Source organism: Eptesicus fuscus, chromosome 4 (genome assembly GCF_027574615.1).
Source record: "Eptesicus fuscus isolate TK198812 chromosome 4, DD_ASM_mEF_20220401, whole genome shotgun sequence".
Classification (NCBI taxonomy): domain Eukaryota; kingdom Metazoa; phylum Chordata; class Mammalia; order Chiroptera; family Vespertilionidae; genus Eptesicus; species Eptesicus fuscus.
The window spans coordinates 11637200-11753660 of record NC_072476.1 but is presented as its reverse complement, the minus strand read 5'-3'; the positions used below and the strand labels follow the sequence as shown (position 1 = coordinate 11753660).

The following is a 116461-nucleotide window of genomic DNA, read 5'->3' as shown; positions in this document are numbered from 1 at the left end:
CCCTTCATGTCCTTATTCCTGCTGTTTTAGATAACCAATGTTTGAACTGCCCATTTAAATTCTCTATCAAACTCATACTCTGCCTATTGTGGGACATTACTGGCTGTAAAGTGTGTTCCTTGGTTCCAAGAAATGTAACCTGGTGGTACAAACAAGTACAGCACTTTCTGTTCCTATTCTTGAACTGTATTTTGTGCATTTGTATCTGCCACTGGGTATGCAAAACCCAGTCTGGAGTTAAATGTCTATTCCTGTAAGGACCCATTTATAGCCCCAAGGTGCTACTGGCATCGGTCCAATGTAACCCACTTCCCCTGGAAGTCTTTCCCAGAGCCAGTTGCAGTCCGCCTCTTGTTGACAAAGTTCTTGTGCCTTGCAGGGTGCAAGAGAACTATGTCTAGATTCGACCCATCTCTGTATTGCTGCAGCCCCGCTTGCCCACTCATATCATGGGCCCAGGTACCATAACGGAGCACACCAAAGGGTCTACTTGGTGCCAATCACCTTCTGAACTTGGAAGGGGGTTCTTCAGATGGGCATCAACTTGTCCTATTGTAATGTACCCCTCAAATTCCCACAGGGACTTCGGCATCCCTTTAATAAGCCAGATGTCCATTGCCCTAATACCTGACCATTGGCCACTGCCCATGACGGAGTAAAAACCCAAAGGAAGGAGCTTTTACTGCTGATCAATTCTTCCATCACTCCTGGGAAAACAGCAAGCAATTCAGCCCATTGAACTGATCTGTTTTTACCTTCTTTGATCAGAGTAGTGGCCTTCCAAACAGGATGTTGTCTGTTTACCTTGGAACTGGTGTTCACAAACCAAGCAGCTCTTTGTTGATCAGCCAAGAGCTATTTATAGGGCACTGTCCAGTGACAACAGAAGCGAGCAGCTCCTCACAGTTTCTAAGCCAGTCCTAGGGGAAAGGACGCTTCCTCCTCCTATCTCCTTGCTACCGCCAGGCAGCATGATCTTGTATAAATCATTGCCATTTTATTATCTTACTCTTCTGGGCCCTGCAATACCTATTAGAGCATTTCTCTGACATCACCCAAGACATGGTGGGTAGTTCAGGTTTCAAGATCACTTTATGTCCTTCAGGCATGAGTAGCTTCAGTTTCTGTCTGATAGGAGGCAGGAAATGCCCCACAAAAGAAAATTCTCTTGTCCAACGTCCCAGTAGTCATCACTAGGAAGTGCTCATGAAGTGCTGCCAAGCCCCAGCCCACACTCCACATGGGCTACTGCACAGGGAAGCTGTTCCAGCTTCTCTTCCATCCTGTGTGGGCTCAGGCAATCCACAGGTTCCCATCAGCATGTCCCATTAATGTGGCCAGAAGGGCGCATTTACAAGCCTGTTTTACAAGGCTAGGTAGGGAAATGTTCCCCAGTTAGATACAATGTCCATCCCATAACACAATCAGGTAAGGGACATGGCTTCACATAAAGCCTGCTCAATTGAACTGATCTGTTTTTACCTTCTTTGATCATAGTGGCCAGTTCTCCTACTAACTTTTATCTGAATTCCATCAACTCTCACATTTCTAACTGTAGGCCCTATTGGGACTTACCAACTGGTCTTGGCTTTACAATACTAGGTAGGGGCAGTGTGCCCCAGTAGGGCATAATATCCACTCCCATATAACATTAGTTAAAGGAGACACAACTTAAAAAATATATATATATCTATATATCTATATATCTATATATCTATATATATATATATATATATATATATATATATATTACTTCAGAGAGGGAAAGAGAAACATCAATGATGAGAGAGAATCACTGATCGGCTGCCTCCTGTACGCCACAATGGGGATCGAGCCTACAACCTGGGCATATACCCTGACTGGGAATTGAACTATGACCTCCTCGTTCATAGGTTGATGCACAACTTCTTTATTTATTTATTTTTTCAATATATTTTATTGATTTTTTACAGAGAGGAAGAGAGAGGGATAGAGAGTTAGAAACATCAATCAGCTGCCTCTTGCACACCCCCCACTGGGGATGTGCCCACAACCAAGGTACATGCCCTTGACCGGAATCGAACCCGGGACCCTTGAGTCTGCAGACCGACGCTCTATCCACTGAGCCAAACCGGTTTCGGCCACAACTTCTTTACATAAAGCCTATTAAAATATTCCAACTTTCATAATCTTCCGATCATTAGATTTTCATGTTCTCGCAATCTCATGGAGTCAGATTCACCAACAGGCTTTGCTGCCACATTATCAAGGAGTACCTAGAAACTTCTCTTTTCCATTCCGACCATTTTACCCACTTTTGTGTAAAAGGCTTTAAGTCCCATAGTGAGGGTCAAGGCAAGGGACCGGGGCCCTTTTGCCAATCCTTGACTTGATTAACTGGCCTAACCACTGTCCTGGGCAGGTTGCTTGCACAATCCTCTTAGCCTTCCAGATTCTGCAGTGCCTTCCTTCCTGGAAGGAAGCTACAGGTGTGCTGGGAAACCTAGCCACTGAGGAGTTTCATCATGCTACTCAAGACTGGCTGGCAGGGCAGGCCCTGGCAAAGCTGGGAGGTGCCCTCTGAGTAAGCCCATAGTTCCCCGACTGCCCACACCCCACATCTCTCCCAGACCCAGTCCATCTCTGTCCAGCCCATTACAGACTGACAGCATCCCCGAGTGTCTTTTTCTGATAGGGCACAAAGTAGGTGCCCACAGAGTACTCACGAGTTACAGAAGCCACTTGTCTCCTTTAACATCAATGACTACTTTATTTTTTTTTATTTATTTATTTTTTTTTATTGATTTTTTACAGAGAGGAAGAGAGAGGGATAGAGAGCTAGAAACATCGATGAGAGAGAAACATCGATCAGCTGCCTCCTGCACACCCCCTACTGGGGATGTGCCCGCAACCAAGGTACATGCCCTCGACCAGAATCGAACCCGGGACCCTTGAGTCCGCAGGCCGACGCTCTATCCACTGAGCCAAACCAGTTTCGGCTCAATGACTACTTTAAAGAAGAAAAAAGAAGAAACCTACCCCCAACAGTGTCGTTTCTGCCTCACTTCCAGGACAGTCTCAGAAACTCCCCCCTTCACTAGAGAGCTGAATGAGCCCCCCAGTGGGAACTGGCAAGGAGGAAAACTTCATGGAGTTCTCCATCCACCCCAAGCACCCTGAGACTTCAATGGTTCTGTCTTCCCCTCTGGGAGGGCACCAATAGATGAAAAATGCCAGTCTCAGTACAGCGTTGGGGTGGGGGTGGTGGCAGGAATACAGTAGCCAAGTTTGCTTCTAAAACAGATTGCTCTTGTCTCTCGGGGTGCCCATTTGCCCTGTGCCCCCCACTAGAACTTTAGCCAAAGAGGCAGTAGCTTGTCTAGAAGGGAAAGCTTCACTTTAGTGAGAAAACATACTGATCATGACTAAAACATGAGAGATGGGAAGCTGAATTTGCCAAACTGGAATGGTCCAGTAGGCAATTTCAGATGTCCAGGAGCAGTGGGAACAGGCTTTCCTGGGTCCTACTGTGGACAGGTGGGAAAAGGTAGGTGCTTTTCATGGCCTTATTAATATTTCCCCACCAATACTGATTCATAAATGCTACCACTTTGTCAACGGACCAATGGTTTAATGCATGTACAATAGTTAGGAGTGGCCGAAATCAGCTTGGCTCAGTGGATAGAGCGTCGGCCTGCGGACTCAAGGGTCCCAGGTTCGATTCCGGTCAAGGGCATGTACCTTGGTTGCGGGCACATCCCCAGTAGGAGGTGTGCAAGAGGCAGCTGATTGATGTTTCTAACTCTCTATCCCTCTCTCTTCCTCTCTGTAAAAAATCAATAAAATATATATAAAAAAAAAATAGTTAGGAGTGGAAATTTTAGAGTCTCTAATAGAACTGAGTCCAAACCAGAGCTTTCTCATTTTATCAAACCAACAATTGTTGGATTTCCAATTTTGTTTTTCTTTTGCTGGAGCCAACTGTTGGGCGTCTCTAGCCAGTTTTCCTAAGTTTCAGCTATGGAAATAGCCCTTTGAACCATGACAGAAGTTTGACTACTGCTGGTTCCCTTAAGGGCAACATCTCTCGTGGAAGTGTCGGGAGGGGATTTCCTTTAGCTTACAGAGAATCCAGTTTAGAGTGCCCTGGGCTCTTAAGAGCTAAAGCAGCAGGCAGGGCAGGCTCTGGCAAATGATTCCCGAACACAGGGCCACTTCTAATTTTATTTGCACTGGAATTCAGCCTGCTGTGAAGTAGCCTAGGTTAAAATGTTGCCTTCATGATTTCAAAAGAGGTTTAGCTTATCCAGTACAGGACTTACAAGTTTCATTCTTTAAATATAAGCTGTCTGTAAACCATGAGAAATCAGCATTACCCAGAGGAGCCTGTAGTCGATCCTCACCAGGACTCAGGAGGTGATCCATCAGTGCCACGCGGTCACAAGGAGCTTCACCAGCGCTGGAGGAAAGAGCGGCTGGATTAAAGTTACTACTTTAAAGTGAAAGTTATGTCAGGTAACTTACTGAAAAATGCTGAGTGTGATGAGAATCCAGGAGAGCCTCTACAGCATGGGGTACAAAGATGGTTAAAGGGGATCCCACAATTCCCTCTGTGGTCTTAACCAAAAGGGTAGTAATGGTTCTAAGAGGGGTATTGTCCCTGAACCACAGGGTCCAATTGCTGACCATAGTATCCTAGGTGTCTATGGTGATCTCCATGTTTCTGGGTGAGTACTGCAAGAGCATTTCCTTCCTTAACATGTACAAAACGTAAAAAGGGAATCTGATAATTTGGGTGCCCAAGAGCTGGTGGGTTCATTAAACTCTCCTTTAAGGATTTAAAGGCTATGTTGTCTTGTTCTTCCCATAAAATTGGGTCAGGACTGTCATTCTTTAGTAAAACACACAGAGGTTTTGTCCTAAGAGATTTGGGATCCAGTTTCAACCATAGCTGAGTAGCCCAAGAAAACCTTGCAACTGATGCTTAGTTTTGGGCCTTGGGAAACCTAGGACATCATGAAGCCTATCTGGACTCAGGGTAGTCCTTGTTCTGATATCAGATGTCCCAAATAGCAAATCTGAGTTTGGACAAATTGTAATTTTTATTTAGAGATGTTATGTCCCTTTAAGGCCAAAAGTTCTAACAGGTGTATGCTGTCTTCCTGCGAGACCTGGGAGGAAGAGCAAAGTAAATCATCCACTTCCTGTAACAAGGTAGACTCTTCAGGGAAAGTTATGTCATCCAAGGCAGCCTTCAGGATTTGTGAGAAATAGAGGGCTTTCAGTAAACCCAGAGGCATTACCGCCCAGGTAAATTGTTTTCCTTTCCAAGTGAAAGCAGAAAGGTATTGGCTAGCTTCATCAAGTGGAATTTTTAAAATGCACTGCAAATAAATTGCCATCAAGAATTGACGTCCACCCTACCCGCTTTGGCTAACTGGTTAGAGTGTCAGCCTGAGGACTAAAGGGTGCTGGGTTGCAGGCTCAGTCCCCAGTGAGGGGTGTGCAGGAAGCAGCTGATCAATAATTCTCTTACCACTGATGTTTCTATCTCTCGCCCTGAAATCAATAAAAATATATTAAAAAGAAAAAAGATGTTTCTATCTCTCTATCCCTCTTTCTTCCTCTCTCTAAAAAATAAATAAATAATAAATAAAAAAAAAAACTTTAAATAAGCAATAGGGCGTTGAGGGATAACAATGTTGTTTACCCCTTAGAGGTCCTGAACAAAACACCAGCCTTGGATTTTTACAGGTAAAATGGGAGTGTTGCTGGGACTAGTGCAAGGAAAAATGAGGCATGAGTCCCTTTTTAAAAAAATATATTTTTATTGATTTCAGAGAGGAACATTGGGGATTGAGCCCACAACCCGGGCATGTGCCCCGACCGGGAATTGAATCGTGACCTCCTAGTTCATAGGTCGATGCTCAACTACTGAGCCACGCCGGCTGGGCAGAGGCCCTGAGTCTTTTAATCTACCAGAGGACTGGTGCACAAAATGTGTGCCCAGGTAGGGTCCCTAGGCCTGGCTGGAGATCAGGGCAGATCGGGGCTTTCCGGCTGCCGACCAGGGCCTTCCTTTGTTCTGTGCCACCCAATGGTGGTCAGCGCACGTCATAGCGAGCAATCGAACTCCCAGTCTCCCAGTCAAACTCCCGAGGGAACACTTTGCATATTAGCCTTTTATATATATACTAGAGGCCCGATGTATGAAATTTGTGCAAGGGGCTTGGCCTTCACAGCCCCGGCTTCGTCCGGAAGGTCACCCGGCTGTCCAGTCTAATTAGCATATTATGCTTTTATTATAGATAGATAATGGGCTTTATGCCTTGAGGGCTTCATTACTTATGGGGTATTAATATGGGAAGGAAGTTTGAGCAATCTATTTGAATCTTAATAGGTATGGATTCTGCCAATATCAATTGAAAATTTTACCCATAAAGAGGATAGCAAAAAAAAAAAAAAAAAAAAAAAAAGAGGATGGCAGCTAGTCCAATAGGGACAAATCATCAGGGTTCCTAGATTCAGTTACAGTATGGTCAGAGCAAATAAAAGATGCTGAAGGGTCAATTAGTTCACCTGATTAACTATTTTGACAGCTACTGTCAAATTCTAGAATTATTTTCCCCTTTCAGGAGAAAGAAATTCTGGCAGGACACTTCCCTAGGTTAATAAATGAATAGGGACCTGGCCAGGTATCTCAGTTGGTTGGAGCATCGTCCTGATGCACTAAGGTTGCGGTTTCAATCCTGGGAAAGGGCACATGATCAACCAATGAATGTATAAATGGGAGGAACAATAAATTGATGTTTCTCTCTGGGGGGAAAAAAATCCAAATAAAAACTACTTTAAAACAAACAGAGGTACAAAGAAGGCTGCCCTGGTCAGTGTGGCTCAGTTGGTTGGTGTCATCCTGTGCACTGAAGGATTGTTAGTTTGATTCCTAGTCAGGGCACATGCCAGGGTTGAGGGCTCAATCCCTAGTTTGTGTGTGTGTGCAGGAAGCAGCTGACCAATGTTTCCCTCTTGCATAAATGTTTCTCTCTCTCTGTCTCTCTAAAAATCAATTTTAAAAATCTTTAAAATAAAAAAGCGTGTGTATCTCTTAAAAGGCATAAACAAAAGGAATAGATTCAGAAACCTATTGAGGTTTAAAATCCCACAATTAGAACTGTTTTATTACTCTGAAGCTGCTTTATAGCAGTGGGTTGGGCTTAGGACAATGATTCATGGCCAATCTGGAGAAAAGTTTCTCCAAGCCGATTAAGAGGGAGGATTGGGAAGAAGACCTAGTAGTTCTCAGAGCCACATTACTGGCGATTAGGAAGACTCTGGGAAGGCTGGAGGCACCTGAAGCGCCAAAATTTGCAACAATTCTTTTACAATGTCCCGGCTCTTTGCAGTAACAGAAGAATCTAGGAGGCTTTTGTTTTTGTATAGGGGCCTTCATTTGCCGAAGCTGAAAATAAAAATTCTTAGCAGTCTTGCTCTGGCTGGTGTGGCTCGGTTGGTTGGGTGCCATCCCCTGCACCCAAAAGGTTGCAGATTTGATTCCTGGTCAGGGCACATGCCTGGGTTGCGGGCCAATCTCATCCAATGCTGAGACTGGTCCTCAATGACTAGCAAATGAAATAGCTAAGTGGTCGGCAAACTCTTTAGTCAACAGAGCCAAATATCAACAGTACAACGATTGAAATTTCTTTTGAGAGCCAATTTTTTAAACTGAAACTATATAGGTAGGTACATTGTTATTAACTTAATTAGGGTACTCCTAAGCTGGCCTTTGCTAAAAACTCAAGGGGCCAAAGAGCTGCATGTGGCTCTTGAGCCTCGGTTTGCTGACCACTGAACTAGCTGATTATAAACTGGGAAACACAGGCTGGTAGGTTTGAGTAACTGTCAAACTCTTCAACAGATGTTTGAGGGTCCTCAGTTGCTTTAGGAAATTCTCTCATTAAGGCTCATAATTCAGCTTTAGTCCAAGGAACATATGAAGCTTGAGGTCTATTAGGATCCTCAGAGGGCTGAACTTGAAATTCAGAGAAGAAAGGCACCAGAGGTAGAGTCGAAAGCAAAGAAGCTGATAGTGGAAGGCCAGATGGCCTCAGAGGAGAATATGGAGAAGAGCCTGAGGCAAAGGAGTTGGGGTAGGGGTGGGGGTAAAGGGGGGAAGGACAAGAAAATGCTGGAGGCGAGGAAGCCATGTTCTCTCTCTTTGGAAGTTCAGTATCCTCAGTTAAGTCTCAAACTTTATTGCACAATGAGGCAATTTCAAATTCTTGGTAACGTTTAAAGTTTCAAAATAACATTTCATTTATCTTTGCCAATTTTAGCGCTTGGAATGTCCAATCGTTTTTAAGAAAAGTTTGAGAATCTCAAAGGTTCCCCAAAATGGCCACTGATACTCTTATTAAAAAAAAAAAAATGTGTCTATTGATTTTTATTTTTTTTAGAGAGAAATAATAGAAGGGCTGCCTCTTGCACGCCCCCTACTGGCGATGAGCCCGCAACCCGGGCATATTCCCTGACCGGGAATCCAACCTATGACCTCTTGGTGCATGGGTGATGCCCAACCACAGAACCACAACAGCTGGGCGCCACTGATACTCTTAATTACTTTTGTACTTTTGGTCAGACAAGCCCATTTAGTTAAATATGCACATAAAGAGTGACTGAGACTTTTAAACGTAATAATTTCAGGCGGAGTGCCTTTAGGAAGGGCATTCTGAAAATATTTAGATAACTGACACCCCATTTTCAGAGGCTTTTCTTTAGAGCAAGGGCTCACAATAGTCTAAAACAGCTCAAGCAACCTGCAGCCAATCTCACTTCAGAACAGCTTGATCACAGAGAGTCCTGGCCAAAGGCTTTTTAAAAAGCAAATTCTTTAGTGGTGACAGTCTGTTCTAGGAAGAAACAATCCAAGGCTGAGTAACAAAGGGTACAGCCCCTAGCAGCAGTCTGATTCCCCTTAGGGAGTCTGGCCAGAGTACCAAACTAGCTCACGAACAAACGAGACCTTTAATCAAAGCAAAACACTCAAAACAGTTCCAGAATAAAGCTTGAAAAGCTCCAGAACAGGAAGCAGAAGTACAGTTCCGAGAGAAGACTTACCCTTTCCAGCTCCTGAATTGGAAAGGAGACAGTGATACTCGAGACAGCTCTATGGGCGCCAGCACCGGTTTGCCCCTCAGGCCGAAGCAATCGGGGTCTCCTCTCTGGATTCCGAGAGCCCCCAAAATTCGTCGGTAAAAAAAAGCCGACCAGGCATTTCATCACCAAAAAGGATTTATTCAGGGAAAAGGAAGGGTTGCAACTCAAGAACTTACAGACTTGGTGAGCCACGTGCATTTTCGGCCGAGAAAGGATGGAGAAAGTGCTTTAGGAAAGGGCACCGGAAGTTAAGGGGCGGGGCTGAAACGACCATAGAGCTCTGTTGTAACTCTAGAGTTCCTCCCGCAGGCCTCCCCTGATATAGCGTGTGAGAGCGCCCCCTTCACGCCTCTCAATTCTGTCTAGGTTGAGGTCTCTTTCACAAATTTTGACACTGGCAGCCTTAATGAATGGAGCCCCTGGGTGGAGCCCCTGGAGAGGGCGGCCGAAAAAAAGGTCCGGGGAGAGATGAGCGGAGACCTCCGAGATGTTCGCTGGGGCCAGAGCACCCGACGTCAGAAGTGCTACTCCAACCGGCGGTTCTCTGGGGCGGAAGTCGCTCCTGCACTTCCGCCGGGCTGGGCCGTTGTTGGGCGGGGCGGTGACGTAGCTCCGGAAGGGGCGGGCCCGCCAGGAGACTGGCGGCGCCGCGCCGGCCGGGAGGGGGCCGGAGCCCTTACCATGGCGGCGGGGGCAGACGCCGACAGTCGGCGCGCGGCCCTGGAGACGGCGACGGTGGCGCCCGAAAGGGGCGGCGGGAGCTGCGTGCTGTGCTGCGGGGATCTGGAGGCCACGGCGCTGGGCCGCTGCGACCACCCGGTGTGCTACCGCTGCTCCACCAAGATGCGGGTGCTGTGCGAACAGCGATACTGTGCCGTGTGCCGCGAGGAGCTGCGCCAGGTGCGTCGCGGCCGCCGGACCGCGCGTTCGGGGCGCCGGGGCGGTCACGGGGGCGCGGCCGGGCGGGGCGGCACCGGGCGGCGGGCATACGGCATCCGGAAGGAGACTTTCCTTCCTGGTGTCCACCCGCCGGCCTGATGGCGCCTGTTTCCAAAAGAGAGGCCTGGCGGGCCACCCGGGGCAGTGTCCTGACCGTGCGGCCTACTATGGGTCGTCTGGGGCCGGACGCCGAAGGTGGCAGAGTTGGATTGAAGAGGGAGTGGTTCCCTAACCTCTATACCCCGGGAATTCTTGTCGGGCCATAGACATGAGTATGGTCAGAGTAAGAACTTGACCTGCTCGTCTTCTGGAGTTTATTCCTCAGGAGTCTCCATTCTGGTGGAGGAGACAGGGCAAGTGGGCACCTCCAGAGGCAATCTGTTTTGGAAACACAGGGTCAAACGTGGCTTTTCCAGCCTGGCTATGTTCCTGGCCCACCCCACCCCACCCCAGCCCACGGTACTGAGACTGGCATTTTTCATCCATTGGGTGGAGGTAGCACTCAGACCTGCCCACCAGAGGGGAAGACAGAACCATTGAAGTCTCCTCAGGGTGCTTGGGTGGATGGAGAACACCATGAAGTTTTCCTCCTTGCCAGTTCCCACTGGGGGGCTCATTCAGCTCTCTAGTGAAGGGGGGAGTTTCTGAGTCTGTCCTGACTGGGAAGCCCTGGAAGGGTCAGAGGGCGTCAGGGAGCTCCCCCCTGCTCCCCCACTATGCCAGCTGCTGGCTGGGAGCACCTAGCTGTGGCTCCCATGGTTTGCTGCCCTTTGAGATCTGTTTGCTTCCAGCGTTGTGAAATTTCCCTGGTTTGTTCATGGAAAGCTTGGGCTGGTGACATCTGCCAGGGACTCTGACTTTGTATTCCTGGAAATGAAGCAGAAACGACACTGTTGGGGGGTAGGTTTCTTCTTTTTTCTTCTTTAAAGTAGTCATTGATGTTAAAGGAGACAAGTGGCTTCTGTAACTCGTGAGTACTCTGTGGGCACCTACTTTGTGCCCTATCAGAAAAAGACACTCGGGGATGCTGTCAGTCTGTAATGGGGTGGACAGAGATGGACTGGGTCTGGGAGAGATGTGGGGTGTGGGCAGTCGGGGAACTATGGGCTTACTCAGAGGGCACCTCCCAGCTTTGCCAGGGCCTGCCCTGCCAGCCAGTCTTGAGTAGCATGATGAAACTCTTCTTCAGTGGCTAGGTTTCCCAGCACACCTGTAGCTTCCATCCAGGAAAGATGGTGCTGAGGAGACCATGGTCATGGGCACTGCTGGTCTCATCAGAAGTGAGCTGATACCTATGTTTGTTTACTGTAACCAACATCTGGTCTCTCACTCCTGTGGGATCCATGCCCTCCCCAAGTGCTTTGTGGCAAGGGCGTGTTGACATGAGCTGTCAGCAGGGTCCAGCTGTGTGGTTTGGCATCAGATGACCCTGGCTGACCCTAGCCTTCTCAGGCCTGCCCCAAATTGCTCAGCAGCAGGAGGGTGTCCCGGGAAGTTTGGGGAGATGATGCTCCTCTCCATCCTGCTTCATTTTCACTCTTTTCTTATAATATTTTAAAAATTGATTTTTAGAGAGAGTAAAGGGGAGGGGAAGAAAGAGAAACATGTTACGGTTGACTCCTGTATGCACCCTGACCAGGGATTTAACCGGTGACCCCTCGGTGCACCGAATGATGCTCAACCAACTGAGCCACACCGGCCAAGGCACTCCCACTCTGAACTTGCAGCTTTGCCCTAACCCTTCCTGTTCCCTGTTGAGCTCTACAATGTCCTCTCAATTCCTGTGTCCCATACCAATTTGGGAATCCCCCAGCAACCCCCAGCCCGGGAACCTGCCTCAGCTCTGCCCTCCCTTATGGGACTAACTCTTTGAAAAACACCTGGGAGGAAAGTGTGCCAAGATGCTATGTGAAACAGTCCAGCTCTAGTTGCTGGTGAATTCCTGCACCTTGACAGGGTGCTTCCCTGTGCCGGCCTGTGGGGGCAGGCATGGGAAGAGCAGATGCAGCATAGTCCTGCAGCTGCTGGTCAGGCGAGGAGCCAGATCAATCTAGATTGCTGGCAGGTGCTCAGGGTGGAGGCTCAGTGCATACAGGTTGAAACTGATGTCACGTCCCCCTGATGGCATCTTTCTCAAGGTAACTTCTTCCAAAAGATGATTCTTGCATTGCTCTCCACCTTGCCCTGATCCCCAGTGATGTCAAAGAGACTTAATGGGACTACTCTGCAAAGTGGGATGGGTCTGAGCTAGGAGGGGCCCTGTAGGCCACCTAATACAGCCCCGCCCCCATTTCACAGGCAGGAAGGGGGGTGTCTAAAGGCAGGTTCTGCTGACTCAGGTCATACTTTTCTGGTTTTGGTGCCTCCTCCTCACCACCTTGGTCCTGGACCTCCTCTAAGATTGTCATCATCTGGGCTCCTCTGGTGCCTGTACTCTCTAGGTGGGACAATCCCCAGGGGCCCATACTATATTTTCTCCCTTGCTCACGGCCATCGTCACTGCCCACCCCTCACCATCTGGCTTACTCTTGCTAGTGGTCACTGCTGGCAGCACCTTTCCTCTCGTGACTCACTCTTACTAAGTGCTCACTGCATACTGGGAGTGGGGAGCAGCAAGGCCCCTGTCTCATCCCTGTGGAGTGCTCCAATGTGAGCTCTGTCACCCCCATCTCCCCCTTCCTCTCAGGGACTAGCCTGGCCACCCTGGGCCTAGCCAGGGGTGCACTTTCCTCCTTGGTCAATCACTGTTTCGCCTACCCAGGGGCTGCCCAAGATGGCCCATCCTCAGGTGTCCAGACCTGGCCTGGCCTTTGTCCTTGGACCCATGACCCCCTTCCTTCAGGTGATCACCAGAGTGGGTAGGTCTTGGGCCACATTTGTTGGACCCCTGGTGAATTCCTGCCCATCCCTGGCCAGGCCACCATGCCCTTGTCCTTGTCCAGCCATTCAATCTTACCACTTGCCTCATCCTCTGCTGGGGACCAGGGATATTAGCCATACCAGACACACTGCCATCCTCTCGTCTGCTCATTGCTGGGCTCAGTCTCTGGTGCAGGCCTTGGGGGTGGGGAAGAGTCCAGTCTCACAGTTTGTCTGGGAGGGGTAATTAGCATTTCCCCACTCCAAACCTGCCACCTTTATTCTCATAAAACCCTAGCCATGCCCACAGTCACTTTCCTTTCCCAAGCCTTTTCCTATGGTTCCAGTCCCTTCCTGAGCCAACCTAGTATCTCCCTTCTGGCCTGGCTCAAATGTGCCCAGCCTGGGCTGTCCCACCAGACTACTCAGGAGGGACAGACACCTACCCAAGCAGCCTGTTGATTGGTCTTGAGACCTGCACCTCGCCTCTGTCCATGGCAAAGGTGCCTGCAGCCCAGGGAGACACCACTCACAGTAGATGGGAGCTGGCCGCTGAAAAGAGGATGCTGGAGCAGGGAAGTGGTGTGATGGGGCATCCCAACACTGGTTTTTTCTGGGGAACAAAGTCTTTCCTCTGCTAAGTCTGTTATGCTTGGGTATTTCTTGGCAGCCTCAAGGATTCTCTTGCAGGTTGCTTGCCTGGCCACCTTGCAGGCAGATGCTAGAGCTCCTAAATCTGCAGCCTGTGTTGCCTCAGCCTAGCTATGGCACCTCATTTGGCGGATAGCTCCTCCAGCAGCATCCTGCCTGGCTCTCAGCCCTGGGCCTTCAGACACTGGCGTCCGGGCTGGAAAGGCACTCTTGGGAGGACTCAGAAGGCAGGGCTGGGCATGGGCTTGCCATAGGAGGGCAAATCCCATAAGAAGACTCCAGCTTGAGGTCCAGGCTTGAGGATAAGCGGGGGAGAGGTGTGGAGGGTAACCCTTTAGTGGTGGAGCCACAACTCCCCCCTGAGGACATGGGAGCTCCGCTGAGACGAGGCTCCACTCTAGCTCAGCATGTGGCAGAGGGCAGTGCCTGGGGAGAGGGCCAGGGGAGGAAAGTCTATGGGGCCCTGCTCAACCCCACACCCCCCAGAATGGGTGTGGCTGGGCCATAACACCTCCTTTGAGCTCTTGTGGGGGCAGAGTAGGGGGAAGACTTGGGTGTCAGCCTCCTCCTCCCACCCCTACTCTCCAGCGTGTCCTCAGAGGTGGAGGCTGAGCTCCTGGGCTCCTTACCCCAGGAACCAGTTTTAACTACCCTGCTGCTGGGGGACAGAGTGGGCACCCGCTCTCCCTAGCCAGTCCTGTACTTTCCCAGGTTCATGGCCATTCTGGTCCCAGACATCCTGGCTGAGCCTAAACATAAAGGGGTGACCTTGCCGTGACCTTTCTTAGTGTGAAGATCCCTCCATCCCCAGTGTGTTGGTGAGGACTCGGAACTGAGGCCAGCAATCAGCTCCAGGCTGGGAGGACAGTGGTGGAGCAGGAAGGGGCATGGGGAGGAGACAGGCTGGCGTCTTGACCCAAGGGAGGGAAGTAGGGGCCAGAGAGAAAGGGGGGCTGGAGGATAAGGGAGGCCTGACACTGGGACAGGGGTCTGGTCCAGTGCAGGGGTCTGTGGAAGGGCAGAGCAGGCCCGCAGGTTTTATCCAAGAGTGAGTGTTGGGAGACCCCTGAGGAGTTGCTGAGCTGGTAGGTTCGCCTTGAGCTCACATGCTGTGGGGCAGGGAAGCCTCTGCTGTACAAGCCCCGTGCATACCAGCTTGTCCCTTTGGCTCCTACAGACAGGCCAGTTAACAAGTAGGAAGCTGGGCAAGAATAGCCTGGGCCATGACTGCGTCCCATGGAGGAGCCCCTCCTCTCCTGTGGCATCATGGAAACATTATGAGTGGACACAGGGTGGCCAGGCCCTGACACACAGGCACCTGACCCATCCTGGCCTGGCAGCATTTGTTATTTCCTTACCTGCTTTTGGACTCTGTCTCTCCTCATGAAAACTGTCCTGTGCTCAACCCTTGCGTGATTAAATCCCTGTCACTACCCTGGGGGTCCCTGCCTGTGAGCAGCCTCTGTCTGTCCAGGTGTTGGCTTGGTCGTGAATGAGTGGGGAGCCAGTCGCCTCCTGGTGGCGAGGCTGGGCATTTCGTTTCTGTCCCAGCAACCCCAAGTTCATGAACTGCAGGTGAGGAGAGGGGCCTGCCTCTGGCTTCCCAGGGGAGCCTTGAGCGCCCTTTCTTTCTTCTCAGCCTGATTGTATCCTCCACTGCCTTGCTCACTAGGCCCTCTCACTTTCGGTTCCAGGTGGTCTTCGGGAAGAAGCTTCCTGCCTTTGCCACTATCCCCATCCACCAGCTACAGCATGAGAAGAAGTATGACATCTATTTTGCTGATGGGAAAGTGTATGCCTTGTACAGGTGAGAAAGGAAGCATCAATTCGGGCTCCTAGGGTCTATGGCCAGCCTGCATCTGTGGGGCACTTTGTGGCAGGCATGGGCACATCTCTGTCACCTCCTGTGCTCCCCAAAACCCTCACGGAGTGGGGGCACTTGGTGCAGCATGGATGTCAAAGGCCAGGTGGCTGGGTTCCTGTCCTCCGTTTCCTCTCTTGTAACTGGAGACACAACACCCCTCCTTAGGTGGATAGAGATGGGGGCAGGAGGTGAAATCAGGGACAGTGCTCCTGGCATAGCACCCAGCACCTGCTTTCTGGAGTCTTTCAAGGTGCACAAAAGCTCCTGCAAGTCAGGCTCTTAGCCCATGGTGGGAAAACCCCACAAAGGGATATAGTTGTCAGGGGGTAGTCTTAAGTCTTTCAGGTGAGGGGCAGCCCCTAGCTTGGCTAGAACCTGGGCTTCTGACCCCAGCCCCCTGTATGGGCTTATCTTGTGCCCCTGACACAGGGGTTATTCTCCTGGATCATAGATCTAATCCCATCTTGAGGCCTTGCTTGGCAGGGAGCAGTTTCTGACCCCATGCCCAGCATCATCTGACTCAAAGGTCAGAGCCATGGAGGGCACGGGTGGGAGTGTCTGTTCTGGCTCCTGCTCCAGGGAATCTGCAGAGGCATGGAGCAAGGGGCTGTAAGGAGGTGCCAGTGCTTGCTCCAGATGGCTACACTGCGTGTCTGTGGGGGGCGGGGGGCTCTTGGTGTCTCCTAGGCAGCTGCTGCAGCATGAGTGCCCGAGGTGCCCTGAGCTGCCACCTTTCGGCCTCTTCGGGGACCTGGAGCAGCACATGAGGAAGCAGCATGAACTCTTCTGTTGCAAGCTGTGCCTCAAACACCTCAAGGTGCGCCCTACCCTCACAGTCCCCATCTGGGGCTCTCAGGGACACAGGGAGAGTCCCAGGCAGAGGTAGATGGTGGCCAGGCTCTGTAGAGGGGGTGGTATGGAGGGGCTTAGCCAAACAGCTGTGAGAGGCTGGTTGCTGTCTCTGACTCTGGACAGGCCAGACCCTGGAGTCCCCAGCATCCTCCCAGTTCTCTTGCCTCACAGAGTGCTTCCTGTGTGAGCTCAGGCTGCACACAGCCCAGGCAGGGAGGGGCTCCCAGTGACTACGTAGGCCCACCAGGTAACTGGGGTAGAGCTAGCACCTCTCCATAGTTGGGCTGTGGGAAGGGCTGGGAGCCTGCACCCTGTACCCAGCCCCATTCCTTGCAGATCTTTACATATGAGCGCAAGTGGTACTCGCGCAAGGATCTGGCGCGGCACCGCATGCAGGGAGACCCCGATGACACATCGCACCGTGGGCACCCGCTCTGTAAGTTCTGCGATGAGCGCTACCTAGACAACGATGAGCTGCTAAAGCACCTGCGTCGAGACCACTACTTCTGCCACTTCTGTGACTCGGATGGAGCCCAAGACTACTACAGGTGGGAGCGGGACAGCATGGGGTGGCCCCTAGGACACCCGGAGCAAGCTGGGCAGAGGCCACTGGTTGGGTGGTGGGGCTGACAGGGCTCCTGCTGACACTGTCAGCGACTATGCTTATCTGCGTGAGCACTTCCGGGAGAAGCACTTCCTGTGTGAGGAGGGCCGCTGCAGTACTGAGCAGTTCACCCATGCGTTCCGCACCGAGATCGACCTCAAGGCCCACAGGACAGCCTGCCACAGTCGGAGCCGCGCTGAGGCCCGCCAGAACCGCCAGATAGACCTGCAATTCAGCTACACGCCACGACATTCTCGCCGGAACGAAGGTGAGCAGGGCCTCCCCTCTGCCAAGCAGGGCTCCCAAGGGCTCCAGCCTGATGGTCCCAAGGCAGGGTTTACATTTTCCTTCTCTGGAGGCCTCAGACCCAGTCCTGATTCAACCTTTCATGTGTCAGTGGGGACAAGGGATTCCTGTTGAGCCTGCTTCTCTGAGCACGCTATGACTACAGGGAGCTCTTTTTCCTGGCCATTTCCCCCAGCATCTTGGGTCTGCTATTCTGGGGTCCCTGGGACTCTCCCCGGGTTGGAAGATTGTTGAGCACCTGCTGTGTGTGGGTTCTGTCCTGAGGCTGTGCGGCTGGCAGGCCCGGATCCTTCTGCAAGTCCACTTCTTGCTCTGACATGGTACCCAGGCCATAGAAGTATGGAACCCTTTAGGTGTCTGAGCTTGTCCCTTGAGCTCACATGCTGTGGGGGCAGGGAAGCCTCTGCTATACAAGCCAGAGAGCACTAGCATCAGCCTGGCCTGGGCCCGTGACAAACTGTGTGCTGGCCATAGGAACCGTCAGTGGCGAGGACTATGAGGAGGTGGACAGGTACAACCGCCAGGGCCGAGCAGGCCGGGCCAGTGGCCGTGGAGCCCAGCAGAGCCGCCGAGGAAGCTGGAGGTACAAGAGGTGGGAGGATTTGCATGCTGCCGACATTCTTCTGGCACTACTGCTGCGATGGCAGAGGCCCACAGCTGGGCTAGGAACAGGCACAAGAGTTAGAGGACTCTGGCCTTCTGGCACCTGGTGTCCTGGACATGGTAATAGGATCTGCTCGTTGTCTTCAGTGAGCAGATGTTTTCTCTTCTTTCCTCTAGTTCCGGCCAGACACCAGGACCTGCAGGTTGGGTGGGTGAGAGGTGTCTGTGTCACTTGGAGGTTCACTGCAGCTGTGCTATGAAACACCAGTGCCGCAGGCACATGCTCAGGCGGGGGGGCTGCCCTGGATGCCCTGCAGGATCCAGGCCTCTCGGGACCCCAAATGCTATCCCAGAGCACTGAGCCCAGGTGCTGCCTGTAGCCACAGCCTAAGGCTGATGGAAAAACTGCTCCACAGCTCCCTCTTGTGGCCAGGGAGGGTGGACCTGCACTGACTGCTGGCCTTAGGCCTACATCCTGGCACCTCCTGGTGACCAGGCTTCCTAAGGACAAGGTCCCTCCCGAGCCCCTTGCCCTGCACATCACTGTAGTCCAGGGCCTTGCCCAGTCTGAAGGCCTCCCCATCTCAGGGAAGAAGAGGACCGAGAAGTGGCAGCTGCCATCCGGGCCTCGGTGGCCACGCAGCAGCAGCAGGAGATACACAGGAGCAAGGACCGGGAGGAGGGCAGCAGGCTCAAGAAGGAGGAGGCAGGGATGTGGGGAGCCGAAGAGCCCCGAGGGCCCCGGCGCCTGCTACGGACTCAGGGTGAAGGCCCAGGTGAGCTGGCCCTGCCTGCAGGCAGCTCTGCCTGTGCCTGGGAGCCACCTGGGAAGCTCCTTGGTCACCCCAGAAGGCCTGCTCCTGCCCCCTCAATATTGGTCAGCCCTGACATAGGGTCCTTTTGTGTCTTGTAGGCCCCAAGGAAGCCTCGACAAATGGTCCCGTAAGCCAAGAGGCCTTCCCAGCCAACAGCTCAGCAGCAGGGGCCACACACCTGAGGTATATGCACATGAACTGGGGCAGAAGTGTGGTTCTCATGGAGGGTGGGTACGGGGCAGTCCAGGGCCTGGCAGGCCGCTGACCCCTCTCCCCTCCCTGGGCTCAGCACCCTTCCGCCCTCCACTTCGAAGCTCAAGGATGAAGATTTCCCCAGTCTCTGCACCTCTTCTTCCTCCTGCTCCACGGCAACAGCCCTGGGCCCAGTGGGGCTGGCACTGGTGTACCCTGTTCCTACCAGGGGCAGGAGCACCTTCCAGGAGGATGACTTCCCTGCCCTGGTGTCCTCCACCTCCAAACCCAGCACAGCCCCCACCAGCCTCATCTCTGCCTGGAATAGCAGTGGCAGCAAGAAGGTGGTGCAAACCACCCCAGGGGCCCAGGCTGCTGGTGGGGGCAGTCAACCCCCCAGGAAGGCTGGGAAGGGGGGTAAGGGCAACAAAAAGGGAGGGCTGCCCCCCCCAGAGGAAGAGGAAGAGGAGGATAGCCGCACTGGCCTCACCACCCAGGAGCTGCGGAGCGTGCCCACCACAGTTGCCGTCTCCTCCCTGCTAGCACTGGCCTCGACCCAGACCTTCACCAAAGTTGGCAAGAAGAAGAAGGTGGGCTCTGAGAAGCTGGGTGCCACATCACCCCTGTCACTGCCCTCTGAAAAAGATGGGCCCCCTGGGGCTGAGCAAGCCCCCCCGGCCCCCATGGGCAGAGCTGAGGGGCCAGTCGCTGTCATCGTCAATGGACACACAGAGGGGCCAGCCCCTGCTTGGAGTGTCCCCAAGGAACCCCCGGGGCTCCCACGGCCCCTGGGGCCCCTCCCTTGCCCCACGCCTCAGGAAGACTTTCCAGCGCTTGGAGGTCCCTGCCTGCCTAGGATGCCCCCTCCCCCAGGTAGGTGCACCTGGCTCAGGCCTGCTTCTGAACATCTGGGAAGGGGTTGGGGTAGTAGGGTCAGACTGGAGCCCCCTGCCCTCCCGCCTTCCCCCCCCCCCCAGTCCGAGGTTCCCCCCCAGTCCGAGGTTATATTATACAGCTAGACACGGGGGAGAGGTAAGCCTGTGCAGAGGTTTTCAGCTGTCTCAGAAACACACTCTAACTCTGGATGCAGATGCTCCATCTGTGATGAGCATGACCTTGGACCACCACTTAACCTCTCTGTGTCCCTTTTCTCCATGTAAAATTGAGCAATCCTAGCACCCTCTCAAGACAGGGGCAAGTGAGTTAACTTAGGCCAGCATTTGCTACAAGGCAGCGCAATAAGTGTGCTGGCTCAGCATCATCAGGCTCTGAGCCTGCTCTTCAGGGGAAGTGTGGTCTGTGGATAGAAGCCTGACCTGGGTGAGCTGGGCAGCCTGTGGGATGCGAGGAACAAGGCCTGGCAGTTCCCGGCCAGTGAGGGTCATTACCTGGGTCTTGGTGTGCCACCCCCGCAGGCTTCAGCACTGTGGTGCTCCTGAAGGGCACTCCACCCCCACCTCCACCAGGTCTGGTGCCCCAAGTCAGCAAGCCACCCCCTGGCTTCTCTGGCCTGCCCAGCCCCCACCCAGCCTGCGTCCCCAGCACTACCACCACCACAAAAGCGTAAGTGTGGCAGGCTGCCTGGCCTCCTGCCCCTAGGGGCCAGGGAAGAGTGCCCTCACTTTCAGCAACCCCAAAGACTGAAGCCTCCCACCTCCTGACCCCCAGACCCAGGCTGACATCAGCACCCCAGACCTACCTGGTCCCCGAGAACTTCCGGGAGAGGAACCTGCAGCTCATCCAGTCCATCAAGGACTTTCTGCAGAGTGACGAAGCCCGCTTTAGCGAGTTCAAAAGTCACTCAGGAGAATTTAGAAAGGTCAGGCTGGTGGAGGGAGGCAGCGGGGGGTGGGAGTACAGCCTGCAACCTGGGGCCTAGGCCTGGGCCAGCGGTGACTGGGTCTGGCTCTCGGTGGCAGGGCGTGATCTCCGCAGCCCAGTATTATAAGAGCTGTCGGGACCTGCTTGGGGAGAACTTTCAGAAGATCTTCAATGAGCTGCTGGTGCTTCTGCCCGACACAGCCAAGCAGCAGGAGCTGCTGTCTGCACACACGGACTTTCGAGGCCAGGAGAGACTGCCTGGCACCAAGGCCAAGAAGAATAAGAAGAATGCATGGCAAGCCAGCACCCAGCAGGCAGACCTGGACTGCTGTGTGTGCCCCACCTGCCAGCAGGTACTTGCAAATGGTGACTTCCGCAGCCACCAGGCTCTGCACACTGCCGGGGATGACGACTTCCCCTCCCTGCAAGCTGTTGCCAGGACCCTCACATAGCTCCCGCTATGTGGGCAGGAACGGCCACAACCATGAGCCTCCTTTGTCCCTGCTCTTCCTCCTGGGCTGACAGCCAGCCAGGAAAGGCCCTGTTGAGGCCACCTGCTCAGGCCCTTTGGTTGGCCGGCCCACCAGGGGTCACAAGGACAGCCCACTTCATATCAGCACAGTTAGGCAGGTTTCCTGCTGGGAACTGGGTAGATACCCCTGCCTCAGTGGTGGGCCAGTCTTGGTTTGTATCTCATGATTTTGGAAGGTGCCAGGGGAAGAAAGGGCCAGGATGCCGGGACTTGTCCATGTTGTCAGAGGCAGTGGCCACAGTGGCCCGATCTAGGACCTTCTGACCCTGGGGGCTGCAGCACCTTGCCCCCCAAGCCTGAAGCTGTGGGGCCACTGGTGCAGGAGTAAGATATTGAGTGTGTTATGTAAACAGTTGGCTGTTTCATGATTCAAGAGTGTTCAGGATTAAAAGCAGACACAAAATTGTGCTACTTGAAGTTAAATCTTTCTACAAGAAGCTGATCTCAAATTGCTTCTGACCTTTTATAAAACAGTTTATCTTTAAATAAATTTATTTTGCAATAATGCACATAGCTGGCATTCTGAGTTTCTCTGCCTTCTGAGGTCACTCAGTAGTGAGGGGAACTCTGAGTCTTTACATGGTGGTCGGCCAATAGAAGAAGGTCTGTGGGGAGAGCTGGGCAGCTGGGCTTTCCATACAGGAAGCAGAAGCCAACCAAGAGACCGCAATCCTGGAGGTCTAGCACTGCCCAAGCCTTCCAGGAGTAGACAGCCACTGCTTGACAACTACATTTTGTACCCAGTAAACCTGTACTTCCAGAACGTGAGAGGCATACAGACACAAGGTTTACATGCAAAGATGGGTGGTGGTGGGGGGGAAACACAGGGTGAAAGAGCTACTAAAGGTGAACTTCAAGAACAATTTAGAAACGGGGGGAGGGGCACAACTGAAATACTGTGAGAAAGTAATTTGTGAAAATTTGGGTGGGGACCAGACACATACTGAAATCTCCCTTTTCTGTCCCAAACACATAAATAGGAAAAAGTTCTAAACACATTCCAATAAGGCAAAGGAAATGTCTTTAAGTGAGAAGAAATGGAGATGCCTTTCTAAAAGCACCAATAGTATGAAGGCCAAAGTCAGTGGCCTCTAGAGGAGCCAGGCCAGAGCCACAAGGCTGCATTACCACTGCCTGCCTGAAGCTGAGGACTTGGACGGTACTGCTTGTCCGCCAAGGGCTGGGACGAGCAATGTTTCTCGGTGATGGCCATGGACCAGAGGCCACCACTTCCCACCACACACAAGCCTCTCATAGTGCCCTCGTTGCAGACCTGAGTACAACCAACCCCACAGAAGAGCAATGTGGACATTGGAATATCATGTTAACAATATTGAAAATACCTATTTTTTTTACTAGTAAAATACATTTTTATTAACTTCAGAGAGGAAGAGAGAGATGAGAGAAACATCAACGAGAGAGAATCATTGATTGGCCGCCTCCTACAAGCCCCCTACTGAGGATCGAGCCTGCAACCCAGGCATGTGCCCTTGGCTGGAATCGAACCCAGGACCCTTCAGTCTGCAGGCCGACGCTCTATCCACTGAGCCAAACCAGCTAGGGCAAAAATACCTATTCTTAAGCAAAACCCATAATAATACCAGGTGACACGTTAATTCTGGCTGTGTGAAAAGCACTCTTTTGGGCTCTTTACAAGTATTAACATGTACACTGAGTGGCCAGGTTATTATGACCACCTGACATTTGTAGGCATATTAGCCATACACTGCATCGTATGGGATACGGAAGCTGAAGGCCTGTTCGAACACCTTTGCTGTCTGCAGTTACCAAGATAAAACGTCTCCAATTCACACAGGAACACAAGGATTGGACAGTCAAGCATTGGAAAAAAGTCATGTGGTCAGATGAATCACATTTCCAGTTGCATCATGCAGATGGCAGAGTGAGAATTTCGAGGAAACAGCAAAAAAGCATGCACCCCACATGCATGAGTACAACCCTTCAAGCTGGTGAGGGCAGTGTTATGGTTTGGGGCATCTTTTCCTGGCATGATTTGGGTCCTTTAATTGGTGTGGAACAACGTCTGAATAGCACAACATACCTAAGTATCATTGCTGATCAAGTTCATCCTATCATGCTGATGGCGTATCCCAATGGAGATGGCTTCTTCCAACAAGACAATGCGCCATGCCACGGTGCTCGTATTGTGCAGGAGTGGTTTCAAGAACATGAGGGAGACTTTACCTTGCTTAGGTGGCCCCCACAATCACCAGATCTCAATCCAATTGAGCATTTGTGGGACGAAGTTAAAAGCCATCAGGCACTGGTTCTACAACCATCAAATCTCACAGAACTGGACAGTGCTATTCATCCCCAGGCATGGTGTCAGATTCCTCGCATCACCTTTCAACATCTCGTGGAGTCAATGCCAAGAAGAATCGCCGCAGCATTGAAGGCAAAAGGTGGCCCAACGAAGTACTGATGGGGTGGTCATCATAATCTGGCCACTCAATGTATTTACACGTTATCATCCCACCCTATGTTATTATCTATTATCCTTTTACAGAGGAGAATCCAAGGCACAGACAAATTAAGAGACTAGTCCAAGATGACCAAGCTTGAATGTGGCAAAGCCAGCATTCCATTCCAGCTCCAGAGGTGGATCTTAACTGCTTCACTTAACCAGGAGGTTACTAACCAATAAGAAATCTTAGAAATGAAAAACTGACATAAAAATAGGTTCAAAAGTAAACAAGACTGCCTAGCTAGTGTGGCTTGGTGGTTGAGCATCAACCTATGGACCAGGAGGTCATGGTTCAATTCCCAGTCAGGGCACAAGCCCAGGTTGTAGGCTTGATCCCCAGTAGGGGATGTGCAGGAGGCAGCAGATCAATGATTCTCTCTAACCATGGTGTTTCTATCTCCCTCTCCCTTCCTCTCTGAAATTAATAAAAATATATATTTTTTAAAAATAAATAAGACCAAGCTGGGGAAACCTCCAAAGGACAATTGGTCATGCAATGTGGCTCTGGAAGCTGCATGATACACCTGATAGGTCCCAGGGGCAGAAGGTGGTGAGAAGGGGCCATTGGAGAATCATGACTTTTCCCCATGCATTGAAGAAATATAAAAATACAAACAAGCACTAAGGATAATGTTTTCAAGCCACGTCTTAAAAAATGTTTAAAGACACAACTTAGAAAAAAAATTTACTAAAGTAACAACTTACAAAGGAATGCAAATTGTACTGTTATCACTGCTCTCAGCAACATAAGATCCTAAAAATTACTAGAGAAATACCTTTAAAGTTCTAAGAAAATGACATTTATATAAAACTATCTTTCAAGAACATGGGGCTGGCCAGTGTGGCCCAATGGTCGAGTGTTGACCCTTGCACCAAGAGATCCCCAGTTTGATTCCAGGTCAGGACACATGCCTGAGTTTTGGGCTTGGTCCTCAGTAGGGAGTGTGCAGGAGGCAGACAATGGATGTTTTTCTCATCCATGTTTCTATCACTCTCCCTCTTTCTCTAAAAACAATAAAAACATAAAACAAAACAAAACATGGGAATAACATAAAGATTCAAAGTTGACATCCATCCACTGATGAAAGATATTCTAAAGATCTACTACCACAAGAAATATTTAGTACTGCTAGTATCATCATCATATATAATAAAAGGCTGACCTGCCCCTGTGCCCCTGCAGCCTCGCAGCCCACAGTACCTTTCAAGGTACACAAATTCATGCACTGGGCCCCTAGTCTATATATATATAAAAGCCTAAGCGACTGAACCACTAAACAACCAAACAATTGGTCGACTGGTTGCTATGATGCACACTGACCACCAGGGGGCAGACGCTCAATGCAGAAGCTGCCCCTGGTGGTCAGTGCGCTCCCACAGCCAACCTCCCGCGGCTGGCTACCTCCCATGGTCCCGCCCCTCCGCCAGCCGGCCAACTTCCCACGGTCCTTTCCCAGGCTGGCCAACCTCCTGAGGTCTCCCCCCAGGCTGGCCAACCTCCTGAGGTCCCTCCCCCCCGGCCAGCTCCCCAGATCGGCCCCCATGAGGGTGAGGGGGCAGCCAGCCAACCTCCGGAGGTCCCCAACCCCAAACCGGCCAACCTCTCATGGTCCCTCCCCCCCCCCATTGACCCCGATGGGAGGGGAGGCCTAGCCAGCCAACCTCTCGTGGCCCCTCCCCCAGCCAGCCGGCCCCCCCAATAGGCCCCGATCACCGGCCAGGCCAAGGGACCCCACCCGTGCACAGAGATAAAAGGGATTGGGATCCCCCCAGCATTTCAGAGAGCCTGCTCTGAGCAATCCAGTTCTAGACCAGTGAGATGTGTGGTGAAGGCTGATGGACCTGGAACCCCCAGATTATGGAGATCAGCCTGGCTTCCATCTCCCTGCCTCTTCCTAGATCCTGGGCCCCGGTGCCCTTCAGAGCCCAGCCTTTGCTACCAGGAGGGGCAGGGATAGGAATGAGTCCAAGAGTGTCTATGGCACAGTAAACTCATTTAGTTTTTATTGTAAAGAAGTTGCAGTTGGAACATGGGACACTGAAAATACACAATCACGGATTGTTCTTTCAGAGGAGGGAGGGAGAGATCCATATATACAAAAAATTGTAAACATGTTCACTTAAATATCCACACATAATTGATCTATGCTACAATGTACAGGGTTGTCATTCAACTGCAACTCCAGAGGCATCTGTCTGTAAGAATGAAATGTGGCAACCACATCTGGTATAATGTGAAAAGCCAGCTTCGAGCAATGCATGAGTAGTCAGCTATGCAGAGGGACCTCAACCTTAAACTGGGTCTTAAAATGGGGTGCAGGGTAGGGAGTTGAAGGACTGGTTCAGGAAGCCAAGGTAAAGGGGTTTGCATGGAATGGCTGTCTCCAGGGCACCATGGAGCCTCTGTCTTCGAAAGAGGCTTGTCTTGCCAGGCACACAGGTGTCCCTAGCCGCCCTTACTGAAGGGCTGGGAGAGGGTTGGTGCCCGGCCTATAGCCATCTTGTGCCTTCCCTGGCCAGAATCACCCACACCCAGGCAGAGGCCTGGGCCAAGGCATGGAGGGGCTGGGTCGAGCAGCAGGGACCACAGAGAGGGGCTGCTTGTGGGAAACTATCAGTTGAAACTTGAAAACTTGACCACAATCACAACATGGAGAGGACCAGGCTACTCTCGTGAGCAGGTGAGAGGAAATGGAAGGAGGCTCCAGACAGAGCACATGGCCCCACAGGGTGAACCAACATGACAGGAACAAGGACTGTCACTACCCACGGGGACATGGGACAGGGAGCAGTGGCCATGCTCCCTGGGTCATGGCATGGGGGTGGGGGCAGTATTCCTGCCCCCAGTCTGGGACAGGCTCTGCACCTGGCAATGGAGGGCAGCTGGATCCCTGATGCCAGAGTGGACAGGTGAGCCCCGGGCTGGCTGCCTCATGAGGGGAATGGCTCCCTGCCCAGGCTGATCCACTGGAGGCTGGAGATTAAAGGTACCGGAGGAACTCGAGGGTACAGCCCAGGCACCCTGGGGGCTACCCTCTCTTGGCCCCAGACAGCCCACAGTGGCCACCCCTCCATCCCTGGAGTTGGGCCAGCAGGACCTGAGGGAGGTCCCAGGAGGCCTTGGGCCTTGCATCGGTGGGGCAGCCTTCCAGCCCTGGTCTGGGCTTGCCAGCCACTAGTAGGCGGGCACCTGGTACCCTTTGGGGCTGGTGTCCAGGGTCTCGGTGAAGGGCGGGCTCTGGTAGGTCTCGGTGCCCTCCACACCGCTGCCCACTGGGTAGCCGGGGTAGTCCTGGCCCGCCCCGGTGCCCAGCTGTTCGGTGGCAAAGAGCGACATGTCGGTGCCTAGGCGGAACCGCTGCAGGGCCTTCACGGTGAGCGCCACCTGAAGAGGAGCCCGAAGTCAGCTAGAGCGGACACCGGCCTGGCCCCGGTCTGCCGGCCCGGCCCTCACCGCCCGCAGGCCGCACTCACCCAGCTGAGGATGGAGAAGAAGCTGAAGGCGATGGCGGCCCGCGCTGCGTCTCCCGCCTGCACGGTGGCCGGCCCGGGCGCCGTGCGCTGCCACTGGTTGGTGAGGAAGCAGAAGCCCACGAACCACAAGAAGGACCAGAGCCCTGCGGCAGGCGGGCGGCGGTAGGGTTAGGGAGCTCCCCTGGGGGACCCCATCTAACCACTCGGGGATCGGGCGTCAGGACGCACGGAAGCCCCGCCGGACCTGCCCCTTTCCCATCCAGCCCCGCCCCGCCCCGCACCGCCCCGCACCGCCCCGCACGCCCTCCGGAGGCCCCGCCCCAGCCCGCGCCGCCCCCGCGGGCCGCCCCCGGCTCGGCCACGCCCACCTGAGAAGCCCAGGTCCAGCAGCACCGCGCGCCGCCGGTCGCGGACGCTGCTGATCTGCTGGAAGCGCAGGTCGAGCAGCAGGAAGGCGGCGCAGGCGAGGAAGGCGCCGAGGCCGAGCGTGACGCCGAAGCGACAGGCACCTGCGTTCCCGTTGAAGACGCAGCGCAGCTCCGGGCCGGCGTCGGAGTTCACGTAGCCCTCGTTGACGATGGGCCCGAAGACGGCGATGGAGAATACCTGCGGGGCGGGTGGTGCTCAGGCCTGGGGCTGGCCCGCCCGAGCGGCCACGCCCTGGGCTCTGTCCCTGCCTTCCCTGGCGGCACGGGGTGCGTCTCTGGGTGAGGGTCTTCAGCACCCTTCCCTTCAGACCTCCCCAGGTATTTAGTAATCATGGACCACGTGCACCGTTTAGTCAGCATCTCCTATGCCCAGACACCGTGCTTAAAACTGCTGCTCTGTGTGTGTTCGCTCATAGAATCCTCCCGGAAAACCACGAAGGTGCCCTTCCTTGTTCTTACTCCCTTTACAGACGAGGAAATTGGGGCTCCAACAGGTGAAGTGATTTGTCTGAGGTCGCATTGCTGATAAGAGCAGGGGCTGATATTCGAGCTGGGTCTTCTGCTCTGCGTGGGGGGCGTAGTGTCTCCTCACCCGCTCGGCCCACTCCAGAGTGTGGGAACAGGAGCCTCCAGAGTGTGATTCCAGGCTTGAGCCGGCGGTGCTGGGGGAGGTAGGTGTGGAGCCAGGAGAGAGAGGCCAGGGTGTAGGGGGCACAACAGAGGGACAGCTGCAAAGAATGGAACCTGCCTGCCCTCAGCATTCAGAAGCTGTGTGGCCCTGGTTCTTAGCATATCACATGTAATTAACAGGCCCAGCTAATGGGGTGTTGGGGACAGAGAAATAATGTCCATCCAGCATTCTACACTTGGTGGGCACTCAAGTGATGATGACCCCACATGACTATACGTGTTTGGGCTCAAAAGGCGAGAGGATTGACCTCTGGGGTTCAGTCCAACATCAGCACCCTGTCCCCACATGGGCTGGGAGGCCGGTAGGAGGTGAAACACAGTCGTTTTATTTTAAAATTCTAGACCATGATCATTTTAAGCCAGATGCTGCTCTTTTAGCTCTGGGCAAACCGGTTTCTAAAAAAAAAAAAAAGATCTCGCATTTCAACTTCACTTCTCTCCTTTCCCACCCTAGTTCCTAGAGATAGAGTCAAGAGGGAAACTGAGGTGCAGGATTTAGACCCACCCCCGGAGTGGTACACAGATCGAACCAGAGCTGGGACCTGAAGGTAGGGTTCCTGTATCCTGGTCTGCCCAGAGTCACTCCACCCGGAAGGTGGCAACCCCCTGCCCTACACTGGGCACTGCCCTACGTAAGACCAGCGAGTAGGTGTAGCTACCAGCCGTTACTGGCTGGACAAAACCCAGATCTCAGCACCTCACCTCCATCTCTCCTACCTGGAGAAGTATTAAGGAGGAGCAGGCCACCAAGCAAGGCTAGGGACGCCCTGATAAGCTAGACTGCCCCTAAAATCTGCCCCTCCCTCACCACCACCAGTCAACCATCCCGAAAGTAGAGCCCCATCTGGCTGCCCCACCCAGAGGATCCCTGATCACCCCCCACCCCCACTCACAGTTGCAACTGGGGGGCCTGGGAAGGGCCAGCTCCCTTGGATGGAGCCTGGAGGATGTGAGTGCAGAAGCAGGGGGAGGCTGTGCCAGATTCTCTCAGCTCCCGGAGCCCCTCCGTGAATCCCGTCCCCACCCCTGTGCCTGCTTCTAGGTCATGAGACAGGAAAAACGGAGCGAGGGCTGAGGAAGGGGACTGTTGGGCCTAAGGAGGCATTGGGGATGGGGGACAGCGGGAAGTGACCGCTCAAGGTCCCAGGCTGTCGCCGCCAGCCCCCTCCCCCGCCCCAGGTGGGCGCGCCCAGCACGGTGATGTCACCCCAACCTGCGGCCCGCGAGGGAGGGGGCAGCGAGGAAGAGGATGAGGGCGAGGGACCGGGTGGGATCAGGTACCGGGACAGTGGCCACTTACCCAGGACACGACCCGCAGCAGGGTCTGGGGCCGCTTCACGAAGCTCACGGGGTCTAGGGCGGCCCCCGCCCGGCCCGCGCCAAACGAAGCTCCTTCCATGGCTGGCCCCAGCGGGGCGCGCACCCCTGGCACCCTCTCTCAGCCTGTCAGGCCGGCCGGCCCTGCCCAGGATGGCCCGGGGCTGCTGCGAACGCTGCTGGAGCTGCCGCTGCCTCTGCTGCCTCCCGGGAGCGCGCACTGGCCGCGGCGGGGACGCGCGGGGCGGGGCCGAGCCCGCACCCCCTCACTGGTCCACGCACCAGGCTGGAGCCCTCTGGTCCCTCCCGACCGCTGTCCTTCCGCCCCCAACCCTCAGCTTCATGACCCGGGTCCAAGATGGACTCACCAGATCACCATCAGGGGGCAGGGCCAAGGAGCTGGGCCTTCACCGCCCCGCACAAGGAGTCAGCAGTGCAGGCGGGCACTGGGCTCCGCCTTTGCTGTTGCCGGGCAGATGGACAGAGGGGGCCTGACCCGCGCCTCTCCTCTGAGCAGGGCCCTTTCATGAATGTGTAACTGAGGCCAGATGGCTCTAGTGTCTTTCCCCCTCAGGGAATAGGAACAGGGCTCCCTGGCCTTGGTCCCCTGCAAACCAAAGATTGGTCACTGGGGCCTTTCCCCCCATGAGCCCCTGCCGCCCCCCCCCCCCCCACACACACACACACTGCACCCTAGCTTCTCCTTCAGAGGGTCCTAGCCACCTGACATGGAGAGTGGTCTCTGCTACCAGGGGCACTTGTCCAGGTGGGCAAAGCCCACAGGCCAGTATAAGTGGGAGTTGGGACCCTGACCGGTTTGGCTCAGTGGATAGAGCGTTGGCCTGTGGACTGAAGGGGGTCCCAGGTTTGACCAGAATCATCCCCAGTAGGAGGTGTGCAGGAGGCAGCTGATCGGATGTTTCTCTCTCATTGATGTTTCTAACCCTCTGTCCCTCTCCCTTCCTCTCTGTAAAAAGTCAATAAAATATATTTTAAAAACAATTGCAGTTCATTTTTAAAAAATAGTAAGTGGGAGTTGGGGCATCTCTGCTCCTTTCCTGTGGGTGGCCAGGTGTCATTCCAAGGTTGTTCTGAGCCTTCCACACTCCTGGGTTTCCTGGACTGACCTGTGACTGACACATTTAGTTTGGAGCCAAGGAGTGGGGAGAAACAAAGAGATAGGAGTTTGGCCGAACTGGGACTTCTCAGCCTAGTACCACTGCTGGGTCTTTTCCATAGATCCCCAGGCCCCCAGTTAATGTCCCTTCTTTCAGGTTCCTTCCAGCCCAGCCCAGCAGGAGGCCGGATGACTCCTATGTTTCTATCTAGGGCAGCGGTCGCCAACTGGTGGTCTGTGAGGTCCGAAAGGTTGGCGACCGCTGATCTAGGGCAATGATAAGACACGTTTGCATTTGTTGAGCATTTCCAGTGCCAAGTACTTCACAATGACCTGTGGGGGTAGGAACTGTCATCACCCCCATTTCTCAGGGGGTTAATAGGCAGACTGGTTGAGTTCTGGATCATATAAAGTGAAGAACTGGGACTCGAATCCAGGTCTGTCATAGCATCTATGCCGAGAGAAGGTGGTGCCTGGCCCAGCCGCCTGGGAAACCTATGCCGGGGCAGGTGTGGCCAGAGGTGCTGCCCACCAGCCTTCTGTCAAGTGCATTAAACTGCACCCAGTCCTACTACTTCTCACCTGTCAGCAACTGTCTTGGTCTCTTACATCATCCATTTGCCCCTTAATCATTTGCATCAACACCCAAACACGCTGCACTTTCTTCTATATTAAAAAACATCAACTCTTGACCCCATTGTCCCTCCAGCTGTCCCCATGTCACTGCTCCCTTTACAGGGCCAATTCAGACACCGAGGTCCCCACCTCCTAGCGAGGCTTCTAATGGATGTGACCTTCTCCTCGTTCCTTTACAGGCCCTTCCTGGTCACCCTTCCAGGTTTCCTCCTCTTGTCCAACCTGTGATCCTTAGAGGCCCCAGAACATGATCATGGCTCTTCTCTATGCTATTGGACTGTGCTGACAGCTCCAGCCAGAACCTTCCCTTGGACTAGAGTTCCACTTGTCTTCCTTCACCTGGTTGCCCTGGAAGAGTCTGTGGCAAAGTTTAAGTTTTATTAGGGGGTGAAACTTCAGGGAAGCGAGTTAGGGAATAAGGGAAATGAAGCGAGAGCAAATATAGGTGGTATGTTCTTGAACTGACCACAATGGCTCACAGGCTACTCAGGAAAGACCAGAAATGTGCTGGGGACAGTCCATCAAGGGGAGGAAGAGCAACTTATCTGCTGACTGGTCCCGCCCATTTGTGTCACCTGGGTAGCATGCTGTGGAAGCCAGCGCCCCTGGGAGAACAGGTCAGTGAAAGTGGTGAGGAGGCCGTGGCAAAGGCTGGCCCTTTGCCCAGGGAGAGGCTAAAACACGGGGGACAGAGATCAGAGCTTTATGATTACAGGGATGGGACACACTATTGCTGTGACATTCTTGCTGGGAGCCAAGGCTTGGGAGCAGGTATGGCTGAGCAGATCACAAAGGCTCAAAAGCTGGGTCCAGGGCACCCCCAACCTGCTCCCCTCACAGCCTTCTTCATCTCAGATACAGAGAGCAACTCCTTCCTCCAGCTTCTTGGGCCGGAACCCGTTACCTTTGGCTCTTCCTCTTCTGTACCTTCAGAACATACCCGGCATCCTCTCCCATCCGCCCTGCGGCCAGCTTCCCCTTCAGCTGCCACCTGGGTGCTGCGCTCCCTGCTTCCACCCACGCCTGCCTCATCCCAGCTCAGAGGAAACTTTCAAAAGTCACATCTCACCATTCCTCAGCTCCAAATCCCCCAAGACCTTCCTGTCACAGAAGCTGGGAGTTAAAACCATGTCCTTGCTGGGGCCTTGAAGACTTCATGCTGACTCCCCTTCATCTCTTTAACCCTCCCTAAGCTCCAGGAATTCAGCCTCCTTGCTGTTCCTGGAATATCCTGGCCCACTCTTCTCTTGGGACCTCTCTTTCTAAGGAGCCAGAATCTGGACAGGAGGAAGCAGCTGACCAGAGGAGGGCAGGCCTGTCCATCACTGAAAGTCCAGCAAACACACTGAAGGCAGGTTCTCGAGTCTCTTCTTCAGCATTTTATTTTTGTCTCGAGTTCCAAGGAAGCCGACCCCACGAAGCCTCTGAGGAGCCTGGTGCTGCTATGGAAGGCCACGTGCTGAACAGAAAAGGAGCTGCGGTGTCGGTGACCCTCAGAGGAGAGCCATGCCGCACTAGCCCTCCCCGTAGGGACTGAGCAGGGTGGGAAGCTCAGCCTCAGGCCTCTTTCCTGAAGGGCAAAGAGCACACAGCCTCTGAGGCTACCCACAGTCACTGCGGCTGTCTCCGGCCACAGTGGGGAGACAATGGCCCGGTCTCAAGGATTTTGTGCGACAGAGGAGCCCAGCCAAGCCTATCGCCTTCCTGTGTGGGGAAGTGGGCACCAGGGGGTGAGATGGGCAGGAGGCCACATCCTGAAAAAAGCGTCAGCCTAGCCTGGCCATTGTCGCTCAGTAATTGAACATCAACCACGAACCAAGAGGTCACCATTTGATTCCTGGCCAGGGCACATGCCTGGTTGCAGGCTCAATCCCCAGTAGGGGGCGTGCAGGAGGCAGCTGATCAGTGTTTCGATGTTTCTCTCTCTCTCCCCCTCTAGAAATCAATAAAAACATATTTTAAGAAAAGGGGAGGGGACAGCCTAGGTTGTTCCTACTCCTTCACCTGCAGCCCCACAGGGCCTCAGCTGAGGAGGAGGCCGGCCACCATGGTGCCATCAGCAGGCACCCTGAGGAGGAAAGGGCCCCATGGGAAGTGGCTGGGGAACACCCAACTGAAACACAACAGGCTCTGGCTCTGCCACACTTTAAAGAGTGCTCCGATGCACTTTAATGATTGCCCTGCCCCTCTCTAGCCAGGCAGCCCCCACGGGCTCTCGCTGGCCGCCCGCCCTCTAGTCGCAGGAGCCATCCTTCCAACCATCGCGCCAGCGCTCATCCACTTTGGAGCAGTCGAAGGCCGGCTTGCCTAGCTTTCGGTTCACCTCGTTGTGCAGGCGGCACAGCCACTGGGTGAAAGATGCCCGTGTGCGCGTGTCTGGCTGGTTCCTACATATCCTGTGGGGGGGGGGGGGGGAAGCACATGGAGAATGAGGACAGGCAGTGGTCCACTGTCCCGCCTGCTCAATTCAGAGAGGTGGGATGCTGCTGTAAGCTACACCCCGGTGCACCTCATGTTCCGAGACAGTAATTCCCAGAACAGGGCTGACCCGGCAGTGTCCAGGCTTGGTGGACTCCTAGGCCTGCTCAAAACCTCACTTGGGGAGCTTGATACACCCTCACAAGAGCCCAGGGCAAGACGTTAACACAGATCAGGCAACTTTACAACCTCATAACAATCAGGAAGCCTCGCCCAGCTTCCCTGGCCCCAAGCAGTGTGGAAAGGGTGGGGCCTGCACAAAGGCGTAACTAAAAGCCAGACCAGTTTCTTAGCACATGGGGCTCTGGTGCCTCAGCTCAGCAGGAGACCTGTTCTAACGGCCCAGGCTTCAGGCTTCAAATGGCAAGGGCTGCCTTACCCCCACATCCAGGCGAGAAACGCCTATGGGTGCCCAACGGCCCCAGGCTGCTTGGCCTTTGAGTAGAAAGATGGCTGATGGTCCAATCCCCTGTTGTGGTCCCTGCTCCTGGCAACTCTCTGCCATTTCTGCACCTATTTCTCGAGGTTCTCTCTCCTTTATCACATCTGTCAAGGGCCCCAGGCCCAGGCTCCAGGTGGGATGCGGGGCTGCTTGCAGACGGTACAGAATAACTTACCTCTTCCTTATGTCTTCTGCACATTCCTCACATGGGTAAAATTTGGAAAATAAGTGTATGAGTTGGGCCATGTCTTGCTGTTGTTCTGGGGTGGGCAGGTCGGGGTAGTAGGCAGCCAGTGTGTGGAGGACGGCCCAGCTGTGGCGGCCCAGTTCCTCACGATCCTGAGGACAATCTTCCCTAAATTTGCTGCCCCGCTGCGGAAGGAGGCGAAGGGTCAGTTCAGTCTCCCGTACAGAAGCCTATGAAGCTCCCCCTTTTCTCTCCCCGGCCGGAGGCCCAGTCTCCAAACGTTAGTCCTGCGGCGGATCCGGCCCTTGTGAGGCTGAAAGAGTAAAGGCCGGGCCTACCTGGGGGGCAAGGTTCAGGAACAACCAACCCTCCAACCCTAGGGGCGTCCATCAGGCATAGGGGCAGTGGGATCGCTCGGCCGGGGCGTCGGGAGGCCTGCCTCGGGAGCCTGAGAACGCGGTGGGGGGTGGGGGGAAGAAAGGGGGAGTCGTGTGCGGGCCGGGGCTAGGGACGGGCAGGGCTTGCGAGCCTCGGAGGAGTGGTGGCGCGCCCCCCCTCCCCGGCATCTGAACCTTCTGCTGCGTCCGCATCCATGACTTGAAGTCCACGCAGGCACGGCAGTGCCGTCTCCGGGAACTGTCCTCGGCGACCTGAGGTTCGGGGGTCGGTGCCAGGGTTGGAGATGGGGCCGAGGCGGCGGCGGAGTCTCTCCGTCCCGCGCCCCGGCCGCGCGCATCCGTCACCAGGTCCTCCATTGCTTCGGAGCGCGCGCCGCCGGGCAGGAAGGAGAAGAGGTTCCCGACCCCGAAGCGCCCCCGTTCGCTGGGCGCCGCCATGTTGCCCGCGCAGTGTCTGCCGGGCCAGCCTGGCCTCCAGAAGGGCCTCCAAGTCGGCCTTCAGACCCGCGTGCGCGCAGCCCCAAGGCGCGGCCACAGGAACCCAGCGCGCACGCCGCGGGCTCGGGCGCGGAGGCCGGGCTGCGGCTGCGGCTGGGGTCTGAGTGCGGCGGAGGCGGAGCCCGGCGTGGGGGCGGGGCTGGGGGCCGGGGCCCGCACCCGGAAGGAGGCAGAGCCTGAGGCTGAGGTTCGGGTCAAGGACCCGCCTGATTCTCGGGCCCGGGCTGAGGCGGGGCCAGAGGCCCGGGTGCTGCCCACGCCCCTGGGCCTTGTTCCGCGGCCCCCGGCTGGCGAGGTCCACGGCGAGGCTCCCGCTTCCTCCAGGAGAAGAGCAGCGTGTTGTGGAAGGTGCGCCGCGGCCGCGCCGTGGACTCGGACGGCGGCCGAGGCGAAGTGCGTGCTGCAATCCTCAAAGCCACCATTGCCCCCTCTGACCGTCCCGCGTGCCTGTAGCCCGGCACTGTGCCTTCAACTGGGGGTACGCCCCGCAGCCGGCTACGCGGCGCTATGGCAACGTAGGGCGGGGCCTGAGCGCAGAGGGCGGAGTGCCCTAGGGGGAGGTCCGGGGGGGCGGGGCGGGAACTGTGCCTGCAGAGGGGGCGGCGCGCCTCTGAGCTTCTGCGCGAACCCGGCCTGCGGGAAGGAATTAAACCCAGGAAGCAGTGCCGCAGGGAACTCTGCTTCCCTACGTACACTGTCATTCCGCAAATATGTGTGTACGGAATGACTGTTCCAAGCACTATTCCAGGCGCTGGGCAGGGCGGGTAACAAGATCCAACCCTGACCTCCTAGTCCCAGTGGTCAAGACGGGGTGGGGGGTGGAAGTTACACTAATAAATGTTCACTTACAAACTATGGTGGAGTGGGGGCCCTAACAGGGCGTGGCAAATTCAGGTGGCCTTCTTGGGAAGGTGACCCTTATGCAGAGGCCTAAAGGATACGGAATCAGCTGAAGGGGGCAGTCATGGATGAGTCTGGAGGTGGGAGGTCTCAGCCTCTTGCATAGGCTGAAAGGCCGTGGGCCAGAAATGCTAGGGAGAAATCCAGAGGTGGGCAAGGGCCCACCCAGGATCTTTGTCAGCTGCCATGGGAACTGGGAATTCTGAGAACTGTGGGAAGGTACTGGACAGTTTTGGGTAGGGCTACCTCTACCTGATCCCATTTCTGTTTTGCAAAGATTCCTCTGGAGAGTCAACTTCATGGGAGCAAGTAGGGAACATGGGCATTAGGTGTGTGTGTGGGGGGGCCTTGTAGTTGCCCAGGTGAGAGATAAGGGTAGGGGCTATGGAGAGGGGAAGAGTGGAAAGGATCCAGGGTTGTGGGGAGTGTGGAAGCAGGGGGTTATCAGTGGGTTAGCTGAGGGGGCCTCAGCAGCCTTCTAGGTCCCTGGCTGCTAGTAAATTGGCCCTTCCCTGGCTTTTATCCTTTGTCTTCCAGGCCAGACGCCCTCAGCATAGCCCCCACTGAGATTGAGGAGAGTGAGAGAGTCGGGCTAAAGGCACTCTGAAAATCAGGCCTATGCCAGCAGGTGTTCACTGTCCAGGCCAAGACCAGTGAAGGTTTGAAAGCTTCAGAGAGAGCCGCTGGAGGGACACACAAAAGCCCTTTGTCCAAGCCAGGTGGTTTCCTGGAGGGATGCCCTAGACACTGACTCCTCCCTGAAGGGCTTGGGGTGGGGTCCCAACACAGAGCTGGTGGCCTCAATAGCAGGAGGAACACTGTGCGCCAAGGTTAGATTGAGCTCCAGAAATCTCCCCTATAAGAGAGAAAGCAGCCCGGAATTGTGGGGTACCTGGGCACATGCTCTGGAGACTACAGGGTCTTCTCACCATCCAGTGGGGGAATGGTCACTCCTGATCTCAGAGGCTGTGTTTGCAGTAACTTGTAATAAATTATAAATTTAGAGGCAACTCTCCAAACAATCCTAGCCAGCCCCCCTCCCCCCAATGCCAGTGACTGTAGAGATGGACCACCACAGGGAGGGAAACCTCTGGGGTGAGCCTGTGAGACCCGACCCTCCCCAACACATACAGAAAAACTGGCATTATTCACTTCATACAAACTTCCTCCTTTGTGACTTGGGGACATTAAGAAATCTTCCCACTCTGGCTCAGTGGATAGAGCATAGGCCTGCGGACTGAAAGGTCCCAGGTTCGATTCTGGTCAAGGGCATGTACCTTGGTTGTAGGTACATCTCCAGTAGGAGGTGTGCAGGAGGCAGCTGGCTGATGTTTCTCTCTCATCCATGTTTCTAACTCTCTATCCCTCTCCCTTCCTCTCTGTAAAAAAATCAATAAAAAAAATATATATATATAAATCTTCCATGTGAGGATTAAGCCGTTCCTGATGACAACTGTGTTAACTGTCCAGGCAAGTTCAAAGGCAATGCAGTGGGGCACACCTTGGCAGGAGGCTCTCACCAACCCCAGCATTATGCAGGACTGGGAGAGCAGGGAGGGTGGGCCAGGCCTAGCGGCACTTTGATGGGCTCTTCCTTCTCCACCTCCCAGGGCAGCAGTCCCAGCCCCTCCGCCGCCTCTGTGCTCCTGCTCCTCCATCCAGACCTTCAGTTGGAGGCCCAATGAGGAAGCTAAGGAGGACAGGGGGAGGGCAGTGCTGCAAGGACCTGGCAGGTCTGAGGCATCAGGGGAATTCCAGCCAGTCTTCCGGGTGCCCAGAAGCACCTCGTCCCTGTGCAGTTGGGGAGCCAGCAGGACATTCTACCACACGCTGCTGACTCCAGAAGCCCAGGACCTGAGACCACAGCCCACAGCCATGGTGGGCCCTAGGCACCCAGTGTCAGTACGGGCAGCAGCTCTGGTGCAGATAGAGAAGCTCCAAGTAAGTGCTGGTCCCTGTGGACCTTAGGAGGAAATAGGGAGGGAGGGAGGGAGGGAGGAAGTTCAGGGCCCAGTCCCTCCCAGGTGCCCCCAGCCTTTCCTCCAAACAGATGTTCGCCTTCTCTGTGTGCTGGTCGGATGACAGCAACACCTTGGTGCGGAGAAGCTGGGACGAATTTAGGAGGCTCCATGTGAGTAAACCTGGGACTTCCTCCAACTGAGCGACAGCCCCACCATGCCTGCCCTCACACCTGTGCTGGCTTCTAGCCCCTACGATCCCAGCGAGATCCCCCCACCCTCCAGTGGGCTCTCAAAGACCAGTATGCCGGTTCTCTCCCTTAGAAGATCCTCAAGGAGACCTTCCCGGTGGAGGCAGGCCTGCTGCGGAGATCCGACCGAGTTCTCCCCAAACTTCCGGGTCAGGCATCAGGGATTCTGGGAGGAGTAAGGGGAGGGGCCGGAGCAGCAACCGGGTGCTGGGAGCCCTGGGGTGGGGTCCCACGGTCTGTCCCCTGTGCTGCCCATAGACGCATCTCCATCACTGTTGGCGCGTGGGGGGCGCACAGGCCGCGGCCTGGCGCGCCTGCGGTTGCTGGAGACCTATTCTCGGGCGCTGCTAGAGGCAGAGCGAGTATCCAGGGGGCCGGCGCTCATCGCCTTCTTTGAGCCGCAGCTCCAGGACCTGGAGCCTTCACTACCGCCTGGCAGGTGCCTGACCCACCCCTAACTCCCCGTGGGAAGCATTTGGGTGGTGGGGGCTCAATGATGGAGAAAGGGCCTGAGCAGTACAAGGCTGGGTGAAGCGCGGCAGCCCATCCCCACACACCTCTCTCCTGTGACCACCCTTTCCAGCCTGGTGATCTTGCCCGTCCTGGAAGAGCCCCCACCCCGCCCTGTGGGCAGTCTTGCCATAGGCAGCCTGAAGGCTCTGAGCCTGCACTGTCTGCAGCCCTTCAGTACCCAGGATACACGGGGCCAACCCTTCCATGCGCAGGCCCAGGAGGCCCTAGACGTGCTGCTGCGACACCCCTCAGGTGGGGCTGGGCAGGAGTCTGGGGGCTTGACCTGCTGCAACCAGGATCCCAGCATGCCCGGGGAGCTGAACCCCTGCCCACCTTTGTGTACAGGTTGGTGGCTGGTGGCTAATGAAGACCAGCAGACGGCATGGTTTCCTGCTCCCTATTTGGAGGAGGTGGCCCTGGGCCAAGGACAAGATGGGAGACAGCCCTTCGGGAGTAGCGGTAATGAGACTAATCCCCTCCCCATCCCCCCTCCACTGCTGGGCAGTGTGCAGCAAGGCTGGGGGACAGAAAGCACCTGACCCAAGGGTGAGATGCAGTGGGAAGACCAGGTGGGGGCAGCAGTCCCCTAGTATGTACCTGGGCCCCAGAGTGGGTTTTAGAATGGTCCCTGGCATTAGCAGACACACAGAGAGAGGGAGAGCCTGGAAGTGGGATTCAGTGCGAGATCGATGAGGGCACAGAGATGGAAGCCCTGTGGTAACCACCAAGTGCCCACTCCCAGGCTCCCAGTTCTGTGCTTCCCAAGCCTATGAAGGCAGCCAGGCCGACGAGCTGTCAGTGCCTGCGGGGGCAAGAGTGCGCGTGCTGGAAATGTCGGACCGAGGCTGGTGGCTGTGCAGGTGGGGCTTTGGTGGGGGGAGGGGGGCAGAGTCTAATGGGGTAGGGAGGGCAGGGCCAAGTGCTAACCAAACTCTGCCCTCCTTGCAGGTTCGGTGGCCGCACAGGTCTTCTCCCCTCTGTGTTACTGCAGCCAGATGGGCTAGGCATGCTCCTGGATGGGACAGGGCTCCATTCTGGGGCAGAGGGTGGAGAGAACAGGGCGGGGGAGGCCCAAAGCTCCCCTGAGTCCCCCCAGGTCATGACACTTCCTCCTACTGTGCCAGCCCGCCCCCTGCTGAGTGCCATTCAGAACCGCTGCTGCACTATCACCCGTAGGGCACTGGGGAGGGACCCACGGAGTCAGGGACAGCCTTGAGGGTGTGTGGAACCACATGGAGAGAGTGCTGTGTACCTCCCCGCCCCCAGGGCAGGGGGAGGTGTGTTTGAGGGTGGGACTCTGGCTGGCAGGGCCAGGAAGCTACACTCTCCCGTTTCCTCTGAGAAAAGTTCTGATTAACCCACACTCAGCGTCCACGCTGAGGGGCAGGGCCTGTTGGATTGCACAGGCCAAGGCACAGGGATGATGTCTGGCCAAGGTTGTAGCCTGGGACCTGGGGTGAGACAAAAGCCTAACAGACACAGGGAACTGGGATAAAACCTTCTGGTGTTTCAACAAAAAACAAAAATAAAAAACAACAAACAAACAAAACCGTCTGGCGTTTCAGAGGGCAGAGGGGGCTGCAGGGAGGGTGGGCAGCTTCATGTTGTGCCACAAGAAGTCTAGGAAGGTGGCTGCCTGCAGGGTCCGACTGAGCCGCTGGAAGTGCCGCTCTGGGAACGACAGAGGATGTCAGGGGGACCACAGAGTCCGGCCAGGCTGCTCCCCACCACCACCCAGGGCGGCGTCCACGTACCTGTGTAGGGCAGCAGGGCCTCAAGCGAGGCCCGCACACCTTCGTACGTCAGCAGCTCTTCTGGGGCCTCGTGCCGCAGGAGCACACCCAGCACGGCCTGGGCTTCGTGGCAATGCCGCGAGTTGGTGTTCCACGTGACACAGAAGCGCAGCAAGGCCTCTGCAGGTGACAGGGATGGTCAGACCTGCCTGCTGGCCACCCCACGATATCAGTCATTGTCCAGCCTCTGCCCTCCTGCCCCGAACCTTTCTGGTCTCGCCGAAGTCGGAGCACGGTGGCTTCCAGTTTCTCGAAGGCCTCAGGGTCCCTCCGGATGGCTGCAGGAGGAGGGAAGGTAAGCCCCAGGGAAGGAGCAGGACAGACCTAAGAGGACCCTCCTTCCCCCTCCACGGTCGCCTGTCAGGCCCCTGAGGTAGCACTGACCCTGGATAACAGTCAGCACAGTATGGGGCCGGTCCAGGGAGATGGCCAGGCCCAGCGCCCGCAGGTACCGCTTCTCCTGGAGCAGGTTGTCCAATTCTTGCTGCCTGGTGGGGGAAGGGAGGACAGGGCCACAGGGCTAGGGCTGGGGCTGAAGGCAGAGCCATGAGGGGGCTGGCTTAGGAGTCAGCAGACCAGGCCTGAACACTCACTGATTGGTGACTTGTGTCAGTTGCTCCAAGCCTCAGTTTCCCCACGTCATAAAGCAGGGGTGATGCTAATATACCCTACCCCGAGGGGAGAGGATGATACTGAGGCTTGGGAGGTGGCACTCACAAGGAGGCTGGGTGGGGACCCTCCAGACTTACTTGACCACCTGCTCCTCTCGCTTGGCCAGCTCCTCTGCCTGCTCCATCTCAGTAACATCCTGGGGTCAGACTAGGGTCAGGGTGGAACCTCATGCTGCCCGGCCCACTCTTTGCCCACTGCACCAATGCCCACACACCTTCCAGAGGATGACACAGGAGTCACTGGCGCCAGTAAGAGCACGGTCGTCCAGCTGGCTGCAGTGAAGACCCCAGACCTTGTCATGGTGGGCATCCAGCGTCCGCACGCACTCATTGTTCTTGATGGTCCAGAGCTTCACGAGCCCATCAGAGCCGCTGGGTTTGGGATTGGAAGGGGGCTCAGCACTGGGACCTGTCTCCCAGCTCACCACAACCCCTGCCCTGTTCCCAGCCCAGTCACCTGGACAGCAGCTGTGTACCCCGGCTCACAAAGGCCACCTTCAACACAGAAGCATCATGCCCCTCGAAAGTCTGCAGGGTTGGGACAGGGAAGGTATGAGATAGCATCAGGGAGGGACCAGGACTGGGGTGGGGGCCGGGCCTGGGGTGGGGGCCGCTTACCTTAAGGCAGCTGAAGTCCTGCAATGCCCAGAGCTTGACAGTGCCATCAGCTGAGGCAGTGGCCAGCACCTGGTCCATAGGTGAGAACTGGACACACCAGAGGCCACGCCGGTGGCCTGAGAAGACACCCAGCAGCTGGCACTGTGGCAGGGCCCAGAGCTTGGCTGTGCGGTCCTGTGAGCCTGTGGCCAGCAGCTTGTCATTGGGAGCAACAGCTACACTGTTGATGTCCTAGTGATGGCAACAGGTGGCAGCTCAGATACCCCTATCCCAGTGAGGGCCCTGCCACACTGCCACCCCAGTGTGCTCACCTTGTCGTGGCAGCGTTGTGTCGCCTGGGCCTGTAGGAGAACAGGGCCACTGTCTGGGGCTGTGCTCTTGGACAGCAGGACTTTGGGGATGGGCCACAGCTTCACAGTGCAGTCCTGGCTGCCCGTCACCAAGAAGGTCTCCTTCAGCCTAAAGCCCAATTGGGGGGCAGGGAAAGACGCCTGATGAGCCTTTGCCAGCCCAGTCTGCCAGTGCACCACAGCTCAGGCCTGCAGGACCGTGGTCCAGATCAGAGGGGCTGTTCCAGAAGGCAGATGGCCTGAGTTACCCAAACACATCCCCGGGACCACTTGTCTGCCCTTGGTGCCGCCACCCCAGGTGACTTTGTCCCAACAATGGGACCCCAGCCCTAAACACAGGGAGCGCCTTCTCAACCTGCACTTGTTCAGTGTCATTCTCTCTGCCCCAACATCCTACCCCTTTCATCCACCCCGCTCCAAGGCCACTTCCTAGAAACCCCCATCCAACAATGGCACTTGGGTGCTCTGGGCCCATTCGTTCGTTACTCTAGATCCCTAGGTTAAAGCTGCAAAGGGCAAGGTCAAAGGCACCACCTTCTCCTCTCCGTCTCCCTGAGCTGGGACTCCATCAGCAGGGCCTAGGTCTCCACGTCTGTGACACTCTGGATCCCAGCCCTGGCCCACTACCTAGAGCAGCAGATGGTGCCCACGCTGTGTGTGTGCCCAGAGCCCTGAGCCACACAGGTCACTTCGCCAGCCTTGTTCATCCTCCAGATGCGAATGCTCTGGTCCTGGGGACGGGAGGGGTGAGGACAGAGGCTGAGCCCGACTTTCCCACTGGGGACTTATACCTCCACACCTCTTGGGGTACCTCACCTTGGCACAGCTGGCAAAGAGCCACCCCTTCCGAAACACATCCAGGGCAAGGACAATATCTGAAAGAAAAGTGGAAGGAGAACGGTCAGAGATCAATTAAGGGAAAGGGTCCCAGGAGCGTTGGCCCGGCCCCCTCACCTGTGTGGCCATGGAGAATCTGGCAGGCTGATGTCTGTAGCTCAAATACTTTCAGGCAGGGGCTATTGGAGGCCACGACAATGTGGGAGTCCTCAGGCCCAAGGAACCGGACATCCAGCACCTCCTCGCTGTAGCCGGCAAACTGCAGGGTGGAGGGACACAAGCCAGGGCTCACGTGAGAAGAGGGTCTACATCCCGAGACCGAGGGTTGACCAGGGGGCAGTGCTCACTTGTTTCTGCAGCTTCAGAGAATGTGCTTCATAGAGCAGAAGGTTGTGGTCAGCAGTGACAGTGAGGAGCAGGCCAGCAGCTCGGACCAGGGTGCAGTGGGTCAGCTCCCGCCCGGGGCCTGACAACTGCTGCTGTGTGTGTACACATTGCCCAGAGGCTGCCTCCCACACGCGCAGCACACCTATGCGGGGATAGAGGCTGCTGGGACCCAGGTCCATGGGCCACCCCCAGTCCCTGCTGCCTGCCCTGGCCTGGCCCCACACACCTTGGTTGCCAGCTGTCAGGAAGTGCAGGCCCGTGGACTTCACACCCAGCTTGGGTGCCAGCTCCTCTGGCAATAGCACTGCGGCCTCGACACTCTGAGGAGGAGCAAGTCAGAGGTGGCAGCCCCACTCCCAGCCCCAACCCACTCGCTGGCCCTCACCCCCCAGGTGCCCCACCTCAAACACAGGGATGGTCCTCAGGGCCTGGTGGCTCCGCAGGTCCCAGACAATGCAGATCTTGTCCCGGCCCGAGCTGGGGGGAAACAGCCACCTCAGTTCCCGACTCTCAGCCAGGGCCCTCCCTGCCTGCTAAGACCTGGGTAGCTGGTTACCGACCTGAGCATGGTGTGGCCATCAGCACTGAAGGTAAGTGAGGTGACAGCACTGTAGTGGGCAGTCAGTACAGCCAGGCACGACTGGTCCTGTAGCGACCATACGCGGATGGCGGCGTCTGTGGCTGAGGAGAAGAGCAGCAGGCGTGCGGGGTCCGGGTGGAAGGCCACCAAACTGCAGGCAAGGTAGGTGCGGCAGGTGAGCTGTGCCATCCCAACGTGATGCCCCCACTCACCCAGGCTCTGCTGTCCCTACTCACTGCACGACACCTGGCGAGCCCCGAAAGTGGTGTGTCCCATAGTGACGCACGATGTCCCAGATACGCACAGCCCCATCACAACCGCCTGTGGAAATGTGTTTGAGGTGAGGGGGCTGGTGTGCCCAAAGCCCCGTGCCCGCCAGCCGGCCCATCCACCTGCTGGGGCCCTACCTGTGGCCAGCAGCGTGGAGGTGGGATCGAAGGCCATGGTGGCCACAGGGGCTGTGTGTATCGCTTTCCACAGGCGGATGACACTGCCCTCTCGCCAGGCCCAATGAGCCAGCAGCAGTGCCCGACTGGCTGTCACTAGCACCTAGGGGAGGATGTAGTTTCCCTGGGGGGTCGGGGGTAGAGGCAAGGCCACCCACCCTCACAGACTCCAAGTTTGATTGGGAAGCACTGGAGCCCACCTCCTACCCCTGCCCCACATACCTCATCATCAGGGCTGAGATCAAAGGCAGTGATGTCCTCCTGGTCCTCCTAGGGGCAAGAGCGGGCGCACAGAACGCTATGAGAATAGACTGCTTTTCCACACTAGCCCCTAAGCCTGGCTCTCCCTGCCCTCACCTGCTCCAGGCTCTGCAGGATGGCCCCTGAGGCCACATCCAGGATGTTGACTTTGGTACCACAGACGCAGAAGAGGTACTGCCCAGTCTGGTCCAGCTGGTGACAGAGGGGGTCTCAGCCAAGATAACACTCTGTAATCTCTGCCTGCCCCACCACTCTGCCCTCTCCTCCCCTCCTGCCCCCGCCACGAGCTGGTACCTGCACCTTCCCGCCCTTGTAGAAAGGCTCGATCTTGCGCTCGACAGCATAGCTGGAGGGTGGACAGAGAAAGAGAGTGGGTCACCTGCCCCTTGGTCCCCAGTGCCAAGTGCTCTCCCAGAGGTCAACCCAATAGGTCCTTGTGACTGAGCCTCTGGACAGCAGTAGGGATGGGGTACTGGCGGTGATGGGTTCTTTTCACTGTTGTGAGGTGGGTGTTGGTATCCCCTTATTACAGATTATTTGAGACCCAGAGCTGGGCTGGTGATCTACAGAGGGTCCCACTACAGCATATGCTGTCCAAACAGTCCAGTTTTCCCAGAGATTCTCCAGTGCATATCAGGCCAGGCCTTGGGCGCCCCCTGCTGGCCATGGGAAGCCAGGCCTGAGTATTGGCCCATGGCAACACACACAACACCATCCCTGAGGTCCAGCCTGAACCCTTCCCAAATCCTTCCTCCATTCCCAGCCTGGCCTGCACCTCAGTCCCCAAGCAGTCCTATTCCATCCTGCTTGGCTGCCTCCACGCTGGTCCAGGTCACTGCACTGTCCCCTCTAGAGAGAGGCTCCAGCATCTTTTGCTAGTGCTTGTCACAGCCACTGGTGAAAATGATTTGCCAAATACACTTATCCCATCAAACTGCTCTCCAAAGGGCAGGGCTGAGTCTGTCCCTTTCCGGACACTGAGCATTTAGATGTTCAGCAGAGACTTGGGAAAAAAAGCACAGGATTCAGGGTTTCCTAGGCCACTGCTGACGGTCTGTCTCCTGACCTGTCTTCCTGCTCCCCGGAGAAGAGGGACAGCAGGTGAAAGCTCCCAGCCGCCTGACCCGAAGGTGGTTCTTCTCCGCTACCCGAGGGTGTCAGAGGTCCCGCTCCCATCCAGAACCAGCCTCCATCTGTGTTCAGTCCGCCCCTTCCTCCTCTAGGATTTCTCGTCCCCTACTCCCCAACTGGCTTCTAATTTAATAACCTGGCCGGGCCCCAGGCCCCCTCCCCGAGAGCAGCCATTGCTGGCTCTCTCACCTTATAATATTACTACAGCCTCCACGACCCCGCGGACCCGTCTGTACACAGTCCTCATCTTCTCCCCAAACCCGAATGGACACCCGATCCGCGGCGGGCGCCTTCGCTACTCCGGCTGCGAACCCGGTTCCCTCCCCGGGCGGCGCCCACAGCCTCAGTGTCCCCGCTCACTTGGCCTTGAAGCGGCTCAGTCCGGTCGCAGCCTCCTCCATGTCGCTGCCGCTGCAGCCGCCGCCGCGTGAGGGAGGCCCGAGCGCCGCTCCGTACCGCCGGCGCGCTTCACTGGCGTCACCGCCCGCGACCACTGTGACGTCACACGACCGTGCGATCCGCGCCAGTGGCAGTGGCTGCAGCGTCAGGAAGCGGAAGCTGGCAGAAGCGTTTCCGGCCTGGAGGTTGGGTTGTACTCCGGCTAGGGCCGGTGGGATGACACAGACTGCGTTCATTAGGTAGTTGGCATTTTATCTTATTTTATTTTTTATTGAACTTATTGGAGTGACATTGGGTAATAAAATTTTATTGGATAATAAAATTATATAGGTTTCTTCTGTAATACGTCATCCTTATATCTGGCCTTGATTGACTAGGAATCGAACCCGCAACCATAGCGTATTCAGATGACACTAAGCACCTGAGACACCCAGCCAGGCAGGAAGTGCAATTGTAAATGGGGTTGTGGAGGAGGCTTCATGGAGAAGGTGACCCCTGAGCAGAACCCTAAAGTAGGTGAAGCAGGGAGCCATGTGGTTATCTAGAACGGTGCTTCAGGCTAAGGATCAGCCATGGCACAGGGCTGGTGTTAGGAGGAGCAAGGGAAGCCAATGTAGCTTCAGGGAGAAGAATGATAAGGGGAGGAGGTCAGAGATAATGGGGATTCACTGTGAGTCATTGTGATGAACTAGTTGGCTTTTGCTCAGCTCAGGAATTTGAGCTGTTTGTGCTATTGGCTATGAAGCTGGTAAGCAAATTGCCAGGAAGTAACTGGGAAGGAGACTGGGAAAAACCTTTGTGAGACATTAATTTGAGTGGAAAGTAGTCAGGCAAAGGAGAGAGAGGGAAAGAGCTTTTGGGCAGGGGAAATAGCCAGTGTTAAAATCCAGCGGCGGGAAAGAACTTGGGGGAGGTGGAGGGAGAGGGGCCAGAAAGTGTCCCTGCAGGGTGAAGGGAGTAGTGCCTGCAGAGGTGGAGGGCTGCAAGCACAGAGATGGCGGGAGCAAGCCAGTTCAGGGCTCGTGTTTATTTATCCTTCAATTTACAAGGTACTTTGGTCCTGGACCCCCCACATCTCAGCCCCAATGCTGCCTTCTGGGGTGGCCTCGGCATCCTCTTGCTGTGCACTGAGGAGCAGTGCGTCGTTCTCCAGGAAGTTTCCTAGTTGGGCCAACTGCCTGCAGATGAGGCTGGTGGTGTGGTGCACCTTGCGCACATGCTGGAGCAGGCACAGCACTAGGGTCTGGCTGCGATCCTGGCGCTGGCCCCAGGCTTCGCGCAGCTCACAGTGGTAGTTGTGGGGTACATGCTCCGTTGGGTCCAGGGTTGCCCCACAGCCCAGGGTGCAGCGCTGCTGGGTACCATGCTGGCAGTGCTGCAGGTGCTCCGCCAAGGCCCCACGTGGTATTTGCACCATGCAGCCCGCGTTGGGGCAGGCCATTAGCTCGAAAGGGCATGAGTTCTGGTGCCCTTTGCGATGGGCCAGGGGGCACGTCACCAAACAGCCAGCGTCAGCATTCTTGCACTAGGGGTGGGGGAGAACAAGGTGAGCCAAACCAGGTCAGGCATTGCCAGCCTTTGAGCTGCCCACCCCCAAATCATTACCCACCCGTGACATACATTCCACTGACTAGGAACCAGTGAACTAACTGGGAACCTCCCAAGCTCTTAGGCACCAATGATGTGGAAAGAGGGAAACAGTTGGACAAATGCTTGGAGGTGGGAAGAATCTAGATCTCTGAGAGGAGGGGGACGGGTTGAGGCCTGACACTTGGAAAATGGAAATGCATGGCTGAGTTGCACTAGACGATTGTATGTATGCATGTATGGCAGGTTTTTATTTTATTTTTAATATATTTTTATTGATTTCAGAGAGAGAGAGGGAGAGATAGGAACATCAATGATGAGAGAGAATCACTGATTGGCTGCCTCCTGCACACCCCACTGGGGATTGAGCCTGCAACCCAGGCATGTGCCCTGACCAGAAATCGAACTGTGACCTCTTGGTTCATAGGTCAAGGCTCAACCACTGAATCATGCTGGCTGGGCAATTTTTAAACCTGTTTTTGCATCTACAAAATTAGGAGGCCGGAGAGTTAATGGCTGACATAGAGATACATTATCCTCTAAAAATTTTCTGATCCCCATTTTACATTTGAGCCCTGGCTGGTGCTGCTCAGTGGTTAGAGCATTGGTCAGCACACCAAAGGGTCCTGGGTTCAATTCCCAGCCAAGGGCACATTCCTGGGTTGTAGGTTCGATCCCTGGCCCTAGTCAGGGTGCATGCGAGAGGCAACCGATTGTGTGTGTCTTTCTCTCTCCCCTCTTCCCTCCCTTCCTTCCTCTAAAAAAAATCAATGGATTAACAACCAAAACAAAACCCATTTACATTTGAGGCCCCAGGAGCTGAGTAGTTATGTAACTCGCCCAAAGTCACAATGCAAGTAAATGGAACTCAGCCAGGGCCGATGACCCCCAAGTCTGCAGTCTGTGTTGCTGGAGTAGAAACCCTCAGTTCTCTGAGGGTGAGATTCTCCTAGCTCCCTCTCCTTGCTCTGCCCCATCCCCCAAGGGATACAAGGAGGTTGGTGGCAGTGGGTGCTTTGAACTACCTTAACTTCCAGGTGGCCAATGGTCTTTCGGAGTTTATTCACTTGGACCATCTTTTTCCGTTTCACCTCTTTCCTGCAGCACGGACAGGTCTTTTGTCTAGGAGGCATGAGTCGGGTGAGTGTTGGGATTGGGAAGGGAGCAAGTGGCAGCAACATGTTGGTCCCTTCTCTCTAGCTGGAAGAGGCATGAGAGGGCTTTATAGGGACCTCTCAGCTCTGAGGCCTGGCCAGGGGCTGCAGGCAGATAACACAGGGTGAGGGGACCCACATATTTCAGTCTCAGATTTAGCAGCTGAATCTTATGGCCATGGCTTTGCAGACCTTCCCCTCTATCCTGGGTTACAGACATGGCCCTTATCCCCACCCTTGCCTCCCAGCCTCTTGGGAACCCAGTAGCACCTGGCTAGCCACCGGAGAATGCACTTCTTGCAGAAGATGTGGCTGCATGGCAACCTCATTGGCCTCTTGAGAACTCCGTGGCAGACGGAGCACAGAAAGTTGCTGTCAGGAGGGCTGGTGAAGAGGTTGAGATCATACCCGCCACTCTGAAAAGGCCAGGCCAGCATCAGGGGCTGGCTGGGACCAGAATCTGGTCACCCATTCCATATGCCAAGAGGGAGACCCCAACAAAAGCTTTGGGTAGGGAGGTGGGCCACATGAGCGCCTCAAGTGGAGGGGTGGGTCAGCACTCACTTTGAGGGGGCAGCTGTGAGAGGGTCAAGACCTTTGAATACTAATCCCCAGCTTTAGAAGCTGGTCTTGGCCTGGATTTACTCTTGGCCAGAGTCCTCTGAAAGCTTTCCTTATTCCATTTGGGAGCTTGTAAGCCATTGTCCACCCTTTCTCAACGTGAGAATTGGAGTTCAGCTCTGGGGAAGTCTCTGGATTTAGGCACAAATATAAGGGCCAGAGGCAAGAGGGTCTTGGGCTCACCATGATGTGTGTCTAGACGGCAGCTTCTGACCCCTGGGGCTGAGGAGCCTCCATTTCACAGGGGGAGTGGGCCGACATCACAGTGGCATTGTCCCAAAGCAGGCCAATCACAATCCTGGCCCGGGGCCCACTGGGACTCTGCACCACCTGGCTCTTAACTGCCCTCCCCAAAAGGGCACAGACCTTACATTTGAGCCCTGGCTGGTGGTGGCTGACAGCTGATCCCCAAGCAGCAGTAGGCCAGGAATCAAACTCCTAAGGACAGTAACCTCAAGACTGAGGCTTCAGCAGGAATGAAGGGATGGCTCCCCTCTTCCTCCTAAAATAGTGCTGCCCTGGTGGCTAGATCTCCAAGAGCTCAGGGGCTTTAGGATCTAAGACCCAAGGTGCTCCAGGATACAGACCAGGGAAATGAGGACCAAACTGCCACTCAACCTACAGTACAGGAAGAGCTAGCCTGTGGTAAAATCTCTGAGTAGGTAGGCTCGGACCATCTGGGCAGGCCTATGAGAAAGGCATAGGGAAGTCAATTCCAACCTGAGAGACCAGCATGTTCCAACATGTAAAGCACAGAACAGAAAAGTGTATTTCCATACCACTGAGTGGTTCACTCACCAAAACCTAAAGACCCTAACCCTGTCCTGTGTGAAGTTACAAAGGAGCCACTGTTTGAACTGTGAATCTTACACTTCTATCCTTGCTAATGGCTAGCAAGCCCAGCGTGACTCCTATCAAGCTCGCTCTCGTGTGGGACCTTAGGAGTCACCCACCAATCTTGGGGAAGCTAAGTTCTACCCGTGTGGCATCCAAAGTAGAATAGGACTGGCTAGGAGGAAGAGGTGTCCTACACGGGTCTCTCCTTCACAGCACACACTGATCTTAGGGTCAACAGATGCATTTTCCAGGATTACAGGCAGGGGACCAAAAACACGCACATGCACATGAGTTTTTAATAAATAGCTTTATTAAAAAATTAGGACAAAATAAATTAAGTAGATAAACAAAAAAAGAGGACAGCGAAGTCCCTTTACTGCCACGATCCTGGCGGCGTCGGCCTCAGGCTTGGGGCATCCGGTAGTCCTGCGGGCAGAAAACGGGGTGAGGATCTGACATCAGAGCACGAGATCCCTAACACCAAGGGCCCCGAGCCGCGGCGCGTGTCGGGGCCTGGGTTTCACCTCCCCACATCGAGTGGACAGTGAGCTGAGGCCCCCGGTTGCTCTGGGCGCCGAATCTCACCCACGGTCACGGCCAAGGCCGCAGGTGATTTTCAACCAACGCCGATCTCCCGACCACCAGCCCAGCAACATGTACCACCCAGAAACTGATACGCGGACCTACCTGCAGCCTGCGAAGGCGCGCGCAGCGGAGCGGCGATTTATAGTGACTCCGAGAAACCGAAGACGCGCAGGCGCACGCAGAGCTGACGAGGCCCCGTGAAGCCAATCACAAGCTGTCTTATAGGCCCTTGGAACACTCGCGATAGGAACGTTGCAGTCTAGTTCTCGCGGCACTTGGCGCCATATAAAATCTCCCTCCCAGCAATCTTTGTTCTTCTTTTCCGACGAAACACGTGAGTGTTCATTCTTGTTGGCTTGGGTCGGGGCCTCAGCGGCGGCGATCCGCGGACATCGGGCTGGACCCGGGGTGGTGTGACCGCGTCTTGGGCGGGAGGGAGCCCTAGTCCAGGCGACCGCGAATGCCAGGGCCTTGTTGACTGTGTTTTTGTCGCTCAATTTAGCAAATGGCGGATGACGCCGGTGCTGCGGGAGGGCCCGGAGGCCCCGGGGGCCCCGGAATAGGAGGTCGCGGCGGCTTCCGTGGAGGATTTGGCAGCGGCATCCGGGGCCGGGGTCGCGGCCGGGGTCGGGGCAGGGGCCGAGGCCGCGGAGCTCGTGGAGGCAAGGCCGAGGACAAGGAGGTAGGTCCGGGCTATGCGCGCCAGACGGCCCCGTGGGCGGCACCGGGCATTCTGTCTTCCTCACCGGCGCCTTTTTCCTCCAGTGGATCCCTGTCACCAAGCTGGGCCGCCTGGTCAAGGACATGAAGATCAAATCCCTAGAGGAAATCTATCTATTCTCCTTGCCCATCAAGGTAACGCGTGGGTTCTTTTTTCCTTGGATGTTAGGTAGGTGCAGCCTTGGGGAGTCTCATTTGTCTCGGGTTGAGGGATGACATTTATTGAGGGGCCCTGGACTTGATAGGTTGTGTGAGTGTATGGGTAGTCGGTCTCTGACGTTGGGTCGTAAAGGAAAAACTGGTAAGTCAGAATACCAGTTCTACAAGGAAGCCAAGTTAAATCTCCCAATGACTATGTTTGGAGATGATATTTATTTTAATCGTATTTTTTCACAAATCTCATTTCTCGCAGGAATCTGAGATCATTGACTTTTTCTTGGGGGCATCCCTCAAGGATGAGGTGTTAAAGATCATGCCTGTGCAAAAGCAGACACGTGCTGGCCAGAGGACCCGGTTCAAGGTATCCCACCGATCTTGTGTTTTTCTCTGCCAAGGGGCTTTGTGAGACTCTCCCAGCTCTGCACTGTTACACTTGTTTTCACACGTGTGACTTTCGTAATGGGGAGAGAGAGAAAGGACCTCCTCAGGACCTCAGGTTGGCCTCACAGTGGCCAACCTTTCCCTGAGGGCGCAACAGGCCTTGGGTAGTGGTTACCTTCTGTGCAGGACAGTGGGACCACCAGCCACTTCAGTCTCTTCACAGGCATTTGTCGCCATTGGGGACTACAATGGACATGTTGGCCTGGGTGTTAAGTGCTCAAAGGAAGTAGCCACTGCCATCCGTGGAGCCATCATCCTGGCCAAGCTCTCTATTGTGCCCGTGCGGCGAGGCTACTGGGGAAACAAGATCGGCAAGCCCCACACGGTTCCCTGCAAGGTAGGCTGGGTGGTGGTGACTGGTGGGGTCTTCAGTGGCCGAGGCCAGGCTCACCCTCTGACTCCAACCCTTTCAGGTGACTGGCCGCTGTGGCTCTGTACTGGTGCGGCTCATCCCTGCCCCTAGGGGTACGGGCATTGTCTCGGCCCCTGTGCCCAAGAAGTTGCTGATGATGGCTGGTATTGATGACTGCTACACCTCGGCCAGGGGCTGCACTGCCACCCTGGGCAACTTCGGTAGGTGGCCTACACAAGGGCTGTGACCTCTGAGCTCTGCTCAATCACAATATGGGTGGTTGGTGGCCTATTTTCAGAGAGAGGAAAGCCCTAAAAGCAAAGTAACCTCTCTTCCTAGGAGTGGGACAGCTTCTGCCTACATCTGGAGTCTTGTGTTTTGGGTAAACCCACCAACCCTTTTCCCTTTTTCAGCCAAGGCCACCTTTGATGCCATCTCTAAGACCTACAGCTATCTCACCCCGGATCTCTGGAAGGAGACTGTGTTCACCAAGTCTCCCTATCAGGTACTGCCTGCCCCCACTACCTTGTTAACCAACGCAAATGCAGCGTGTTTGCCTCTACAGCGAAAGCCTTGTCTGTCTTTCTAGGAATTCACTGACCATCTTGTAAAGACCCACACCAGAGTGTCTGTGCAGAGGACCCAGGCTCCAGCTGTGGCCACCACATAATTTTATACAAGAAAAATAAAGTGATGATTTAAGTCTGCTAATAGTTGCCTTTTATTTAGGCTCATCAATGAGTCAAGGTTGAGGGCTGAAGGTGATTTTATTCAGCAAGAAACGGTCATTCGTGTGGGAGGGGACTCAGTGAGCAGCAGCCGCGGCCTCTCTAGCAGCTTTTCTCTCTGCAAGCATCCTCTGCTTCTGTTTTGCCAGGCACTTCCTGGCTGAATAATAGGCTCCTAAGTCGTGATCTGGGAAGAGATGGGAGAGTCATTGGGCCACTTCTGCCATAATGTGTTGTCAAGTACAGTCAAGCATCAGCAAAAAGGGGACCTGGGGCACAGTGATAATTCTCTCACACCCGCAAGGCTTTGGGAAACCATGGCAAGTTCATTGAGAACTGATTATTCCAGTGCCCACAGCTGTTAGGATAGAGGGTTGCCTAGCAAGCAGGAGGGTCAGGCTGAGATGAGGCTCACTCACAACGGTCCTGGTAGGCCTTGGCCACCTGTGCGAACTGCTCCACCTCCTTAGCACAATTCTGCTTGTAGCTCTCACCTTCCCTCTGCTGACAGGCCTTCAGCCTTTCCTGGATAATGTTAACAATTTCTTGGTCAACTTTGCTGAAAGAAAAAGGAACAAAGAAAGATGGTTTACAAAGAATCATTTCTCTGAACCCCAGGAGAGAAGGAAAGCATGGGTTGTCCTCACCCCCTCCACCTCTAAGATCTTGGGCATGATATGGCTGCTGTGCAGGGCTCTTCCCCAGTCAAGGGCAGGACATACTAGTCTCTTCTCCACTGCATTTCTGCTTCAAACATGCACAAGATATCCTTTTCCTTGCACTCGGTGATGTCTGGCACCCGGCGGAACTCCCGGTGGTAGTAGTAATACTTGTTTTTTGCATGCTGCTGCTCTATAAATTCTGCAAAGAGAAGCCCCCAGACTCAGATTACATTGGTTTGGTTAGGGCACGGTTTAGATCAGGGGTCCTCAAACTTTTTAAAAGGGGCCAGTTCACTGTCCCTCAGATGGTTGGAGGGCCGGACTATAGTTTAAAAAAAAACTGAACAAATTCCTATGCACACTGCACATCTTATTTTGAAGTAAAAAAACAAAACAGCAAAAATACCCGCATGTGGCCCGCGGGCCATAGTTTGAGGACGCCTGGTCTAGATGGACTCTGCTAATAAGCCGTAGGAGGGGCAGATTTCCCTCATTCTCAATTACAAAGACTGGCCAGTGGACACCAGTGTAGGCTGGGAAGGGCGACCAGGTTCTAGGTTTTACGGAGCTCCCTGTTACTGTGCCCCCGCCTCACCCCGGCCAAACAACCCTATGGGGCAGGTCCTTATTTACAGATGGGACTGAGACAGGGAAGGCAAACCTGCACCCAGCCTGCCAGCCAACCCCCATCACAGACTCCAGTGTGTAGACAGACTCATAGAGCCACCAGCAGGGGTTCTAGTCCCAGTTTGGCCACCACTCACCTGGCCTAAACTTCCCCATAGGGAAGTTAACAAGTTGGACAGGGAAGAAATAGCAACACAAAGGGAGTAAGACCTTGGGAGTCTGGTTTGCTGACTTTATCCTCCCTAACCAAAGAGCACACCATGCTCACCAAATGTTCAATGAATGAAACTGGTTAAATTCATATGAATGAATGAATTTCCTGGCACTAGTGACAGGACAGAACGTATTCTTGCTGCCCCCCACCCCCTCGGGGATGGCTGAACCACCAACTGGGCAACAACTGTTTTAAACTTGACAGGGAGCAACTTGAGCACACACGGAGGACAAGTCCTAGCACGTCTAGGTTGAGAGGAACTCGGCCATCACCTGGCCACCCAATTATTTTGCAGGCATGCAGAGGGTTAGCAAAGAACCCCTTCATTTCAAAACCCGTTTGCTGACACCTACAGTACACAACGCAGAATGGGAAGCGTGCAGGGAGCCGGGTCTAACAAGCGCCAGGGCACACAGGATTGCGATAGGCAAACTACCCCTAATATTTGGGCAAAGTGGGAGACCAGGATTGCATGGAGAGTCCCCCAAGCGGCGGGAACCGGAGAGCACTGAGGGGTTTTGGAAGGGGGCGTCCCCGAGGCAAGGCCTGGGGGTGTAGTTGGGGGGTCTAAGTAGGCGATGAGGCCCGAAGATCTACGGGTGGGCGCCCCGGATTGCAGCGGGGTGACCAGGTTAGCTCCGTAGTACCGGGGAACTCGGGGAGCAGCGGGGGCCGGGTGGAGCCCGTACCTCTCACGAGGGTCACAGGCCGGTCCACGAGGAGGTCGAAGGCCTTTATCAAATAGGTGACGGGGTTGGGCAGCGAGGTTTGCGGCGCGGGCGCCGGCGTGCGGCGCGGGGGCTCGGGGTACACGTCCTTGTCCCAGCTGTCCGGCATGGCGGCGGCTCCCGGCGGGATCAACCTCGGGCACCCTGTCCCTGCCTCCGCCTCAGCAGCGCGGCCTAGTCCGCCCGCAGCAGAGGACGCCCGAGGGCGGCTGCGCCTGCGCACGGCGGGCGGTGCTCGCGAGGCAACATGGGACTTGCTCTCGACACGCCCACGTTTGGGCTCGGCGACGCCTCACAGCGTGGGCGCCCCCTCGTGGGACTGAAGCGCCAATGCACATGTGGCGCCCTCCCGGGGTTTCTGTGGAGTTTTCCTGCTTACATTCTAAAAATAAGCCCTAGCCCGTTTAGCTCAGAGCGTAGGCCTGTAGACTGAAGAGTCCAGGGTTCGATTCCGGTAAAGGGCACATGCCCGGGTTGCGGGCTCCATCCCCAGTAGGCGGCGTGCAGGAGGCAGCTGATCAATGATTCTCTCTCATCATTAATGTTTCTCTCCCCCCTCCCTTCCTCTCTCTCTAAAATGCAATAAAAATATTTAAAAAGAAATAAATAATAAAAGGAGACTGAATAAGTAAACTATTAAGGCCTGTGCCAAGTGTAGTGAGGAACAAGATGAACACAGCTGGGCTCTCCTGGAGAACTCAGGGCAGTAGAGCAAACAACCAACTACTCGTAAACAAATAACATCAACTCTTCCAGGATGCCTCTTGGATTGCTCGTGTCCTGCCGCCTTCTCTGGGGGGCCTTTCTTGGGGGGCCTGCCTGGGGCAGAGCAGAAGACAGGGCTTGCCCCTGAGAGCCCCCTTTTATAAGGAGAAATGGTTCCTATTTTGGGCACAGGGTGCTCTGGTCCTGTTCTGATGGTTTCATCCTGGTCCTGAGCACTGTTGTGTCCCTGAGGCACCTCTACTGACCAGGGCCCTGCTGGCTCCCCTCTAAGATCTCCACACCTGGCATGGCCCCTGGCCAGCACTAGGGAGGGTGCTGGTCATTTCCTGGCAAAGGCTGGGCCCAGAGACACAGAGCCATCAACTCTATGGACACACAGAATTTGGAATCACAGAAATGCCACCTCTTCCAATCATGAACTCTCGGAAATACACACTGTCAGACCCAAAGAATCATAACATTGGCCTGCAACATTGGACAGAAAAGGGAACCCAATGGAGGCAGGGCTGAGCCTCTGCGTTCGCCATGATGACTTGATAGTGCTGAGGTGAGGACATTCTGCTGCTGCCTGGGAGCAGAGGGACTCAAAGATCATGCACCAGAAGCAGAAAAAGGTAAATGAGAGGGAGGGACCCAAGTAGCTTTGTGGCTCTGTGTCCAACCCTCCTGCCCTTGGCCTGTGTCCCTGGAGCCAGTCCCACCACATTTCCTATAGCACTCAGCACCAATGGCATTCCTTCTGTCCTGAGTCTGCAGCAGTTTCTTCTATGCTTCATTCCCTCAGCGGAAGGGGTTACCCCTTCCCTGTGATTTTATTCCCTTAGGGCTCAGCTCAAAGTACCGTATTTTCCGGCGTATAAGACGACTGGGCGTATAGAAGATTTTTCTGGGTTAAAAAGTCATCTTATACGCCGGAAAATACGGTATTAAAAGTAGTTTTGTGCCCTATCTGGTTTAGCTCAGTGGTTAGAACGTCGGCCCACCGACTAAAGGGTCATAGGTTCGATTCCAGTCAAGGTTGCAGGTTCCTGTCCTTGGCCCCAGTGGGTGTGGGAGACAACCCATCCATGTGTCTCTCTCACATCAATGTTTCTCTCTCTGTCTCTCCCCTTCCCTTCCACTCTCTCTAAAAATCAATGGGAAAAATATCCTCTGGTGAGTAGCATTGTAATTAGAAACCAACAAAAACAAAGAGTTGTGATATTTTTGTAGCACAGGATCTTAGCACTAAGTGATGCAAAATCCTAGACCCTCAGAATCATCTTAGGCCAATAAAACTCCGGTTCTGCAGCTACAGGACTTTATAACCATAGAATCTTTGTATCAAAAATAAGAGCTTTCAATACCCCTTTCATTAGAAACTTCAGCCCATAAAAGTATCTAAAAGTTCTTGGATTACAGCTATTACAGTTAAGGGATCCTGATATTGAACCAGGGCCCTGGGGACCCTGTGGGCACAGAGTCAGTCCTCCCCATCTCCCTGCAGCTCAGGCTCACAGTACTCAGGACAGGATGCCTCAATGCCAGCAACCTGAACTCAGACCCGCATCTCCAGCAGCTGCACGAGAAGCCCCCGGGTGATTTTCTTCTGCCTCCCACCAGGCCAAGTTGTTCCTGGGAGCAAGTCTCACAAGAAAGAAAGCAAAGTGGGCGTGACCCGTTCCCAGGGCCTTTGAGGAAAGGAGTGCCAGCCTTGGCTCCAAGTGTCCCCATGCCCATTTGATGTCCCCCCATCGCTCCGCCCAGGCCAAGCCCGCTCCTGGCACTAGAGCCCATACCCGCCACGGGAGATGACCAAGCTCTCCTGCCAGGGGCTAAATCTGGGATCTGGCTGTTGTGTGTCCTGGCCCTGCCACTCGACCTCCAGCACCTGACAGGGAGGCCCCTTTCTTTCCTGACCTGCGGGGAACAGCGGCCATGGTCAGTAGGCTGGGGGGCTGGAGCTGGACCAAGCCAGCTTCCTGGGAAGGGGCAGGTGGGCGTTAGGAGCCTCCCCCAGCAGGGATAGTCCTTGGGCCTGTAAAGGAGTAGGGGATTGGAGAGGATCGCAGGGGCCAGAACGTGGACTGCCAGGCCTAGAACAGGCAGCAGCCCCCTGTCTCTGTAACCCTCGCCACAATGTGGGCCTACCTCTCCAGGACCCAGCCAGGCTGAGCCCACTGAGGCAGAAAACCTGTGGGTGAGGAGGACTTGCTGCTAACTCCATTCGTAAGACACTGCCCCTGGGCCAGCCTTCCCCTCCTTTACTGCAGACAGATGGAGGCACTGAAGACCACCGAGCGTCAATCTGGGGTCTCTAGCTCCTTTCTCTGGGTTGGGACTATCCAACCATTTTCACCCGAGTGACCCCAGCTCTGGCCTCCATCTGCTCTTGTCCTCAGTCCCACCGGAAGTTCTCTGCCCCTCGGCATGGACACCTGGGCTTCCTGCCCCACAAGAGGAGCCGCCGGCACCGGGGCAAGGTGAAGACATGGCCTCGGGATGACCCCAGCCAGCCTGTGCACCTCACAGCTTTCCTGGGTTACAAGGCCGGCATGACACACACGCTGCGGGAGGTGCACCGGCCAGGGCTCAGTGAGTGGCCACAGAGGGAGCCCGGGGCGGGGGGATTTGGACAGAGTACCTCTGACTGCCAGGAGATTGGGAGAAACTTCCAAATGCTAGAGATCAGGGCTGGACTTCAAAAGGGGAAGTGACTCCAGGAAGGGCAAGGCCCTGCCTGTGGGAATGGCAGTCCCTTGAGGTGGGTTCTGTCATTGCCCCCAGTTCACAGATGAGGAAATGGGGTGGTTATCAGACTTGCCAGTGGCCCAGTTAGTAAGTGGAGGAGCTAGGCGTCAAAGGCAAGCACCCGACTATATTTATTGTTTTGGGCTCATTAGAATTCACATGTGGTTGTAAGAAACAAGACAGAGAGATTCTATGTGCCCCTCACCTAGTCTCCCCCAATGAAAAGCTATATGTCACAGCAGGATGCTTGTTGACCCATGTTTCCCCAGTTGTGTTTGTGTGTGCACATGTGTATTTAGTTCTTTCTATACAGCTCTGTCATGTGTACATGTGTGTACCACCCGCCTCGGAATATTCCACCCCACATGGGTCTCCCTGGTGCCCTTTTATAGCCACAGCTACCCCCTCCCCCAACCTTTTGGCAGCCACTCACCTGTTTTTTTTTTTTTGTTTTTTCCCCTCTCTCTCTCTGTCTCTCTCTCTCTCTATATTTATATATATATATATATTTTTTCTTTTAGTCCTTTTATCTTTTTTAAAAATTATTGATTGAAAGAGAGAGGGAAAGAAACTGATGTGAGAAAGAAACATCGATCAGTTGCCTCCCACACATGACCGACTTGGGATCGAACCCGCAACCTGGGTGTATGCTCTGATCAGGAATTGCACCTGTCATCTTCTGGCATACAGGACAGTGCTCAACCAATTGAGCCACATCAGCCAGGGTTCTCCTAAATGTGTGTGTGTGTGTGTGTATACATATATATTTTAAATAAAAATATTTTTATTGATTTTAGAGAGAGAAGGGAGAGGGACAGAGAGAAACTTGATGTGAGAAATATCGATCAACTTCCTTCTGCATGCCCCATACTGGGGATTTAGACCATAACCTGGGCATGTGCCCTGACTGGGAATTAAACCGGCAACCTTTTGGTATATGGGACGATGTACTCAACCAACTGAGCCACACCGGCCAGGCTCCCAATATATTTTTTAAACAAAGAACTTCTTTTACTTTGTAATAGCCTCAGTAATAACATCTATAAAATCATGGGTTCTGACAAGTTACAGGTTTTTTTCCTAGAACTCATCAACATACATTTGTAACTATTAAAATAAAAAAATGATCATTTGCCGTGGCCGGTTTGGCTCAGTGGGTAGAGCATTCGCCTGAGGACTCAAGGGTCCCGGGTTCGATTCCGGTCAAGGGCATGTGCCTTGGTTGCGGGCACATACCCAGTAGGGGGTGTGCAGGAGGCAGCTGATCGATGTTTCTCTCTCATCGATGTTTCTGGCTCTCTATCCCTCTCCCTTAATTTGTGCCCCACTAAAGGAGACCTAACCCCATCCTTTGGGGGATGCTGCCATGGCTGTTGCTCTCCTAGCCAACTTCCAGATGGTCTGGTGGGGAAACTGAGGCAGGAAGCAGGTCCGGCCTTGCCTGAGATCGCAGAGTCAGAGCTCACATGGACCACCTGTGGGGCCCTGACCAGCAGCTGCTCCATGCCAAGGCAGAGAGGGAGAGAAGGGGCGGGAGCAGGCAGGCTGAGGGCAGGAGGTCAGCGAGGGCTCTGGTTGGGAGGGTCTCTGTACCCAGCAGCCCTGGGGCTGTGGTGCTCCGTCCTCCCTCAGGCAGGAGGGGCTGCAGTTGTTCCTCCACTCTGTCCCCTCACCCATGGGCTCTGGAAGCTCTCCTCCAAGCCTGTCTCTGGGTCTCATCCAGAAATTTCCAAGCGGGAGGAGGTGGAGGCTGTGACGATTGTGGAGACGCCACCTCTTGTGGTGGTGGGTGTCGTGGGCTACGTGGCCACCCCTCGCGGCCTGCGGAGCTTCAAGACCATCTTTGCAGAGCACCTCAGTGATGAGTGTCGCCGGCGCTTCTACAAGGACTGGTGAGGGCCCTCCGGGCGACCCTGTGTGGGCTGGTGGGGGTGGGGGGGCCCTTCGCTCCCCATCCCTGTGTTGGAATGATGGGGGTGGGCAGGAGGAGAAGTGTCAACAGTATGTGAAAGGCAGGAAAGTGTGTGTGTGTGTGTGTGTGTGTATGTGTGTGTGTGTGTGTGTGAAAGGATGCCTTCAATTCAGTAAAAGATGGGTATTAGGAGTCTTGAGAGGAAATTGGGATAAAGGGAAAAGAGGAAGCAGGTATTCTAATCCTCAGGGTTAATTAAGGGACTAACTGGATGAAATGTCAGAGTGGGCTCCGAGCTTCCTAGCAGCCAGGGTGAAAAGGGAAACAGCCAACTGACAAGCTCTTCTCATTAGAAAGAAAGGCATTCTCAGGCCTCAGTCTTCCCTGGTACAAGTCAAGCTCCCCTCCCCCACACCTGAGGCACCTCACAGGCACACCCCTCCTTATGTAGGCACAGCCCAGCCCTGGCCCTCTATGGGCCCTAGAGTCAGAGCAGGCCCTGTGACCATACAGCCTAAGAGGCCACTCCCAGGTCAGCCCCTTAACCCCACCCCTCACCTTTAGGCGTGCCACAGACACCATCCAATGGAAACGGGAGTGGTCCCTGCATCTTGGGGCTGCTGTGAGGATTAGATGGACAAAGTGGGTCAAGGGTTCAAGAGAGAAATGGCTTGGCATATGCCATCTGGTCTTGTTTTCTCTATTTTTATTGTTTTCAACTTGCCTCTCATCCAGGGACTTTGACTTTGTGAGCCTTGGCTTCTTCATCTGTAGAATAGGGGTTATGGTGTCTATCAACCAGAGTTCCAGTGAGGGTTAGGAACAGCGTGCAGTACAGCTGTTTGCTTCTGAAGTGAGGTCAGCAGCCATATCGGTGTGGGCAGGTGGCCAGCATGCCCCTTTCCCAAGCTCCCGCACATCTGGCACTCACCCGCAGGCCCTAGGAGGCAGGGAGAAGGCCTAGCTTACAGAAGGGAGGGACCGTCTGTGCTTAAAGGGATTCCAGGGAGGTCCTGGCAGTGGCCTCCCCCAGGAAGCAAAGGTGGAAGGAAAGGGGACATTTACTGTTCTAAGACCCATGTTTGGTGGGTGGCAGGTGGGCAGGGCCCAGGGAACCACCCAGCTGGCCCCTTTGAGCACCCTCTGTGCATGGCTCAGGCACAAGAGCAAGAAGAAAGCCTTCACCAAGGCCTGTAAGAGGTGGCGTGACGCCGATGGCAAAAAACAGCTCCAGAAAGACTTTGCCGCCATGAAGAAGTACTGCAAGGTCATTCGGGTCATCGTCCACACCCAGGTCAGCCCCTTAACCTCAGCCCACACCCAGCCGGCCAGGTCACCGCTGGGCTCCCCTCCCCCACCCCAGCTCCAGGAGCCCTGGCAAATGTCAGCCTAAAAATACCGTGAGTCCTGGGCACAGGACCAAAGGGTTGGCTGTCTGTAGCTCCAGGGATGAAATGCCGGGTGCCAGTGCGCTCTGAGGACTATGGGCATTGCCCATGCCCGGTGGTCAACCAAGGTCCTGAAATGCCCCAAAGGGCTTGGGCCTCCTGCCAAATGCCCGGGTAGAAGGCCAGCTGCCTCCCTGTGGTTCTGCTATAAGCGTGTGTGTGCATCCACATTTGTACATGGCGTCTGGCTTGATGTGGGCTGACAGATTACCCTCTGGCTTATTCTGGAACATTCCTTGGTGTCTAATCCTCATGGGAGCCTTTCATAGGCCCTGAGCAGGGGTACTCCCTCCCTACCCCCCACCCCTGCCCAGTTACTCTCACCCTTGCAGTTCCTAGTTACCTGTGTTATTGGTTAACGTCCATCTCCCTTGAGCTCCTTGGGGGTAGGGGCCGCGCTGCCTGTTCAGTGCTGTGTCGCCAGAACCCGCCAAGGGCCTTGTATGCAGTAGGTGTTCCATAAGTACTCATTGCTGAGCACTCTGCTGCGACCCCACCGTGTTCCTGCTTCCACCTGTGCGTCCCCGCCTGCTTCCAGCCTGTGCCTCACAGAGCAGCACCAGAGATGTTTACAAATACGAATTAGATTGCATTAGACCCCACACCTGGGGATAAAACTCAAGTTCCTCCCTACAAGACCTGCCCGGCAGGACGCTGTTCCTGTCTGACTCCTTGCTCCCCATGGTCTAGACCAGTGATGGCGAACCTATGACACGCGTGTCAGCACTGACACGCGTAGCCATTTCTGATGACACGCGGCCGCTGAGGTGGCCGCATGCCGAGGATGAAACATTTGCTGCTCCTGAGGATGAAACATCTGCGAAATAATGTTTTTTCCTCAAAGTGACACACTACCCGAGTTATGCTCAGTTTTTTGGCGAAGTTTGACACACCAAGCTCTAAAGGTTGCCCATCACTGGTCTAGACACACTGGTTTCCGTGCTGTCCTCCCAGTTCCTCAGGATCTTCCCTGTCGCAGGGCCACAGCACATGTGGTTCCCTCTATCCCAGAAGCCTCAGATGTTCACCTAGTGGCTCCTTCTTATTACTGGTGTCACCTCCTCAGAGAAGCCCTCCAGGACCACCCCATGTGCAGTGACTATTCCCTCCCCCCCCAATAGTCCACCAGAACACTTAGCCCTCTCCAGGATACTTGGCTTCTGTTTCCCAACTAGATGGTGGCTCTGTGAGGACCAGGACCCTGTCTGCCGCATTCTATGCTGCACCCCAGTGCCCAGCACAGGACATGGCACGTAGCCAGATCAGGCACGGGAACATCTACTGAATGAATGCAGGCATGCCACCCTGCCGGGGGTCACAGGCAGTCACGCGGTGTCAGTAAAGGCGGTTTTGACCCCATGGGGACTCACCGGCACGCTGTGTCCCGCAGATGAAGCTGCTGCCCTTCCGGCAGAAGAAGGCCCACATCATGGAGATCCAGCTGAACGGCGGCACAGTGGCCGAGAAGGTGGCCTGGGCCCAGGCCCGGCTGGAGAAGCAGGTGCCGGTGCACAGCGTGTTCAGTCAGAGCGAGGTCATTGATGTCATCGCTGTCACCAAGGGCCGGGGCATCAAAGGTAGGGCCGGGCAGGGATGGCAGCTCCTGGAAGGCTGCCTGGAGGGGATGGGGCCAGACTGGCCTCAGCCACCAGCCCCTCCCACCTGCAGGGGTCACGAGCCGCTGGCACACCAAGAAGCTGCCTCGGAAGACCCACAAGGGGCTTCGAAAAGTGGCCTGCATTGGCGCCTGGCACCCCGCCCGAGTGGGCTGCTCTATCGCCCGGGCTGGGCAGAAGGGCTACCACCATCGCACGGAGCTCAACAAGAAGGTGTGTCCCGAGTCCTGGTGAGGGGGGACGTGGTGACCAGACCCCAGCCGGTGGGGTACATGACCCAGACACTGCCCGTTCCCCAAAGGCTCTGATACGCACCCACCAGTGCCGGGGTTTAAGCCTGCATCTGAGGGGTGTGGACATACTGCTGGCCCCAGAGGTCACCTGCTGCCCTCAATGTGCCCTGTCCTCCTGGCAGATCTACCGCATTGGCCGGGGGTTCCACAAAGAGGATGGGAAGCTGGTTAAGAATAACGCGTCCACCAGCTACGACTTGACTGACAAGTCCATCACGCCGCTGGTGAGGTTGGGCAGCCAGTTTGGCTGAGGGGGCCTGGTGAGCATGTGTGGGGTAGGTGTGTGGGGTGCTGTGATGCCCCAAGAGCTCAGGCCCCACCAAACCCCTTCCTTCCCGCACTCTCTGAGCCTCCTCTGCAGATAGCTTATACTCCAACTGCTGTCACGGGGGCAGCGGGCAGCGGTTCTGACTGTGGCCTTGGGGACAGGCTCCCTGGGTTTGAACTCCAGCTGCAGTCTGTGCTGGAGCAGGTGACTCCACCCTTCCGAGCCTCAGTTTCCCCCTGAATAAATGCAGATTGTGAAATGATATACTGTGGGAGGAGACCTAGGGTGTGGCTCAGAGGCTGCTTTGATCAGTGATAGAGGGTGTCATTCTTGGCCAGGGGCCAGCTCTGGCTCCTTCCAATTACAGCTGAGCACGGGAGTTTGGAAGATCCTGGAAGGCTGCCTGGAGGGGATGGGGCCAGCTACCCCCTAACTCAATCTGGATCCTGACCCACCTCCCCACAGGGTGGCTTCCCTCACTATGGGGAAGTCAACAACGACTTCGTCATGCTGAAGGGTTGCATCGCGGGAACCAAGAAGCGGGTCATCACACTGAGGAAGGTCAGGGCAGGCAGTCGGTTGGGAGCGGGAGGGGGGCAGGGGGGTGCGGGGGGGGGCGCGGGGAGCAGGAGCCCCATGGGCTTTGCGAGGGGGGGGATGGCTGGCCTGCCCTGTCCTCCAGCCTGTTCAGAAGAGGGGCAGTGGATAGGGAGAGCAAAAAGAAAGGGGTTCTGACAGGAGATGGGTGGGTGGATGGGGGGTGACTGGAGGGGGTGGGAACCTCCGTCTTGAGGCTCTCCTTTCCCACGGATCCCCAGTCCCTCCTGGTGCACCACAGCCGCCGGGCCCTGGAGAATATTGAACTCAAGTTCATAGACACCACCTCCAAGTTTGGACATGGCCGCTTCCAGACAGCCCAAGAGAAAAGGGTCTTCATGGTGAGTGCCCCCATCTCCCTCCTCTGGGGCTCAGACCTCACATTCTATGAGAGTGGGGAAGCTGGAGCAGATTGGGGTGGCAGGATGCCCCCTGCCCTCATCCATAGGAGCGGGCTTTTAGGAGTCTAGCCCTGGGCACTAATTCTTGCTGGAAAAGAAGGTAGGGGAGGGACTACCATGGGAGGTGCCGGCAGAGCCGGCTCTGGGTGACTCAGGCAGCTGGCCAGGGGCAGTATTCTGAGCCAGACCCCAGTGATAAACGCTTCTCTGGCCCCCCACTCTCACAGGGTCCCCAAAAGAAGCATCTTGATAAAGAAAAGCCGGAGACCTCGGGAGACTTGTAGGCGTCTTGGGATGGAAGGAGCCTGAAAGAAGCGCGCGAGACCCCGCCTGTCCCCCTTGTCTAATAAAGGCTGGAGGCACCTCTTCCCCGGCGTCTGAATTGAGGGCGTGGAAAGGCCGGTGAGGGCCTGTGGCACGGGGCTCAGCGCCGGGGCGGAGAGAGCACACCCCAAACCCAGCGCAGCTCGGCGGCGCCCCCTGGCGCTGGCCCGCGGGAACGCAGCACAGGAGCGGTCCTCAGGACGCGTCGATGGGCAGGGCCTGCTGGGAAGGCTGGAGGGGGCGGGTTCTCGGGAGGGGGCGGGCCTCCGGGAGGAGGAACCCAGAACTCTGGTCCGATTGGTTCCCGGGAAGGGGCGGATCCCCCGGAGGCGGGCCTCGCGGCGTCCCTGGACGTGATTGGTCTCCTGGAGGGGGCGGGGTCTCGGGCGCGGGGCTGGGTGCAGGCTCGCGGTCGGTGTCCTCAGACCCAAGTGAAGCGAGCAACGTTGGTGCAGCGGTCTGGTCGGCGCCATGTCGTTCTGCAGCTTCTCTGGGGGCGAGGTTTTCCAGAAGCACTTTGATCCGGGTACAACCTCTGACCTCCTGGCAGAGCAGCGGGGCGGGGGCGCGCATTAGAGGGGCCGTCGCTGCCCTCGGATGGTGATGGAGCCCTGGAGTCCCGGGAATGGGGCGGCGAGTGGGACCGCGCGGGGAGGAGCGCGTGTAGATAAAGGGGATCACGGAGGAGGGAGGAATCTGGGGGGCTCGGAGAGTAGGGGTGCCTGAGGGGAGGAGGACATTAGAGGGGTTCACTCTCCTCGAGGAGGAAAGCCTTTGAATGTGAACGTGGCCGTTTGCGGGGGAATCAGTGGGGTCAGGGTACATGGGGTGGTGGGGCTCCGGGTCAGGATCTGGACTTCAGAGGGACGCGGTGGAAGAGGGTCTTGTCCAGGGGCCGTGGCTGCTCCCTCTCTCTGAGGTTACCCCCGCCCTTTCCCCGTCCCCGTTTCCTGGGACCCGCGAGGTGAGCCAGAAGCACAGAACGTCCCCGAATGTGTTGGCCTTGGTGCCTCCCCGACCTGCCCGGCCCGGGTTGGGTAACCAGGAGTGGCCAGTGTAGTGAAGTTTGACCGGACAGCCTGGGCGGGGTGCGGGGAGTGGGTCTGGGAGTGGTTTGTGGCATGGCCAGCCCTCAGCACTGGCTCCAGGCTCTGAGAAGCCCTGCTGGGCCCCCTTCTGGGCTGTGCTGCTTGGTAATGGACTAATTTGGTAAAAACGTGCCATAGGCAAGACTAGGGCAGCAACTTACTTGGGGTGGAATCTGTTGGGTATCAGCTCTCCAGAGGACTAGGCTCTGACACTGAGCACCTATGGATATCTGCTGTGACAGAGGACCCTCTGGGCAAAGCCATTCCCTGAAACCCTCTGGCTCTGGGACCCTCAGGCTGCTCTGCCACGCCAGTAACTGCAGCAGCTCCTGGTTCCTCTTTGCTTCCTCCTGCAGTTACTGGTAAAGGCTGAGTAGTTCAGGGACTCCAAGGGAGACTGTCCCTGGGCCAGGAAGTGGGTAAGGGATACCTGCTTCCTGTTCTGCAAGTCAGCTCCTCCCCCCACTCCCCCCATCAAAGGGCTCTTTTGAGGATAGGTTTAAACCTGTTCTCCCCGGCCCCCTGTCTGGCCTGGAGGCCTTTTCTCTGGAGCCATTCTCTTTGGACAGGGAGAGCCAGCCAGTGGCTGTGGCTGGGAGTCTAGCTCAAGGCTTCGCTGAGCAACAGGACAGCCTCTTGGGAAGGGAAGGGGGCTGGGTGGTGCTGGCCATGTCATACCCTCCCCTGTGTGGGGCCTGTGAAGGGTGAGTGCTGTGTCCTCATCGGACTTCCTGGGTTTCTTCCTGGTTGCACACCCTCTAGCTGAGTGGTTTGCATCACTGAGCTTCAGGTTCCTCATTGTACAATGGATACGTCTGTATCACAGGGCTGTTGAGAAGAGTCGATGAAATAAGAGTGAAAAATGACTCTCTTGGTCTCTGGCACATATTAAGAACCACTAAATGTGCCCTAGCCGGGTTGACTCAGTGGATAGAGCGTTGGCCTGCAGACTGAAAGGTCCCAGGTTCGATTCCGGTCAAGGGCACATGCCTGGGTTGCGGGCTCGATCCCCAGTAGGAGGTGTGAAGGAGGCAGCCGCTCAATGATTCTCTCTCATCACTGATGTTTCTATCTCTCTCTCCCTCTCCCTTCTTCTCTGAAATCAATAAAAACACAAACAAACAAACAACCTACCTCCTTAAAAAAAAAAAAGAACCACTAAATGTGAACTCAGTGGTGTGTCTTCCCCAATTCCCAGGTGGGGGTGTGGGGAGGGTGTGCATCTCACTCTGCGATCGGGGAGGGGAGAGTGCTACGTTTTACTGGGTCAGGGATTTGGGAGCTCACCCCAAAGAGGCTGGAGGCAGCGTCTTTGCGTCTGCCTCTCCTCCTGCCTCCAGGTGTCTACGTGTGCGCCAAGTGTGGCTACGAGCTCTTCTCCAGCCGCTCAAAGTATGCGCACTCATCCCCATGGCCAGCCTTCACGGAGACTATCCATGCTGACAGTGTGGCCAAGCGCCCAGAGCACAACCGGCCTGAAGCCTTAAAGGTGAGTGGTAGCAGTAGGGGATGGGAAGGGGGGTGTTGGCCACCCCTTCCTTCCTTCTGCTCCCCCTGCAGCTCTAGGGGCTTAGAGTCTGTCTATCCCAACCTCCTGCCTCGGCCAGGGAAGCTGCCACCCCAAACTTTGAGACAGGCTGGGGTCTTGGTGGGAACAGGGAAATAGGACGACTTTCCTGCGCAGGCTCCAGGATGGAGGTCAACCTCTCCCGCCATCAGTTACCTTGGAAATGGGCACGGGGAGGACATCGCCCGCTGGTGGCAGGTGGGGCCATTGCTGTGGCTGTTTTGTGGCCGGAAGCTCACGTGGCTGTTTTGGTGCTCTTCCCAGGTCTCCTGTGGCAAGTGTGGCAACGGATTGGGCCATGAGTTCCTGAACGATGGCCCCAAGAAGGGGCAGTCACGCTTCTGAATATTCAGCAGCTCACTGAAGTTTGTCCCTAACGGTGAGTTTGCCATCAGGCAGCTGGGTATAGGCCTGTCATACGTTTCAGAGGCTCTTGGCAGGAGGCATACTCTTCTCATCCACTTACAGTGACAGCTGCAGGGCTTCCCACGGCCACCCCAAAAGACAGCTGCAGGACAGCGACAGAGGCGCAGATGTCCTGCCTCCTGTGCCTGGTTGATCACATGTATCCACAAAAGGGACACCTGAGGGTGAATGAGGCAAAGGATTTTCTCCTGAGATCTGGCTCTTCCCCCTGACTAGAGTGGGAGGCAGGGCTGGGCGGAGGCTGAGGGTCAAGGCTGTGCACCTGAGGCCTGGCACGTAGTAATAGCTCATATAGGCACTTCTGTTGGCAGTATTCTTATTGTTCGTAGTTTGTTTTGGGGAATTGTATTTCATTTTCCTGCATTTTATCTGAGCTCAGCCTCCTCTCTGGTCTTTGCTCTCCTAGTCACACAAATCACCTCATGTCTGTTTGCATACCCAGCCATCCTCGGGACTCCTCCCAAAACTTTGTAGCTCAAATCCCAGTACCTTATTTGCCACCTGCGAGACTGTGGCCAGTCCCTAGTCTGTTTCATCCTCTGTAAAATGGCGCTGCTGACAGCACCTGCTTGCTGCATCATTGAGGTTAAACTAGGGTCTCCGTAGGGGCTGGTGCATGATAAGGTGCGAAGATGCTTTTGTCCTTTGGTAATAATTTATCCTCTGTCTGCATGCAGGAAGAAGAGGCTCTAGGTTGTGATGGGGCACACAGACTCCCCTAAGCTGGGTGTCTGGGTCCTCTTAGCTCCCCTGGCTTGCAGGCTGGAGTGGAGGGTGTTAGTGCAGGGGATAGTATCTGAAACATAATTGAGCAAGGATTGTTTTTTCTCCCCCCTCCTTCCTTTCTTTCAGACAAAGAAACTTCTGCCTCCCAGGGGAAGTAGGTGGGCAGCCCTCAGCCACCCCAGATGGCCACTGCAAGGTGGCCACTCTCTGGCCACCCTTACTTGGAATCGAAGCCTTGGACATTCAAACAGGGAAGGGGGTGGCTGAAACATCAGGAAGGCTCCCAAGGCCTTGACTCTGCACTGGTTCTCCTTCGGAAAAGTACTGGTTTGCCACCTATGGCCCATATCCTGCTGCCGGGATGGGCCTGCAGGGCCCGGTGTCAGCTCCTCTTGGCCTCAGGGAGGTGGGTTCTAGGCTTGGCTCATCTGTGAATGACACGGCACCCCACCTTTACTTCTTCTCAGCCCACTGCCCCTTCCTGCCCGTGGGGCCCAAATCTGAGATGGACTCTGGCCTTCACCAAGGCTGGTGCCCGTCTCCTGAAGCCGTGCCAGGGACAAAGGCGGCCCCAGCCAGCTGCTCCAGCCTCAGTCACTGCATGATTCACTCTGGTTAAACCCTTCCAGGCAGCCAGAGCGTTGAAGATCTGTGACCTGTGGTGGGAGTGGGATGAGGGGACAGACCTTTGGTCTCCCAGATACAGGAGGAGAAATTCTGAACCGTGTTTCACAATCTGTGTGGCTGTTGCTTGCCTCACTTGGGCTGAGGAAAGCATGTATTGCTCCATTACCTTGACTGCCCAAAGTTGGGGGTCCTGGAGCTCACAGCCTACAGTCCACACATTTCCAGGGCACAGTGGCCACGCTTCATTGCACATGCACTGAAGTTCTTGCCATCTGGGAGGGTGGGTGATGCTGAAACCCTCCTTCCCATCTTGAATTCTCTCTGGAACCATTAGGGGATGAATAAACAAATGAAACCCAGGCCTGCTCTGTTTATTAACAGCATCAGAGATGCCAGAGTACAAGGGTCAGGCTTTGCACAATTGTTTCATTTGCTCCACAAATATTTATTGAGCATCTGCTTCATGCCAGGTTCTAGCCTTGGTGCTGCGGATGCAGGCGTGTGCAAGACAAACGGGGTCCTCAAGGTCTTATGGCATAGTTGAGGAGACAGTAAATTTATGTCATGACGAGAAGGGCTGTGAGCAACTACAGCAGAGTAATGATGCTAGGATGTGTGGAGGGGGTGATCAGAGGACTGTGCTTTCCTCCAGTGGTCAGGGAGGAGGGGTCATCTCGACGCAGCAGTGACAGACGAGGGAAGCAAGGAGAGCTTCCCAGGCAGAGGCACAGCGTGTGCTAAGGCACTGAGATGGCAGTGAACGTGGCATGTCCCAGGCCTTGTAGGGGGAGGTGCAAAATGTGACCTATGAGGAGGTGTGCTATACCAGTGGTCGGCAAACTGCGGCTTGTGAGCCACATGCAGCTCATTGGCCCCTTGAGTGTGGCTCTTCCACAAAATACCACGTGCGGGCGCGCGCGTACAGTGTGATTGAAACTTCGTGGCCCATGCACAGAAGTCGGTTTTTGGCTCTCAAAAGAAATTTCAATCGTTGTACTGTTGATATTTGGCTCTGTTGACTAAGGAGTTTGCCGACCACTGTGCTATACTCCAAAAGAACTACATGATTTTTGCAGTTTATATTGACAAGACTGGGGAAAGTGGGAATAAATATTAAGGGGAGGGATAATGGTAGAATGAACATAAAGTTGGATGAGGCTGAATTTATTGATAGGGGCTCACTGAGCAGATTCTAAATTTAATGTTGAGGTTAGAAAGGGTTTAATAGTTTGTTTAGTTGGCTGACATGGACCTAAAAGTGGCCCACACTAAATGGAGTTGAAATGCCAGACCTGCCTTAGTCCACTTTAGAGAAAGGGATCCAAAGGCCTAGGGCGAGTGGAATGTCATTTAAGACCTGCCCTGGGAATGTCCAGATGACACACCTGTCACCACCATTGCCAGGGAAGCCCCAGCATCCCAGAAGAGCTCTGTGATCACTCGTCTTACATGAGAACTGCTGCCATGGAATGGGGAAACCTAAATGCAGTGGGGGACATTGGATCCTGACATGTCAGGGTCCAAGTGGAGGCACTTTTAATGGCCAAAGCCAAGGTGGGCGTGGTTATCCTAATAGACAGCAGAGTCAAAGCAGCGATCAGAGTCGACTCTTATTGATTTATGGCACTGGCTAGTTGATCATGATGTCCCTAGAAGTGAAATAGATGGGAAGTCTACTGAATTCTTACTTGATCTGTATAAGCAGAAGAATTCTAGGTCAAGAGAACAAAAGTCTAACTTGAATCATAAAAACAGTCATGACCTCTCAATTCCCAGACTTCAGACAGTTTACACACCCAGAACTCCCAGAATGAAGGGGAGGTCGGGACCCCTTAAGGAAGAACTCTGCCAAAATGTATCCATTAAATTTTCTATCAGCTGAAATTTCCTAAAGGGACTTAGACCTGCAGCCTTTTATCAGAGTGCCTGTGTGGGGAAAAGGAAATAATCAGACATTTTGGGGACTCTGGACACTGGATCTAAACTGATACCATCCAGTCCTGGCTGGGTAACTCAGTGGGTTAGAGCATCATCCCAATATGTCAAGGTTGTGGGTTCGATTTCCAGTCAGGGCACATACAAGAATCAGCCAATAAATGCATAAATAAGTGGAACAACAAGTCTCTCTCTCATCCTACCTAATAAAATGGTAATATGTAAATTACCATCACTCCGCTACACCCACGATTGGGCCAGCAGGAGGCGCAGGGGGCGGGACTTGGGGTGGCCGGGGTGGCCGATTGGGCCGGTGGGACGCTGAGCTCAGCATCTGCACCATGGCTGTGCTGCGGCACAGAAGGGGCCTCTGGGGCAGCAAACCCACGTCCTGCTGCATTCCATCGAAAGCGGGGAGTGAAAGCGGGGGAGCTGGCTGTCTGTCCGCTCCGCCACCAGGCCTTTCGAAAGCCTTCACCGCGCCGGAGGCTTTCAAAAGGCCTGGTGCACCAGCGGATAGACAGCCAGCTCCCCCGCGATCGAAAGCCAAAGCAGGGGAGCTGTCTGTCTGTCTGCTCTGGCTTTGCGGGACAGTGGGTATGGCCTGGATGGCAGGTTAGGCCTAGGGGACCCTACACGTGCATGATTTAATCATGCACTGGGCCTCTAGTCTATGTATATAAAAGCCTAAGCAACTATGATGACCGGACGACCGGCAGGGAACTATGATGCGCACTGACCACCAGGGGGCAGATGCTCAATCCAGGAGCTGCCCCCTGGTGGTCAGTGCGCTCCACAGCCAACCTCCCAGGGCTGGCCAACCTCCTGGAGTCTCTCCTCCCCCAGCTGAACGGCCCTGGATTGGGACTGGGCAAGACGGCCCCAATCAGCCCCGATTGCCAGTCAGGCCAAGGGACCCCACCTGTGCATGAATTCGTGCACTGGGCCTCTAGTCAATAAATAAAAAATAAACTGATACCATCCAGGAGACACATTACTGTGTCAGGGAGAGTAGGGGCTTGTGGAGGTCAGGTGGTCAATGAAATTTTAGCTCAGACCCATTTCACAGGGGGTCTCCACACCCATCCTGTGGTCATTTCCCCAGTTCTTTTTTTAAAAAAAATATTTTTATTGATTTCAAAGAGGAAGGGAGAGGGAGAAAGAGTGATGAGAATGAGGGAGAATCATTGATTGGTGCCTCCTGCATGCCCCCTACTGGGGATTGAGCCCACAACTGCGGCATGTGCCCTTGACCATAATCGAACCCCGGACCCTGCAGTCTGCAGGCTGACACTCTAACCACTGAGCAAAACTGGCTAGGGCTATTTCCCCAGTTCTTTTTTTTTTTTTTTTAATATTTTATTGATTTTCCACAGAGAGGAAGGGAGAGGGATAGAGAGCTAGAAACATCGATGAGAGAGAAACATCGACCAGCTGCCTCCTGCACACCCCACACCAGGGATGCGCCCGCAGCCAATGTACATGCCCTTGACCGGAATCGAACCTGGGACCCTTCAGTCCGCAGACCGACGCTCTATCCACTGAGCCAAACCGGTTTCGGCCAGTTCTTTTTTAAAAAAATATATTTTATTGATTTTTTATAGAGAGGAAGAGAGAGGGATAGAGAGCTAGAAACATCGATCAGCTGCCTCTTGCACACCCCCTACTGGGGATGTGCCCGCAACCAAGGTATATGCCCTTGACCGGAATCGAACCAGGGACCCTTGAGTCCGCAGGCCGACGCTCTATCCACTGAGCCAAACCAGTTTCGGCAATTTCCCCAGTTCTTTTTTTTTTTTTTTTTTTTTTAAATATATTTTATTGATTTTTCACAGAGAGAAAGGGAGAGGAATAGAGAGCTAGAAACATCGATGAGAGAGATACATCGACCAGCTGCCTCCTGCACACGCCCCACCGGGTATGTGCCCGCAACCAAGATACATGCCCTTGACCACCGGAATCGAACCTGGGACCTTTCAGTCCGCAGACCGACGCTCTATCCACTGAGCCAAACCGGTTTCGGCATTTCCCCAGTTCTTAATGCATAATTGGAATAGACACACTCCAGCTGGGAGCACTCCCACTTGGGGAAGAGGGAGAAGCTACCTCACCTCCCTCCCCCATAGGTCTGAGGGCAAAGATAGTGAGGTAGGAGAACAGTGGGGACTCCCCATTAAGCCTGCTCAATCCTCAAAGATTGGACGCTTCCCTCCCTCAACCTCCAGTCACAGGCCACAAACCCAGCTCTGGGGCGAGATCACCTGGCTGGCTCACTTGCTGGGCCCCGGCGGCCTCAGCTCACTGGGCAGCCTCGGCAGAGCACTTCACCTCACTCTGTCTTCAGAACCCAGCCCGTCTCCTTGTTGGACAGGAGAGCCATGGGGGAGTGACGGGGGGCTGTGGATTCTGAAATCCCCTTGCATGGGAGCCCAATGGAGAGCCATGGGCAGGGTCTGGCTGCCAGGGGCCTGGTGAGGGATGGGTTTCTCATGTGGAATCATAAATTATCGCCCAACCCTTCCCCCTGTCGGTTACACCATAACCTCTGGCTGCAGCCCCCGGTCCTCCTTGAGAAACAAAGGCTCTTTGAGGGCCCAGCCCCTTCCACGCTAATGCACCCTCCTTGCCAGAGTTGCCCTCAGGCACAGCCTGGTGAGCTAAGGGCTGCTTTCAGAGGCAGCTGGCTCCTGGTGCTCTATCAATATTAGTCAATAGCTGCTGCCAGGCCAGGCCAGGCCAGGCAGGTCAGTGCACCCCAGGCAAGGGATGGGTGGAAGAGAGAAGAAATCATCCGGGTCTCATTCATCGGCTCAGAGAAGCACTCAATAGATGCTTGCAGAATGGATGAGCTAATGGACGAAGGTTGGGACTTCTGCTCACCTATGACTTTTGTTTCTTCTGAGTGACAAGTGCCAGGAAGAGCCGTGACCCTGATTGGGGGTGTGGCCCAGGGCGGGTCCCGTGGCAAGCCCCTGATTATCTATACCTGAGGGTGGGGCAGACACGTGGGAGAGTGCGCCTGGGGGAGTCGCCCAGCCAGACGAAGGCCACCGTACCCGCAACCCCATAAGAGGTTCTGGTGGGGGTCCAGCGCGATGACTTCCATCCAGGTCCTCTGATTCTCAAGGTTGCAGAGACTGTGAGCAAGACTGACAGGCAGGGGGCGCGCTCGCCCCGCCCCGCAGCAGTTTCCGGAGGCCGGGAGAAGCGGGGAGGGCGGGGGCGGGCGGGGCGCGAGGCGGCGACATCAGGTCCGACCACAGGAGAGGATCCCAGCGCCCTAGCCCCAACCCCTGAGCCACACCGCCCAGTCTGCCAGCGCGCCAGTGCCCGGGACACACCGAAGCCTCCTGGCGTCCGAGGGTGCGGGGGCCGGGGTGTCGGGGCCTCATCTGGTGGGCTTCACGAAAGGGACGGGTGCAGGGAGGGCACTCGAGGCACGGAGTGGCCCTTCCTGAGCAGCTGGAGTGGGACAGAGCTGGGGGGAGTGGGGGAAGGAACAGGCGGTGGGAACAGGCTGGGGGACGCGCGTGGAGGCAGGACGCTCCCGCTGCAGCCCATTCTCCAGGGCAGCTGGGTGGGACTCACTTGCACTGACAGACACCCTGGCCGCCTCTCCCTGCGGCCCTCACATGCCCTCAAATTGCACCTGCTGTCACCCTGGCCCTCTGAGGAGCACCAGGTTCTGGGCTTCCACCTCCCACACATCTTTGCCCTCTTTTCTCCCCCACGATAATGACAGCTCCTAGTTGGCCTTCCCCAACCAGGGTGATCTTTGCAACACAGACCAGGTAACTTCCCTCAGCGGTTCCCACAGGCTCTGCTTGCTCGGTCCACAGACCCCACCTCTCCAGCTTGATTTCCCACTCCACAAATGACAGCAGCCTTATTTATAACTACGTTGCTTTTATGACCCACATCCCCTGCACCCAATCCTCAGCAGCTGGGCTTTGGACCAGACAGACTCGATTCTAGTAACATGCCCCTGTGTTTCTGCCTCCTAGAGTTTGCCATTCCTTCTTCCCCACCCCCTCCCCATGTGCCAGAACCCTCCTAGAAGCCTTTCTTGGTGGCTCTGCCCCAGTGGCTCTCTCCGTCCCCCACACTGCAGGGGCCCTGGGCACGTCTCCCACAGGTGTGCGCAGATTGGGTTCTTGCAGGTTTCACCCTACCCCCGGGCAATAGCTCCTCAGTGCCAGCGACTAGGACACATTCATCTCATTTCCTTTCCCAAATGCAGAGCCCTCAGGAGGCTACACAGAGTAGCCTCAGATGAATGTATGTCACGTTGTACTGCCTTCAGCCACTCCCTCTGTATCCCATCTGCATGAGTGTGTCCCCAGTGTGAGAAATGAAGGGACCCAGGAACCCCCATCACCCTACCCAGGCCCTGGGCACTAGGACTTTGCTTAATGGAGCGTAGGGGCACGAAGCATAGGGAAGACAGTTGGTGGTCTCCCGTGGCAGACAGGAGCAGGGGCTGCTGGGGAGGGGGCTGAGAGTTACCTGCAGGTAAGCACCCCTCATCTCAACCTCTCGCCCACGGCTTCCGGTGCCTGTCTCCAGGCGTGATTTGTTCCTTGTAAAATTGAAGATTATCCATGGTTCAGCCCTTGGCTTCATGTCTTATCATGTTTTATCTCCAAGCAGGACATTTACAAGCTACTTTTGGCTTCAAAGAGCTTGGCAGCAGCGTTGCCAGAGAGGAGAGACAGAGCAGAGAGGAGAGAGGGTCCTGTGGGGTCTGCCCCCGAAGTGCAGGGTGCCTGTTGCCCTGGGATTCCTCCTCCACCTCTGACTCCAGTGGCTTTTTGCTTCCTTAGTCCCGAAGTGTGGTTCCTTGCTGGGCCCCCATCTCTGAGCCCAGGCGTCTTTGGCGGGTGTCTGGATGTAGGGGGGCGGGGCAGGGGAGCTAGAATCAGAGGGAGGACAGCAATTACCTGAATAGGGGACACAGGTGGGGTCATTGTTCTCTGAGGAGAGAGTGGAGGTGAATTTTGAAGGTACTGATGTCAGAGCAGGAAGCTTCAACGTAGGGAGCACCCTGTTGGGAAGGGACAAGGAGTTTGAGGCCCTTGCCCCAAGACGATGGGCCCTGGGCTCTGGGTCCTGGGTCTTCCTGTGCACTGAGCTACACCTGTCTGTATGTCTGTCTGGCCAACTGTGGGGTGGGGTGCTTCCCTGGAACTGAAGGGGGATGGAGTGCAGCCCTCCTAGGTGTCTTGTCTGCTGCCAGGCTAGCCTTGCTCCTGGAAGTAGGTCATTGGTGTACGGGGAGATTCAAACTTCGGGCTTTCCACACCGGGGGGACAGTGGTTGGTGCCTGGTGGCAGGCCTCTGAAACTCCGTTTTCTTGCCTGTTCATACACACATTCACATGGTCCTATGTCCTCTGTGGAGCATGGGGTTCCTGAGCCTGATTCAGGCCCCTTGCTTTAAAAATATTTTTTAACGTATATTTGTATTGATTTCAGAGAGGAAGGGAGAGGGAGAGAGAGATAGAAACATCAATGATGAGAGAGAATCACTGATCTGCTGCCTCCTGCACACCCCCTACTGGGGATTGAGCCTGCAACCTAGGCATGTGCCCTGACAGGGAATGGAACTGTGACCTCCTGATTCATAGGTCATCACTCAACCACTGAGCCACACCTGCCAGGCAGGCCCCTTGCTTCTGATGGAATGTGCTCACAGTCCCCTTCCAGTCCCTGGGGCCCCTCACCAGGGCATGGATGAACAGACCTGGCCCGGAGCCCCAGTGGCCCGATGTGGGGCCATTTGAATAATACCCAGACTTTCCCATGATGCTCAGGGGCTTCTACTCTCAGAGGCCTGGCTTGGAGCTGTGAAGCTAGGGGAGGGGGGATTGGGGTGCGGGCTGAGAGTTCTGTTTCTGTGCGACCCTCTTCTCTTGCTCCTTTAAACTCACCTTGGGGATGAAGGCTCTTACCAGCCCTTCCCTCTTGCAGAGGTGGGACTGCCAGCCTAGAAGGATTTCTGCATTGTAGTAAACTGAGCTGGGCCAGGCTGGTGGGCGAGAAGAATGGGCAGGTCTAGCTGAGTGCCTCCTGAAAGCATCCTGGGGCCTGGCCCCTGCCCTCGCTCAGTCACTCAGCAAATCCATGAGCACTCATCATGGTAGGTGTGGAGAAGGGTTCAAGACTAACCCTGTCCCTGCCCTTGTAGAGGTCATGGGTAGGTGGAGGAGACAGACGGGGATCAAAATAACCTACAAAGAAGTAATTATAGTCTGTGAAGGGGATGCCTAGCTGAGCAGCGGGGTCATGGCTTTGTGGGGTTAGGTTGGGCCTTCCTCCTACCATGACCTTGTCCCCCAGGATTCCCTCCCTAGACTTGCCCTCTCTGTCCCCCTGTGCTCTTGGCCTCTTTGTCATCTCCCCCAGGGATGGTGGTTACTTGGACCAGGGGCAGTGGCCCTCTGTGCTGATCCCTCAGGAAGATCCAAGGGAAAAGAATGGAGTTGCAAGTTGGGGCCCATCCCCGCACAGGAGAGGGATCTGGCTCTTTCTAGCAAACGCTACAGCCCAGGCAGGCTTCCTGCAGGTGTGCGGCCGCTCCAGGTGGCTACTGAGCTGGAGGAGGCCTCCCTTCTCCTAACTCCTGGCTAAGGGAACCTTTTCATGTGTCCCTCCTGACACTGGGAATCTTGTCTCCCATGGCAAACCCTTCAATGCCACAGTGTCCCCAGGTCTAGCTGGTCACCAGGAACAAGACCTGGGTTCTGGCAGGCTAGGCTGGCTGGCCACTTGGAGACCCAGGAGAGCGAATTATGAAGTACTCAGGTCTCCTAGGGTGGGAGCAGCTTCAAGGGTACCCCTTTTTGTGCCGGGTCACTGAAACATGTCCACTGCCTCCTTCTCATGAAGAGCTTAGGGGCTGGGCACCCAGAGAGGCGTATTACTTTTGTTTTATAAAGTAGGAAAGTGAGGTCAGAGACTCACTTTCCTGCCAAGGTCACCTGCTTGGGTCGGGGGTGGGGGGCAGAGCTGGACATAAAGCAAGTTCCAAAGCCTTTGCTGTCAGCACTGTGCTGTGGGGCTGTCTCCAGCCCCAGGGATGGGCTCCTGATCCCCACCGTGTTCCCTACCAGGGAGAACTAGGAACTGTGGGCTCTGGGGTGGGTGAGGTAGGTGGGTTAGACATCTCTTAGGGACCCCTCTCTGGGAGGAAACCACATCCTCTATAGAGTCTATACGCTCCGGCAAATATGGCATCCAAAGTGGAAAAACCCCACATAAATCAAGGACAGCTGGGCCAGCCCTTGGCTGCAGCCCCCTCCCCTTGGAATTCCAGCAGGCTCTGGGAGTAGGTCTGGGGGTGAGGGTGTGGTTCTAGGGGAGGAAGTTCCTGGAAGCCCCTCAAGTGTGAAATCTCCCCCAGCTGCCTCCCAGGGAGGTGGTTATTAATTATTTTCCAGAGGGATGCAGCTTCTTGAACATCCAGCCCTGCTGCCTGTGGGTACCCTGGCTGGGGGTGCCCATCTTGGGGACAGGCTGGTAAAAAGGTAGAGAGGGGCATGGGAAAGGAGTATACACATAGACTCTCTTAGTCTTGTGCTCTCTCTCTCTCTCTCTCTCTCTCTCTCTCTCTCTCTCACACACACACACACACACACACACACACACACACGGTCACTCAGCAAATCCATGAGCACTCATCATGGTAGGTGTGGAGAAGGGATCAAGACTAACCCTGTCCTTGCCCTTGTAGAGTTCATGGGTAGGTGGAGGAGACAGACGGGGATCAAAATCACCTACAAAGAAGTAATTATAGTCTGTGAAGGGGATGCCTAGCTGGGCAGCTGGGTCACGGCTTTGTGGGTTAGGTTGGGCCTTCCTCCCACCATGATCTTGCCCCCCAGGCTTCCCTCCCTAGACTTGCCCTCTCTGTCCCCCTGTGCTCTTGGCCTCTTTGTCATCTCCCCCAGGGATGGTGGTTACTTGGCCCAGTGGCCTGAGCAGCTCAGCTCTCCTCTCTCCCAAACTTTCCCTCCTCCTGGCCAATGGGCCACCACATCGAACCTGACTATATGCACATCTGATGGCTGGCCTAAGGAGGATGGACAGATGGACCTCTTCCTGACCATCCTGTGCGGGCAGAGGGTCCAGATAAAGGGAGAGGAGAACTGAGCTCCGGCCATCTTGGACCCTCACAGTCGAGGGTCCCTGGGGAGATCCTATTGGGCAGAGGGACTTGCGAACATGTTTTCTGCCCTGATCAGACAGGGCAGGATGTGGGTACCTTCTTAGGATGCCCTCATGGCCTGGTCTTTTTTTGGGGCCCCAAAGTCACTTTCACCATGTGACTCAGAAAGGGGAATCCATTGTCCCTAGGTCACACAGGAGGGAGCCAGAGGGGAGCTAGGGCTGGACCCGAGGTCAAGGGAGAGCAGAGACAGAGTGGAGGAGCCACTCAGACATCCTGGGAAGGGGGAGGCAGCAACCCTGTGCGTGAGGAGCACGAAGAGGCAGTTTCTCAAGTTCTCAAGTTTTACCTTCAAAAAGACTCTGTAAAAGGCTAAACACAGTTACCGTCTGACCCAGCAATTCCACTCCGGGCTATACACCCAAGAAAAAGAAAACATGTTCATGCAAAGACTTGTAAATGAATGTTCACAGCAGCATTGTTCACAATAACCAAAAGGTGGAAACATCCCAAGGGTCCATCAACTGAGGAATACATAAACAGAATGTGGTTCATCCATAGAGTGGGATGTTAGCCCTAAAAAGGAACGAAGCCCTGACACACACTGCGATAGGAATGGACCTCAAAAACACCATGCTATGCGAAAGAAGCAGACACAAAAGGTCACATGTTGTAGGTTCCACTGATATGCAATGTGGAGAGCAGGCAGATCCTTAGGAACAGAAAGTAGATTAGTGGTTGCTCGGGGCCGGGGAGGGGAGAAAGGGAAGTGACTGCTAATGGGTATGAAACGTCTTTTTAGAGTTATGAATATGTTCTAAAATGGATCGTGGTGATGGTTGCACAATATTGCGAATATACTAAAAACCTCCAAATTCTGCTCGTTAAGTGGTTGAATTGCATGGTGTGGGAATTACATTTCAATGAAGCTTGTTACTTCAGAGTCAAGACTGAGGTCTCCTAGAAGGAACTAGAGGCTCCAGGAGGTAGGAGCCCGAGGCCAAGTGCTAGGAGGCAGGGCTAGGAAGGCTGGATGCCGAGGGCTGCTCCCTCTTACACCAGGATGGGCCTCGGACTCTACCCCAGTTCCACCCCCTCCTCTCCTGCTGGGCCTTTCCCCACGACAACTGGGATCCGGTCCTCCTGCCCCTCGCTTGATCTTCACCCCCTCCAGGAAACCGTCCTTGACCTCCCTGTTCGGATGTACTGCTCCTGGCCTCTCCTGTTTGGACATGTTTTCTGAAATACTGTTACACGTTTTTTTCATAGCTTAAAGCAAACGGCCTGCACCTGCAGAATTTAAGATACGCTCCCCAGCCCGCCCACTCGGGCACTTCCCTTTGCCTGACCGAGTTGGGTGCCCACCAGATATCCTACTATCTTCCAAGGGCGTCCTGTTGTGCAGGCAGCCCCCCTCACCCCCAGCTGCTGGTGCAACCTGACCCAGCCCCCGTATACAAGACAATATAGACACTCCCTCGGCGCCGACATCGACACACTGGTCTCAGCCCGCTGTGAGAAAATGTAATAAAATTTCTTAAACTCTCACAGCGTCTCTTGGCCTGGCTCCTGTTGGCGCAGACCTAACCCTCCCCATTCACATCCTCCCACCAGTGGCCATTACTGAGTGCCCCTTGGGTGCCAGGCTCTGTCAGGTACTGGGGCAACACTGGTGAACAACGTTCCAAGGCTGACACCCTGGGTGTCACCACATTTGCACCCCCCCCCCCCACCTGAGAGACATATGGTGGGTGGAGGGAGGGGATTAGTTGCCAAAGTCTCCAAGCCAAGACTCTTGTTCCTGGATGTCATCCCCTTGCCCCCAGAGCATTCAGTGTCCTGTTGTTCTTGGCAAATTCCTTCTGGAACAGTTTCAAGCAGGTGTGTGTGTGTGTGTGTGTGTGTGTGTGTGTGTGTGTTGGGGGGTGGCTAAGGAAAAGACATTCTCAGCAAGAGAAACAGTGTGAGCAAAGGCTAGAAGGTGGAAATGACAATGCCTGGTTTGAGGCAGCGAGACGGAGGGGCCACCAGGGTTTAATGCTGGAATTTGGAGCCCTGAGTGGCGGCTGCTGGGACTGTGGGTGGGTGCTGCGGGCGGAGTGAGACCGCACCAGGAGAGCTCTAAGGAGAACCACCCTGTCTAGGACAAATCCCGTTTTATGTACTTTGACCCTGCGTGTGCCAGCATGCACCCCAGACACTACTGTGCCAACACCCCGCCTACGCGGTTCCTGGCTAAGTCTTGCCCTGACAAGCAGGTGCAGGCCTGGCATCTGGGACCTGGGCTGGGGCCCCAGTCAATGGTCTTCACCCCATTAGCTCTGCAGAGCCCCTTCTGGACGGGGCTGCCTCTGTGGGAGTTCTGGAAATATTTGTGGGTCATGGAGGCTCCCCTGCCCCTCGGAGGCGCGCCCCAGGCGGCTGGGACTTGCCCAGATGCCGCTAATGAGCAAAACCGACAGAGACCTCTGGGTATCGGCTGGAGAGGCTGGCTGACCATGTAGCCAGGAAGGCTGGGCTGGGACAGGAGTGGAGAGAGGACACGGGTCCATGTCCATCTCTACCTGGGGCTGTTGCTCAGTCTCTCAGAGCCCGCTGTCCTCTCAGCCTTCCTCCTCTGTCCTGTCCTGGTGGTTCAGTGAACTTAGGGGTACATAACACTCTTGCACAGTGTCCAGCGCACAGTTCCCATCACTGTGAGTAACCCCGGAACCTCTCTGCCCCTCTGAGGGAGCTCCTAGGACAGCACCTGGCTCCTCCTCCTCGTTCCCCTAGCACAGGTCTCCTGAGTCTTCAGATCTCCAATAGGAGCCACTGCCAGCATCAGGGCCAACACCCCCAGGGGACACCTGGTGGACCAGGCTACATAGACAGACGATGTGATACTACAGAAGGATCAGGAGACTGACGTCTGAATTTCACTGGGCCCTTGGGCAAGACACCTGTCCTCACTGAACCTGTCTTCCTGTCTTCCCCACTCTAAAATGGTAATCATAGCCCCGGGAAGGTTTGACTCAGTGGATAGAGCGTAGCCTGTGGACTGAAAGGTCCTGGGTTTGTTCCCAGACAGGCACATGCCTGGGTTGCAGGCTCGATCCCCAGCGTGGGGCGTGCAGGAGGCAGCCGATCAATGATTCTCTCTCATTATTGATGTTTCTATCTCTCTCTCTCTCTCCCCCTTTCTCTCTGAAATCAATAAAAATAAAACATTTTAAAAATAAAATAAAATGATAATCATACTTGGCTAGCCCTCTCCAGCCACCAGGGCTGTGAATCTGATGAATGGCAAGCCGACTGGCAGCGAGGTGTGCCCCATTTCTGCTGCAGGGCCCCATTCCTTGGTGCACTAGGGCCCAGGTGTGCGCCTCCTTGGCTCACTTGCTCAGCTATCGCACCTGCCACGCCAACCTGGTTGGCGAGGGGCGGGATCCGCCTTCTAAGACTTAGTGCTGGGGCCCGCGGGGCAGCCCTGTCACTGCCCTGCGTCCCGACCCGCCGCTGCCCCATCCCGAGGGCAAGGGTGAAGACCTGTGGCCGAGAGGTCTGGAGCCCAGCGTCTCCCAGCGGACGCGTCCAGGGTTTCACGCCGCGACGTCTGTGGGTGCTCGTGTGGACCGGGTGGGACAGTGGCCTAGGAGGGGCGGGGCCTCTGCTCGGGGCGGGGCCTCCCGCCCCCGGCCCCTCCCTGCGCCCGCTCCTGGACGGTGGAGAGGCTGGACGCAGAGCAAAACCCGGCGCCGCGGGCTGACCACGGCGCGGACCGTGATGCGCGCCCTCTTGCAGCCCCCGCTCCCGGGCCTGGGCGCGGTGCGGCCGGATGGCAGGTAGCGGCGGCCTGGGCGGTGGGGCCGGGTGCGGCCAGGGCGCGGGGGCAGGGCCGGGGGCTGCGCTGCGGGCGCCCCGTGCGCCTCTGCTACTCGCCGCGCTGGTGCTGGGAGCCTACTGCCTCTGCGCCCTCCCGGGCCACTGCCCGCCGGCCTCCCGCGTCCCCATGCCGGCCCCCGCACCCGCTGAGCCTCCCTGCGTCGCCCGCAGGCCGGGGGCGCCAGTCCTGCCGGTGGCCAGTGGTCCGGGCCGCCGGCGCTTCCCGCAGGCGCTCATCGTGGGCGTGAAGAAGGGCGGCACGCGCGCCCTCCTGGAGTTCCTGCGCCTGCACCCCGACGTCCGCGCGCTCGGCTCGGAGCCCCACTTCTTCGACAGGTGGTACGAGCGCGGCCTCGCCTGGTACCGGTGAGCGCCGGGTCCTTCGGTCCCATCCGCTTCCGTGCGCGCCCTGGCCGGTGCCTTCCGGGAAACATGTGGTGCGCCCCTGGGGTACCACCGGGGTCGAGGCAGGGAGGGGTCGAGGCAGGGAGAGGCATCGCAGGGTATGATCAACCTGGGTTGGGGGGCGGGGGCGGGCGAGGCTTGGTCACCGGCCGGGAGCTCCCAGAAACTTTGAAAACTCCAGGGAAAGAAAGCCTTGGTTGAGGCCGCTGAGGGGTCTCAGCAAGACTGGGGGGAGGGAGTGCGATCCCAGCTGAGAAGTAGTTTCAGGCTAGCGGGGTTTGAGGAGCGTTAGAAATTCATCAGGCTCAGTCGCCCTCCCCTGCTGGCCAGTTACCCTTAGAAGGGGCGGTCTCCCAGAAAGTGTCTGCCTCCCACACTCCTGATCCTGGGAAGAGGAATCCTCGGGGGTCCTGAGGGTCTGGAGGAAGTCTGGGCAGAAGGAGGAAGGATGTGCCTTTGAGTCAGTGCCCAAGGGTGGGAATTAGGACCCCAGCTTCACGTCATGGCGCTCTGTAGCTTTCCTGTCCCACCGGGGACGGCCTTGGGGTACGGTGTGGAATGTGGGGGAGCACCTATCCCCTCGGGGCTGAGGTGGCACTGCCTGCAGCCTCCTCAGTTGCACACAAGTTTGCCACCTGCCCTGTCCCTTCCTGTGGGGGAAATGAGAGCTTGTAGATGGAGAGTGAGTCTCCCCACTCCCCGAAGCTCTCACCTTAGCCCCAGCTTGGGACCAGCCTCCATGGGACAGAGAGGACCCTGCCCAAGGCCACCTGGTGAATTAGTGGGGAGTTGGGGGTAGCAGAACCCACACTCTCCAGGTATACTAGTTTCTCTGTACCCAGATTCCTCACCTCCATCCCCATTTGCTTTCTTTGCCTTTTGCTTTAAAAACCACTCATGGGTTTGGAAGAGCCCCAGTGAAACAGGGGTTCTAGCTCCTGAGCTCTCAAGGGTTGCTGCTATCAGGGGATCCTCAGGAAGTTGAGTGGTGGTGGGAGGGCGGTGAGTCCATCCTTGAATCCAACTGGCTGAATTCTGGTGTCAGAACTCCGAGAGACCGCTACCCACTCTGACAGTGCCACTGGCACCCCAAAGCATCTCTAATACCTACTGCTGTGGAGAGGACAGAGAAGCGGAGGTGGGGGGAGAGGGGAGTGGAAGGGGTGGGACGGTGGAGGACAAACCTCAGAGTCCACACTGATCCCAAGAACTTTGACTACAAGAAGCTGGGGGAGACACTGAGCTGGGCTAATGGGAGGCTGCAGGGGAGGCTAGGCTGGGTTTAGCCCTAAAAGGGTTCTCAAAGAGTCAGGAAGCCTGAGGCCCCTTCCAGGCTCCCGGGTGCATGCTCCAGCTCCGAGGGACAGGTCTGGGGAGGATGAGGGCCTGACAGGCAGTAGGCACGAGACCCAGCCTGGAGGTCAGATCCTCAGCTCTGGGGTTTCTCGGAAACCAGGGATGGGAGCCAGGGGATTCAGGAGCGAGTCTAGCTCTGGTAGAGAAGGGACTTTCTTTTTATTTTTAGAGCCACTTCCACCGGGAGGGGGAGGCGGGTGCAGAGGGTCAGTCCTGGTGGCCTTGACCCTTTAATCTGGAGCTGTCCCTCTGGGCTGGCTAGAGCCGACCCCTCGTTGGCTGGTGCAGGAGCTGAGCTGGCTGAGCTTCTGGAGTGGCCTCCAAGGGGTCTGTCTCCCTGGACTTATTCCCAGAGGGCTGGGTGCTGTTCCTACCTGAATTCTCAGGACACGCGATAGAGTGTGGTGCAGAGTACCCAGCACATGTGGCCACGTGCTGACATGTACAGGCGGCTTGGTGTGCTCACAGGTGTCCGGTGCCTCTGGCCCTTTTTCTCTTTCAACCTGCTCGGCGTGTGCGGTGAACCTCTGAAAATGGGACCCCACTTCCCCAGCTGCAAAGAGGGTGCCCAGCCCCTGGGCACGGCCTGGTGGTGTTCGCTCTCAGGACCCTGGGCTGAGCCCCCAGGAGTGCAGAGCCCTGCTTTGGGTGGTGAGTAAAGGAGGAGCGGCCAGTACCCCCAGCTGAGTTTCTGGGACACCCATCCCCACTGGGCTGTGACTGACCTCATTTCAGGCAGTGACCCTGGCCCTTCCCATGGCCTTGGCAGGAGGGTTCTGGGCTGCCCAAAGTTAATCTTGGCCAGACTTTTCCCTCTAACTGGGCTTCAGTTAGCCCATTTCTCAGACTCTTGAGGGTCCTCCATCTTGGGGGTTGTGACCTCCAAGTACCCCCACACTCAGTCAGCGTTTTCTCATCTACTCATTCACTCACTGAGCATCTTCTGTTTGGCAGACAAGCACTCCAAGGTCTCATCAGGAGGGCTATCTTGTCTGGGGGGCAGGTGGGGCTATACTTTGACCTTAGTATTTGGGAAAAGCGAGAGGAGATAGGAGGGGTGCAGGTGGGGAAACCCCCTTGGCTCCTGGGGCTAATGAGGGAGTGGGGTTCTGAGTATGTGGGGGAGGGACCTGGGCTTCTGTAGGGCTTTTCTCCCTGTGTTATCCCAGGAGAAGCTCCTGTGGCTGGGGACCAATGCCCCACCCCCACCGCCACCCCCTATGGATCCACACAGGAACCCTAAATAGCTTTTGCTCAGAACCAGGCCTGGCTGGCTGGGGCCCAGGAGAGATGTGAGACCTAAGGGTGGATGAGACCAAGGAGGGAGAGTAGTCTGGGGCTGGATGGAAGCCACAGGGAAATGCAGACCAGATGAACAGGGAGGGTCCGGGAACAACTTGTCAGATGTTTGCTGTGTGGAGGTCAGAATCCCGTTCCTCTCATCCCCTCCCCTGTCTGCACCCCACGACCCCAAACCTCCGTCCCCACCCTCCTCCATATCCTGGCCAGGACAGGCTTCTGAGGGCGGGTGAGGATGAGTAATTGGTCCCAAAGATCTCAGCTCTCAAAGCTGGTTTGTAGCAGGAGTGGGCCTGGAAAATCTGCAGTCCATCCCCATTCCCATCCCCCTTCCACAGGGTTCCGGAAGCACCTCCCCCCTGCTCCTCTGACGTCCCTGGTGTCCTTCCTTGCAGCTCCCTTCCCTCAGGCAGGAGTGCGGGGTGGTGGTGGTGGGGGGTGTTCCGAACCCAAAGTGCCCAGTTTGGGAGGGGAAAGAGGATGTGATTCTGGGGTCACTTGGTGCCTGGGGGAAGAAAGGGATGGGGAGGGGGTGTCCAAGATGGGAGGGGAGGGCCCAGGAGTAATCAGGGCTGGCTCCTTCCCTGAGGAGGGCAATGAAGGGAGGGCAATGACTTCTGACACACCTGGCAGTCCGTCTGTCCCAGCCCAGGCTTCTCTTCGTGGGTCTCAGCAGTGAGGTCCAGTGCGGGGGACGCCCCTTCTTCTAATTCCCTCTTGAGGAAAAGGGAATCCCCTGAGCTGGCTACTCCAGGCTGCAGCCCCGGCCTCAGTCCTTGTTAACACCCGAGGTCTCACTGAACTTATCCCTGGAGGGCTGGGTGCCCGTATTCCCAGGGCACAAGGCAGGGCATGGGTGCAGGGCCTTTGGGAGCAGAAGCCAAGCTGACACTGCCGCTTCCAGCTGCTGCAGCCCAGGGGTGGGAGGGCTGTGGTCAGTGTCCACCCCTCCCCCGAGCTTTCCACTCCCTCTCTGAGCGCCAGTGTGCCTGCCTATCAAATGGGGCAGTGAGTGGGTTGGAGGGAGATTCCAGCTTACTTTGTCACCATGATGGGGAAACAGAATTGTCATCCCTCCCTTTCCCGTGACTTCTGTAGTCCAGCTCTGCCCAGGGCCTTCAGGGGGTGAGGGAAGCTCCCAGAGCCTGAAGACCATCAACCTACCCATCTCCCCTGAGCCCGTGGGTGATGTCAGGAAGCCACTGGTACGCCTGGGATTCACCCCAAGCATGCTGTAAGCCAAGCACCTCAGCATGTGGGTCTGCACACCTGTGTGTTCACCCAGTTTGAGTTTCATTGGGGCTAAGGAGGAAGAGGAAACTGGGGCCCTGCCTGGGGGTCTCTTAGGCTGGGTGCAGGCTGGATGAAAGCTGAACTTGCCCTGTGTATCGCGTCCTGGCTGGGGCCAGACCAGGAGGCTGCCAGTGGGGGTAGGGGGAGTCCCCTCAGAGGACTGGAGGCAGGGTAGGGCCTTGGGTAGAGGCTGCCCGCTCTGAAGGCACAGATCCCACAGGCTCTGCCTCCATTGACCTAGTTTCCAGCCCTCTCTCAGGTCTGCCCTTGGAGCTGTTTGCTCAGCTGGCCCTGCCACACCCTGCCCGCCTGTCTGCAGTACCTGGCTGGCAGGTGAGGCTTGACCTTGGGAAACTGCTCAGGGTACCTGGCCTGCCCAGTGGGGTGCGTGGGAGGGGCTTCCCCAAGTTTGGGGCAGCCAGGGGGCTGTCATCAGCCAACTCTCCCGGAACCTTGGTCAGTGCCCCACTCCCCTCGTCAGAATGAGAGGAATGAGAGGAATCATCAGAAATGCTGCAGTCACGGCCTTGCACTCTGGGGTCCGAGCCAGGTCTGGGAGGCCCTGACTGCTGAGCTCTTGGGATGGGTCCTCAGGCCACCTCACTCACTGTTCCCCAATGTGCTGGGCTCTGCTGGAGGCTTTCAGCATTGGAATTGGGCCCAGGTCAATGAGAATTAGCAGGCTGTAATCGGAGGGGCAGGGGCTATGCAGGGGAGGGAATGAAAAGAACAGCTGTCCTTTGTTGGGACACTTGTCAATAATGAATGGCCTAACGTAGGGGCCAACTTCAGCCATTTAACGAAAGTGTGACCTGGAGTAATTACAGTGCAGGGAGGGGCCTTTGAGGTGGGGAGGTGGGCAGAGCCCTGCGGATGACAAGTCCAGGCCACTGGCCCTATTGGTGCTTGGTTAGGGGTGAGAGGCACAGCAGTGTCTGGGTTGAGGCAATCTAGCTAGAGTGGGCAGCCTGCCAGGACAGTCCCCCCGTGTTGGCCTGTGCTAGGGTGGGTGCTCTCAACCCACCTCCCAGGCTGCCCATCTGGCACTTTAGGTGGGTGGGCCTGGGGGAGCGGGAAGTGAATCTCGGGTCACTGGGCCTGGTCTATAACGGGAGGGCTTGAGGGGACCAGCACCCTCTCATGCCCACCTCTCATTCCACACAACCCGCAGGAGCCTGATGCCACGCACCCTGGACGGGCAGATCACCATCGAGAAGACTCCCAGCTACTTCGTGACTCTCGAGGCCCCTCACCGCATCCACAGCATGTCCCCGGACACGAAGCTGATCGTGGTGGTTCGGAACCCTGTGACTCGGGCCATCTCCGATTACGCCCAGACGCTCTCCAAGACCCCGGGCCTGCCCAGCTTCCGAGCCCTGGCCTTCCGCCACGGCCTGGGCCCCGTGGACACGGCCTGGAGTGCAGTGCGCATCGGCCTCTACGCCCAGCACCTGGACAACTGGCTTCGGTACTTCCCTCTGTCCCACTTCCTGTTTGTCAGCGGTGAGCGCCTGGTCAGTGACCCGGCTGGAGAAGTTGGCCGAGTGCAGGACTTCCTGGGCCTCAAAAGGGTCGTCACGGACAAGCACTTCTACTTCAATGCCACCAAGGGCTTCCCCTGCCTCAAGAAGGCCCAGGGGAGCAGCCGCCCCCGCTGCCTGGGCAAGTCCAAGGGCCGGCCCCACCCCCGGGTGCCTGAGGCAGTGGTCCAGCGTCTGCGGGACTTCTACCAGCCCTTCAACCGAAAGTTCTACCAGATGATCGGCCAGGACTTTGGCTGGGACTGAGCGGCCAGGCCAGCCCACGCCCTGTCTGGGGATACTCAGTAACCTTAATTTATGCCTGTCACCCAGCCAAAGCAGGCTGTGTGCACATGCTGGGTAGAGAGAACTATTTAAGAAATAAAGTTTGGATCTGTGTTCTTTCATGTGACCTTGACGGTTGGAGGGTGGGGGCTGGAGGTGCCACTGCCCAGGGAAATGATAATCATACCAGCTAACGCGAGCTAGCGGGCTTTGTTAGAGTGCCAGAAGAGGTCTAAACTTGATACTTACTGGTATATACCCCTGGAGGTATGCTTGGCCACATGTCACAGATGAGCAACTGAGGCTCAGGGAGATTTAGGGCCTGCGCAGGGACACACAGCATAGCTTTGGTGACTCTGAAGGCCATCCTAGAGCTCTCTTCTCAGCCCTGAGACAACAAGCTGGGTTGTCCCATGTTCCTGATGAGGAAACTGAGGCCCCAGGTTACCCATTTGAGAGGTGGGGCAGGAGTAAAGCTGGGTCTGCCCAACTCTTTGGGCTGCACCCATGACTTTAGCTAATTTGACATCCTACTGCCCAGTGGACGTTCCCTCCTGGAGACCTTGTGGGGTTGCTGCACAGTGAGTGTGAGGTGACTCCTGTGTGCAGGGGATGTGTGTCTAACAGCCTCCTATCAGGTCCTCACACAGCTCTGCACTGCCTACCACAGGCAAGTCACAGGTCCCATTCACCAGACCCTGCCCATACCACAGGCCCCAGGCCCTCATTGTCCCAGTTCTATTGTGTTTACCCAGCTTCCTGGAGGGTGGGGATGGGCAGGAATAAAGGCTCATCTGCAGCCCAGCTGCCTGCTCAGCTCCTAACCTAGTCAGGCAGACTGAGGCAGGCTGGGGTGCGTGTCTACCTCTCTAACCCTGGGAATGCCGGTCCCCTCAGTAATGACTGTTAACTGCTCCTGGCCACAGTGCTGTCTGCCAGGTAGCTACCAGTTGCACTGATAACCTCCAGGACCCTTTAGGCCCAGGCTTGGCACACCCAGGCTTCCGGGGCCCTTGTAGATCTGGCAGTGGCCTCTGCATCCAGGCCTTGGGTCCATATCATATCCTTTTTTTTAATAAGCAACTTTGTTTATTTATTTAATATCTTTGTTGTTGTTGTTAATCCTCATCGGAGGATATTTTTCCATTGATTTTTAGAGAGAGTGGAAGAGACACACAGAGAGAAACATCGACGTGAGAGAGAGACATCAATTGGTTGCCTCTCACACAAGCCCCGACCAGGGCCAGTGATTGAGCCTACAACCGAGGTACATGCCCTTGTTGGGAATTGAACCCGGGACCCTTCAGTCCACAGGTCAATGCTCTATCCACTGAGCCAAACTGGCTAGGGCCGTACCATATCCTTGACTCTGAAGTGGGTCTTTCCACCCTGGGCTACTTGAGCCACACCCTGTCCTGGGCCCCAGGGTCAGAATGAGGGAGGATTTTGAGGGGAGTAGCAGCTTGTCAGTCATCACTCTCCTCTTTGGCTAGTGGCCCCACCAATCACCATGGCCACTGACTTCGTCACATGGCCCACCATGGTGTGGACTTGAGTTCAGTTGATGTTGGTGTATGAGAAGAGCCTCAGCAGAAGGTGGGGAGGGAAATGGGGACATCTGTCTCCAGCAGCCAGGAGACCTGTCCCATGCCCTCCTAGTTCTGGACCCAGAGGAGTGGGTGGGCCTGGGGGAGCGGGAAGTGTGGAGCTGCCTTGAGGGGCCAGTACTGTCTTCTAGGCCAACCATCCAGAGCAAGCCAGGAGCAGGGCTGTGGGCTGGTCCCAAGTCGCCTTGGTGGAACTGTGGTAGAGATGGGGGCAGATGGGGGTGAGATGTACACATAGCCTCCTCCCCATCTTGGGCCAATTTACAGTAATGAGAGTGCTGTGTTTTGGAATCCCTGCTGGGTGGCGAGCACTTGTGCCTGACAGCTCTGTCCCCATTCCCTATGCTGGGGCCCCACTTACGGATGGCGTGGCAGCCTGCCCTGGTTGGCAGGGGCAGGAGGGAAAGCAGGGTAGCCCTGGCCCTGCCCCAGCTCCCAGCCTGATCCATGCATCTTTCTTTTCCCTGGACACACCCTTGTCCAAATGTCTGACGTCTCATGCCTGGATGGCTTCATGGGTCCCTCACTGTTTCCCTGGCACCTCTTTGTTCGCCAATGAGTAGTCTGCATGCGTGGTGATCAGAGGGGTGCCTTCAGAGCGAGCCAGATCCCATTATTTTAAAACACTCCGATCTTCTCCCCCCGCCCTGTTGCTTCTAGAATGAAGACCAGATTCCTGATTGCAGCTATCAAGCCCGCTGAAGTGTGCCCCCCGCCCCCCAACACCTGTGTGCTATCGCAGCCCTCAGCTTCTGCCCCTGTCAGGAGGTGCACACAGGGCGGCTGAGTTCTCTGGGCTTATTTCCTCCCTACACCTAGAGTCCCTTTCCTGAGCCTGCCGATGCAACCCACCTTTCCCTTCCTGAAGCTTCTTGGGTGCAGAGCTGTGGAACCACTAGTTTGTTTGATTTTGGGACCCAGGCAGACTCTGGAAGCCACGAGTAGAAAGGGTAAACTGGTTTATTCTGCTCACCGCCCGCCCCCCCCACCGCCCCCCTCAGTGGAAACTGGGCCTAACCGCCAACTCCAGTGCCTGGACCTCGGAACACACTGAGGGCAGATGTGGTGGGTCCCCCAGCTGTGTGTGGGGGTGGGGCTCTGTGGGAGATTCATCAGCCTTTAATTAAAGTCCCTAAATTGCTTCCCCAGCTGCTTAGTGGGTTTTCCACGTTGGAAAGTACCAGAAGGGGTGAGAAGTGCTGATTCAATCGCCCTCTTCCTGTTCTGCCCAGTGGAGGAGAAGGGGCCAGGGACCCCTTCTCCACCCCTCCTATCCTAGCCTGACTGGAATGGAGTAGGTGGGGGTTGGAGTCCTCACAGCCCTGGGCATCCAGGAAGGGGCTTGGGGAAACCTGGGAGGTGGCTTCCTCTACCTTGGGGGCCCTCACCCACCCCAGGCCTTTGGTTGTGGTTGGTACAGGCTGGGGTCCATGGGACAGGCAGGTGCATTTGGGTGAGCACAGTGTTCTCCACTGTGGGCTGTGTACTCTGCAGGCCTGGAAACCCCTCAGACCCCTGCCCAAGGGGCCTTGTAACAAGCTGGAGAGAGGCATCAGGACCTGGATCCCACCCGATTGGCCTCAAAGTACTTTCCTAGCACGAGTCTTCAGAGAGTGCCAGCAGTTCGCCCTACTCCCCTCCTTATCATGTGCACGTGGCTTCCCATCCTCCTTCAAGGTGGCCCCTCTGCCCAGGGCTGGGCCATCCTCCCCATGGTCCCATTTGGGCCCTGTCCCCCAGCCAGATCCAACAGCCCTTCCAAGCTTTAGATGGTCCCATTCAGGGAGCGGTGGGGGTGGGGGTGGGGGGCAGGCTACAGATGAGAGGGGCTTGAGTGACAAGTAGAAGCTGAGCCAGCCTTCAGGTGAAGAGAAAACTCAACAGTAGAGGGATGGGTCAGAGAGAGAAGGTTCTGGGAGGTATTTATTAGTTCTCCATGAAGGGTTCGTCAGGGATGCACAAGCCACAATGTAATTGGACGAGATTACAGGGAGGAACAGTTTGGGGTGTAACAGTGAGAGGATGCGAGAGGAAACTGCACATGGAGTCCACTCCTCCGCTGGGAGCTGCGCTGTTCCTCGCCCCAGGTGACAACAGAGGTGGGTCCTTTTGCTTCTTTCCGGGGGGAGGGGCGACATCCTGCCCCAGCCTCAGTTCCTCCCACACCCGCACCTCTCAGTCCTCAGCTGCACAGTTGAGGGGGGCCCTGTGCAGATCTCTGGGCTCAGTCTACGAGTGGCTCAGTTCTCCAGGACGCCGTCCAGGCCAGAGTCGAACTGCCTTGCTCCCCTGGGTGCCCTGGCTCTTCATCATGGGACTTGGTCTCAGTTCCCCTCCCTGAACCTAGAAGCCACCTCTGGGCAGCAAGCCAGGGTGATGGTAGGACTCACCTTCTTATTTCCCGTCTCCCAGTGACCCTGTCCTATGCTGTCCGAGGGTTTGAAAACCACTGTTTTGTTTTGTAGGTTTTGCCTCATTTTTCACTTGTTGCAGGCAAAGGGTAAATCCAATCTCTGTTACTCTATCTGGGCCTGAAGTGGAGAGTTTTACATCAGAGAGAAAGAAGTGAAAGGCAGGACAGACTTCGGATTGGCTGGTTTGAGTCATTCCGGTGACGGTGGGGTTCAGGGTCTGTCCCTAGTTGTCTGGTACCAGGCCCTGGGGGGTCTAGGGCAGGGCAATATTGGGGTGGTGTGTGAGGGTAGGTAAAGGGGTGGTGTGGAGAATAGGCTCCAGGAAATATAAACAAACGTGTCTGGCTGGTAGTTTGCTCTGTGATTAATGGATATCAAACAGACAAATGCAGAACCGAACAGAGTATGAACACCAGCCTCAGGTCCTTCTGTGGCAGGAGCTGTTCCTTTTGGAACCCTGGCCCCTTGCCAAGCTGTGAACCACAGCCCCCGCCCTGGGGGTTTGTCTCAGACATGAACGGTGCTCTGGAACATTCTGGGTCCCAGGCTGCTGGGGCCCTGGGCTGGGCATCTGTCCATGGCACGGGGCCCAACGGCCAGGTGCAGCAGCCCTTTCCTGGCCCACGGGCTTGGGGAGACTGGCTGGCAGGGGCTTGCCCTGCCCTGATGCCCCCCACCCTGCATCCCCTCAAAGACTCTCTGACCTGCGCCCAGGGCAGGGGTGTTGAGTCCCAGGGTCTGTGGGACAAGCAGGGGGCACAGTCTGGGCTAGGCAAGCTGGCCTGGAAAGAAGAGGTTTGATCAAAGCCCCAGGTGGGGTAGTGGGTGGGCATGAGGAGGCCCATGATGGCTCCTGGAGGCTGGTGAGTCTGCTGGGGTCCAGAGGCAGGGCCCACACTGTGGGCAAGGTTGCCAGGGCTGCATCTCCAGACAGGCTGAGGGCAGAGCCTGGTCAGGAATGCCTGGAAGGCCTGTTTGGCTGGGGACTGTCTATATGATGACCATCACGATGACCCGATGGGCGATGAGCATCACAAAGAGGCCACTGGAGCCACGGAGACCCTCCAAAGTGTGCACTGCAGCTTCAGGCCACGGCCCTGCACCTGAGCCCTGCTGCCCTGGGACGTTCAGCCCCACCTTCCAGGAACATGAGATTGCTCCAATGACACCCCCAGCCAGGCCACTGCCCAGACTTCAAGGGCCTCAGACAAGAGGCCAAGGACCCTTCCCTGGCTCAGAGCCAAATCCCCAGCTTTGAGGCCAAGGAATTCCTTTCATTCGGCTTAATCTGAGCCACATTGCATGCGCTTTTCCCTGGAAGAGCTGTTCAAAAAGTCAGTCAACCAAGACAGTTAATGCAAAACTGTTGCCAGGAGGATTTCATACACGAGGATTTTGATTAAGGGGAAAACAAGAGCTGCGTTGGGCATTAGAGAACAATTGGAGATCTTGTTCTCCCTGTCTCTCTGATCCCAGCCCTCCCGGACGGCCACAAGCGCTGGGGGTCACGCTGGCCCGGCCTGACAGCTGCCCGCAGGTCAGATCCTATCACTCTCTTCCTCTTTCACAAGGAAGGACGGGATATCTGATGGAAAGCCAATCCCGAGACAAATGCTTTGACTGCCGCAGGGCAAGCCTGTCTCCTACATGTGAGGACGGAAGATCGAGGGGCTGTACAGCAGAGGAACTCCTCTGCCAACCACACCAATTTTGGGGGAGAATCATCTGGAAACTGTCTGACCGCTGGTCTCATGGTCTGGACTCTGGTTGTGGAGTGCAGGGAGCCTCCTCATGCAGGCGGGGTGTGCAGGGGGTCTAAGCTTGTCAGGGTGCAAAGTGGGGAGATGCACACAGCTAGGAAGAACATTGCTGGAGCCACAGACTTGTGGGCAAGGCCCAGAAGATCTAGAAGAAACAAACCCAAGATTCCTTTGTCCCTAGGAAGTTCACCACCTCATGGTGTGCCCAGAAAGAGCCCAGAAGCCCAGGGAATTAGAAAGAAGGGCAAAGAAGGAAAGGAGGCAGATGCCAATTCCAACGAGAATAGTGACAGCTAGCATTTGCCAGGCACAGAAGAATGTATTTAAAGTCCTGTACTTAGGCCCTGACTGGTGTGGCTCAGTTGGTTGGGTGTCCTCCCATGCACCAAAAGGTTGCCGGTTGGATTCACGGCACATGCCCGGGTTGTGGGCTTGGCCCCCGTAGGGGACTTGTAGGAGGCAGCCAACTAATGTTTCAGTCTCATAGCAATATTTTTTTTCTCCCCCCCCCTCTCTTCTTCTCTCTAAAAAAAGAAATAAAAAATCTTAAAAATAATTAAGTACTGTACTTAGCACAGCGCTGGCCTCGGGCAAATGCTCAATCAATGTTATTTTATTTATCAGGAAGCTATGTTAATTATACCCACTTAAGAGAAGAGTAAATTGAGGCTGAGAAGGGCCCAGTGTTACCATGAGCTGGCAAACACACACCCAGGTCTGTCTGCCCCTGGCTCGGACCCTCAACACCTGTGCTGTGGTGTGAAGTTGTTCAGGTGGATGCCAGCTGAGAGCAGAAGGAGGAACCAGTTCCTCAGGGTTGGCCCTTGGATGGATGGGTATGGTAAACAGAATTATGAGATGGCGCTCAAGATTTCCAGACCTTGGTGTGATGTCCTGTAAAATCCCCTCTTTCTGAGTGTGAATTTGATGGATGTCACTCCTGTGATTCAATGTTCTTCCTAGCTGTGTGCATCTCCCCACTTTGCACCCTGACAAGCTTAGACCCCCTGCACACCCCGCCTGCATGAGGAGGCTCCCTGCACTCCACAACCAGAGTCCAGACCGTGAGACCAGCGGTCAGTTAACTTTGAGGTTGCCAGAAGGGAGAGTGTCCTGGGTGGGCCTGATCTAATCAGGTGTGCTCTTCAAAGGGGGTCTAGTTTAATGGTCCAGAGGTGATGAAATGTTGTGGAACTCGGTAGAAGTGTTGGCGGCACAATATTGTGAATGTACTAAAGCACTGAATTGTTTACTTTAAAATGGCTAATTTTGTTATGTGAACTTCACCTTAACAAAACAAATAAAAAGGGAGTGTCTTAGCATGAACTGATATGACAAATACTGTAGACTGGGTGACTTTATTTATTTTATTTATTTTTGAAATCATGTACAGTGTAAAGTTTGTACTTGGCCGTGCTATTTCTTCTTCTTCTTTTAAAATATATTTTTATTGATTTCAGAGAGGAAGGGAGAGGGATAGAGAGAGAGAAACATCAATGATGAGAGAGAATCATTGACCGGCTGCCTCCTGCACCCCCCCACTGCAGGGGATCGAGCCCGCAACCCTGGCGTGTGCCCTTGCCTGGAACCAAACCTGGGACCCTTCAGTCTGCAGATCGACGTTCTATCCACTGAGCCAAACCGGCTACAGCAGACTGGGTGACTTTAACAACAAACATTTGTTTCTCACAGTTCTGGAGGCTGAAAGTCCAAGGTCAAGGTGCTGACGGATCTGGTGTCTGCGGGGGGGCCTTCTTCCTGGCTGGCAGATGGCTGTTTTCTCATTGTGTCCTCACATGAAGGGCAGCAGAGACAGGAAGCCAGCTCTCGTGTCTCTTTTTTTTTTTAAAAAAATATACTTCATTGATTTTTTTTTAACAGAGAGGAAGGGAGAGGGATAGAGAGTTAGAAACATCGATGAGAGAGAAAAATCAATCAGCTGCCTCCTGCACACCCCCCACTGGGGATGTGCCCACAACTGAGGTACATGCCCTTGACTGGAATTGAACCTGGGATCCTTTAGTCCGCAGGCCGACGCTCTATTCACTGAGCCAAACCGGTTAAGGCTTGTGTCTCTTCTTATAGGGGCCCTGATCCCATTCATGAGGATCCACCCTCATGACCTAGTAACCTCCCAAAGGCCCCGCCTCCCAATGCTATCCCTGGAGTTGGTGGTGGTGAGTATTTCAACATATGGATTTGCAGGGGACACAAGCATCAGTCCATAACAGGGAGTCCACAAGGCAGAGATAGAAGTCAAAGAGACTCCCCTCGCTGGCCTGGAAGAATGGCCGGTGGAGGCCCTGTGGAAAGAAACCAGTGACTGACTCTCAGAGCTGAGAGTGGCCCTGCCCAACAGCTGGAAAGATAACAGGGACCTCAGTCTAACAAATGCAGAAATGAATGCTGCCAGCAACTCGTGAGCTTGGGAGGGGTCCCTGGACCTCAGATGATGTGAGACCCTGAGCTAAGCTGTGCTCAACTCCTGACTCACAGACACTGTGAGGAGAAAAACGGGTAAAGGTTTAAGCTGCTAAATTGGTGGTCATTTGTTACGCAGCACAGAAAGCCAATACCACAGGGTGGGACAGCCAGGAAGAGTTCTGGAAGTGAGGAGCAGGGCTCAGAGAAGGTTCATGCCATCCTCACTTTCTAGACAGTGCGATGAAGAGAAGAATCCAGAAGTTCCAAGGTGGTGATTTGGTTTATACCAGTGGTTTCCACCCGTGGGCCCATGTGGGTGGGCAGCTCTCCCAGTCACCTACCCCACCACTCCTCCTTAGCAGTACTGGGAAGGCTGGCGCCACTCTGGATGAGACCCTGTGGGTGCAGTCTGGTTTTCATTAAGTATCATAAGCTCAGAATTAATTTTTGCCAGAAGCAAATGCTTAGTCCCTGTCCTGTTGTAAACACAAATGCTCTAAGACACGGGTCCTTGGGCCACGGGGGAGATGTGCGTGGTCCTTCAGAAGCCCCCTGTCCACACGGCAGAGCCTCTGGTCGGCAGGACAGGGTGGGGCAGGGGAGGGAAGCCAAACCTGGTGACAACACCCTCAGCTCCTTCCTGTGGCAACATCAAGTCAGAGCCGGCAGGTCACTGCGGTGAGAGTGGTCTGTGTCCTCGTCCAGGCACCAGTCAGGAGGGGCTGTGTAAGGGCACATGCTGTCACCAGGAACTTTTCTGGGAACTTTTCTCGTTCTGGGACATGCTTGGTGCTCTTCAGGCAGAACTTCCTGAGCTCCTCCCCTCTGGGAGGGACCCTCCCAGCCCTGTCTGTGAACACAGATGAAAACCCAGGCTGGAACTCGGACCTGCCACTGGAGGCTCCTGCCCCAGCAGACGGGAGGTGAGGCCACAGCAGCTTACCTTCCGAAGGGGTCCACGGTGGGTTGAATAGTGTTCCCCAAATTTACATCCACCCAGAACCTGTGACTGACCTGGTTTGGAAACCGGGTCTTTGCAGACACAATGAGTTATGGATTTTGAAGTGAGAACCTCCTGGATCAGGGTGGATCCTAAATCCAATGACTGGTGTCTTTCTAAGAAGAGGTAAGGACACAGACACACAGAGAAGAGGCCATGTCATGATGGGACAGAAATTGAAGTGATGCCAACAAATGCCAAGGATTGCTGGCAACACCAGAAGCTGGAAGAGGCAGGAAGAAACCCCACAGGTTTCAGAGCGAGCCTAGCTGGTGACACCTTGATTTCATGCTTCTGGTCTCCAGAACTGTAAGAGAATAAAGATATATATATATATATTTTAAGTCACTCAGTTTGTGGTTCTTTGTTATAGCAGCTCCAGGAAGTTAACACAGGGTTGGAGAAAAAGAATTGATGCCTCCCCTCCCCTGTGTAGCTCCTGGAAGCAGGTCAGCATCGGGTGGAGGCTGCCTACATGTGTGGGACAGGGCAGAGCCGCAGTCACCGTGAGTGTCCTGAATGCGGGAGAGAGGCACAGGGTTCCATCTGAGGGCAGCTGACAACCTGAAGCAGCTTGTTGGCATTGCAAGATGGAGCCTTGTCTTCATTTTCTGTTGCTGCCTTAACAAATCACCACAAACTTAGTGTCTTAAAGCAACACAAACGTGTTACCTTCTAGTTCTGAAGGCCAGAAGTCCAGCATGGGTCACACCAGGATAAAATCCGTGTGCTAGCAGGACAGCAAACCGTCTGGAGGATCCAGGGGGAGAATCTGTTTCCTGCTCAAACTGTTGGCAGAACTGAGTTCCTTGCGGTTGTAGGACCGAGGTCCCCATTTCCCTGCTGGCTGTTGGCTGAGGGCCATTCCTTCTGGAGGCCCCTGCATTCCTTGGCTCCTGGCCCCTTCCTCCATCTTCAAAGCCAGAAACAATGGGTGGAGTCCTCCTTATGCTTCAAATTTCACTGACCTTTCTTATATTGTCACATTTCTTTCTGACTGCAGCTAGGAAAAGGTCTCTACTTGTAAGGACTCTTGTGATGACATTAGGCCCAACTGGATAATCCCAGATAATCTCCCATCTCAAAATCCTTAACTTAATCCCATCTACACACCCTCTTTTGCCATATAGGGTACATATTTACAGGTTCTGGGGATCAGGATGTGGACACCTTGCGGGAGGCTCATCATTTTGCCCATTAAAGACCCCAAATCAGTGACCCAGGACCTTCCCTTGCTTGGAGGCTCTGAGGAACAGGCTGGTGTCTGGGAGGAGCAGGGCCTCACCACCCGTGGCTGGCCCTGTCTCCACCTACTGGGCTTTCTCCATTTGGGGCCTGGTCCCCCGCTGCCATCAGGTAAGGTGTTCCAGGATTTCCAAGCCTGGCCACATCATCCACACCTAGGGATCACAGGCATTGAGATTCGGCATGTCCACGGGGCCATAGGCTTCTGCTTAGCAAGCTATCAGGTGGTTTTGATGCTGGGTTGGGGGCTGCTACCTCACCCACTCCTGTGTACAGAGACCCACATAGGGCTGTTGGGAGAACTCAGGGCCTTCTTCTTCCTGCCAGTTCAGGCTCCTCATTCACAGCCCTCACCTGCAGCCCCTGTGGTGTGTGTCTTGTTCCAGATGGAAGGCAAGGCCTCGAGGGAGATGCAGCGTCTCATTCTGTCTCCACTTGGGCCTGGCCCTCTGGACATTGCTCCATGAATGCTGGCACAGTAGATACCCAGTGGACCTCTGGACTGCATTTACCTCCAGTAAAGAGGGAAGAAAAGCCCTAGCCGGTTTGGCTCAGTGGATAGAGCATCGGCCTGCAGACTAAAGGGTCCTGGGTTCGATTCTGGTCAAGGGCACATGCCCGGGTTGCAGGGCTCGATCCCCAGTAGGGAGCATGCAGGAGGCAGCCGATCAATGATTCTTTGTCATCATTGATGTTTCTATCTCGCTCTCCCTCTCCCTGCCTCTCTGAAATCAACAAAAATACATACCTATATAAAAAGAGGGAAGAAAAGGCTGATGGGTAGGGAGCCCCTGGAGAATAACACCCAGGGGACGGCTGCCAGTTGGCCACGCAGTTGTTATAAGAAGCCCCTGTCTGTGGACTCCATGGGCAAAACCCCTCAGAGCAGCTTCCCTGGGCTGGGCTTCCTCCCAAGTGCTGCTGATCTGAGTGGTCCCTCAAAAAATCGAGGCCACATGGGGCTGTTGGGAGCCTGGCTTTCTGTCTTGATGAAACTGGCCTTGAGCTGTCCATGTCTTCCCCGAATTTGTTCTGCTCACCCTTTCCTCCAGGGAAAGCCTGACTCCAGCCCCCAGGGCCAGGCTGGTTTGCCTTCTTCCATCCTGAACTCGGGAGAAAGCTGGCACAGCCTACCGTCTGATAACGGCACCCTGGTACTGAGGACGCTGGTGCGACCTAGCGGCTGGCCTACTGAATGCTCCCCACACCCTGTCACTCAGGATGCACCGATTGTCTTAAATGACTTCGGGAGGTGGGTGTAACCACATTTCCATTTTATAGATGAGAAAACAGGCTCTGGAGGGGCAAGTGACTAGATGAAGGCCATGTCACTGAGAAAAGCCCCAGCCAGAACTTCAGCCCAGATCTGTCTGTCCCAGAGCCCAAACCCACACCCTGTCAGGATGCTAATGGGGTAAGTGGGGCTCAAGGGGGGGGCCATGGATCAGGAAGGCAGGAGGTGAAGGCAGGGGTCATGATGACAAAGGTTTCCAGGGGAAGGTGAGAGTGAGTCTTTTCAGAAGTAAGACAGGGCAGTGCCTGGTCTCCCCGGAGAGGGTCCTCATGTGCTGCCAGCCAGTGGGTGGTAGGGGTGGCTCTGGGCATGACTGACTAGCCCTCAGCCGGAATTCACCTGTGTCCCCCTTCTACATTCACATCATGGGACGATTTGGGTGTCTGTCCCCTGCCACAGCAGGACAATGCAGGTGGCTCCAGCACCCCTTCTCCCCATAGCAGAAAAAATAAAAAATTCAAAGCCACACCCTACTTCTGAGAGAGAACGAGAGGAGAAGTCACTTCATAAAAAGCAGCCTGTCTTGCCAGGGACCGGGTGCGTGCCTTTAAAATGCAACCCAGAGTCCCTCGGCATTAACTCCATTTCCTCGGGTTCTCTCTCCAGTGCACCTCCTTTTCCTGGAGGAAGGGCAAAGGGCACAGTTGACCTCATTTTCTATGTGTCAAGGGTCCTAGCGGTGTCAGGGAGATTGAGTATCTTGGGGGAAGACAGACACATGCACAAATTACGCCGAGATGTTGTGTCCGCCTCACGGGCTGCTGAGGCCTCCTTTGTGGTGCGGTTGTGCTCTCAGGGCCTCTGGACACTGGCTTCTGCTTAGACTCGGGACTTTGCTCCAGCCCTGCCAGCTGGGAGAGCTCCTGGAGAAAACCCACTGACAGAGCAGGGGCAAGGCTGGCCCTCCCTCTGACACCGGGCCTGGGCCCTCGGGTTTCTGCAGCTCTGTGCAGAGAGTGGGCTTCAGGGGTTTCCCAAGTGGGTTGGACTTTGGCTCCTGCACAATCAGCATTGCTGCCCTCTGTCAGCGGGGGGCCTGTGGCTAAATAATGGCCCCCAAAGGTGTCCGTGTCCTAATCACCAGAACCTGTGAAGATGTACCTTACAGGGTAAAGGGAGCTTTGCAGGTGGGATTCAGGTAAGAGGATGGGGAGATTGAGATCGGAAGAGGAGGAGATTATCCTGGATCATCCCAATGCAATCACAAGGGTCCTTATGAGAGGGAGGCAGGAGAGTCAGGGTCAGAGGAGCAAAGATCTGAATGACACAAAGTAGGGGCCAGGACCCCAGGAATGTGGGCCCCTGTAGAAAGCAGGCATGGTGTTTTCCTGGCAGAGGGAACAGCATGTGCAAAGGTCTTGAGCTAAGACAGCGCTTGGGCTCTTAGAACCCCAGTTCTCAAAATTTTTGGTCTCAGGATCCCTTTTACACTTTTAAGAATTCTTAAAGACTTCAAAGAGCTTTTGTTCATGTGAATTAAATCCAGGGCCAGCTACATAATTTTCAGGGCCTAGCGCTAAATGAAATTCAGGACGTCTTTCTCAAAAAGCAGAGAAAAAGTGCTGGTAAAGGTACTAAAATAGGAAAATTTCCCCTTTTCCTCCTCTCTCTCTCTCTCTCTCTCTCTCTCTCTCTCTCTCTTCTCTCTCTCTCTCTGTCTCTGTCTCTCTTTTTTTTCTCTTGATTTGTTATGGTGGTTTTATTTGCTGTTCAATGTTATTCTAAGTAAAGAGAAATTAAAATATTAGGATGAATTTTACCATCCATCTTTATATTGTGCAATGCCAGTTCAAACACATATGTGAGGGCATTTAACTGATACACAGAACCAATGAAATGACACGGTTTGTATATTTTAGGCTGTTTTCAGGGGACCCCTTCCGCAGGTCAGACTACAAACGCAAGTCAGAGCCAGGAAGGTTGGAAGAAGAGAGGCTGGCCCCAAGGCGGCACTCCCTGGACTAAGGACCCTTGTGGGGTGATTGAGGACCCAAGTAGGTGCCTAGGGGCCAGGTGACTCATTCATGCATGTACACACATCCCTCCGCGTCAGCCCCAGGGTAGATGTGTCTGGTTTCTTTCACTTGGCATGATGTTTTTATGATTCATCTATGTTGTAACATGTATCATGTTTCATTCCCTTTTTAATTATTATTTATTATTTTTAAAAAATATATTTTTATTGATTTCAGAGAGGAAGGGTGAGGGAGAGAGAGATGGAAACATCAATGATAAGAGAGAATCATTGAACGGCTGCCTCCTACTTGCCCCATACTGGGGATCAAGCTGGAAACCTGGGCATGTGCCCTTGACTGGAATCAAACCCGGGAATCAGTCTGCAGGCTGATGCTCTACCCACTGAGCCAAACCGGTTAGGGCTCATTTCTTTAAAAAATTTTTATTTATTTTTAGAGAGAGAGGAAGGGAAAGGGAGAGAGAAAGAGAGAGAGAGAGAGAGAGAGAGAGAGAGAGAGAGAGAGAAACACATCGATGTGAGAGGTAGCCTCCTGCATGGATGGAATCCAAAACCTAGGTATGTGCCCTCACCGGGAATTAAACTGGCAACCCTTTGGGGGATGAGCCGGCTAGGGCTCATTCCTTTTTATGGCTAAGTAAAATCCATTGTGTTTATCCATTCATCAATTGCTACAAAGAAATCTGCACGTGGCTGATACTTGTGTTGAGCTTGGAGGTGCCCAGGAGAGGCCAAGTTGTGAACCAGGGTGGGCTGCCACTAGTGCTGGGCCTGGGGCCACTTGTTGAGGGGTACGGAGCACACTGATGCCAGCTACTGCTTGTTTGAGAGATTTTAGGAAAGTCCAAAGCATGAGGCAAGAGAGGCTAGCTGTATGGAAAAGCCACTGGAAATGGCTTGGGTAAGCCTGCAAGTAGGGAGGGGCAGGGTCTCAGGGAATCACCAGGGTGGCGGGAAAAGTGTGAGCCAGGTTGATGGAGATTCAGATACGGCACAGCCTGTCAGCTCTGTGGCAGGAAGGGCCCAGCAAAGGAACACTGGCCTCTGCCGGCACTTGTATCTGGGAGAAAACTGCCCCTTCAGCTCTTGCCCTGATTCCAGACAAGTTAGTTCCTCCCCGAATGTCCCAGGTCCCTTTCCAGTGCTGGAGCTCAGAGGGAGTGAGTCTGAATAAGTCCCTGTGCAGGCCCTTTAAGAGGAACTGCCTGGCACCCTCACCCCCCTCACTCAGCCACTCTTCACTGTTTTTTACAGTCAGAGGTTGTGGGACTTCTCTTCCCAGCACCGAAACGCTGGGCTGGGGGCCTGGTGTGGGGCAGGGACCTCTCGCTCCTCAGGGAGACCTCCACAGCCAAGATATATCTCCTGATTTTAAACAACCACACGCAGGAGTGGGACTAGCAGGCTCTGAGATTCCACCCCACGTCTCTGCCTCTCCTAGCAGGCTTTATGTGCTTCTTTTTTAATTCTCTAGTTGTAGGATTTCCATTCAGCTAGATTTCAGGTGGTTCTGAATGATGGGTGTTCTGTATTTTAGTTGTAAATTTTGATGTGGTTATGGGACTCAATTCCATTTAAAAATATTTTTATTGATTTCAGAGAGGAAGGGAGAAGGAAGAGAAAGATAGAAACATCAATGATGAGATAGAATAAATGATTGATTGCCTCCTGCAAGCCTCCTACTGGGGATCGAGCCCTCAACCCGGGCATGTGCCCTTGATTGGAATTGAACCTGGGATCCTTCAGTCCACAGGCCGATGCTCTATCCACTGAGCCAAACCAGCTAGGGCTCAATGCCATTTTTGATATGCTAAGTTTGAGATCCCACTTAGATGTCCAGGTGAAAGCGTCTAGTTGAACTTCCAGCTGAAGATGTTGATTTGAGAGTGCCAGTGTGTGTGGAGAGTAGTTTAAGCCAGGAGATTATTTTCACTATTATTTTAAAAAGTTGATTAAGAACACTATCACTGTGCAATCATGGCAATATCGTAATTGGAAGCTACGACTCACAGTCAGTTATGAGAACATTTGCATTTGCCAGCCAAAAGCTTGCAGATAAATGCCCAGGATGCAGCGCCGGCAACTCAGTCACCTGCTGGCTGACTCAGTTCTCTCTGTGTAATGCTCACCTGCTTCCAGGGCTCAGACCCAAGAAAAATGGCAAACCATACCCTTCTGGGATTCCCCAAGTTCCTTGTAGGTCTGAAGTTACTTAACCCCTTCTCCCCTAGAAGTTAATCAGCAATAAAACATGATTCAATGGAGAGAAAGCATTTTATCCGCTGCCTGCAGGTGCCAGTGCTGGGGGAAGAGTTCTGGGTTCTGGGGTCTGTCCCTGTAGCTTTCATTCTAGGCTGCAGGCGGCTCATCCATTTGTGCCTTGCATGGCTGGGCAGAAGATCAATGGTTTTGTTCTGCTGACAAAAATGTTCCTGACAACTCGAATGCAGGAGGCCATTAAAATGCCACTGACACAATTATTTACTATGAAGATGTAGCTATTGATTTAATAGATATAGAACGAAATGCAGGAAGACAAATGACAGCTGGAGGTAGCCAGTTTTCTCCAGAGGTAGCCCCCGTCGTGGAGTGTGGCAGCTGAGGTGGAGAGAGAGCTGAACTTTCGTTTTTACATGTGAAAAACTTTTTATTCTGAAATAATGTTAGACTTACAGAAGAGTTGCCCGGGTAGTTCAGAGTTCCCGGCTTCTTCTTCCGAGTGGCCACAGTGCAATGACCAAAACCAAACAAACCTTCAGTGGCACCGTGCTAATGACTAACCACAGACTTCGTTTCCTCTAATGTCCTTTTGCTGTCCTAGGGCCCCACCTTGCATTTAGTTATTATGTCTCCTTACTCTCCAGTCTGTGACAGTTTTTCAGTCTCTCCTTTTCCTTTATGACCTGGAACCTTTCCCCCCCACCCCCAATTCTCACCCAAGGATATGTTTTCATTGATTTTTAAGAAAGAGGAAGGGACTGGGAGAGAGAGAGAGGGAGAGAGGGAGGGGGGAAAATATTGATGTGAGAGAAACATTGATCAGTGGCCTCCTGTACACACCCCAACCAGGGATCGAACCTGCAACCTCGGTATGTGCCCTGACCAGGAATTGAACCGGCAACCTTTCAGAGCATGGGATGTTGCTCCAACCATCTGAGTGACCTGGCCAGGGTGACCTTGAACCTCTTGAAGCACATATGTTTCTGGGTTTTGTAGAATGTTCTTCAAATTGGATTTGTCTGATACATCCTTTTTTAAATTAAATTTATTGGGGTGACTAACATTGGTTAGTAACAGTATATAGATTTCAGGTATACAACTTTATGATTAGATTGAGGTTTTAGATTTTGGGGGAGAATCCCATAGAGGTGAGATACCCTTCAGTGCCTCACATCATGGGTTCATGCTGTTGGTATGTCTCATTCCTGGCGATGTTAGTCTTTGTCATCTGGCTAAGGTGGTGTCCGCTACTTAAAGTTACTATTTTCCCCTTCATTTTATTATTATTATTTTTGTTTGTTGGTATAACAGCTTTATTAGTTCAAATAAAGACATTCCATGTTCTAGCCCATCACGATGATGCAACATTTAGCTCTTCTTTGTAGCTGGAACTCATAATTCTTTTTATTCTATTCCAATGATTCCTGAGACAATGTCATGGGTTCCAATCCTCCTGGGTGGTCACATGTTCTGTTTGAAACTTGCTATACATGATTTCAAGGTCCTGCTTTCTTTTCAACATGCTAACACAGGATGTTCTGATATTCATCATACTTATTATTATTCATCATACTTATTGATCTTATTGCTGCTGGGCTAGAAAAATTGGGGATAGAAAAAGCTGACAACCTAGTTGTCATCCATGCCTCATGATAAAACATTTCTTTAGAACTTGGACTACTAACTGATATAAAGTCGTCTGAATTGTCGGGAAGCACAATGTTTAAAGTACCATTTTTATTCAAATACACTGTCTTTTAATGAAGCATATGATCCTGGCCTGGTTTAATGTCCTATTTCTGGACTTTGCCCTCTAACCCTCTGTTGTGCAGTCTGGTGATGACTCTTCATCTCCTAAGGGCATTTGCTCAGGGGACCTCTCCAGCTCTGCATCCTGCCACCAGCCATCACACTGGATGGCTTCACCAACTTTGTTAGACTGGGCCAACCAGAAGGAATGTCCCTGGGGGGTAGCTGTCCCAACTCTCCCACTCCCTCTTCAGACATTTTATCCAGGGAGGGTCTTCACCCACATGAGGGCTCTCAATCACACCCCTACTTTCACAGGAACTCTGTGAAATCCATTGTGCTGGTTGTGCTGAAGTTCAGTTTGTGTCCCTTTTGTTCTCACTTCCCCTCAAAGCCACCGAGTGCTGTAATTGTGCTGGATTATCACACACAGGAATTTAGGTCTTCCATTAAGTGTAGAGGGCAAAGGGGGTAGGGGTGCAAGGAAGCCCGATACTCATTGGGCACCACTGAACATGGAAAATACAGGTTTCCCTTTCTGAATCTTACCCCAGGAACAGAGAATGGATTGTAGGCAGAATTCTGATACCAGAACCTTGGGTAAGGCTGCTGAGCCACGCCATGCATGTAATAAAAGGGCCTGGGGTTATGACTTTAGAATGTGTGTTTTCTTCTGAAGAGTTCACCTTCTAGGCTGTTCCACATCTGCAACTGGGAGAGCCTATGGCGGCACGCTGACCTCCTTGTGGCCTGACCTCTGCAACCTGGAGCGTCTAAGGTCTATTTTTCCTTTTTAATTAATATTGGGAGGGAGATACTTCAGTATTATGCCCATATGCTGTCTCTCCTTAAATTTTCACCCACTAATTTTAGCATTCATTGGTGCATCGAGCATTTAGTTTGAATTCCAGAAGTTCTCTGAGCAGCCTTTATCCCTGCTCTGCAGGAGACCTTCAGACAAAGCCATTCTCAAGAACATCATGAGTTCGTGGGCCCAGGAAAACTGTCACTAACTGGGCACATCAAGGTGACATAAGTATGAGTGGTCCTGCAAGCCACTCTGTCCAGAGTCCTGTGAGAGAAATGACCTGTGGGCTCTGCCCCTGTCTTAGGTTCTGGTCACTAATGTGACTTTAAGATGAGATCAAACCCACATCGCTGCCACCAGTGTGTCACTTTTGTCAAGAGGAATGTGTGCAATTAATAAAGGCGGCAGGGCTAGCTGGGAAACCAATTATAACAAACACGCCAGGTATCAATAGCACTGCACAAACACAGCTTCCTATTGATTGACGCCAATCATCTTTGGCACCCAGGCCCCTCAGCCCCTGTTTTTCACACCTTCAGGGATTGTTGTAAAATGTTAGTTTTCAGGCCTTTCTGAGCATGTTCTTTTGTGTCTGCTTTGCAATAATACACTTGGGCTATGTAGGCAGAGAACTAAGAGGGTATTTCTTGCTGCTACTATCTACTATGTTCTGACTCCTCTCTTATTGTAATGTAAGGATTGAAAGAAAAGTGTATCTTCTACACTAATAAAAGAGAAACATGCAAATTGACCACCACTCTGCTATGCCCACCAGCCAATCAGGAGGGAATATGCAAATTAGAAGGACAAAGATGGCGCCTGCCCAGCTGCTCCAGGCGTGGAGTGGCAGGGCGGGGCAGGACACCTGCTATGAGAGGGAGGGCGGGGCGGGGGGGGGGGAACAAAGGGATCTACAGGATTGGTACTCCGGCCACAGGGAAGACGAAGACTGCAGACTCTGGAGTCCGGCCGGAGTCTGTGGCGAAGATGAAGGTGGCAGACTCTGGCCCGAGCCTTCAGCAAAGACAAAGATGGCAAACTCTGGCAGGAGTCTGCAGCAAAGGCGGCAGACTCTGGCCAGAGTGAAGGCCTGGGTCCCTGGTGGCAGAGGAAAACCCGTGCTGGAAGCCAAGGGAAGGAAGGCCTATTGCACGAATCTTCTCGTGCAATGGGCCTCTAGTAAAGAAATAAAACCCAAAAATCAGAACCAGGAGATTAACTGATGGCATCTACCAATCACCTGTGCTCCATGGGGCGTGGGAGATGGAAGCCATGGGTTAGGAGGCTGGTTTGCACCCACAGGAGAACAGGTTCCCAGCATCTCAGTTGCTGGTCATTGATGGGAACCTGTTTGCTGCCTCCTTGGCCGGGTGGGCGAAGGCCTGCTGGCTGCCTACACACCTTCAGGGATGGGACCCTCACTCCAGAGCGTTCCAAGATGGCCCATTACACTGCTGGGCTGGGGACCCAATTCCTGAAATTCCTCCTTCCTAGCTGCCTGGGTTCCATCCCCTTGAGTCGTCGGAGAACAAGTTTCCACAGCAGTGACGTGAGGGCAGGGATTGTGTGTCTGTCTCTCATCCCCAGGGCCAAGTGCAGGAGAGTCTGTGCTCAGGAAAACCTTGTGGGGTTCAGTCATGGGAGATGCTTGGGGGGAACTTTTGGCAGAGAGACAGGCTCAAGCCCTGAGACTGTGCAGACCTCTGCAACCTCCAGAATGTTCTCCAACAGAACATCGCCTGTTCTCAGCACCCAACGTTGCATGTGGGGATTCAGCATTGCTCAGTCTTCTGTGCCGGTTAGGCTTTTGGCGCAGCACCGGACCTGAGAGGGAGTGGGAGGGGTGGTGTACTATGAGGTCAGGGTGGCCCAAAGGCAACCCTGGGGCGGGGGAGGGAAGCTGCAGGTAGCAGGAGGGTCTCACTTCAAAGGACAGCCTTACAGTTAGTTCAGGGATGAGAACACTTGCATGTCATTAGAGCAAATTGCAAACCCTCTTCCAGAGGGCTTCCAGGTGAGGGGCCGGAATGTGTTTTGAATTAGCTGTCATTGCTGGGGTGCGGGTGGGGAGCAGCTGTGCCCCTTGCCCCTATGGGCTGGCAGAGCCCAAAGAAGAGTGGGCTTTGTGATCCATCCAGACAAGTCGGCTGAGGGGGAGACAGGCGGCCAGGTGGGCTCCAAGCCAGAATCTACACACAGTGTCTGAGCCATCTTTGTCCCGGCAGGAGTCCACCCCAAACCACAGTGCTGGCTGGAGCTCATGCGCCAAGTTCAAGGTCATGCGAGTAGGGAGCTGCTTCCATTGTCACATCTCCTTCTCAGACCCAAACTCTTTCACTTATAAGGGCCGCTGGGATGACATTGGGGCCGCCTGGGGCCTTCTGGGACTCTGTGCCTAAGACCAAGACACAATGTCTGCTCAGACATCTGTCTCAGCAGCGGGGTCTGCTGGGTCTCCTGAGCCGCCACACTGAAGTAGAGTACTTTAATTCCTTGGTGGTTGAGTCCCTGTGTGTCCCGGGGCCTGGCCTGCTCTCCAGGAGCAACTGGGTCAAAGAAAAGACCTCTGAGTTGGTCAGCAGTCTGCAAGGATGAACAGAGCATCCTGGCACGTGGCCACGAGGCCTCTGCCCTTGACCATTTGACACTCTGGACCAGTCAGATGGCACAAGATGCTGGACTTCAGGGCTTTTGTACTTTTCTGCTGGTTCAAAGGGTTCTTGCAACATGGGGTGATTAGTCCTGGAAGGGATGTTTGGCTTTTCTCAAGTTAATACGAGAGAGGGGAGTCCCCATTCTTTGTAATTCTTGCTCACTGCCCTCTGTAACCTAGATGCTCATTGAGGGATGGGAAGGGACACATTTCAGAAAATAAAATTCTGAGGTAGCACCATGATGCAAACGTATAACTGGTTTTCTGTGAGATAAATGAAAGGGAATCAGAAATTGTTCTGGATTTGGGTCTAGTTCTGCAAGGCTGTAAGAGGCATGGACAACAAGGCAGGCAGTTCTCTGCAGGTCTTGGTATTTGAACAACACAAGACAATTTGGAGAGTTCTGTGGGCCTGGGAGTCAATAGAGCCTGTATCACCAGCGCTTGCAAACATCTCGGGCTCTCCACAAAGGGAGGAACTCCCAGCAGAAAAGCCCAACTCTCCCAGTCCTAGGCAAATGGATGGGGGAAAGAATTTCCAAATAGATGCAGACGTGTCTGTCTACTGGGCAGTAACCAACTGCCCATCAGACACAACTAATTTGTATTATTATCAGTTTCTACAACGTACAGAGTAAAGACGGAGAAAAGCTGAGCTGAGCCAGGATGGAGAAAATCCCAGCCTCAGCCAGGATTTCCAGTAACCATCTTGGACATTTCAGTCTCTCACAGTTTTTACCTATAGTCTTCCCTGCTCCTTCGGATCCTAGTCATCTGAAAAAAAGACTATTCCTTTTAAAAATGTATTATTATTTTTTAATCCTCACCTAAGAATATTTTTTTCCATTGATTTTCAGACAGAGTGAAAGGGAGGGAGGAGAGGGGGGGGAGAGAGAGAGAAAGGGAGAGAAACATCTATGTGAGAGAGACACATTGATTGGTTGTCTCCTGCATGTGCCCCAACTGGGGCTGGGGATCAAACCCTTGCCCTTGACTGAGAATTGAACCCAAGACCCTTAGGTCCATGGGCCGGTGCTCTAACCACTGAGCAACTGGCCAGGGCAAAGAAAGACCATCAGGTTTATTTTTAAATTTTTAAAAATTGATTTCAGAGAGAGGAAGGGAGAGGGAGAGAAAGATAGAAACATTAATGATGAGAGATAGAATCGTTGATCAGTTGCCTCCTGTACACCCTCCACTGAGGATTGAGCCTGCAACCTGGGCATGTGACCTCCTGCTTCATGGGTCGATGCTCAACCACTGAGTGATACTGGCCAGGCGAAAGACTATTCTTGTTCCCGAACTAGGCTGGTCTCATTGGATTTAGCCCGGTTATTTGCATAGAAGGGGCCAGAGTGTTGATTCACCGTATAGGCATTCTAGAATTTGCTTGGTGGAAAGTCTCCATAGGAACCTCAGATTGGATTTTCAAAAGCCTCTAGTTCCCAAGTTGTGAAAAACCAAGCCCAACAAGCTCTCCCCACCAATTTTCATCTGTATCACCGATAAATTTGGGTGACTTTCTCTCTTCCCTAGGTTCCCCAAATTTCCCCAAATTCCTTGGCACCCTTTAGTGCCCCTGTAGGCCTGGTAGCAGGGCCGCTTTCCTGGGAGGGCTCTGTGGACATGGATTTATAAGTAAAACCAACTTTTCTTCCTTAAGTGGCCGGTTCTACCTGATTTAGTGATCACTGTCTCCAATATGAGCCTCCAGCATGGCAGTGGGTGCACAATCAATGTATCAATTATATCCTGGCAAAAAGTAAGACAGATTCTTATTGAACCTGTGCAATTAAATACTTTGCCATGAAGAGTTAAGAATTTCTGAATTCTGGGGGGTCGGTGAAAATCATATATTATTTAAAAATGTTTCATTCCAGCTTAACGGAAACAGAGTTTTACTAAATCGCTGCGTATTACAGACCCCTTACAAAGAGAAAGGGCTCCCTTATATACCCAGAAACTAGACATTAGAAATATATCCACCATACTCCAAACTGATTACTACAATGACTTTTCCTCTAAGTGCTGTTCATCTATGGGATTAATTCTGGTTCCGCCGGACTGAGGGTCTCATGAAGACTTCTGCTTCTCAACTAAGAGAGTTCTGGAAATCCTGACTCAGATCACTACCGCCATCTGAATGCTGTCGGAGCGGTCTCAGCGCCGAAGCCTGTTCTCCAGAGCTTATTCTGCGACACACCCACCGTTTAGAAGAACCTCTACAGTCCCATCCAGGAGGTGAGGCTTGTGGAAGCCACGAGCTGCCTGTTGCTTACAGCAAGGCAGCCACACACGCATCAGAGGAAAATGAACAGTCTGTAGACACTGAGGCTTAGTGGCTCTGGTTAATTTATTATTGATAATTTTCGAATCTGAAAGGTTTGATGAGAGTTCACAATCAGAACAATGCAATTGCTGATAAAATCTGGTTGTTTCTTAGGCATGCAAAACAGGATAATAAAACCATTAAAAAATTTAGACAAAATGTCTCTAAGGCTAATGGTTAAGCCTATTTCCAAAGAAGTTACTGAATATTAGATCTGATTTATAAAAAGTAAGTGACCGTACTTTTTATTTATTTTTCTTTTTTTCTTTTTACCTCTTCCAGCCCATTCCCGTCCCCTCACCCCCAGGTCCTCACCACCCCATTGTCTGTGTCCACAGGTTATGCATATGTGCATGTGGACATAATTTTTAGAGCAAAAAAAAAAAAATCTCAAGGTAGAACATATCAATTATCTTGGGACATAATATTTTTAATCAACATCAAGTAAGTCTGGAGTAAGACATCTATATTCTTACCAAACTTTATGGGAGCCCCAATGTGCGTCACCCACTGGAATCTCTGGCTTCTAAGGTTACACTCAAATGAAAGAAGTTAGGTTGAGAACAAGTGAACATTCTAAATAGTAACTGAAACTGTGATTGATAGCTTGATTCCCTTGTTGACAAACATAGGCAAAGTGCAGCCAGGATGCTAATAAACACAGGCAGCATGGCAGACGTATTTTGTAAGAGTTCTGATCAGTATTTTCACTGATGTTAGCAACTCTTATGGAAAGCAAAGGAACCCTGGCTGGGTAGCTAGGTTGGTTAGAGCATCATCCTGATGCACCAAGGTTTCAGGTTTGATCTTGGGTCTCCTCACTCTTTCTCTCTGGAAAAAAAAAAAAGAAAGAAAGAAAAAAAAAAAAGAGAGAGAAAGCAAAGTCATTAATAAGGACCCAGGTGAGACTTTCCCACAGCACCCATTTCTGAAATACTTATGTTAAGAGCATTTGTCTCTGCAACCTTAACCCAGGTGGGCTGAGGGTCTCTTCCATGAAAACACAAGAAACAAACCTATTTCTAGCCCCTATTTTTATAAGATGAAAGAACAAACCTTTGTGACTTTTAAGGGGCCCCACTGGGAAATCATAAAGATGGTTTTATGTGAAAAGTATATTTTGAGATATTCTGAGAGTTTGAGTTGTTTTTTTTCTTTCTTTCTACATTTGGCAACCAATTTTGGGAAAGTAAAAATCAAAGAGTTGTCAGCGGAGATTCGGACATTTGATTAAGATAGGATCGGGAGTTTTTACCAATTTAATCCTTGGTTACCTATTTAATCAAAGTAAAAATAAACATTTTAATAATAAACATAGGTGTGATGATAAGAAATCTTAGCTCTTTTTCAGGCAAAGTACCTTTGGGTTTTGGCTTCTCCCTTAAACACTCAATAAAGTTGACACAGAGTTAAGACATTTATTCTGGCAAGACCCAGAATCTCTGCTACCAGGCAAAGCTAAAGAATAATCTTCAAGCCCCGCTGGTGTGGCTCAGTGCTTGAGCATTGACCTATGAACCAGGAGGTCACAGTTCAATTCTCAGTCAGGGCACATGCCTGGGTTGCAGGCTCGGTCCCCAGTAGGGAGCATGCAGGAGACAGCCAATCAGTGATTTTTTTCTCATCATTGATGTTTCTATGTCTCTCTCCCTCACCCTTCCTCTCTGAAATCAATTAAAAAAATATATATACTAGCGTTCCCATTGCAGGAAAAATCCTGCAATAGGGTTTCCTGCTGCACTCTACCCCACCCTGCCTGCTCTCCTCCCTTGTCCCCCACCCCGCGTTCTCCGCCAGCCCCCCTGCTTTTCTCCCCCAGGCCCGCCAGCCCGCTCTCCTTCCTTCTCCCCTGGCCCCGCCTCCGCTCCTCCCTTCTCCTCCCCCTGGCTTGCTTGCTTCTCCGAAGCTTTGCTCCCTTCTGCAGCTCTTGGCTTCTTTCTACGCTGTCTTGATATGCAAATTAGCCACCATATTTGTTGGGGTAATTTGCATATTCATCCTGATTGGCTGGTGGGCATGGCTTGGCGGGTGGGCGTGGCTTGGGCGTAGCAAAGGTGCGGTCAATTTGCATATTTGTCTATTATTAGATAGGATTTTAAAAAGAATAATCTTCAAGTTACAGGAAGAGACTCCAATCAGTAAACTAAGATGCAAACCCAGTAGGGTTGAACAAACTTGGGTAAAATTTTATCATGTTTCATAGCTTCTTTCCAAACCATTATAAACCAAGGCAAATACAATTCACTTTCCAAGTTCCGTCATTTATTTTGCTCTTTCATAT

At 54.4% G+C, this 116461-nt stretch overlaps 11 protein-coding genes, 1 long non-coding RNA gene and 2 other non-coding genes across 20 annotated transcripts; 7 read left to right on the top strand and 7 right to left on the bottom strand.

Annotated features, from left to right (window-relative positions):
- The first annotated feature begins 9712 nt into the window (after window positions 1-9712).
- ZNF598 (zinc finger protein 598, E3 ubiquitin ligase) lies at window positions 9713-21679 on the top strand. 4 transcript variants are annotated; one of them, XM_028152955.2, is made up of 12 exons: window positions 9713-10032; window positions 15276-15388; window positions 16133-16262; window positions 16634-16845; window positions 16952-17169; window positions 17682-17790; window positions 18399-18586; window positions 18724-18808; window positions 18915-19690; window positions 20233-20380; window positions 20486-20636; window positions 20737-21679. In XM_028152955.2, the coding sequence occupies exons 1-12, from the start codon at window positions 9814-9816 to the stop codon at window positions 21088-21090; spliced, it is 2703 nt and encodes a 900-aa protein (XP_028008756.2). In that variant the 5' UTR covers window positions 9713-9813; the 3' UTR covers window positions 21091-21679. The 4 variants fall into 4 exon arrangements, with proteins under 4 accessions (XP_028008756.2, XP_028008755.2, XP_028008760.2 ...); XM_028152954.2 differs by having other exon boundaries at window positions 9723-10032; window positions 17682-17799; XM_054714603.1 differs by lacking the exon at window positions 9713-10032 and adding an exon at window positions 10930-10971 and having other exon boundaries at window positions 17682-17799.
- A 3963-nt stretch (window positions 21680-25642) lies between these two features.
- SYNGR3 (synaptogyrin 3) lies at window positions 25643-29813 on the bottom strand. The gene is made up of 4 exons (XM_054714226.1): window positions 29548-29813; window positions 27498-27735; window positions 27130-27272; window positions 25643-27040 (listed from the first exon to the last, which is right to left on the bottom strand). The coding sequence occupies exons 1-4, from the start codon at window positions 29644-29646 to the stop codon at window positions 26831-26833; spliced, it is 690 nt and encodes a 229-aa protein (XP_054570201.1). The 5' UTR covers window positions 29647-29813; the 3' UTR covers window positions 25643-26830.
- A 3641-nt stretch (window positions 29814-33454) lies between these two features.
- GFER (growth factor, augmenter of liver regeneration) lies at window positions 33455-35681 on the bottom strand. The gene is made up of 3 exons (XM_008146399.3): window positions 34997-35681; window positions 34413-34609; window positions 33455-33713 (listed from the first exon to the last, which is right to left on the bottom strand). The coding sequence occupies exons 1-3, from the start codon at window positions 35258-35260 to the stop codon at window positions 33551-33553; spliced, it is 624 nt and encodes a 207-aa protein (XP_008144621.2). The 5' UTR covers window positions 35261-35681; the 3' UTR covers window positions 33455-33550.
- NOXO1 (NADPH oxidase organizer 1) lies at window positions 35613-40480 on the top strand. The gene is made up of 9 exons (XM_054714602.1): window positions 35613-35798; window positions 37831-38161; window positions 38271-38351; window positions 38503-38578; window positions 38688-38868; window positions 39013-39194; window positions 39288-39401; window positions 39685-39802; window positions 39891-40480. Exons 2-9 carry the CDS (start codon window positions 38096-38098, stop codon window positions 40156-40158), a joined length of 1086 nt encoding a protein of 361 aa, XP_054570577.1. The 5' UTR covers window positions 35613-35798; window positions 37831-38095; the 3' UTR covers window positions 40159-40480.
- On the bottom strand, window positions 40428-46485 carry TBL3 (transducin beta like 3). Of its 2 annotated transcripts, XM_008146394.3 has the most exons (22): window positions 46377-46481; window positions 45180-45231; window positions 44982-45077; window positions 44847-44894; window positions 44586-44727; window positions 44415-44499; window positions 44159-44329; window positions 44000-44075; window positions 43825-43918; window positions 43559-43740; window positions 43329-43470; window positions 43191-43249; window positions 43002-43105; window positions 42336-42483; window positions 42025-42255; window positions 41864-41934; window positions 41622-41778; window positions 41485-41543; window positions 41120-41223; window positions 40942-41013; window positions 40697-40855; window positions 40428-40613 (listed from the first exon to the last, which is right to left on the bottom strand). In XM_008146394.3, exons 1-22 carry the CDS (start codon window positions 46415-46417, stop codon window positions 40504-40506), a joined length of 2403 nt encoding a protein of 800 aa, XP_008144616.1. In that variant the 5' UTR covers window positions 46418-46481; the 3' UTR covers window positions 40428-40503. The 2 variants fall into 2 exon arrangements, 1 of the variants encoding a protein (XP_008144616.1); XR_008555759.1 differs by lacking the exons at window positions 40428-40613; window positions 41485-41543 and having other exon boundaries at window positions 40767-40855; window positions 46377-46485.
- A 942-nt stretch (window positions 46486-47427) lies between these two features.
- RNF151 (ring finger protein 151) lies at window positions 47428-50012 on the bottom strand. Of its 2 annotated transcripts, XM_028152952.2 has the most exons (4): window positions 49961-50012; window positions 49427-49572; window positions 49028-49124; window positions 47428-47940 (listed from the first exon to the last, which is right to left on the bottom strand). In XM_028152952.2, exons 1-4 carry the CDS (start codon window positions 49961-49963, stop codon window positions 47458-47460), a joined length of 729 nt encoding a protein of 242 aa, XP_028008753.2. In that variant the 5' UTR covers window positions 49964-50012; the 3' UTR covers window positions 47428-47457. The 2 variants fall into 2 exon arrangements, with proteins under 2 accessions (XP_028008753.2, XP_028008752.2); XM_028152951.2 differs by lacking the exon at window positions 49961-50012 and having other exon boundaries at window positions 49427-49593.
- An 894-nt stretch (window positions 50013-50906) lies between these two features.
- Window positions 50907-51602, bottom strand: LOC129148792 (uncharacterized). The gene is made up of 2 exons (XR_008555758.1): window positions 51302-51602; window positions 50907-51040 (listed from the first exon to the last, which is right to left on the bottom strand). It is a non-coding gene; the product is annotated as an uncharacterized LOC129148792 (long non-coding RNA).
- LOC114233379 (small nucleolar RNA ACA64) lies at window positions 51116-51239 on the bottom strand. Its single transcript, XR_003619533.1, has one exon. It is a non-coding gene; the product is annotated as a small nucleolar RNA ACA64 (small nucleolar RNA).
- A 73-nt stretch (window positions 51603-51675) lies between the features above and the next one.
- On the top strand, window positions 51676-53582 carry RPS2 (ribosomal protein S2). The gene is made up of 7 exons (XM_008146393.3): window positions 51676-51881; window positions 51965-52054; window positions 52332-52439; window positions 52683-52856; window positions 52933-53092; window positions 53285-53376; window positions 53461-53582. The coding sequence occupies exons 1-7, from the start codon at window positions 51705-51707 to the stop codon at window positions 53539-53541; spliced, it is 882 nt and encodes a 293-aa protein (XP_008144615.2). The 5' UTR covers window positions 51676-51704; the 3' UTR covers window positions 53542-53582.
- LOC114233368 (small nucleolar RNA SNORA64/SNORA10 family) lies at window positions 52486-52618 on the top strand. The gene has a single exon (XR_003619524.1). It is a non-coding gene; the product is annotated as a small nucleolar RNA SNORA64/SNORA10 family (small nucleolar RNA).
- A 37-nt stretch (window positions 53583-53619) lies between the features above and the next one.
- NDUFB10 (NADH:ubiquinone oxidoreductase subunit B10) lies at window positions 53620-56053 on the bottom strand. The gene is made up of 4 exons (XM_008146525.3): window positions 55792-56053; window positions 54322-54460; window positions 54019-54158; window positions 53620-53786 (listed from the first exon to the last, which is right to left on the bottom strand). Exons 1-4 carry the CDS (start codon window positions 55937-55939, stop codon window positions 53677-53679), a joined length of 537 nt encoding a protein of 178 aa, XP_008144747.1. The 5' UTR covers window positions 55940-56053; the 3' UTR covers window positions 53620-53676.
- A 2348-nt stretch (window positions 56054-58401) lies between these two features.
- RPL3L (ribosomal protein L3 like) lies at window positions 58402-66188 on the top strand. Its single transcript, XM_028152950.2, has 10 exons — window positions 58402-58476; window positions 58938-59130; window positions 61010-61178; window positions 62357-62492; window positions 64037-64223; window positions 64315-64475; window positions 64678-64779; window positions 65289-65384; window positions 65642-65761; window positions 66049-66188. Exons 1-10 carry the CDS (start codon window positions 58474-58476, stop codon window positions 66103-66105), a joined length of 1224 nt encoding a protein of 407 aa, XP_028008751.2. The 5' UTR covers window positions 58402-58473; the 3' UTR covers window positions 66106-66188.
- Window positions 66189-66549: 361 nt separating this feature from the next.
- On the top strand, window positions 66550-70938 carry MSRB1 (methionine sulfoxide reductase B1). Of its 2 annotated transcripts, XM_008146392.3 has the most exons (4): window positions 66550-66671; window positions 68574-68722; window positions 69065-69179; window positions 70079-70184. In XM_008146392.3, exons 1-4 carry the CDS (start codon window positions 66617-66619, stop codon window positions 70108-70110), a joined length of 351 nt encoding a protein of 116 aa, XP_008144614.2. In that variant the 5' UTR covers window positions 66550-66616; the 3' UTR covers window positions 70111-70184. The 2 variants fall into 2 exon arrangements, with proteins under 2 accessions (XP_008144614.2, XP_054570576.1); XM_054714601.1 differs by lacking the exon at window positions 69065-69179 and having other exon boundaries at window positions 70079-70938.
- Window positions 70939-84497: 13559 nt separating this feature from the next.
- Window positions 84498-90771, top strand: HS3ST6 (heparan sulfate-glucosamine 3-sulfotransferase 6). The gene is made up of 2 exons (XM_008146391.3): window positions 84498-84910; window positions 90069-90771. The coding sequence occupies exons 1-2, from the start codon at window positions 84498-84500 to the stop codon at window positions 90682-90684; spliced, it is 1029 nt and encodes a 342-aa protein (XP_008144613.1). The 3' UTR covers window positions 90685-90771.
- Window positions 90772-116461: the final 25690 nt, after the last annotated feature.

Coding starts and splice junctions, on each gene's coding strand:
- ZNF598 (XM_028152954.2), top strand. CDS start 9,814: ATGGCGGCGGGGGCAGACGCCGACAGTCGGCGCGCGGCCCTGGAGACG. Junction 18,587..18,723: donor GACTCAGGGTGAAGGCCCAG/GTGAGCTGGCCC, acceptor TGTGTCTTGTAG/GCCCCAAGGAAGCCTCGACA. Junction 20,637..20,736: donor ACTCAGGAGAATTTAGAAAG/GTCAGGCTGGTG, acceptor TCTCGGTGGCAG/GGCGTGATCTCCGCAGCCCA.
- SYNGR3 (XM_054714226.1), bottom strand. CDS start 29,646: ATGGAAGGAGCTTCGTTTGGCGCGGGCCGGGCGGGGGCCGCCCTAGAC. Junction 27,736..29,547: donor TGCTGCGGGTCGTGTCCTGG/GTAAGTGGCCAC, acceptor CCCGCCCCGCAG/GTATTCTCCATCGCCGTCTT. Junction 27,273..27,497: donor GCTGGACCTGGGCTTCTCAG/GTGGGCGTGGCC, acceptor CGCCTGCCGCAG/GGCTCTGGTCCTTCTTGTGG.
- GFER (XM_008146399.3), bottom strand. CDS start 35,260: ATGGCGGCGCCCAGCGAACGGGGGCGCTTCGGGGTCGGGAACCTCTTC. Junction 34,610..34,996: donor GGATGCGGACGCAGCAGAAG/GTTCAGATGCCG, acceptor CTCCTTCCGCAG/CGGGGCAGCAAATTTAGGGA. Junction 33,714..34,412: donor GCAGAAGACATAAGGAAGAG/GTAAGTTATTCT, acceptor CCCCCCCCACAG/GATATGTAGGAACCAGCCAG.
- NOXO1 (XM_054714602.1), top strand. CDS start 38,096: ATGGTGGGCCCTAGGCACCCAGTGTCAGTACGGGCAGCAGCTCTGGTG. Junction 38,579..38,687: donor AGTTCTCCCCAAACTTCCGG/GTCAGGCATCAG, acceptor TGCTGCCCATAG/ACGCATCTCCATCACTGTTG. Junction 39,402..39,684: donor ACAGCCCTTCGGGAGTAGCG/GTAATGAGACTA, acceptor GCCCACTCCCAG/GCTCCCAGTTCTGTGCTTCC.
- TBL3 (XM_008146394.3), bottom strand. CDS start 46,417: ATGGAGGAGGCTGCGACCGGACTGAGCCGCTTCAAGGCCAA. Junction 44,330..44,414: donor GGCTCGCCAGGTGTCGTGCA/GTGAGTAGGGAC, acceptor CCTTGCCTGCAG/TTTGGTGGCCTTCCACCCGG. Junction 40,856..40,941: donor ACTTCGGCGAGACCAGAAAG/GTTCGGGGCAGG, acceptor TGTCACCTGCAG/AGGCCTTGCTGCGCTTCTGT.
- RNF151 (XM_028152951.2), bottom strand. CDS start 49,593: ATGCTGGCCTGGCCTTTTCAGAGTGGCGGGTATGATCTCAACCTCTTC. Junction 49,125..49,426: donor ATTCTCCGGTGGCTAGCCAG/GTGCTACTGGGT, acceptor CATGCCTCCTAG/ACAAAAGACCTGTCCGTGCT. Junction 47,941..49,027: donor TTGGCCACCTGGAAGTTAAG/GTAGTTCAAAGC, acceptor CCCCACCCCTAG/TGCAAGAATGCTGACGCTGG.
- RPS2 (XM_008146393.3), top strand. CDS start 51,705: ATGGCGGATGACGCCGGTGCTGCGGGAGGGCCCGGAGGCCCCGGGGGC. Junction 52,055..52,331: donor TATTCTCCTTGCCCATCAAG/GTAACGCGTGGG, acceptor CATTTCTCGCAG/GAATCTGAGATCATTGACTT. Junction 52,857..52,932: donor CCCACACGGTTCCCTGCAAG/GTAGGCTGGGTG, acceptor CAACCCTTTCAG/GTGACTGGCCGCTGTGGCTC.
- NDUFB10 (XM_008146525.3), bottom strand. CDS start 55,939: ATGCCGGACAGCTGGGACAAGGACGTGTACCCCGAGCCCCCGCGCCGC. Junction 54,461..55,791: donor GCCTGTGACCCTCGTGAGAG/GTACGGGCTCCA, acceptor TTCTCTTTGCAG/AATTTATAGAGCAGCAGCAT. Junction 54,159..54,321: donor ATGCAGTGGAGAAGAGACTA/GTATGTCCTGCC, acceptor TTTTTCTTTCAG/CAAAGTTGACCAAGAAATTG.
- RPL3L (XM_028152950.2), top strand. Junction 64,780..65,288: donor ACAAGTCCATCACGCCGCTG/GTGAGGTTGGGC, acceptor ACCTCCCCACAG/GGTGGCTTCCCTCACTATGG. Junction 65,762..66,048: donor AAGAGAAAAGGGTCTTCATG/GTGAGTGCCCCC, acceptor CCACTCTCACAG/GGTCCCCAAAAGAAGCATCT.
- MSRB1 (XM_054714601.1), top strand. CDS start 66,617: ATGTCGTTCTGCAGCTTCTCTGGGGGCGAGGTTTTCCAGAAGCACTTT. Junction 66,672..68,573: donor CCAGAAGCACTTTGATCCGG/GTACAACCTCTG, acceptor TCCTGCCTCCAG/GTGTCTACGTGTGCGCCAAG. Junction 68,723..70,078: donor ACCGGCCTGAAGCCTTAAAG/GTGAGTGGTAGC, acceptor CCTTTCTTTCAG/ACAAAGAAACTTCTGCCTCC.
- HS3ST6 (XM_008146391.3), top strand. CDS start 84,498: ATGGCAGGTAGCGGCGGCCTGGGCGGTGGGGCCGGGTGCGGCCAGGGC. Junction 84,911..90,068: donor CGCGGCCTCGCCTGGTACCG/GTGAGCGCCGGG, acceptor CACAACCCGCAG/GAGCCTGATGCCACGCACCC.